Source organism: Rhinatrema bivittatum, chromosome 12, assembly GCF_901001135.1.
Source record: "Rhinatrema bivittatum chromosome 12, aRhiBiv1.1, whole genome shotgun sequence".
NCBI lineage: Eukaryota > Metazoa > Chordata > Amphibia > Gymnophiona > Rhinatrematidae > Rhinatrema > Rhinatrema bivittatum.
In genome coordinates, this window is record NC_042626.1 from 29,376,829 (window position 1) to 29,489,249 (window position 112,421).

Sequence of the window (112,421 nt, forward strand, 5' to 3'; positions counted from 1 at the left end):
TCAGTGGAGTGGGGTGGGCAGTGAAGTGCCTCAGGGATCTGTACTGGGACCCATGCTTTTGAATATATTTATAAATGATCTGGAAAGGAATACGACAAGTGAGGTAATCAAATTTGCAGAAGATACAAAATTATTGAGTAGTTAAATCCCAAGCAAATTGTGATAAATTGCAGGAGGACCTTGTGAGACTGGAAAATTGGGCATCCAAATTGCAGATGAAATTTAATGTGGATAAGTGCAAAGTGATGCATATAGGGAAAAATAAGCCATGCTATAGTAACACGATGTTAGGTTCCATATTAGGAGCTACCACCTAGGAAAAAGATCTAGGCATCATAGTGGATAATACATTGAAATCGTCAGCTAAGTGTGTTGTGGCAGTCAAAAAAGCAAACAGAATTTTAGGAATTATTAGGAAGGGAATGGTGAATAAAATGAAAAATGTCATAATGCCTCTGTATTGCTCCATGGTGAGACCGCACCTTGAATACTGTGTACAATTCTAGTCACCACATCTCAAAAAAGATATACTTGCGATGGAGAAGGTACAGAGAAGGGCAACCAAAATGATAAAGGGGATGGAACAGCTTCCCTATGAGGAAAGACTAAAGAGATTAGGGCTGTTCAGCTTGGAGAAGAGACGGCTGAGGGGGGATATGATAGAGGTTTTTAAAATCATGAGAGATCTAGAACTGGTAACTGGAATTGGTTATTTACTCTTTCAGATAATAGAAGGACTAGGGGGCACTCCATGAAGTTAGCATGTAGCACATTGAAAACTAATCGGCGAAAGTTCTTTTTCACTCAACACACAATTAATCTCTGGAATTTATTGCCAGGTTAGTGCAGTTAGTGCAGCTGGGTTTAAAAAAGGATTGGATAAGTTCTTGGAGAAGAAATCCATTACCTGCTATTAATCAAGTTGACTTAGAAAATAGCCACTGTTATTACTAGCATCAGTAGCATGTGATATACTTAGTTTTTGGGTACTTGCCAGGTTCTTATGGCCTGGATTGGCCACTGTTGGAACTAGGATGCTGGGCTTGATGGATCCTTGGTCTGACCCAGTTTGGCATGTTCTTATGTTCAGTTTCACCCTCTAGCCATTTGGGATCCTCTGTGTTAACCTATCATTTTCCTTTATAGTCATGATATTCAAAAATGCCAAACGATCCGTGTGGTGAGACATGGTGAATTGAAGATGAGGATCCAAAGAGTGAATTCAATTCTAAAAGAGGTTTACTTCATCTATCGAAGATTGCCAGAGGAAGAAAATATCATCTTTGTATCTTGACCAGCCAACAATATTGTTTTTAAAAAAAGGCGAGGAATAAAGAAACTTCTCTTCAAAACTGAAAACATACTGATTAGCCACACTAGGAGCCATAGAGGTCTCCATAGCTATGCCGTGTTTATGTAGATAGTATGTATCTTTGAATAGGAAATAACTTTTAGACAAAGCAATTATTTGCCAATTGAACAATGAAGAAAGTAGGAATACGATGAGGTCGAGGTCTATTTTCCAAGACTTTTTCAATAATGAGTAAGGACTCATCTTGTGACACAGTTTATAGCAACTGTATATCAAGAGTTACAAGATGGCTAGAAGAAAAATCTAATTGAAGGGTCTCCAATTTAAGCATCATCTGTGTAGTATCTTTAATATACTATGGAGCAGAGCATATTTTTGAATTGGCTTCACTCTTTGGATCCTCATCTTCAATTTACCATATCTCATCACACGGATCATTTGGCATTTTTTGATATCATGATTATAAAGGAAAATGATAGGTTGACTACCACTATATTCAAAAAATCTACAGATTGTAACAACTTTCTTCATTTTGACAGCTTCCACCCTTACTCTCTATGATCTAATTTGCCGGTAGGTCAATTCTTGCATCTTCAGAGGATCTGTTCCAATAAGGAGGATTATATCAAGCAAGCAAAAAATCTTTGCCATAGATTCTTACAATGGGGATATCCCATGCGGGTATTAAAACCGGCCTTTAAAAGAGCTTTAAATGCGCACAGATATTGGCTTTTGAATAAAAAAGAAAAACAAGAAAAAGATAAAAGTTTGGTTTGTGTTGTTCGTTTTTCCAATAAATCTCAAGGCTTGGTATCGACGTAGACGCTGGCATGTTCTACAACTACACTCTATTTTTATTGAACAACCTGTGACTGCCTACATAAGGGGTAAAAATCTTAAAGATGCGCTGGTAAAGTCTATGTTCAAGGCACCAGACATCAGGACTCTTTCTTTATCTTTGAGCCATGCCCCTTGTGGACAATGTTCTATGTGCAGTACTATGAGTCAGATACTGCCTTGGCAGAACCATGCTTCTGGTCAAGTCTTTCATTGGAAAGGACAAATGAACTGCTCATCAAAAAATGTGGTGTACGCTATCCATTGTCCCTGTAATTTACTTTATATTGGATGCACTAAACACATGATTAAAACATGATTATTAGAACATAAGAGCTGTCTGTTTACAAAAAAATTGCAGGCCCTGATGATTCCTCACTGTCTAGAAAAATCACACTCTTTTGCGGACCTTCGTTGGTGGATCATCAAACAAGTGCTAACTTCTAGCCGGGATTTAAATTCAGACTATGAGCTCAACCTGAGGGAACAATTTTGAATTTTTACTGCTAACACTGTTTTCCTTTATGGCTTAAACACCAAAATTGACTGGTACTCTTTGGTTTCAGTTTTGGTGAAACACTCCATTACAGTTTGTATGGCAACTGTTGACCTCATGCCTTATCTCTATTAGCCAACTGAAAATTTCCTATACAAATTAGATGTTAATAAATTGGTGAAATGCTTCCAGGGCAAAGGTTATAAGAATGGTGTGTGTACCTTGTTACTTGTTGTGTTATGTGCTAGTGTTCTAATTTTACATATTTCTTTTATTTCAGCATCTGAAAGTTTGCAAGACCATCTCCTGAGGCAGCGTTTTAGCTCGGAACACGGTGCGTATTGGGATTGATGGGATTTGTTTTACCAGATACTCCATGACATATTTGAACACTAAAAGTTAACAAAGATAAGTGGTTGCTCAATTTTATTTTTATTTGAAAAAAAAACCTCCAAAAAATACAATTTGAACTTTGAGACTGATTATACATAAAGCAAAGAAAGTCTATAGTACTGGTAGTGCTTAGTATGATGGTCCTTTAACATTTATATTTGTAATATTTAAGTGATTTCTCATTTGTCAATGCTTAAAAATACTTCATTGAGATTCTAGATATTCCAGCTGAAGCTGTTCCACCATTGAATAAAGTATATTATTTGCTTGTCAAAAAAAGAACTATTTCTTCTCAGAGTGATTTTGTTACTATAATTGGAGATAGCCAGAATTCAGTGGAGGTTTGGAAAGAACTGACCCTGTGGAATCAGGTAGGGATACGTTATTGGCAACTTGTGTTTTTAAAGAAGATTTAGACAGTTTTTCAAACATATTTTCAAAAAGGCTTCTGAGGATTTTATGGGATAGCGCATTGGGTGTTGCTAGATCATCCAGATGAAAAGGAAATCTATTTTGGCTGTGCATCAGGAGATTAAGATTCTTGGCACTTTTTATTTTTAGATCTGAAACAATCCAGTCCAGTTGTAACGGGGGGAGGGGGGAGAGTTAATGGTGATGGGGTTGGGGTTGGTTGAGGGACTGTAATATTTTCCAGATGCCCCATTAGTAAGATTTTTTGTTTTTCATGTGTTATTTTTCCTCTTTTTCTCCTTTTTTCTTTTTCCTTCCTTTCCCTTTTGTTTGTTAGCAATGGATTATGATTTCTAGTTGATTTTTCTGATATATATATATATATATATATATATATATATATATATTCATATTGGGGTAGATTATAAAAGGTGCTGGATTTTATAATCCGCGCGTTTGTGCAGGCAGCGCACTCAAGATGGGGAAAATTAATGCAAACTCCGTTCAGCAATGCATTCGGGCCTTCTCCAGTTCCCTCCCAGTCTGCTCCAATTAAGGATCAGACTGGGAGGGAATTTCCCTAACCCCCTGCCTAACCTTCTTTTCCCTTCTCCTCTCCTCCCCATCCTCTAAAACTCACCTACCTGGCCTTCATTTTTTTTGTTTTATTACTTGCTACTCCTTGGGAGCAGAAGTAATTTATGCGCGCCGACCAGTTGCCAGCGCACACTTCCCCGGGCTAGCAGCTAATGGCCACTGTCCCGCCCCTTTGAAGAAGCCCTGCACTTGTGCGCGTACCAGAATTTGTTTGTGGCTGGGCCCCTTTGAAAATTTGCTCGATGCGCACAAGGCCGGGATTTACACACATAGGGCTTTTAAAATCTACCTGATTCTGTTTGGGGGGTTTTCTTTAAATTACAATAAATCTGTTAAGTTGTATTTCTGAAAATGTTAAAAAACTATAATAAACAAAAAGTAAAAAAATATATATTTAAGATATACTTAAGACATGTCAATAATCTAAGCTTATAGAATATGGATTTCAGCATGACTCTAATTTGAGTCTTAAAAAGTTAATCCAGAACCAAGTATGATCCTGAGGTCTTGGACCTCTGTCAAAAAATGAAACACAAGTCCTTTAATTTATAATTGGCATATAACAGGAATATGATTACTTCTCACCCAGTCTTTTTTCTTTTTTGGTGTATCCTTTCTCAACAGCTTGTAGAGTTAGTAAGTGAAGACATAGCAGAATGCATACAGGTAGAAAAAGTTGGATATTGTCAGCATATACCTTGAATTGTACCCCATAGGAGGCAATAAGCTTCCCTAGGGGCTAGAGATATATACTGAATAGCATAGCTGAAAGAGATGAACTTTGAGGAACTTCAGAGACAATCGGCTTCCAGGAGCTACTGCACATTTATCTACCCTCACTTTGTTGCAATGGGGGGTGGACCCCTGTCCTGTGGCAGTTCAGGGACGCCAGGGCCTAGCTGGACTTGCAAGGGCCGCGAGGGAGACAGGACCGGGACCCGCTGTGTGACCCCGAAGGTGAGCGGTCCCGTGCGCGGGACGACCGCAGGTGGGGCACATAACACACTTGTTGGATCCAGCCTAAAAAAGAAGACTGGAAGCAGCTCAGAAAAAAATCTCCCACTCAAATAGAATGGAGTCCATCACGTAAAAATGCTGTGGTTCAGGGTGTCAAATGTAGCCAAAATATCTAATAAGACAAGGATGACAGAACCATGTGTACAGTTCTCTGCATGTGGCTGTTTTGCAATTTTCAGATAACATCTGCAGTTAAAAACAACTTGTTTCACACATTGAGTTACTACACAGTAAAAAAAGTGTTAAGTCTATGGCTGTTTTAGTTTCAAAAACTAACAGAATTATACAGCGCCTTCCTGTTAACTAATGGTATAAGTTGATGAAAAAAACATACAGCTCTTTGTTTTCCGATAAAGATCCCTTTATTACTGCCTCATTTGTTTTGCAGTATTTTTGTTCTCTTGGTTCATGGACAAATGAAAAGATCTGGAAAACAGTGGAGCTTTATGAAATTGCAACAGGTTGTGTCCTTTCCAGGAAGAATTCTTGAATACATTTTCAAATAATACGTGATCTGAATTTACGTGTACTAAGTTCCAATTCTGTGAACATTGCCTTATCAGAGACTTTCTGAATCTCATAATATCTAGTTTCACAGCTCACTTTTGTTCTAATATCTAGGGCTGCTAGTTGTAATGTCAACTAGAACAATATTTTGTTATAGTCCTGGTCAACACAGCAATGCCTGAACTGCCTATGCATGCAAATTGGCAAATCAAAGACTCCCATGATTAAATGGGGCTTCTCGTTGTGAGTGTACCGAAGTGCAGACCATGAAGCATCTGCTTGTTTGCCAACCTCCTGTACAAAGGAAGACCTCACCACAGCAATGGAAAGACTGCTTTTGCACAATTCTGGAAAAATATCATTTGTGACAAGAACAAAAGATGAAATAGTGCGATATCATGATTTTTTCCAATGTATCTTCCCTGAAACCCTTTTTAACAAAAATTTCTATTAAAAACACTATAGTAAAGAAAACTATCATATTAATGAAAGCAAGAAAAGAACAAATATTAGTCATTCAAAAACTTTTAAAATCACAGACTTTACTTTTATATACTAGAAAATTAAATTTATTTTCTAAACAGAAAAAAAAGCTTTTTACAGTATTTTAAAACAAACCTGCATAAGGAAAAAAAAAGTCAATCTCAGTAGTGGTTAATGTTTTCATAGCATCATTATACCTGCTACAGGAACATCAACGGCTCAACTGATTTTATACAAAATATATGAATCAACATTTAAAACATGGGTGACTTTTTAACAGTTGATTAAAGATGTCAGGAAAATATCTTTCATAATATAGTGACATTTCTTTATTCTGCTTTTTACCATTGCTTTCTTACACCAAAAAATGTACAGTAAGATGAATATTTCAGGCCTAGTATATACAGATCTTTCGCTATAAACAACAATTAATACACATGCTATCACATCACAGAAAACCTACATAACTTAAATAATTTGACATATTTTAAACTTAAATTTCACTCTATCTTTGAAGAGTAGTTGCAATCATTGTGAGCCTGTTCCTCAGGCTTTCTCTCTTTTGCTTCAGTTGAATCTCCGTGGCTCTTGCTTCTTTTAAGATCTCATCAAGCTCATGAATATACGAAGCATCTACTGATGTTTTCTCGCTTTAGTAAAATAAAAATCCTAAAGTTAACATGTATACCTTAACTTTAGAATTCTCGTTCAATCTACTATTGACAAGTAGGCATTTTTAATAGAAATCATTTTCAGAGTAAGAACGCTTGTCTACCAACTAGTTCCATGACTCAAAATCCCATCCATTTTAGTATTACTACTACAATAATAATGGTGCTTGCACCTTTAGGCCTCTATTCAGACTTTTCGGAACTTTGCAAAATATTACACCCAGGAATGTAGGTTTTCAGAACACTGCCGAATATGATCTGAGCTAGCCTAGATATTTTTCTGAAACATCAGAAAAACTCCTGTGGCCCAAATATCCCCAGATATTTGGGCATTTACACAACATCTGAAATCTGAAGCAATACGGCCTTGTTACTTAATTGGTGTCTCTCATATTTAACATTGTTTTTTTCTCCGTTTCAATATGGCTACAGTTACCAATGTATTTTTACCTCAGATTTAAAGAAGACAAAGTACCTATAAATATTTTGTGGTCAATATTCAAAGGCATTTAGCCAGATAACTCACAAGTTATCCGGCTAAATGCCAAATTTTCAAAACCACCGATAGTTATCCAGCTAAAGCTTAACTGAAAAGTAATGGGCTAGGAGCTTTCTGAGGAAGGGGCAAGTTAGCCAAAAAACTAATCCAGCTAATTCCGATATCTCTAAACGTGTTCTGGAGAAGATCTAAAGTTGTCTGGGAACGTGTTCCCGGATAATTTTAACCTTAAAAGAATATAATCTGGTTAAGTGGAAATGGCCTGTAAAACAAAATTGTGGAGTGCGGGCCACTACTCCCAAAATCCCTTCAAGTACGGTATTTAGAAAAAATGAAAGTAAGATGGATCAGCACCAAGCTCCCTCCAGGTAGCCAAACTCTGTCCTCCATGCTCCCTACCTTCCCCTATATCTCCCACCTGAACTGTAACCCACCCACCCACCCTGAACTCCTTTCTGTGCCGGGATCATGTATATCCAGCTATTCTGGCTGCATCCAAGGTTGCTCTGACAGCAAAACTGGAAGCGTAAGCTATCAGTGTTATTGTCAGAAGAATTAACATAGATTATGAATTTTATCATGATCCTTATTACTGTGTTTTAATATTACCCAGCTGCTTTGTATGCAAAGCAGCAATACTCGTATGATGATTCAGTTTTAACGTGTTTTTGTGCTGCTGTGTTATTGCTGTTTTGCAAAAGGCCCCTGAAAATGGCAAAGCCTAAAATATAAAACTAGCAACATGAAGCAAGACAATATTTATTTAGAACCAAAGTCAGATTGTATTTAAAAAGTACCAACCACAATTTCTATATTTATCTTTGATGCTTTTCAGCTTAACCATTTTTATTGATAACGCTAGGTACGACCAGTCTGTAAGGTTCTCTTTGGTCACGTCACTCGATTCATAGGTCATTTCATCATATATATTTTCTGTATGCCATTTATATGCTTCTTATGCTTGTATACCTTCTTCTTGTGCGAATGTTGCTCACATGGTTACTGTGTTTGTATATACTCTTTTTTTGTTCATGGTCATTAATAAACATTACATTACAATCAAAAAAAGTACCAACCACAAAAATGTCTACTTGCCTCAAAATCTGTGCGTTTTTAGCCAATATGATGTTAATTTCTTTGTTCATATCTGTTAATACAAATTTGTTTTTAGATTTTTTAGGTTACAATTAATGTCCAGGGCCTGTGCGACCCAATAGGCAAACTAGGCAGTCGCATAGGGCGCCAGCTATTAAGAGGTGGCAAAGAACAGCCATATGGGGCCGCGAATGGAGCTCATCCCACTCATCCCACTCACAGCCGAGAGAAGCAGAGTTTCGGCAGGCCACGAGCGGTGCCTCTATTTGTGTGTGTGTTTGTATGTGAGAGGCATTGTGTGTGTATGACAGAGCAAATGTGTTAGTGAGAGATGGGGAGAGAGCGTGTGTGTATGTGAATGAGAAAAGGAACCTAAGGGGTAATTTTAAAAAGGATTTACACATGTAAATGTAACTACTATCATAGCAATTTTCAAAGGCCATTTACTCAAGTAAAATGCATTTACACATTTAAAACCCATTTTTAAGCATGTAAATGCTTTTGAAAATCAGGCCTTTAATGTGTATAAGAGAGGCCTGTCTGAATGAATGAGGTTGGGGCCGGAGCCAGGGCCTGGACTGCGGGGGGGGGGGGGGAAGGGGGGCGGGCGCAAGGCAGAAGGCTTGTCTAGGGCGACTAATACCCTTGCACTGGCCCTGTTAATGCCACAACTAGATAATTTTCAAAGTAATTCTTTGCATTACCTTTTAAAACCTTTTCAAAAATGCCAGAATCTGAACTGTCAAAAAGATCTGAATCTTGTATAGTAAGGGAACAGCACTGCGGACTTTCATCTCCTGTCTGAAAAAAAAAAAAAAAAATCATGGTATTTTAGTCCGTCTAAGTGCAAAATACTCCAGCATATACTTATTACTACTTAAACAAAATAAGGTTAATTTTCAAAGAAATTACATGCATAAATGTAACATTCTATTGTAGGAATTTTCAAAAGCCACTCATGCGACAACTCAATGGCATATATTGTAGCAATTTTCAAAAGCCCACTTACATGGATAAAGTGCATTAACACCTATAAAACCCATTCTTAAGCGTGTAAATGCTTTTGAAAATCAGGCACTTAAACTTTATTTGCTTTTATTTTTAACAGGTGTGCTCCTTAGACAGTAGGAAGAATCAGCTATACAAATGGATGACGTCATGATAGTGCCAAGATGGAAAAGCTTTTTCAGAGTTAATAAAAACCAAGAAGGTTTTTCTGAGCTTTTGCGAACATTCCTGCACAGCTGCTGCCACATTAGTGCTACTCACCAGAATCAGAAAAGGGGAAATGGGTTTGAAAGGAAAGATAAAAAGTTCTGTCTTGGCCATGTCAAGTTTAAGGTAGCATTGAGACATCCAGGCGGTGATGTCAGACAAGCAGGCTGAAATTTGGGACTGGATCCTTGATGAAATTTCTGTTATAGAGAGGTAAATCTGGGAGTCATCAGCATAAAACTGGTTTGAAATCAAGTTTGCTTACCTTAAATGGTGTTTTCATAGAGAGAGGATGAAATAGCCATTACAGGTGGGTGACATCATCTGGCAGCACTGAACAGACTTGTCTCTCTTAGCTTTGATGGAGTCAAATGCCTGGCAGCTCCAAAGGAATGTAGCTTTGAGCATTTCAAAGGATCTTTGCTGAGTTGTGTCAACGAGGACAACGTGAAGCAAGGATGCTTCGATGATGCATACATCGATTACATCAGGATTGTTAATTTAGAAGTCGTGATGTCCTCATTCTGGTGCTGTGCATTGAGATGCATCAAGGGTGTTTCATCATGTGTCAAGGACATTCAGTGCAATGTGCATACCACACATCAAGTGCTTACTGTGCATTGGTGTATCAGATGCATCAGATGCATTGTGCGTCGAATGCATCAGAGAACCATGTGTTGGGTGCATCGATGCACCATGTTCCGATACACTGTGTCTCGAGTGCATCGATGCACTGAGCATGCTGATGCGCTCTGTGCAGATAGTGTCAATGCTGGTCGCATTGATGGTACCAATGCTCTGTGCACTGACGTTCCAGGCAATGATGCTGCTTCTTCTTCGATGCAGGGCATCTTGAACTACTCGACCCTTCGGTTTCGGCCTGAGACGGCAGGGGAGTTTTTTTGAGGCACTCCTATTCAACTCTTTTCCCAGTGAAATAGATGATGCTGCACTGCAGGAAGAGGATCTAATGCAACTCCAAAGAGATTTACACAGTTTGTCAATCCTGTTTGTGCTGGAGTGCTGAGAACACATGGACATCTGTGCGCAGCCCTAGCAATTTGCATGTCGTGGTCAAAGTCAAGGCATTGATAACACAGCTCCTGCATGACCGTGAGGGATATACCTTTACCACAAACGCAGTTTTTGAAGACACTCACGTTTCCTTTTTTGAGACAAAATTTTCTTGAAAAAAATGTCTTTTTTTTTCTTTTAGCACTGAAAAATGCTGTCGCAAGTATCAAGAATAAAAGATGAAATAAGGTATTGAAAAATGTAAAAGTTTAAATTTTGAGGGAAAAAAATTATCTGAAGAAACTGAGTACACATGTGCTTATGCTTGGACAAAAAATGAGTGAGCAGACAACTCCCGCACATGTTCAGCAGAGCTCGAAGCTCTACTAGCTAGGGAAGATGAGTTTGTAGTGCTACTGATATCACCCACATGTAATGATTAATTCAGCCTGATTATCGATGTAAAGAGCCATGGAAGTAGATCAGAACATCAAGGGAACAATTGTAGAGAGAAAAGAAAAGAGGGCTCAGGAGAGAGCCTTAGGCACACTAACTGATAGCGGGATAGTAGTGGAGGAAATACTTTTAAAATGTTTTTTCATGCTAAGCAAAATATATTTGTTAAGAACTTTCGCTATTTCATTGTCAGCCTCCCCTTCATCTCTGAGCCTCACAATACCACTTTTACACTTCCTCCTAACACTGACGTATCTAAAAACAGTCTTGTCCCCCCATTTTACAGTATTTCCTATTTTTTCTCTCATTTGCATCTTTGCATTCCTGACTACTTTCTAAGCTTCTCTTAGCTTTCCGAATAGTGTCGCCTGTTTATCTCTTTCTGCAATTTCTTATGGTTTATGAACACAACCTTGTTTTCCTTACTTTTACAGCTACTTTAGAAAACCATAGCAGCCTCTTTTCCCTCTTGCCTTTATTTACTTTCCTAACAAAAAGATTAGTTGCCCTTATAACATCTCCATTTAATTTTGCCCACTACTCTTCTACTTCTCCTATATTTTCCCATCCAGCTGACTACTCCTTGATATACTCCCTCAAGGAGTGGGCTCAAGGAGATTTTCTAAATAGCCTAATTAAGTTGGCATCCATACAAACTGTCAACTTGTTAGGCCTAGCCCTTTCCTGCAAAACTGTGAAGCTGATCTGGCTCATAGAACATATATTTACTGCCCTCAAGCTTAATTTCACATTTATAAGGAAATCTAAGCAAAATGGTTGCCCAAGAGCTTTCTACTCAAGAACACCTTTTGCCTCTGTTATGTTGATCTAGATGGATCAGGATATATATCAATTCAATGGCCAAGAAAAGTTTCTGTTTGGTGTTCAGTGAGGAAAAGCCTGGAGTAGGACCTCATAAAATGAACACAAATAGGACTGAAAGTGAAGTAAACCTCAATCAATTTTCAGAAACATGTGTTCATGAGGAGCTAGCTGAACTTAAAGTAAATAAAGCAATGGGGCCAGATAAAAATATTAAGGGAACTTAGAGTAGTTCTGGCAGCTCTGCTGGCTGACATTTCAATGCTTCTTTAGAGCTGGAAGTACTTCCAAAAGACTGGAGACAGGTGGGTGTGATTCCCATTCACAAAAGTGGAAATAAGGAGGCTGGGAAGTATATATAGGCTGGTTAGGCTGACTTCTGTGCTGAGCAAACTATGGAATTGCTGCTAAAACAGAGGTTAGTGAAGTTTCTGGAATCCTATGGATAACGAAATCCAAGGCAGTATGGTTTTACCAGAGGTGGGTCTTTTCAAATGAATCTGATCAATTTCTTTGATTGGGTGACCACAGAGATGGATCAGGGGAAAGCACTAGATGTAGTGTTACGCCTTTTATATGGGTCCTCATAGGTGATTTATAAATAAAATGAGCACCCTTGGTATGGGCCCTGACATGACTGACTAGGAGGCGTCAAAGTGTAGTGGGATAAATGGAGTTCACTCCGAGGAGAGGAGTGTTACTAGTGGTGTGCCACAAAGATTGGTCCTTGAACTGGTTCTTTTCATGAGCAACATTGCGGCAGGATTGTTGAGAATGGGTTTTGCTTTTTGTGGATGATACAGTGTAGACAGGAAGGTGTGAAAAACATGAAGATGAATCTAACAAAGCTCAAGGATTGGTGTAGAGTCTGGCAGCTAAGATTTAATCCTAAAAAATTCAGTCATGCATTTGGGCTGAAAAAACAAAAGGGAGTAGGACAGTTTAGGAGGTGAAATTCTTGTAAACATAAAAAAAGAGATGAATCTGAGGCTGATCATATCTGATGAGGTGGCCAAACAGGTGGATAAGGCAAAAGCAAAAGTCAGAAAATTGCTTGGCTGCAGAGGGAGAGGAATGGTCAGCAGAAAAAAAGAGATGATATTGCATTTGTATAAGTCCCTGATAAGATCTCACTTGGAATACTGTGTACTGTTCTGGAGACCGCATCTTCAAAAGGATATAAAACAGGTGGAGTTGGCACAGAGGGTGGCTACTAAAATGGTCAATGGTCTTTGTTCTAAAGCATATGGGGACAGACTTAAAGATTGAAACATGAAGAACAAGCATTCACTTAATCTTACCATACCCCTCACCACCTAGCATTGTAATAGAGATAGTATTGTAATATAATTGTAATATACTAACAGTTAACGAAATACAGCTCACGGCAATTGTTCCACTTTTATTATTAATGCAATAACTCATGATGTAGACTCGTTAGATTAATATAATGTGATGTAATATAATTACGGACAATCTATCCTTATTTCTTCTCTCTCTAGGTCTTCCTGTCCTTCTTTTCTCAACCCCGTTCCTTCAAAACCCGTGTTAGATGTAACTTTTATTTTCCGTTCCTTCTGTTAAGTTGTTACCCCAGTTGTATGTAAACCGATGTGATATTCATTTGAATGTCGGTATATAAAAGTTATAAATAAATAAAATAAATAAATGAAGAAGTTATAAAATCATAAGTGAGGTGGAATGGGTAAATAAAGGATGGTTATTTACCCTTTCAAATAATACTGAAATAAAGGGACACTCCATCAAACTAACAGCCAGCAGATTCAAACAGATTGTAGAAAGTACCTTTTCACTCATCACACTGTCAAGTTGTGGAATCTGTTGCCAGAGGAAATGATCAAGGCGACTAGGTTTAAAAGAGGTTTGGCCAAGTTTCTGAAGGAAAAGGCCATAACATATTATTAGCCAGGTAAGGATAGCTATTGCTATCCCTGGAAGTAAGAGGAATTAAACTGCCTTATGGGATCTGTCAAGTTCTTGCGAGCCGGATTAGCCACTATTGGAGACAGGATGCTGGGCTTGATTAATCTTGGTTTGACCTAGTATGGCAATTTTTATGTTCTTATGTTATGTTCTTGAAGAAAAGTGGGATAAGGGAGATAAGACAAATATTTAAATACCTCCAAGGTTTCCATATACAGGAGGTGAGCCTCTGTCAAAGGAATGGAGGCTCTAATGCAAAGGGTCATGGAATGAACATGAAAGGGGGTAGCGTATATGCATTTACTAGTAATCTAAGGAAACATTTTACAGAGAGGAGAGAGGGTAGTGGATGCATGGAACAGCATTCCTGTGGGGATGGTGGAGTCAAGGACAGTATCTCAATTCAAGATAACATGGGATAAAACCAGAAAATCACTGAAGGAGTGAAAGGATTGTAAAGCTGAATAGATGGTATGGATGGGCAGACTAGACAGCCTCTATAGTATTTTTCTGCTATCAATTTTCTGTCTGGCATGTTAATTTCCTAATAATATTGTATTTTTGGATCCCTCCAAATTATGGTCTAATTGACATCATAAGCTTTTTTGTTAGTTTATGTTTCAAACTATTGAATTCATATTCTATATCATGGCATTTATTTTTCAAAATCATCTTGATTGTGTAAATTGTTAAACTTGAATACAACAAAAATAAAATGTACAATGGGAGAGGTAAAAAGAAGATAGAAAAAGAAAATAGAGCAGTGTCCCAAAATCCAATTGAGTAGTGTGCCAAGGAGTAGACAGCTGATCAAAGGTGTCAAAAGCAGCAGATAGGTAAAGAATGATGAGGACTAAGTAAGGGCCCTTAGCACTAGCCATGAAATGGTCATTGAAGATTTGGCAAGAGAAGGTTCTGTGGAATGTAGAGGGTGAAAAATAGACTGGCATGGATCTAGAATGGCTTAAGATAAAAACAGTGGAGGTGACTGATATGTTCAAGCAGTTTGGATGTGAAAGGGAGAATAGAGTTGGGGACGATAGGTAGGCAGGTGGGGTCCAGTGAAAGATTTTTGAAGAGTGGTATGTTTCAAAGGAAGAAGGAACAGTCGCAGTTGCAAGTGATAGATTTAGGATTTGACAGATGGGGGGGGGACTGCAGGGGAGATAGATCTAAGCAGATGGATGGGAACGGAGTCAGAAGAACAAGCAGTGAGTCTGAAGAGAAGATGAGCAGTTTCCTCCTCTGTGATCTCAGAAAAGGAAGAAGGAGGCAGTCTGGTGGAGAGGTGAATCTTGTCACGGACGTACACAGACAGTGAATGGGGATGGGAGGCAGAGACAATTTGAGGAGGGAGGTGAGTGTGGCAAGGAGATGGTGGGGGTTGGAGGCAAGATCATCTTCCCTCAATGCCCCTACGGCATCACTCATACTCAAACTGCGCTCTCCCACAGCCTCACTGACCTCTCCACCAAGCCTCATTCCCCCATATTTCACCTCCAGCCTTACTCACTTCCTTCGCTGCTCCTCCCCCAGACTCAGTCATACCCCCCTCAGTGCTTACCTCCAGCCATAATCATTCCCTCAATGCCTTTGGCCTCAGTCACCCCACTCTGTAGCCCCACAGCTTCAATCATCCCTCTCAGTGCCTCACCCACTTCACTCATCTCCCCTTTCTTTCGTTGACACTTCCAGCCCTATTCATTCGTCCTCACTGAACCCCACCTCACTCATCCCCCCATCACTGCCCACCCCAGCCTCAAACATCCCTCCTCTGCTCTAGACTGTAAACACCAAGGTACCATCTACATTAGTATTCCTTTTAACCTAGTGTACTCTTGTAAATCTATTTGTAACGTGATGAACCCCTCTACTGGTAAGAGATAACTAGATCTAAGGAAAGATAACCAATCTACTGCAGGAGTAGGCAATATCTTTTGGCAGATTGCCAAAAATAACCCCCAAACATTTCCTTAAGAGATCTTGGGGTGCCAGCTACAACTGACAAGTCTGAGGGGAGTACTCCCATCAACTTTTTACTTATGGGAGGGTGCAGTGAAAATCTTGTTGTCTCTGATACTTGCCTCCTGTGTTTCTCATAGCACTGCAGTGGTATCAGGAGAGGTTTCCACAAATCTATGTAAGCACGTGCTTACTTCATGCTTCTGATACTGCTGCCACTACCAGGAGGTGTATGGAAAAGAGGAGTAAATGGCCCATGAGGTTGGGATAAGGGATCATAAGTCCAAGGGGAGGAAGGAGAAGAGAAATGGGCTGGGATTCTGACAAAACTGTCTTGATTGCCAGCCAGGGTGTGCTGACTCCTGTTAAATTGCTTTGTCAGCAGAAGGGCCTCTACTGGCTGATCTCTAGACCAGAAAGTCGGTGATTCTTGTCCTAAATGAAATGTCTCCTCATAAATGGTACTCTAAAAAGAATAACTGCTCACCTCTAATTCCTTTTTGCGCTTAGAACCTTTCTCAAGTGATTTCATTGGTTTGCTTGCCATTGTTACCTGATAAAAATATAGCATAGTACTTTTTCAAATGTAAATATATAGCAACATGCTTTTCTGTTACATAAACATAGGCAAAGACAAATGTGCAGTGCAGATAAATAGTGCTTATGCTATTTTAAACAGGTTTTAAAAGAAGAAATAAAACAAAAGTTTAATGTTTAATCACGCTCTAGTTTATACAGCTAAACTAGTTTTAATTGATACTTCCCATTTAGAATCTCCCATAGTGAATTGGGATTGCTCTTCATACACCATGGTCCTTCCAGTCAAAGATAAGGAATTCAGCCAACCAGAGCAAAAGAAGTGCTGGGGAGCTTTTAAACAAAAGTTAAAATAATACAGAAAATTATGCCCATCTCCCCCCTAATTTGCTCCAAAGCAAGCATTCCATCCAAATAACTGTGGTGACAGAGATATGCTCAAAAAGGTCGATTTTAAAATGAGCGCATGTGTGCCCATATATGCGCATATCAGCGTGCAAGAATACGCTGGAATTTTTAATTGGGCACACACTTGCACGATATGTTTTAAAATACTCCAATCCCATGTAAGTATGCTCCTATAAGAGGTTACTCGAGCACAGCTAGCATGCATGTGTCTTCCAGAGGACCTTGTCGACTTCTATGTGCATATGTCAGCAAATTTTAAAACATGCTCACACAAGGCACATTCCCAGTTTTAAAATTAAGCCACCAATTTTCCAGTTAATAGCAAAGTCTTTCAGAACTCTCTAGTTCTTCATCCTACACGCCCCTCAGTTGACCCGGACCCCTCACCCTGCAATTAATCCACCAAATGTCCAGTTAATAGCAAAGTCTTTCAGACCTCTATAGTTATTCATCCTAAACGGACTCCTTACCCTGTTCTATAAGCCTTAAAACTTGATTTCTATAGATTTGCTCCTCATTAGGAGCAGCAGTAAAGTTACGTGGATATCTAGCATATGTGCACTGCGGTCATCGGTTTTAAAATTCGGAGTTACGCATGTACGTCTTGGTCCCACCCCTTTTCCACCTCCTTATTCCTTTCACATACACTGATAAATTCATACATATTTTGTAGCTTTTTAAAATCCATGTTGCTCACACGCAGCCCACATATGCATATATGTGGACATTTTTGCGCAAGCAATGCTTTTAAAATCAACCCGAAAATGAGCAGCTAAGGTTTATTCTACATAGAAGAGAGTTGGAAAGTCTACAAATCCAAACTTGCAAGTCAAATTGTTAAACATCTTAGAATATAAAACTGATTATAAGACAAACTCGGGTATATTGACCAGTGCACCGAATTACTAGCTAGAACTCAGATGCACAGGTTCAAATCACAGAGATCTGCCATAGCATTTCTGCATGGCCTTGTGACTCTTTACAACCATTTAAAGTCACTTTACCACTCTATTCTTCAGTTCTAATCCCAGCTATGCCTATAGATGAGATCCTGGGGGAAGTCACTTTCTCTTCTTGGGCCTCAGTTTTTCATCTCTAAACGTTAATAATTAGGGATGTGCATTCGGCAGCCATTCGTTCGTTTCGTGCTACCTCAAAGTACCTGGGTACGTGATTATGCATGTAAGTCAGGTACACGTGTAACAGCGAAACGAATGAATGAATGGCTCCTGAATGCACATCCCTATTAATAATCTTCCCCTTCTCAAGGTGTGGCATAAACCAGGCTCCAAGCCTGTACAGTAAGCTTACTGAATCCCCCATTTTTAGCCAAAATATGTGTGGCTGTTTTCTCAGGACATATCAGAGGGCACACAAGGCCTTTGACAGAGGAAGTATTTTACAGATCCATGCATATGTGCAGGCTGCGAACACACACACACAGCCAAGAAAGCAGACTACCTTACGTATTGATGGAACTTGCATTTAATTACTCACTTTCCAAACCTAAGCTCAAGGCATGTTACATTATTAGTACAGTTTCTGACTGCCCCAAAAGGCTTACAGTCTAAGGCTCTAATATAATATAATACAGTCAGTTGTGTTCACCTTCACGTGAGGTTGTGTGCACAACTTTACTCCTGATTTAACAGAGTTTAGTAAACAAAAACTGTGGGCACAAATGTGAGTAAAACTGTGCACACAAATTAGAATTCCTCCATGCAAATCCTTTGTTAATTAAGACATTAGTTAGTACTTCCTAATATAGAGATGCATAGGCTTAATCCATGTTGGAAATTTAATTCTGGGTCAGAGATTATTTATTTATTTATTTTATTTTGAACTTTTCTATACTGACCTTCATGTTGAAAGTAACATATCAAATCGGTTTACAGTAAAACAATACTGCAAAAGGCATTACATCACAAAAATTACATAACAAAATTGCACCAGGCATTGCATAGCATAGATGGAGTAAATTTCTGGGGCTAGTATTAGTCTGTAGGGCTGAACTTAAAGAGTGTGTGGTGCCAGGGTCCTATACTGAGGATTTATGAATATAAAACCCAGTTTGTATATAAATCATGTTTTATGTGCAAAAAACATTTTTGTGAAAAATTGTATTTTATGTACAAACATTTTCCGTGCAGAAAACATGGTTTATGTCATGTGCACATATTTCAAAGCTAGGTACCTACAGTACCTGAATGTAATCCACTTTGAAGTGCTGCAAAAAGTGGAATATAAATCTAAATAAATAAAATAAATAACACACTTTTAAACTCCTAATGCATTGGCATACCATTAGCTTAGCGCATTGAGAGTTTTTTGTTTTTTTAGTTAAGTCTTGTTCTATTGGAGCCTAAGTTTCTATCTGCGGAAGGGAGTTGAATTGACTTGCCCTGGGTCACAAGAGAACCCTGCCTCCTGGCCCACTGTTCTAACCTCTGTTCTGCCACTTTATGCTATTATACCGCAGGCAGCCATAGCCATTCTTTCACATTTGGGGGATGCTGACACTTCCTTACCAGAAGGTGAGGAATTTCATTTTTATTATTTAAAAATTAGTGGGAGATGAGGCCCAGAGAGAAGCACCTTCCACCTCATCAGTACTAACGAAGGCACTACCCGCTCTTCCCCTGTAAGAATTACTGAAGGGGGAGGGGCAGGAAGTGGGGGGGAGGGATAAAGCTGGAAATATTTTATTTTAGTTTTTTCAGTATGACGGGAGCGCCATGTCCCCTCTACTCCCAGCGAAACCGCCATAAGAAAGGAGTAGGTGGCGGTGAAGTTCTGAATGCGGAACTTCCCCTTCGGTTACCTGGGCGTCGACAGCAAGCAGCTGGGAAATCGCAGCGCCCCGCCCCCGGGGATGGCCGTTACCCCTCGCGCGCGCGCGCGCGCGCTCACTACTGCACTGCTTGTTTGCTGAAAGGGAAGGAGTGAAGGGGCACGGAAGGTCGCGCGCCCGCTGCGCAATGACGCTCGTTCTTTCTCTCTCTCACACATATTACAAGGAGGGAGGCAGTGATATCAGTTTAGTGATTTTTGTTGCTGTATCTGGGGACTTTTTGAACCTAATGGAGATACTAGAACTGTGACTGCAACAGAGAGCTAATTTAGCTACGAATTTAGTAACTTTCTTGCAACTCTAAAACTTTTCATTGGGTCCTCTACCTACAGAGCATATCTGGAAGCAGAACTTTCCAGTTTCCCATACCTTAAAGCAGGCTTTCCTAAACTGGGTCAGAACCCCAAACTAAGTCACAAACAGGGGCGGATTGTGGGAAAATAGTGGCCCAGGGGATTTTTCTCCATACTGGCCCATGGGTACCCAATTACATATACAATATAATTTACATATATAATTTACATATATATGTACACACCCCTATATTTCGGTATGGTCCTCCCGTATCAACACAGTACTATTTGCCAACACTCAAAGAATTACAACCTCACCTATGAAAAAGAATACCACAAATATTACACCAGAATCTAAAATATCAATACACCTCCTATCAGGAAAACAGAACAGGCCAAGCTACTACAGATCCCTACAGAAAAACCACATGCTAAAAGAATGCTTCATCTCAGTCTTTGCATGCGGAACACAAACTCTCACCAAATACAGAATACAAAATGAAGGAGCACAAATGACAAAAACTGAAATGGAAACTCCAAGAAGCCAGACTCCATGTATTAACAATAGAAAAATAGAACCACCATTCCTCATAAAACAAATAAAATCAAGAAACATAAAGCATCAGTTATAATAGTAAAACCATAATAAAAGAATATTTTAAAACTACTGATAAATAGAATTTCTATTCATTAAAATCATATACATATTTTACAATGTCCCAAACACTAATAAAATATTTCAAAACAGCACATATATCAAATAACATTCAATAATTAAAATAATTTTAAAAAGCCCCTGCTGCCCCCTTCTGTGGGAGCTCTTTATTTCCAGTCACCCTGATATTGTCGAGGATTAGGAGGTTATCCTCTCTCTCTCATACATACTCACATGTCCATACTCTCTCACACATACACTGTCACATACATACAAATTCATGCTCTTATACCCACCATAACCTCTCGCTCTCACTGATACTGACACACTCTAAGGCTCTAAGACACTCTTTCCCCCTACACACACACACACACACACACACCCACACACCCACACACACAAACTCTTACTCCCTTGGATTTTCTCATACACACTCATGCTCTCACACACACACACACTGACCCCCAGGCAGGCTCCCATTCATTTTTACACCACTCCCTCCCCATCCCCCAGGCATGCACACATTCATTCTCACACACACAGACCCTCAGGCAGGCACCTATGCATTCACACACATACACCCTCAGGCAGAGTCCCATTCATACACATGCACACACTGAAGGCAGATCCCCCTCTCTTTCTTTTGCCAGCAACCTCGTAACCTCTCTCATTCCTCTGCTGCCACTGTCACTGCTGCCACATGGCTATTGGGGAGGCGCCGATTGCTGCTACAGACACTGAAGCCCATTCTGCTGCCTCCTCTGTGCAGGCCCCGTGGGCTTCCACTTTCTCCATGCTGATCTTGTACATTGTGAGATCCACATAGAGAAAGTGCTATTCTTCCACATTCCCAAAGATTACATGTGCCAATCACTAAAAAGTAATTTTTTTTTTTACCTTTGCTGGCTGATCTTAGTTTTCTAATTGGTTGGTCACAGGCTTTTTTTTTCCACCTTCCCTTTCTTATTTTTTTGCCAATTCCTTTTATATTGTCTTTTTTTCTATTTCTTTTCTCTCCATCTTCTTCCCTCAAACACACAGTCAGGTTCTCATTCTCACATGCATTTTTCTCTCACACACACATACACACACACACACAGGCTCTCACTGTCACATGCTGTCTCTCATACAATCATTCATGCACACAGTCTCTCACTGGCACATGCTGTCTCTCATACAATCATTCATATACACAGTCTCTCACTGGCACATGCTGTCTCTCTCACACACACATAGGCTCTCACATGCTGTCTCTGCAAACATTCAGGTCCTCACTCTCACACACAATCTCTCAACTCATCTCATACACGCACACACACACACTCTATAGACCCTCAGCCTCTCTCTCACCTCTGTGCCTCCTCTTCGCGGGTCGCCGCAGGATGGGCTCTGCAGCGGCTCTGAACTTCTCGGGCCTCGGCGGCCCTGCTACCGGGCCTCTTCCTCTTCTCGGGCCACGGCGGCCCTGCTACCGGGCCTCTTCCTCTTCTCGGGCCACGGCAGCCCTGCTACCGGGCCTCTTCCTCTTCTTAGCCCGTAAGCGCTGCTCCTCTTCTGCACGCGCTGATGTTCCTCTTCCTTCCTGCCCATGCGGCTCCGGCAACGTTTACTTCCGGGGCCGCACAGGCAGAAAGGAGGAGGAGCATCAGTGCGTTTCAACGTGATCTTTTTCTTCAGGCCGTGGCCGATCTGTGTGTCGCTGCTCAGCGGTCGCATGAGCCTCCTTGCGCCCAGGGGGCATTGTCTCCCCTCGGGACACCACTGCTCGCGGCACCCCCTAATACTTTAGTTGGAAACTTTATTTAAAAAAAAAAAAAAAATCACGTGACAGGAGTGACCGGCCCACTGGGGGAAGCCCGATCCACCGATAGGTCAATCCGCCCCTGGTCACAAAACATTTAGCTAGGGCCACAATAGCATCCTTTTCAGGTACTTACAGCGGCATCATTAGTAGTGGAAGTCCAGGTGGTGCCCATGAACCAGCATGTGCTCACAGGTTCTGCAGTTGCACTGCCCTGGCATGAGTTTCTGTGGTAACAGGAAGCCCTGCATAAGGAGGGCTTAGGACTGTTTCAGGGCCCATGAGCTTGCATTAGCGCACAAGCCCCATGCAGACTTTCATTAGTAACCCTGCTGCTGCTTGTACATCACTGTCGAGCTTGGGGGTCAGCCGTGAGGGGAGGGCTGAGTGCATGGATTAGATCCACCAACTCAGGTCTCCTCTCCATACCAAACCTCAAAAATGCCCACCTCAATGCAACACGCAAACGAGCCATTACAATAGCTGGCCCTACACTGTGGAACTCCCTCCCCACACATCTCAGAAACGAACCCTCACCACAAGTCTTTAAAAAACAGCTCAAAACATGGCTGTTCTTAAAAGCGTTCCCTCCTGAACCCCACCAGACTAAAATACATGTTCTTGAAAGCCTACCCACTTGACTACCACACTGCACTAACGCTTAACACCCCATTCCCCCTTCACCACCCCCCCCACATTTCCCTCCCTCCCTCCCTTCCTCCCATATCCTTGTCCCCTCTCTACCCGTACCCAAGACATATTGTACATTTTGTAAATAGGCTATACGCCACAACTCTATACTCACATTTATATATACAACTGTTGCAATGTTTCTTATAGTATTTTATTTTATTGTTTAAATTAATTTAACTGTTATCTTGTTATAATGTAAAAATAGGGCAGTTCTCGCCCTATTCAACCTGTTATCTGGAAACCGATGTGATATCTCGATCGAATGTCGGTATACAAAAGAAATAAATAAATAAATAAATAAATGGATTGGTGGAAATTGCCACTGTTCACCCACCACTGAACCTACCCAAGAGAAAAAATGTTGCCCCTGTCATCAGCCTGCCTTATCATCATTCACCTTTGGCCCAGGGCCCAAAGGAAAATGTAGCCACTGACTCTGGCCAGGGGATGTTTGGAGAAGGAGCAATTTGAAGGGAGGGATGAGATATAGGAGGGGTTTAAGAGTGACATAAGGTGGTTTTGTTTTGGAGGGTGAGGGGTGGGAAATGACAAGATCACTGGGGGATGTAAGAGGAGCTGGGATGAGGAGATCAGTAGGGGGTGCTAATGTAAGAGGTCTGAGAGGGGTTGAGGATGTAAGAAGAGGTGGGGTGAAGGAATCAGCTGGAGTGATGTTAAGCGCCACGCCATTCTTTATGACACTTATAGATCCAGGGATACAAAAACACTTAGATTTTTGTAGAAAGTATAATTTTTATTGAACAAGATAAGTATTCTTGAGAGATGCTGATGACATTTCTCTGACAAACTACCAGCATCTCATTGTGTACAGGAAGTGATCCTTCTTTTATAGATAACATAAAATATTGTACTAGGTTAGAAGATTCTAGAGGAGCGTGACTGCCTAGAGAATAATTTACATTGGTTGACATGTCAACAGCATGATGTGATTATCCCTAAACTGCCCTGATTACTTCTCCCAGGAGGGGCCCATTTACCATCACTCTCTAGATAGTCCTTTGTTCTGTTAGAATCTTGCTGGTCAGGGCAATTAATACATCTGTGGCTGTGTTTATAGAAACCCCTGAGAAAGAGTGCCTCTATTGTGACAGTATAGCCTGAAGTTTCCAACCATTGTCTTTTCCTTTTATGACCCTATAATTAGGCATCATAAGTGGCACCAGCTTCAAATGCTGTCCAGGTGTCCCTGGAATTTCTGCAAGTCAGGCTCAATAAGTCACAAGTGGAGAAGGGCAACTGACCCAGAATCCTCTGCTTCTCTTCCTTGCCTTGGCAATCGGGTCGGCTTATTCTAGATTGTTTCCGCGTATATTCCTGTTTGTTCCTAGTCTCGTTCCAGGATCCTTCTGTTCCAGTTCTGTTCCTGACTCGTTCCTGCATCCTTGTTCCTGATTCCTGCCTGTTCCTGTGTTCGTCTATCTGCCTTCCCAGGTAGTAACCTTGGACTGTCTTACCGGTACTGACCTTGGCTTGTTCCTGACCTGCCTGCCTGTCTACGATCCCAGCTAGTTCCTGACTCATCCATCTGTCTGCCGCCTGCCTCAAAGACCTCAACCTGTTCCTGACCTACTCATCTGCCAGCCTCTAGGCCTCAGCTTGCCTCTGACTACATCTGACCGGTATCTGGCCCTTGCTTCGGTGACCACTCCTCGGACTGACCTATGGACATTGACCTTTCGTTTGCCTGACCTTGCTTCCAGATTCTGGCTCTGTTCCTCGCCTTGTCGTCACCAACTCTGTTCTGGTTCTCCCTGCTCCAGCTCGAACCTGACTGCACTCCTTCTGTGTCTTTGGGCATGCCAGACTTTCATTCTCAAGGGAGACCCTGCAAGGCCCACCTAAGTCCAAGCGGCCCGGGTCCCTACGGGCTTCTCCCGGGGGACCTCGGGCTTCCATTGGTGAAGCTCTTCCTAGCCTCTGTCTCCTTCACTACAATGCGTTTCACCATGGCAGAAATCAGACAAATAGAAAACCAGATTTTAAACTATACTTTTCCAAAAACTTTCCTTTTGTATGTTCCTTTAATAACCCCACAGCTTTGCAAGCATGGCGAGGGCTTACAACCAAGGACTAACTGGTGCTGTTTTTAAAACTCTTTGTATTGATTTTGAAGTACAAATTTATTAACAAATGTACAGACGAATAAACCAAAATCACTCTTAATAATTGTTTTCATTAAGTATATCAAACAATAATCTACAAATGGGCGTTCCCAAAGTAGATCAAAATAAATAGTGCTCTTTTCTTTACAATTGGCCAAAGAAAATCTTTTACTTACTTAACTAGAAAATTATACTTACAGGTTGATTATTAAATACTCACAATCTGTCATCCCTGCAGTAGAGGGCACTCTCTCATCTGTCTTCTGGGTACTACGTTTTCAATAAACAGTCATCCAGAAATCTTCTGTTCCTGGGAATTACTATGCAATAAGCAAAACATCCTTCGAGCGAGAGCCAGTTAAAGTCCAAATAGCAGCGTTAGGTCTGAGCGTGTCCAGCAGATTCAGACATATGACTGTCCAATAGATAGCCTCAGCTATCAAGTCCCTGTTTGGGTGCCATAATGTTAAGCGCCATGCCATTCTTTATGAACTTATATATCCAAGGATACAAGAACACTTAGATTTTTGTAGAAAGTATAATTTTTTATTGAACAAGATAAGTATTCTTGGGAGATGCTGATGCCATTTCTTTGACAAACTGACTACCAGCATCTCATTGTATACAGGAAGTGATCCTTCTTTTATAGATAACATACAATATTGTACTGGGTTAGAAGATTCTAGAGGTGCGTGATGTACATAATTTTCTGTACTTAGGGCCAGGCACACAAGAACACTTAGACTCAGTAAACGGTATAAAGTAAATTTTATTTGGCATTGTATGACTGCCTAGAGAATAATTTACATTGGTTGTCATGTCAACAGCATGATGTGATTATCCCTAAACTGACCTGATTACTTCTCCCAGGAGGGGCCCATTTACCATCACTCTCTAGATAGTCCTTTGTTCTGTTAGAATCTTGCTGGTCAGGGCAATTAACACATCTGTGGCTGTGTTTATAGAAACCCCTGAGAAAGAGTGCCTCTATTGTGACAGTATAGCCTGAAGTTTCCAACCATTGCCTTTTCCTTTTATGACCCTGTAATTAGGCATCATAAGTGGCGCCAGCTTCAAATGCTGTCCAGGTGTTCCTGGAATTTCTGCACATCAGGCTCAATAAGTCACTTAGAGTTCATATAGACAGGACAGGCTAAGAAAGCAGAGGATTCTGGGTCAGTTGCCCTTCTCCATGTTGGTTTTCTGTTCAGGCACATTCATCAGTGGTGATGTGAGAGAAGGGTTGGAGGCTGAGAGGTGGGAGAGGGGATCGGGATGAGTGAAGAGGAAACAGGGCATGCAGTTAGAGGGAAGGGATGGCAGAGAATCAGTTCTGGTCTAAGAAGGGCTTGTAGATAAGAGGATCACCTAGAGGCATGAAAAAAGGGTTTGCATGGAGCAGGGGTGGCTCAAGGCAATCTGCTGCCTGAGGCGAAGGATGAAATGGTTACCTCCCTCCCATGGCCCAGTGCAGGTGAAATCACCGAGGGCCAGAGCAGGGGGAAGACAATGGAGGGTGAAGTGACTTGCCCAAGGTCACAAGGAATGGCAATAGGATTTATACCCTGGCTTCCTTTCTTTGCAGCTCACTGCTCTAACCACTCAGTTTTTGGGCCTGTTATTTTTTGTTCTCAGTCTTCTGCGTCCGCATTAGGGGGTACCAGAGAAATGTTTAATGGGGCAGGGCGGCCTTTAGACACCCCACCTCCTGGGTCTAGAAATAGAACTCCTCCATTCCTTATTGCCTGCCTCCCACCCTTCTCCAGGATCTGCCCCCTGGGGGTGTGAGAGATTGGTGAATGGTGGTAGTCTGTGTTTGTGACTCTTAGGGCTAATACAAACGTAGTAGATGCCCTAGACATATAAGGGTCGATTTTAAAAGGCCTGCGCACGTAAATCTGGCTGGATTTACGCACGCAGGGCACTCGCACGCCGGTGCGCCTATTTTGCATAGGCCGCCGGCACGCACAAAGCCCCAGGACGCACGTAAGTCCCGGGGCTTCGTAAAAGGGGTGGGAGGGGGCGTGTCTGGGGTCAGGGGCAGTTCAGGGGGCGTTCTAGGGGCATGGCCGCGGCCTCCAGACCAACCCCCTGGACTGGAACATGGACCCCAGCTGCCGGCTTGGGCAGGCGAAACTCGAGGAATAAAGGTAGGGGGGGTTAGATAGGGCTGGGGGGGTGGGTTAGGTAGGGGAAGGGAGGGAAAGGTGGGGGGGACAAAACAAAAGTTCCTTCCGAGGCCGCTCCGATTTCGGAGCGGCCTCAGAGGGAACGGAGGCAGGCTGCGCGGCTTGGCGCGCGCAGGCTGATGATTTTGCGCAGCCTTGCGTGCGCCGACCCCGGATTTTAACAGATACGCGTGGCTACGCGTGTATCTGTTAAAATCCGGCGTATTTTTTTTCGCGCCGGCGTACTTTTTGAAGATCAGCCCCATAGAGCATATCTGGAAGCAGAACTTTCCATTGGACTCCCATACCTTAAAGCAGATTTCCCCCTCCCCTCCCCTCCCCACCCCACATAATTAAAACTTATGCATTGTTTTTCATTTTAAAATGTATTAACTTCCCCAACCTAAAAAGGCATATTGCGTATGGAAAATAGGCATTCAAAATAGATTCTTCTGAAATAAAAATATCACTTATAACAGCATATATATTATATACGCCTACACTGCAAAAAAAACAAAACAAAAAACCACTTTCAATAATAATAATTTAATAGTCTTAATAAGCTGCTTTTCTCAAAGTTATCAAGGCGGTTTACTGGATCCCATATGGTATTAGGCCTATGGTAAAGTGCACTCGGTGTGGACTTGGCCGACAGAAAGCTAGGAATAAACTGAACTACAATTCCAATATAGTAAGCCTTCCATATCATAATTGCCAGCACTCACCCTTTGAAAAAGCCGTGCTGCAAATACATCAGGCCCTAAATACCAATACACCTCCTACTGGAACAAAATATGCTGGACTGCTATAGACTCCTGCATAAAAACTACATGCTAGCAGAATACCTCACCTGTGTCACACACAAAGAACACAGACAGAAGCTCACCATATACAGAACAAGGGAATACAAATTAAAAGTGTACAGACGAAAACTGAACTGGAAGCCACAAGAAGCCAGACTCTGCATGCAGTGCAACACTAGAAAAAGAAACAGAAATGCATTTCCTCCTATGCTGAGCATATGAGATATAAGAGATGCACATTCCCAAAACTGATGTATTCCAATCATGAAATTGAAAACTAAAATAATTTTTTTCTACCTTTGCTGACCTTTTACTTTTTTTTAATTGTGCTGCTTTCCTCTTCATTTCTTCTCTCCTTCCCTTCATGTCTCTGACATTGATTTTCCCTTTCATCTCTTTTCTGCTCTCACTCATAGTGTGATTTCACACCCCCTTCTCTCTCACCTTCCAGTTCTCAATCTCTCCATTTTCACCTCTCGCCTACAAATCTGCTTTCCATTTTCTACTCTTACCCCCATCGCAGCCCATCTGTCCTCCTTCTCACCCTCTCTCCAGCCCTCCTAGTCCCCCACCCCCCCAGCACTGTCTCACTCCTTCCCCAGCCTGTTTCCTCTGACTTTCACCCAATCCCTAATCCTCCATTTCCACTGCCTTTACTAGGGATGTGCTGCCGTTTTTCAGTTCATTTCGATTAGTGCACATCTAATTTTCTAGTGCAAGCTAATTTTTGAGTGTGCACTACAAAAACAGAAACAATGACATGGAAAAATCCCCCAAACAAAAAAAATTGAGATTTTGTTGGCTGGCGGCTGCACACTCCTACTCTGCACTCACCAGCTCGTTAGCTTGCAACTATTTCCCTATGCTTGGCTTCACCTCACCAGCCCCATATCCTTTCCTGTCACTCATCCCTCACCCATCCAACATACTCTTACTCCCCGCCATTCCAATCACCATGTTGCTGCTGTCTCCCCTCCCCAGCTTAGTCTTAGGGTCCCCAATCCCTACCTTCTTTCTCAACACAGTCTCCAAGTTCTTGCCCTCTTTCCTCTCTCCTCATGACGGCTCTCCCACCCTTTCCCCCAATCCCAGAGTTCCCTGTTGTCTCCCCTATCTGCTCCCCACTTCCCGAGTCTTGTGCTTGTTGCTGCTCCCTCCCCTCCATGCCTCTGTGGCTCGTCTTGCCGCCGGCGCCTCTCCTCTCCCTCCCGCGGGTTCATGAATCTCGCTGGCAGCCAGGGAGACAGCCGGTTCAAGTGTGTGAGACCGGGGCATGGAGGAGGGAGGGGGGAAGTGGAAAGCGGAGAGCGCAGCTGCGGGGCTTGCACCCCTGTTGGTTGACAGTGAGACTGTCCCGGTCGGTGGAGCCTCCTCGCCCGCCTGCAGTCACTCGGGGAAGGGAGGGAGCTGGACTTGCAATCTGATCTATAAGGAAGGGAGGGAGGCGGGCTGGTTGTTTCAGATTAGTCCCATCTTAAGGGTGAAGAACCGAGGGCTAGATGGATGCAGCCGAGGGCTGGCCCCGAGGAGTGGCTGAGTGCCCGTCCGGTTGCGGGGAGAACGCTGGCGGCACTGCAGTGACTCTTCTTTGGCCGCTGGGACCTTCTTTATGCTGGCAGTTTACCTGAGGCGGTTGTGGCAGGAAGATGTTAAGCGCCAAACACGCTTAAAGGCTCTTCTCCCCGAACACAAGGATACCATACCAAATCTAATAGAAAAAAATATCAATTTTTTATTTCTTATCAATAAGCAATGCAGGTACCCTTGGGAGGTACAGAGTCACAGCAGTTCTCTCTGTCTAGATGCCTAGGAGAAGCACCAATCTGTCTCTCTCTTTGTATGTCAGTGAGTGCTGCTTTTTATAGGTAAAACATACAATAATCCCTAAGTTGCATGAACCTATGGGAGTATCATGTACACAGTTTCTCATGTTAAAACAAGATGAATAAAACCTAAGTTATCCTGATCCCCCTCCCAAATTGAGGCCCTCTTGCCTGATGTTTACATTAATCTTCTTTTAGTCCCTTGCCCTGTCAGTTTTTCACCCTCAGGGAAGTTTCCAAGACTCTGGTTTCGCTGGTGCTACCGTAGTTAAAACTTTAGCCTGTGAGATTCTGACCTTTTCCTTCTGCTTTTCTGTGACCCCATGACCCTCCATTATAAGTTTTTGACATCTCCTGCTGCTATCCAAATGTCTCCTGTAATTTCTCCAAATTAGAGTCAATAGGGCATTTAAGGTTCCCATGGCCAGAACTGCAAGCAGGCCAAGGCAGCAGAGGATTCTGGGTGAGTCATTGTCTCCTTGTTGGTCTCAGACTCAGGCACACATCATTTCCCTCTTGTGCCACTTTCAAAAGGCAAGAGTGGCACACCAAAGCACCAGAGAGGGTAACAGGTCAGTGAGGATAGTCCATGGCAAGTAGGCCTAAAAGTGTAGCCTAGCAACTAACCCTTGGTTTGTATTGGGGGTGTACAGGGTAGTGCATGTATCCCTCTAGATCCCTATTAATGTAAGTGATACTCATAGATAGACACACATTCTCTAGTTAACAAATAATAGCATTGTGACTAAATTCCACTAAATGTCCATTAGCTCTATTGTTGAGCTGCAAGTATGGTTGCATTATAAAGAAGAGAAAACATATAATAGCAGACCACATATAGTATCTTTCAGAGTCAAGTAATCATATAATAATTCAAGTAATCATATAATAATGTTGTACCAAGTATAAAGATAGGAAAAAGAAAGAAACCAGTATGGAAAGTATTATCTTTCTCATATAATATCATTTATACTGGGTGAGTCTCTGCAAGGAGCACAGTCTCATAATGAGAGGCAGAGACAGGAGTGGAAAGGTATAAAACAGAAGAGGAAGAAGTGTGAATATATGATAAAAGAGAAAAAGAGCACTGAAAACAACAACAACCAAAGATTAGAATTGCAAAAATAGCAAACAGGGATATAAGCAATGTACATAATCAGAAGAGTGAAGGAAGCCAGGAAAATAAAGAGGAAAACCAAGAGTCAGCAGAAGAATTCACACTGTCTTGTGCATACATAATATGTGACAGGGTACAAAGGTGTTGAAAAACATAAGACATATTCTGTTTACCTATATCTACCTATGACCAGAAGTGCCACCCTACCAGGAAACATAGACGCAGGCTGCAAAAGAAGAAATAAGAGAAAAAAAAACTAATGCAGAGGCACCAGCAGTAGGGCAAGCAAGAGAATGATAAAAACAGGAAGCATTCAGTAGTTGCAATTAGCTGCATTCCTTACAGCAAACAGAACAGCTCGTATTTGACGTATGCTGGCGTGCAGTCCAGCAGGCAATATTATACATCCCTCTTGAACCTTGAATCACCACTGAGACAACAAAGTTCACAACAGGGAAGGGACAGGTGGGCAGAGAATCAAGAACTCTCGGGAACATTGGATCCACACCAAGACATATCACACTGTAAAATTGCAAGCAGTGGGACAGGGTGATAGGTTAGTGTGATCAGACCAACTTTCATAGATAAAGGTACAGGAGAACACATCAAATAATCAATTAGCTGACTCAGCAAGTAAATGCATATATGTATTAGAAGTTATAGGACTGGGAAATGCTACAAAACGCTTGGAATGTAGAGACTAATAAAAACTGCATTAATTCCGACTGTATCATTAACTTGAAAATCTAAATAGTGGCATCTGCAAATAAGTACATAACGAGATAGTGACTAGGTATATCATAAACATATTTTTGTTATGACAATCAGTTATCACATGTCATATAGAAACATAGAAATGACGGCAGAAGAAGACTAAACAGCCCATCCAGTCTGCCCAGCAAGCTTTCGCACTTTTTGTTTTTCTCACATACTTATCTGTTTCTCTTGGCTCTTAGTAACCTTTTTTATTCTATTTCCCTTCCACCCCCGCCATTAATGTAGGAGCAGTGTTGGAACTGCATCTAAGTGTAATAGCTTAGTTAGGGGTATTAACCACCGCAATAAGCAAACTACACCCATGCTTATCTGTTTATCCAGACCATGTAATAAAGGTACATTGAGGATGCAATCAGTTATAGGGCCTCTGTTGCATCCGGTCTCAGATAGCTTCAACCTCTGTGCCTCTCCTTTCTTCCTTCTCTCTCCTCAAGCCTTGGGAAGTTGGCTGCCACCGCGTCTTCATGCCGCTCTCCCCGGCATCCCCGGATTGGCAACGGCGGTCACCATGTTTTTCCTGAGGGCCTCCTAGGGTGCGCGCTCGCACGCCACCCACGTCTTTATCTACGTCATGGTGGGAACCTCGGGGGCGTCCCCTCCGATTTTAGCCTGCCCTTCATTTGCTAACAAACCGACGGGCTGATACAGTAAAAATCACGGGAGAGCAGGCGAGCGCACAGGCCACTCTCCTGTGTGCACGATTCAGTAAGTTAATTTATTTAAATTAGGGCCCGCGGTAAAAAGAGACGCTAGGGACACTAGCGCATCCCTAGTGCCTCTTTTTGGACAGGAACGGCGGCTGTCAGCGAGTTTGACAGCTGACGTTCAATTTTGCCGGCGTCAGTTCTCAAACCCGCTGACAGCCACGGGTTCGGAAACCGGACGCCGGCAAAATTGAGCGTCCGGTTTTCGAGCCGTGGGCCCATTTTAAATTTTTTTTTTTTTTAAATTTTTAACTTTTTTTTAACTTTTGGGACCTCTGACTTAATATCGCCATGATATTAAGTCGGAGGGTGCACAGAAAAACAGTTCCTCGCGGGGCTCCTCCCCATGGGAGTGGCCATCACTGCAGTACCCAAGAATCCACTCCAACACCTCACAACCATAACAGACCACGAGGTATCTCCTGGGTCGGCCTGGGCGGAAAATCTCCTGGCCGATCTTTACCTGGAATCCGCCCCTGGTTCTGCTTTAGGGATCGATTTATTTATTTATTTAAACGATTTTTATATACCGTCATTCGTAATTACATCATAACGGTGTACAAAGAATCTTAAGACATTAAAATAAAACAGTAAAAGAACAACAATGAAATACAATAGTAAAGGATAAAACAGTTAAAAAAATTCAGATATACAGTGCAATCAGCAGAGGTAACTATTACTCAATTTGGGACTAAGCTTGTAATCTATCTGAGAAGGCTTGCTCGAAGAACCAAGTTTTCAACCCTTTCTTGAATTTTATTGACTCTGTTTCGAGTCTTAACTCAGCTGGCAAGGTGTTCCACATACTAGTACTATGTGTTAGTTCTGTTCTCTCTCCTTGTGCTGATTCTTCACGGAGCAGATACTGCTTGCTGACCGCCTCAAGTTTCACACAAAATGAAAAGCCCCATGTACTAAATAAAATCCTGTTTCCGATTTCTTTTGCATCTTGTCCTTGAGTAGGTTGGAACAACTCACTATGTAACAATTTCATATTGTGAATTTAATCTTTGGAAAAGTGGGGATTTACAATCTTGCATATATACTTTGATCCACCTATTGTTTTGTTAACTTTATTACCTGGAAACGTTTGAGTTCTGCTTTCCTATCTTCTTCCCCCCCCCCCCCCCCCCCCCCCCGCCTGAGTGTTCTTGCCTGTCTCTCCCTAATGCACTGCTCTCACCTCTCCCCAGTCCCCATCATTGCTCTCTCAGCTTCTTCCCTTCAGCCTTGGCTGCGCCTCTTTCCAGCTGGGGACTCTGACCCAGAGGTCGATGCAATAAAGTGCACCCAGACTAGCGCACAGGTTATCGAGTGGTTAGACGTGCGTCCATAACCCCTGCTGCAATAAGAGGATCAATGCTTCCAAAACACGCATCCAAACAAACGCGCAGCTAATAGCGCTCATCACGGCGTAAATGCCATGTAGATGAGGCTATCAGCTATTACCCTGCCAAAAATCGCCGTGCACCCAAGGCGTACTTGTTAACCCGTCAAATTTTACGCCGGCCAGGAGCAGGCGTAAAGTCTTTCTGCGCATCAAAGGGGTCTACCTAGAAACAAAAATATTGCTTTTCCGTGGTTCCTCCTACCTAGGATTGTCGCGATACAAGTAGGAGGAATCACAGAAAGGAACATCCTGGAAAAAAAAAAAAAAGGCTCAAGGGAAAAAAAGAATTTCTGGGTGCACAATACACAAGCACAATACATTCGCTCCAGGCCATGTATATTGTGCCAGTAAATTCGCTGCCACAGGATAAAATGGACGCTCGTAAATTGAGTGTCCGTTTTGGTAACCCGTACACAGCCACACGTCCTGGGTGCTTGATGCCAAAGATGCGCTAGGGACGCACAAATTATCCCTAGCGCAGCTCATTTACAGACTGCATTGGGCGACCAGGAGAGGTGGATGTGTGCGCATTAAAATAACGGGCGCTCAATTTGGACGCTCGTTTTTTGACTTTATTGCATCGGCCTGCTAGTGTTCTCTCCTCCTCCCACCCATTGCTCTCACCCTTCCTCCCCATTCCCAATGCTTTCACCCTACATTCCTCTGCCAGTGATACCCCTCCTCTCCCCCCTGCCACTTTCCTCCTGCTCATTGTACTCACCCCATTCTCCCCTCTGATCCAGGGTACTCACCCCACACTCTTCCCCGCTCCCACCCCCATCACCTTGGTGCTCTTACAATAGCTGACAACCTTTGAGTTCCAGTCCCCCTGAGATTGGTGTAGATTAGCAAAGGGGGAGGGATTCATGCAAACTTTCCCCCCTCCCTTTCCCCTGTTTTGCCCCCCTCTTTCACACATGCACGCGCTCACTCTTTCTCCCCACTCCAGGGACAACCCCCAACTCTCTCCCCAGCCCTGGCCCCACCCATTTCTAAGCCTCCCAGAGGCTTAGAGATGGGTGGGGCCAGGGCACTTCCATGGACCAGTTCAGCTTCCCTTTCCTGTGGCCCACGCCTCTGTCCCCTTTCCCCTACTTCACCTGGCCAACGCCTCCACGTCCTTAATCCAACCTGCAAAGGAAGATTCAGTTGCAGCCGTTTCCCTCCAACCCAACAGTGGGATGACAGCCGTAGCTTTCCGGTATGTCTCCAGAGAGCCCCTGCAATTTCAAGCAAACCCCAAAGTTCCCCGTTTCACCCTGAGAGTTGGCCGGATAGGATCACCATACGTGGGCAGTGAAAGGCTTGTGCCCTTACCAGAAACCCCTGGAAGAATCTACCGGTATTTGGCAGCAGGAGTGCGGCAATGGCGCTGGGGGGGGGGGGGGTGGCAATGCATTGTGTCGCCTCCCCTGCATCCGTCTCCCCCCCCCCACCCCTTCCCATCACTACTGTCCTTGTAGAAATGTTTAAGGTCACAGAAACAGCAGTCATTTCAAATAGCACCCTCTTCTCACCTGCTACCTGCATCCAGCTGAACAAACAAAAATGCAAAAAGAGATCTCCGGGTGCCCCCTATAGCCTGGCGCCTTTGAATTCCCCTCCCCCCCCCCCCCCCCCCGCCCCACTAACCCACTGGAGCATGGTCACCTAACCCACAGGCCGATACAGTACAGTGCGCTCTGGCGGAGCGCACTGTTAACCCGTGATTGGACGCAAGTTTGACGCACTAGCTTTACCCCTTATTCAGTAAGAGGTAATAGCGCGTCAAAAACACGCATCCAACCCCCCCCGAACCTAATAGCGCCCACAACATGCAAATGCATGTTGATGGCCCTATTAGGTATTTCCACACGATTCAGAAAGCAAAATGTGCAGCCAAACCGCACATTTTTCTTTCATAAATTAGTGCCTACCCAAAGGTAGGTGCTAATTTCTCCGGGCACCGGGAAAGTGCACAGAAAAGCAGTAAAAACTGCTTTTCTGTGCACCCTCCGACTTAATATCATGGCGATATTAAGTCGGAGGTCCCGAAAGTTAAAAAAAGTTAAAAAAAAAAAAGTGAAATCGGCCCGCGGCTTGAAAACCGGACGCTCAATTTTGCCGGCGTCCGGTTTCCGAACCCGTGGCTGTCAGCGGGATTGAGAACCGACGCTGGCAAAATTGAGCGTCGGCTGTCAAACCCGCTGACAGCCGCCGCGGGCCCTCATCTAAATACAGAATCGCGTGCACGGGAGAGTGGCCTGCGCGCGCGTGCCGGGAGAGCGGCTTTTACTGTGTGTGATCGGTGAACTGCTGTCTTCCCAGAACACCCCTGAAAAGTAAAGCAACTTGGGCTGTGTGCAGAGACTTGGCAAGCTGGGCTTTACACAGAGGGAGGGACGCGGGAATGCTGCACATTCCTATGAGAGTTTGTCAGTGTCAGCTCTAGAGGGGCAGCTAGTTCCCTCCCAGAGAAGAGTAGACACCAGCCCAGCCAGCGGCTGACGTCAGTCACAGGAGGTGGAACTGCTCGCTTGCCACACATTAAAAGGAAACGGTAGTGCTTGGAAGTTGCTTTGTTCGTACCAGCCAGCCTTTTGAGTAGGGTGACAACTTTTCCTGGGATTAATGCAGGGGGAAGCAAAAACACAGCCTGCCAGGTAGGTGACTGCACTGTTCCTTCCTCTGTCTACAGGCGAGGCTTCTCTGCCATGCTATTTCTAGATAGGTGTGCTTGTGTGTATGTTTTTCTAGTTTATTTCTGTATAGACTTTTTTCTTTTTTACACTTAGCTATTGCAGGCTAGAGCCCAGAGCTTTGATGAGCGGTGCTGCACTGTATTCACACCCCCCCCCCCCCTCACCCATTCCCAGGCATCTGTTCTTCCCTTTCTCCGGCATCCACTCCCCTCTGTCTCTTCACCCTCCTTCCCTGGCATCTACTCTCTGTTCTACTTCCCAAACCCCCTCCTCCCCCTTTCCCCAGCATTCTCTCTCTCCTCCCTGAGTCTTGCTCAGAATCTGCTCCAAACTGCATGAGCGATTATTCTTCATTGCAACATTTACCAGGCAGGACGTGCAGTCCCACAAGTAGTGCTGGCACAGATAAGACAGATAAGCCAGAGTAATTGATAGACATGGGATGGGCTCCCTTCTGTAAGGGCCAATGTGCAGCCGCTAGAAGAATGCCCCATGGTCATGGCCTCGCACATCTTACAAAGAACAGTGCACCTTCCGGCATTACATTATTTCCGGGCAGAATGCCTTTGTTAGCATTTATTATTTTAGAAGTTATTCATAGAAACATAGAAATGATGGCAGAAGAAGACCAAACGGCCCATCCAGTCTGTCCAGCAAGCTTTCACATTTTTTTTTCTCATACTTATCTGTTACTCTTGGCCCTTATTAGTAATTTTTTGGTTCTAGTTACCTTCCACCCCCGCCATTGAAGTAGAGAGCAGTGCTGGAGCTGCATCTAAGTAAAGATCTAGCTTACAGGCTGATACAGTACAGTGCGCTCTGGCGCACTGTTAACCCGCGTTTGGACACGCGTTTTCGATGCGCTAACTTTACCCCTTATTCAGTAAGGGGTAATAGTGCATCAACGCGCGTTCAACCAACCCCCCCCCCCCCCCCCCCCGAAACTAATAGCACCCGCAACATGCAAATGCATGATGTTGGCCCTATTAGTTATTCCCGCGCGATTCAGGAAGTAAAATGTGCAGCCAAGCTGCACATTTTACTTTCAGAAATTAGCGCCTACCCAAAGGTAGGCATTAATTTCTCTCGGGACCGGGAAAGTGTACAGAAAAGCAGTAAAAACTGCTTTTCTGTACACCCTCCGACTTAATATCATGGCGATAATAAGTCGGAGGTCCCAAAAGTAAAAAATAATTAAAATTTAAAATCAGCTCGCGGGTTGAAAACCGGACGCTCAATTTTGCCGGCGTCCGGTTTCCGAACCCGTGGCTGTCAGCAGGTCCGAGAACCGATGCCGGCAAAATTGAGCGTCGGCTGTCAAACCCGCTGACAGCCACCGCTCCTGTCAAAAAGGAGGCGCTAGAGACGCACCTCCTTTTACCACGGGCCCTAATTAGCATATTTTTATTTACGCTGGCCTGTGCGTGCGCCGGGAGAGTGGGCGCTCGCCCGCTCTCCCGCGTTTCTTTCTGTATCAGCCTGATAATTGGTATGGGGTAGTAACTGCTGCAATAAGCAAGCAACTCCCATGCTTATTTGTTTACTCAGCCTGTGCCATTCAGTCCTTGTTGGTTGTTGTCTGAATATAATTCCTCTTTTCTTTATTCCCCCCTGCCGTTGAAGCAGTGAGTTGCGCTGGATATGTATTCCAAGTGAAGTATCAGTATCATGTGTCCAAGTATCAGTACCAGTATCATGTGGTGTGATATGGTACAAGCAATTGCATTCTATGGCTGTGAGCTGGGGTGTGCCTTTAGCAGTGTGGCAGGAGTAACTGGGCAGACTGGATGCGTCAAGTGGTATTTTTCTGCCGTCACCTATTCTTTTACTCCCCTCCCCCACCCCCACAAGGTTTGCAGCATCACTGCAGTAAGAGTAAATGCATTAGATTACTTTCATGGTCATTTACCAGGACAGTCCCAAAGATATTTCTTTGTCACTATTTGATTTTAATTAAAGGGCACTGGTGTGCTGGAGGGGGCTCACATGAGTCCCTTGTTATGTTATTTAATGAAAACAAACGTGGTCTGCCTGCGCAGTGTGGAAGCTGGAGAAAGCCACTGCTGTTTTAAAGGGGGGGGGGGGGGAGGGGGTTGTAAAATTGCCCGGTGGAGTCCCTCGCTTCCCATTTCTTCAGCTGTGTCATGGCCCCCCCAGCTCCTAACACGTTGCTCTTAATGTCAGGACAGAAACAGCGCTGCTTAAAATTCATTCCAGGACCTGGGGAATGCCTGGTACTGCTGGTAGCGGCAGGGAGAATGGAGGGGAAGTCCTCTCTTCCTGGTCTTGCCCTGGGAATCTATGATCCAAGAGAGTGGCAGGGCCCCCGGAACGTGCCATCTGACGTCACTGCATGAATGATTTACAGAGAAAGTAGAATTTATTTCAGTGTTCCTACTATTTACTTACATGGGTACCTTTATATTTGTATGTGCACAGGGGGGTCATTTTCAAACGGTTTTCAGGTGGAAGTCGCAGGTATGGGTGAAAGCAGTGTTTTGTAAAAGCCTGAAGCGTGCATGCACTTGCAGCGCTGTGCGCAGGGGTGGACTCTAGCTAAATATCAGCCAGGGGGATTTTTTTTTTTTTTTTTAAGCAGGCCCATGTGATTCAACGACTCCCAAAAGCACCTCAAGCTGACCCTAGAGAGGCACATTATGTGACCTGGAACACATTTTTAGCCAAAAAAAATCTCTGCTCACCCCTTCCCCAATTTCCCACTTCCCTTCACCCAATCCTCAAATTCCTTCTTTAATCCCCTAACCCCCCCACTCCAGCTTTTTTTGCAGGTAACCTTAACCTACCTACAGGCTGTAGCCGGTGCATTCAGCTGCTGGGCTCTGCAGCCCCTTGGTGTCCTGGTGATAGTGGGAGAGCTGCAGTGTGATGGCCCCAGCCAGCCCCTCGCTCTCCTTCACAGCTTTTTTTTTTTTAAACTCTACCTGATTCACTGAGGCCAAACAAACCCCCAATTTCTTGTCCCAGGGCCGTGCTGTTTTCAGTCCCAGTGCTGCCTGCCAGTGCTTGCAAAACTTACTCCCAGGGGGGGAATTCTGCGCAAAAACATTTTAAATTCTGCGCACAAAAACTTAAAATTCAGCAAGGTTCTGCACACTTTATATTGGTCAAAATAACACAATTTACACGACAGTCTTTAAGTAATTACATTTTAAATCAATGCAAAAAAAAAGTTATTACTGGAAGATGAGGAATTTTAAATATTTTGAGCAGAATTGCCCTAGAAATTCACTGCAAGAGAGTCCCTGAAGTGGTGGAGGGTCTGGGGGAACTGGGGGAAGGAAGTGCGGGCGAACTGGGGGAAGCATCCACAAACCCAGCGATTAAAAGTGGGCGCGCGCAAGTATTTTTCATAAGCCGAGTGCGCGCACGCATGCTTCATGATCTACTGGCCCTCGTGCGAAAGCTGTGGCAATTCCGCGCATATCAGTTATGTCGGGCATGAAAGGCACGCGCAAACTTTTATATAAAACAGATCTGGAAATTATGTGGCTCTCTGTATTAAAAAAAAAAAAAAGTGTGCGCTTCTAGAAATTATGTGGCTCTCTGTATTAAAAAAAAAAAAAAAGTGTGCGCTTCCAGAAACATACATGTACACTTTCAGGGCAGAGATACATGGTCTTGTAGAAACTGTGCAGCTCCCACCACACAGTTTGTATAATGGGTTATCCGTGTATGTTTAGAGTCCTCTCTTTATTTCCTTGTATCTCTCTGTTCTCACCCCCCCCCCCCCCCCGGGTACCAAGCACCGTCCTGCCTCCAGTTCCCTTCCAGCAGCCAGGGCAAACCAACCTTCTTCCCTGCACCGGCTCCACCATTCCTGTCAAGCACAGGTGGGAGAATTAGCTTTTCTCAATTCTGTCCTCTGCTCTCCCCGCCTCACCCATTATTTTCCCATTTTCACAGCTAAGGTTTGCATTTGTTTTCCCTTGTCCGCCCACTCTCCACAGATTGTTAATGATTTACCAGACGGAGCCCTCTCACTCGCGCAGAATTATCAGCAGGGACGCAGTAAAAGCTGCAGGTGCTTCTAGGATTGCCAGCTGATTCAGGCTCATCCAGATTTGATCTCATTATGGCAGTACTGTGACTTGAAGCCCCTAGGGTTGCCATCTGACCCAGGCCTAGTTTGATAGCATGTAGGCTAAGGAAGTTTTTCCCAACCTTTTAAGCTCAAGGAACACTCACGTTAATACAACTGCTGTGTGGTACAGCAGCCTCAACGAAGAAGGCAGTATGGACATGGACAGGAATCATATGGCCCAAAAAAAAAGAGCTAGGGAAGCAGTGAATGCTCCACCAGTGTCTCTTCCAAATTTTAAACAAAGGGAGCAGAAAAGCACATGAAACTGTCACAGTGGATTCCCCCCCCCCCCCCCCCCCCCCAGACCACCAACTAAGTGGATGTGGTTATATGCACATAAAGAAAGATAAATATGCATACACACAGCATGCAGATAACCGCTGCTAGTTTTCTTCCTCCAGTTGTTACCCATGCATTTCCCCATTGCCATCGCTGTGGCTGATCTGACACCAAAGGATTACATTTGTGGCTTACCCACAGCGTCAACATATTTTTCAATAATACTTCCTTGGACTTCAGCCAAGGCCCTTGCCTTGTACGTAGAACTGTCTCGCCATCGGGCCTCCTCCTGTCTCCTTCTGCTGCTGCTCCCTACTCTTTTTAACATGGGCGCATCGCCCACCTGCCTCAGCCCCCTCACCAAGGAGCTGCTTCTGCTCCCTCTGCTCTTTACTGCCTGCAGGCTCCTGCTTCTTCTCTACCCTAATCTCCTCATCCTTCTTGGACTATGCCTCTGCCCTAGCCTGTCCCTTGCCATAAACAGACCTCCCCTCTCCCAGGCTCCAGCTCCCTCTCCTTGCAGGAGAAATCCATGCAATGCGGGAAGTTGCTCAGCCAGCTACCGTGACTGCCCAGGCTTGCTAGAGTGCTGCTGCTGCTGCTCCCAGAACTCAGGGGGAGTCGCACTCGGAACCTTCCAGTGCACGCTCTTCCAGTCTCACTCAGCCTGGGGCTAGGAGGACTCAAAAGGAGGAGGCTCAGGAGGGGGAAGGGGAGGGGGGGTCTGCTGCACAAAGTGGGTCCTAGCTATCCGCGCCCTGCACACTCTGGGACGCATGCTGCAGCGAGGAGGGAGAGGCAGGCGTGACTACATGCACTCAAGAGAGGAGCTCCTGCACGTTTAAGAGCCACCTCTGTGTCTCTTGTTGTGCCCGGGTTGCTTGTCGGGACCTGAGCATGAGGAAGTGTTAACCTTTGGGGCACACCTGACCAGATCCGATGGCACAGTGATTGGCTACACCCACATTCTCAGAGGCAGGAATCAACATTTTTGCCAGCTTCAAAATTTCCCTTTCAGGCATCTCACCTTTAAAATCATTTAAATAAAACATCCCTGTAATGGCCCTTGGGCATTCCTTGGTAGTAGTGCAGTACAGGTTAGGAAAGAGGGGAGGCATCATTCAGTGCAGCCCTCCCATTGAGGGATCTGGGATGGATGCCTCCTTGAGAGAATTTGAAAGCAGCGCCCTCCTGAGAGCCCTGGGGGCAGTGCAGCTTTGAGCTGGAATTAGGAGGAAGTGGGGGAGCTTAGCTCTCGGTTTGGAGTTTGAGGCCTACCTCTGGAAGGCAAGGCCTGCCTTCTGTTCCTGGGGAAGGTCAGGGAGCATCCCTTCCAGTCCACTTACTGGCTGGCTGGGCAACTTCTCGGGGTTCTTTGGGGATCTTCAAATAATCTTTCTTTGTAAGAAGCCTGCGAGACTCCTGGGTGTTGCTTGGGGAGAGGGCACAGGGCCCACGACTGGGAAGACCTGCCCCACTGCACCCTCTGTGAGGGCAAGAGGAATGGTGGTGACCCGCTGCAGCGACCTTCTGGTGTTTGGATTAGCTTTGGGGAGGGAGGCATTCCAGTAATAGAGTTTTCTGCTGCCTTGCAGTCCCTAATTTCTTTTCCTCACACAGATATACCCGTTCTCAGTACGTTTTTCTTAGTCTGGTTTTCTGAATGTTCCATTCTACCCCCGCCCTGAACTGCTTCAGAGGGGGGGCGAGTTGTAAATATTTTCAAATAAATAAATGAATACATTTTGGTTAGAAGAGGAAGAGCTTTGCCGCTCCTCTTCCTGGCCCCCTGCCGGAGGAACAGCCAGAGCTGCGGGTCCCAAGTGGATCCCTTCCGTGGTGGGATTCAGGAAAGTGAAAAGACGTTGAGAGAGAGAGATACTGGAAAACTGTAAGACCAACGTGGGAGAGAGAGGAGCATAAGAACATAAGAAATTGCCATGCTGGGTCAGACCAAGGGTCCATCAAGCCCAGCATCCTGTTTCCAACAGAGGCCAAAACCAGGCCACAAGAACCTGGCAACTACCCAAACACTAAGAAGATCCCATGCTACTGATGCAATTAATAGCAGTGGCTATTCCCTAAGTAAACTTGATTAATAGCCAGTAATGGACTTCTCTTCCAAGAACGTATCCAAACCTCTCTGCGGAGAGACTGTTAGCGATTTTTTGTTTTTCCCCGGTGGTGGAGGGTTTTTTTCCTGCCTACACAAGGACCCCCCTGGCCACCTGGGAATTTCCCCTATCCAAGCCCTGGAGAGTGAAGGCTTCCCATGCCCTGGTGGTAGAGACCCATGCACCGAAAGAGGAAAAGACTGTGAACAGAAAAGATCATCTGCGGTGCTGAGAACTGTTTAATTGTGCCCTTTCACAAACCTGATTCATCGACAGTAAAGTTTATGTTTGGACACTCAACCAATGGTGACGTGTACCTCTCCCTGGGAAAGGATTTATAGGGTCTTCCCTGACATCTAGGGCCTTGGAAGCTAGGTTATTCCGCTCCGCATCCCCCTGTCAGTAAAAGAATCCAGGCCCTGGGGAAAAAGATGTGTGCAAGAAAGTTTGAGTTAGCATTGGGCCCCCAAGAGAACTACAAACAGCTTTTAAGGATCCATTGTGTAGTATGCACCTGGAGATGGGGTTACACACATAAGATGTTGCTTCTGTTCACAAGGTTGAAGTTTTATCTTTTGTTCAGTAAAGTCTTCATCAAGTTGATCAGCTACTGCCTCAATTGTTTTTTAATAAAGACAACAAGCTTACAACATTTTATGTTCCTCATGTAGCAATTTTGTCATAAGAAAAAGGCTGTTTTGGGGGAGGGGTTTCCTTTTTACGCTGTGGCTTGCGAATACAGGAAACCCCTGCCTGGTCCTGACCTCCTGCCTCAGCAACCACCTCCTTCCTCTAAAAGGCTGATGACAGCACATGGAGGTCTAGCAAACCCAACCAGCAGAAGTTGCTGGGGCACACTCAGCCACTAGGGTTGCTGAGTCACGTGGCTTCTGATTTACTAGATTTCAATCATTTATGTGTTCTGTGCCTTACATTTATGGAGTTTTATTTTGTAATGAGAAATCATCTCATAAAGGCACCGCACAGATGGAGAAAAGAAAGTTCACGCTTGCATCTCAATTCTGGTCAGCAGCTCTCTCTCAGAGGGGCTTTTCCCGCCACACCTTAAGTATGCAGAAACATAGAAATGATAGCAGAAAAGGTCCAAATGTCCCATCCAGTCTGTCCAGCAAGCTTATGCCAGTATCTGCCACGCTGTGCAGGTTACCCCCATGCTTATCAGTTTCTCAGACTGTAAAAGTCCAGGACCCTCATTGGTTGCTGTCTGAATCTAATTCTCCTTTACCCCTTGCCATTGAAGCAGAGAGCAATGTTGGAGTTGTATCAAAAGTTTCAGACCTATTGGTTAAGGGTAGTAACTAGGGATGTGAATCGGGCTTCTGACAATTGAAAATATCGTACGATATTTTCAAAATCGTCAGAAATCAGGGGCTCCCCAAAACCAATAGGAAAACCCCACTAAATTGTTCGTGGGGGTTCTCTTATCGTTTTGGGGGAGGGCGGGAAAAACGGCACACAAAAATAACCCCTAAACCCACCCTGACCCTTTAAAACTAATCCCTTAGCTTCCCCCACCCTCCCGACCCCCCCCAAAAAACCTTTTACAGGTACCTGGTGGTCCAGTGGGGGTCCCGGGAACGATCTCCCGCTCTCGGGCCGTCGGCTGCCACTAATAAAAATGGCGCCGATGGCCTTTGCCCTAACCATGTGACAGGGTGCGGGCCATCCAGTGCTCCTACCATGTGACAGAGGCCGGCCAATGGCACGGATACCCTGTCACATGGTAAGGGCAAAGGCCATTGGCGCCATTTTTATTAGTGGCAGCCGATGGCCCGAGAGCGGGAGATCGCTCCCGGGACCCCCACTGGACCACCAGGTACCTGTAAAAAGTTTATTTGGGGGGGGTCAGGAGGGTGGGGGAAGCTAAGGGATTAGTTTTAAATGGTCGGGGTGGGTTTTTTGTTTATCGGCTCGGGCGCAGCCGATAAACAAAACCGCGATCGGGCCAGACGAAAAAAAAAACACGATGTGAACCGGAATCAGAACCGATTCCGGTTCTGATTCACATCTCTAGTAGTAACCGCCACACCAGCAAGTTACTCCCATGCACTCTTTCCTTCATTTCCATCCTCTAACCTTTAGGGATCCACAGTGTTTATCCCAAGCCCTTTGAATTCTTTTCATCTTCAAAACCTCCTCCAGAAGGGCATTCCAGGCATTCACCACCCTTTCTGTGAAGAAATATTTCCTGACATTGGTTCTGAGTCGTTCTCCCTGGAGTTTCATTACCCCTAGTTCTACAGATTTCTTTCCAATGGAAAAGGATTAATGATTGCACATCTGATTAATGATTGCACATCTGAAGGTCTGTATCAAATCTCCCCTGCTGCTCCTCTCTTCCAGGATGAACATATTCTGATCCTTCAGCCTCTCTTCATAAGTCTTCCAATGAATAATTATCCCACTTGTGATATAATGCGTTTGACTTTTGATGTTCCTATTTCAGAAAAACCTTGTGTTGGCGGAAAAGTGAGATATTCAACATCATACTAAAGTGAATATATTCCCTCTGTCAGTTTAAAGCGCGAATTGGAAGCCCCTGAAGCAGGCATCCAAAACGTGATATCACGTCGGGCCTGGGCTTGCTGAGCATTCTTCTGGGGAATTTATATTATTTTTATAAGCATTTAAAAAATTGTTCTGTTTAAAAGGAATTGCCACCAACGGACTGATACTTATTTATGACCCTTAGCAGTGAAAATATTGAATTCAAAATTATGTTCAGCATCATCAGGGTATTATGATGGTCCAATTTTATTAAATGTAAAGGTTTTTCTGCTAACACTCCATTGTGTGATTATGTGATATTATTAAGCTCTGACTTTCTCTTAGCATCATAGAAACATAGAAATGACGGCAGAAGAAGACCAAACGGCCCATCCAGTCTGCCCAGCAAGCTTCGCACTTTTTTTCTCATACTTATCTGTTACTCTTGGCTCTTAGTAACCATTTGGTTCTATTTCCCTTCCACCCCCAACATTAATGTAGAGAGCAGTGTTGGAACTGCATCTAAGTGAAATATCTAGCTTAATTAGTTAGGGGTTGTTACTGCCGCAATAAGCGAGCTACACCCATGCTTATTTGTTTACCCAGACTATGTAATTCAGTCCTTGTTGGTTGTTGTCTGTATATAGATCCACTTTTCTTCATTCCCCTGCCATTGAAGCAGAGAGTTATGCTGGATATGCGTGAAGTATCAATCTCTCTCCCCTGCCGTTGAAGCAGAGAGCTATGCTGAATATGCATTGCATGCATCCTTTTTCCAGCGAAGGACAAATGTAGACCATCCTTACAGTATAACCTTTTACTGCTCCATACTTGGCCCCAGCCATCAATGTAACCAAAACTACTTGCTTTACACCATGTTTTGAGTCAGAAATTTAAGTTATCTGTTTGGCAGAGCCTTTCCTTCCCCTTTCCATGAACATGTAATAATGCTCTTTGCCATGTGTCTAATCTTCTTCCCTATGTTTTGGAAATCTTTCTGTACTAAAAGGATCCCATGTCTGGCAAGATCATTCGTCCCCAGATGGATGATAGCATTGATACTGGAGTCTTTACTTTCTTCTGTAATTGCGTTGACGCGTTGACTATCTGGTTGGTATTTCTACTGACTGAGGATCCTGGAAGGCATTTAACTGTTGTTTCCCCATCAAAATGATTACCCAAATCGATTCCTCTGATGACCGCGTCTCCCAGCAGAAGCGGCTTCCTTTTATGACCTTTGATAATGTTTAAGGATTTCTGGGTACACAAGGTGACTACGTCCCTTTCAAACATCAACTAATTTTCCATTCCTATTGCTTCTTCGTTATCCAGTGCAGAAAATGTATTATGTAAAGGTAATGGTGGGGGAGCATTTTTTATCCAGATAACTATAGACTATTAGCAAATTGCTTTGATTTTTCTTAGACTATTGCAATGACTTGTCAGTTGGACTTCCTGGGAGGCTTTTGTGCAAACTACAAGTTATGATTGTGTTATCTGGGACTCTTCCCGTAGGCTCGGCTGGGCCACTTTTGCGTCACCAGAGTGCAATGTAATATCTTGACTCTTTTTCTCAAGGTGCTGGAAGAAAATGGCCCCCTCCTATGTTGAGAAGAGAATTCACTGGTATTGTCCAGAGGGAAAATTTAGGTTGCCCCACATGGCATTGCTTGAGGTTCCTTCTGAGAAATTTGCAGAAAAAGATGGCACCATAGCACATTTTCCCCTGTGGTACTGCAGCTCTGGAATCAGCTATACATATTAGACTGGAACTCAACCACCTTTTAGGAAGCAGCTAAAATCCATTGAGAGTGAGCAGGTTGAGGTCTGTGGTACCGCTCGTTCTTGGTGGCACTGGCTTTTTATTCTTACTGTTTGTATCATTGCACTTTATTTCTTTTATTGTACTCCACTTTGGGTGGCCTGTGTTTGGTCAGGTAGGTGGGTAGTAAGTATTTTAAATAAATACAGACATGGTTTTTCTGGTCATTTTGATTCCTTTCCTTTCTTGCTTCAGGCAGACAGGGCTATGGAAGTGAAATCATTCTGTTAGCCTTCTCCGATGACTTACCGATAAGACTGGAATGGGATAAAGGGAATGATTGCTTAATGGTCTTACAGACCGTGTATCCGCATTTAACTGGATCATGTTAGTTTGTTGAATAAGCTTCACACATGGATATGGGAGAGAAATTCCTAAATTGGTTTCGATCCTTTTGGGGGACTCGTACCCAGAATGCTGTGGTGGGAGATTGCCGTTCCTCTGCAGATCAAGGAACCTGAAGGGTATCACCAGGGTCTTATATATTATTGCCTTGTTTGTTCAATCTTTTTCTTACTCTTCTGGGTCATATTATATAGAGCTTTAATATAAAATCTTTCTATTATGCAGCTGATTTACAGCAATATTTGCCACTGCATGCTAATCCCCCTATTAGCTATGCAAGATCTATGTATCTGCCTTTTGGATCGGCTACAAAGGAACCTACTGCAAGTAAGTAATATCTTTGTACCACGCACTTTACGAGTGCTTCCTATCACTGTGCCTGCTGCTGGGCTTCTCGGAAGGCGGAGCTTTGTAACCCCACCCACCATGCTGACTTCATCATTGCAGCGCCTCCGGACCGACAAAAGAGAGCCTGTTGGGGAGACTTGCTTTGCCACTTTTCTCCAAGTGCTGAATGCTGCTGGCTTGCTGCTATTTGCTGCTGATATCTTTGCACAACACACTTTATGAGTGCTTCCTATCACCGTGTCTGCTGCTTGGTAACCTCGCCCACCACTCTGACTTTACCATTGCAACGTCTCCGGACTGACAAAAGAGGCAGGCTGCTGGCGAGGCCGATTGATTGGACTTATGGCTTGTAGCTTGGGCTTGTGTTACTTTTTTCTTTTTATGGATCAAATTGCCTATAATAATCCTGTTATCTGTGGTAATGGCCGCTATAATGGTGATAGCTCATTTAAAAAATTGAATTTGCTGCCGCATTCATCTATGCATCGTGCGCCACCATGTATTCCTTTTAATCTCATTTGACTGAATGTTGCAGTTTCTGTCACCGTTATTTATTTATTTAATTTATTTATTGGATCTTATATACCGACACTCGGACTCCATCGCAACGGTTTACGACAATAAATACATTATAAACAGTAAAACAACCAAGTAAAACATAAAACAATATAAAACTCAAAAATTAAAACTGAAAGCGACATTTCATAAATGGTCCTAAAATACATCAAAACACCTGTTCAGACTTCCTCCTTTCTCCTAGAATGAGTTATTCTGAAATCCTTAGTACATAAAATTCTCCATATGGATGCCCCTAAATATTTGTCAGATTTAATCAAGAACCTGAAAGGAAAGCACAGACCCTAATTTTTACAGGCATGAGCCCAACTGAGGTGGCTCTCATTACTTGGATCAAATTCGTCAGGTCCCACAAAGCATGTGACCTTCAGGGTCTTACAAGGAAAAATTAAGCCTCAACCTCCGACTGGCTTCTCACCGGTATCTGCCACCCCTCTTCCAGGCTTAACCCACTAGGGGCACACTGCTTCTGGTGTTCACCGCCTCTGGGGTAGGCGTCACCGATTCTGCCATCCTCTCTGCTGCTCATTTGGGCTGGGCATTGGCTACACACACACCTCTCCTCATAGAAAAGTGTCTACTTCGCCGTTACCAATGCATCACTGCCTCATGACTCCCAAAAGCCCTCCACAACCTTTACTGATTCACTCTCCAGGAAACATGGCGGGTTGCAGCGTCTAGCCGTTCCAGGGACACCGGAGGACTTTGGCAGGAGGATGCCTTGGCAGCCAATCTTCCAGCGGTTGAAGAGGGAGGTGCCAAAGAGGTAAAGAGGGTGGAGAGAGGGCGTCGGGAACCGACGGACACAACATGTACTAGCTCCCATCACATGTGCAAGTGTGTTTTGAAAGATTTTTGAGGCCAGAGGTCAGCCCCTGTGCTGGGACTCCAGCAGAGGCAGGAATCCATGTCAGGTTTTCCTGCAATCACCCTTTATCTATACTGTTACAAGCTCAAAAGCACGTGGGTGGGGAGCTAGCCTCGTAGCTTCTGGAGATGATTTGTCCAGCATAGGGACACTAAAAGTGAGGTGACCAGCCCCTGGTCCTGGTTTGGGACAGTGCAACAACATTTAAAATGTATATAAATAAAATAGATGCAGCTGACACCTCTGCCCTATAATCAGCTGAGAATGGCAGCGCTATAGAAGCTAAAAAGGTTTATAAAAGCAGCACTACTTGAATGAGCGGGGATCTGCTCCCTGAAGAAAATGGTCGGCACTGGGGACTTTGGGGAGAGCAGAAGTGCTGATAATCAGTTCTGTCTTCCTCCAAAGGATTTGTGGTGGAGCCAGCCTGCACCAGAGGGGAACAGCTACAGGAACCAGTAGCATTGCTTTTATTGTGTTCCTGAGGAGATTTGGAAGCAGAAGGAGGGAAAAAAAAGAAGATTGATTCCAGTTTCCAGAGTGACTCCTGTGTCCTGCAAGGTAAACACAAAGGGCCAGATTTTCAAAGGGTTACGCGCGTAACCGCTCCTGCGCGTGCCAATCCTATTTTGCATAGGCCCGGCGATGTGCGCAAGCCCTGGGCTGCACGTATGTCCCGGGGCTTTGTGAAAGGGGCGGGGGTGGGACCGAGGCCTCCGCACAGCGGTCGTGCCGGGTGATCGCACACCGGGACTCGGCCAGTGTGTGCAACCTACGCCTGCCTAGAGGCAGACGCAACTTATTAAACAAAAGTTGGGGTTTTTTTTAGATAGGGCTGGGGGCAAGTTAGGTAGGGGAAGTGGGGGGAAGGTGGGGGGGCGGAAGGAAAATTCCCTCCGAGGCCGCTCCGATTTCGGAGCGGCCTCGGAGGGAACTGGGAAAGCCATCAGGGCTCCCCTAGGGCTCGGCACATGCAAGGTGCACTAGTGTGCACCCCCTTGCGTGTGCCGACCCTGGATTTTATAGCATGCGCGCGGCTGCCCTCGCATGTTATAAAATTGAGTGTACATTTGTGCGCGCTGTGTAGCGTGCACAAATGTACCCCGCGTTCGTAGGTTTTAAAATCCGGCCCAAAAGGGACAAGGTAGTTAATGGTAATATCTGAACAGGAACGCAGTTTAATAGAACCTGTTCTAGTTACAGAGAAGTGTTAAGATTGAAAGCTTTAAATGTATTTATTTGTTTTAATGATTGATATGCCATTTATTCATAGCTCTAAGCGGCTTACAAAGTTTACATACATAAATTAAACAACAGTAAAAAATAACAAGGAACACAACACAGTGACAAACAGCTGTTCCCCTGAAATTAAAGGCAAGGAATTTTTGATTATCCTTTGTTTTCTGTAGCTAGATATACCCAGTTCCACCAAGCCGCCAGAAAACCACACTAGAAAGATCTTAGGTTGGAAGATAGTGCCAGGGAGGCAGTCTTTATTTCTGATTTCTTATAGATTGGAATTGTTCCCCCCCTCCCCTCCACGGAAGTGGAAACCGACAGAGAAAGGCCCAACGCAAAAACCATAGGACCCATCGCTGAAGGAGACATAACTGTGTCTGAGACCATCTCACAGCAGCAGAGCTCAGACCCAAGACATCGGGAGCATAAATAAGTGTGTGACACACATCTGAGGGATATAACCTAGGTCTGCCCAGATTAATAAAAATCACTGAGCTTAGTAGGAAAGTGACAGAAAAAACACACAGAAATAGAAAACACAGAGAAAAAGACAAATACATACAGCCAAGCAAGACAAAGATACTTCCATAAGAGGGACACTCTCTTTTTATTTCAGCAGAGCATGGATGAGAAAATATAACCCAGAAAGACTCCCATTTCTTCAAATACAAGTTTGGGATACATCTAGAGTAAATTAAAAGTGACATTTATCTGACTCTGAGTTGTATCCCGCTTGAAGTTCTACAAGAAAGAGAATAAAATTAATGATATTGATTTAGTACTGCTATATGTGAAAGAAAAGTTTTAAAGCATTTACATTCTAAATATTTGTTTAATTGTTGATTAATATAAAATAATAAAAAGAGCGGATCCAAGATGGCTGCTACAGAACTTGCAGCGTGATCATCGGTTCTTCTTTCTAACATTTTTTTATTCAATATGCCTCATATTGGCCGAAAATGAAGAGCGAAAGAGAGGGCTGGCCTCTGCCTTCGCTTTGGAGCACTCGTCTGTTGGCCCCATGGACGCCCACGTTATGCACAGAAGAGTTGAGGGACTGAGGCTCAGGAAGTTGTACAGGCCTCTCCCCTGGGCTTGTCCATTTCACTTTCCCCAGTTGAAAGATCTACTCCAGCTACCCGTGAGTACCCGAGTCCCCGAAACGTCGTTGGACCAGGCGCAGGCTGATGATGCCGCTTGCTGGTGAGTACTCTGCAGGGAAATGCGATTTTGGAGACCCTGGTCAATTGGCGGGTTTATCGCCTGTGGGAAGCTAAGTTTCAGAGCTGGGAAGATTTCCACCTTTTTCAACTCCAGCTGTGGATGCCTTGACCACTGTAAGACAATGCAAGCCGGCAAGGCCCCCTCGGATAACCCTGGATTCAATTTGGGGGGGCAATAGAAGGTCTTAACGTCTCAATTTTTATGCAGATAAATTATATTCTATCTAAAACTAATGAAAATAAAAGCAGGATACGAGTCTTAGAAAATTCCAACGCTACTATGTTACAACAGATTGATGGGATTAAAAAAAAAAGTGGACATATTAAAAACTTCCAAGAATTCTTAATTAAAGAAAATCAGGTTATAAATAATAAATTGGAGAACCTGGAAAATTCTGTGCAGGGTAAAAACCTGCGCATTATAAATTTTCCTACAGTGCCTCATATTTCAGCTAAAGAAATGTTTAAAAGATATTTAACTGAGGTTCCTAAAGTGTTGGGATCATGCAGTTCCTCATTGTCTAAATCATTCTTATCTACCCCCATACAAGAAGGGGTCTATGTCCAGACTGGAGATCAAGGTATGGAATTGTTGGAACCATCTAGGCGGGACCTTTCGAAAGTTCTGGAGGCTTCGAGTACTGACTTGGTGGAACCTGCCACAATGATTGTGACTCTTGTTTTGGCAGCAGACCATGATTGGATTCTCAGACTGTTTTTCAGGCATCGTTCTGATACTTTTTAAAATTTGAATATCAGGATCTTTCCGGATGTGTTGAGAGAGACTCAAAAGAAGATGAAACCAAGTCTTGCTTCTTAGACCCAGAGTACTCCAGATTGGGAGTTGTTTTTTTTCTTTAAAATTTCCTTGCAAGTGCTTTATTAAGTGTAAGGGTCTTTCCCTCGTCGTCTTTATGCCTTCTCAATATTTATGTTTTTGAGCGACAAGGTGGTCCAAAGTGCCCCAGTTGTGACTCCTGATTCTGCTTGATTCCATAATGGAGGCTGTCAGATCTTTATGTAAAGATTCCGACGCTTTTTGTACTGTTATTTCCTGGGTGGGTAATTGCAGCTGCTTATTGTTAATTATAGGGATTGTGATATGGATCTGGTATGGACTGAAGGAAGAAGGAGTTAAATGCTTACCCTGTTTAAATTTTGCTTATATTGTTTTCTTACTCCCTCTTAACCATGTTGTGTGAAGATTATTCTTCTAAAATATTTGAAATTGCATCAAAAAAATGAATAAAGAGGGGGATTTTTCTTGCAATATTGTTTCACTGATTCCTATTTTAAAAACTTGAAAATGTGTTCTTATTTATTGCAATTCCTAATCCTTTTCTTTTTAGAAAAATAACATTTGTTAAGCCTGTTACCTCGGGAATTGTTTATTACAGAGCTTCTCCAGATTACATCCTCCTTCAGAATGCTTATCCTAACTTCACCCCGCTTCCTCTCTCTATCCCCAGGAGACTTTGCTGGGTGGGGTTTGTAAATAATACTCTATGCTTAGGGCCAGGGACACAAGAACACTTAGACTCAGTAAAAGGTATAAAGTAATTTTATTAGGCATTATAAGTGTTCTTGGGAGATGCTGGATACTGGGTGCCCTTAGTTTTACAAACTGACCAGCATCTCATTGGATACAGGAAGTGACCCTTCTTTTATAGACAAACATACAGTATTGTAGAAGTTTCTAGACTTAAGTGACTACCCAGAGAATCATTTACAGAGTCATATCATGCTGTTGACATGACAACCTATTGCTGACCTGCCCTGAGTAGTTTTTTCCAGGCGTAGCCCATTTGCCCTCACTCTCCAGATAATCCTTTGTTCTGCTAATTATCTTGTCCAGTGAGATTTTAACAGAATAGTGCCTGAAGCTCCCGCCGTGGTTTCTTCTTTGTGACCCAATGACTAGCCTCACCTTTCTGGTGCCAGCTTGTCAGCCTGTTGAGGGACATTCTGCAATGTCATGCTCATAAAGTCACTCAGAGTTCATTCAGCCCCAGCAGGCTAAAGAATAGCAGAGACGTCTGGGTATTTTCCTTCTCCATGTTGGTTTTATGTTCAGCCATACTTCTCAGGTTTTGGACCCCTTTTCTGCACAGGAGCCCAGTAGGGAAGAGGGCATCAAACAGTACCCCCTGTGAGGTTCATCTAGAAACATTTAACAACCCACCAACCTCATCCACAACAGCGGGAGGTGGTCTCTGCCACAGGGAGGTGCCGTTTAGGCACGTGATGGGCCATGTGGATTTGAAGAGGATACCCTCTTGGAGAGTGGAAGAATTATATTAAGTCACAATGTGTCTAATATTAAAAAAAATGCCTTTGGTCTATTTTGCAGATTTCCTCACAGTATCTGCTTATTTTATCTGCCTATACTGTTTATTTTTGCTGAGATCCTTATCGTATCTGATCATGTATGGTGCTAGTATAGCTACTGAAGGGGGTGAGTTTGGGGACCCTGGTGGATGGTCACTATGGAGGTTTGGGGGGGGATCAAAATATGTTAAGGGTGGGGAGAATGTGATGGGGGAGCTCCTGAAGTAAGGTGATGGTATTATTGCAGTGGTTTAATGATGGGATTGACGTCTCTATTTATTTATTTATTTATTTATTTTAATTTTTTCTATACCGGCAATCGTGATAACATCACATCAAGCCGGTTTACAATAAACAATGGGGTAATAACCGGAACCAAGAACAAATATGTAATATACATATTATAAATGCAGTTACAATAAACAAGGAAACATGCAACTGGGAGTAAGAAGAAGAAAAGATAGTAACTTTAACATGGTGTATAAACCTGTAGAAGGTAAAGTTTAAAAAAAAAAAAAAAAAAAAAAAAAAAAAAAAAATTAATTGTATAATTTACAATGAGTTGTTCAGTTCAAAAATGCAGTTTTTAATAATAAAGAAGAAATCATAAGTAATGAAGATACTGGGTGTTTATAAAGTTTAGAAGAAGATTATCAGGATGGTTATAAAAGAAAATTGTTGCTTGGAATTTGAAAATCAGAGAGAATTATTTTTAGTCTGAGTCTGGGAAGGCTTGTTTGAAAAGCCATGTTTTGAGTCTTTTTCTGAATGTTAATAAGCAGGGTTCTTGTCTAAGTTCCGTTGGTATGGAGTTCCAAAGAGTGGGTCCTGCTGTGGAGAAAGCCCTATCTCTATAAGTTATGTGGAAGGAAGTTTTGGAGGGCGGTACCTGCAGAGACTCTTTGTAGTACTCTCTTATGGGTCTGGAGGAAGTATGCTTTATGAAAGGGATTTGTAGGTTGAGAGGAGCGATTTGTTGGATGGATTTATAGATTATGGTGATTGACTTATAAAGAATTCTGAAATGGATTGGCAGCCAGTGTAAATCTTTAAGGATCGGGGTGATGTGCTCTCTTCTCCTTGTATTTGTTAGAATTCTAGCTGCCGTATTTTGAACCATTTGTAGCGGTTTGGTATGTGCTGATGGGGTACCTAATAATAAAGAATTGCAATAGTCTAGCTTGGAGAAGATTATTGCTTGTAGGATAGTCCTGTAGTCATGAAAGTGGAACAGTGGTCTTATTCTTTTTAGAACATTCAGTTTATGGAAGCAGTCTTTAGTGGTTTGATTTATGAAAGCTTTTAGGTTAAGCCTATTATCGATTATTGCGCCCAAATCTCTTACTTTTATTGTTTGTAGATTAGTTGGAAAGATTGAGGGGGTGTGGCTTATTTCAGATGATATGAGAAGAAGTTCTGTTTTTGAGGAATTTAGGATTAAATTCATACTGGAAAGGAGGGAGTTGATTTCTTGCAGACAATATTCCCAAAGATCGAGGGTTTTTTTTATGGATTCTTTGATTGGTATCACAATCTGGACATCATCTGCATAAAGGTAGTGTTTAAGGTTCAAATTATTTAATAGATGGCAGAGAGGGAGGAGGTAGATGTTAAAGAGGGTGGGAGAGAGGGATGAACCTTGGGGAACTCCTTGAGATGAAGGGTAGCATTTAGATTCTTTACTGTGTATTTTTACCTTGAAGCCTCTATTTTTCAAGAATGAGTGGAACCAGGACAGTGCAGAGCCTGTTATGCCGATGTTCAATAGTTGGTTAAGGAGCATGGAGTGGTTAACAGTATCAAAGGCGGCTGAGAGGTCCAAGAGAATCAAAAGGTAGGACTGGCCTTTATCTAGGCCTAGGATGAGGTAGTCTGTTAAGGAAATTAGTAGAGATTCTGTGCTTAACGATTTCCTGAAGCCATATTGTGAAGGGTGGAGAATTTTGTGGTCTTCCAGGTAGTCTGATAATTGAGAATTAACCAATTTTTCCATGACTTTAGCAATGAATGGGAGGTTTGAGATAGGGCGAAAGTTGGAGGGGTTGTCTGGATCTAACTTTGGGTTTTTTAAGAGCGGTTTGATTGATGCCATTTTGAGGTCGTCAGGGTAGAGTCCTTTAGATAAAGAGCAGTTTATTATGTCTGCCAGAGCTTTGGATATGGTGTCCGGAATAAGGAGGAGTAATTTGGAAGGGATTTGGTCTAATGGGTGTATCGATGGTTTCATCTTTTTCAGTATTCTAAGGATCTCAGAAATTGTAATTGGTTCAAATGAATTGAGTGAGATGTGTTTGTTATGGTGTATATATGTGCTGTGTGAGGAAGAAGTATTGGGCGAATTTTTAGAAAGGAGGTTAGCTATTTTGTTGTTGAAGAAGAGAGCGAGCTCCTCTGCTTTTTCTTGTGCTTTGTTAAATGGAATGTCAGGAGTTTGGATTTGAGTTAAATTAGAGACGTAGGTAAAAAGGGCTTTAGCATCAAAGATCATATGATGGATCTTATGAGCATAGAAGTCTCTTTTGATTTTTTGCAAGGAATTTTTGTAGTTGTGGAGAGCAAGTTTGTAGGTAGAAAGGGTGGACGCTGAAGGAGATTTGCGCCATTTGCTTTCTTTCCGTCTGAGGGAAAGTTTTAGATTTTGTAGTTCTTCATTAAACCAAGGTTGTTTTTTTGGAATGTTGTGTTTTAGTTTTTTTGTTATTAGAGGACAGAGTTTATTAGCTGCAGTTTCTGTAATATTATTCCATGAGTGAAGTGCTGAATTTGGAGAGGAAAGGTCCATGTGGGGTAGTTCTAAGACTAGGTGGTTGTGGAGGTCCTCGGATGCACAAATTTTCCTGTAGGAGAATTGTTGAGGAGGGGCGGGGTGCTGTTTTTTTTGTGCCAGTGTGATGGTGGTTGAGATTAGCGAGTGGTCCGACCAGGGTATTGGTTTGCAGATCGGTTGAGTTGAATTAGCAATACCAGAATTGGTGAAGATAAGGTCCAATATATGACCTGCTTTATGGGTGGGTTTCTTGATAATCTGATTGAAACCTAAAGCAGACAAGGCGGTAATGAAAGTTTTCCCATTTGTAGATAGAGATGGATTGTTGACATGTAAATTGAAGTCACCAAGTATAATTGCTGGAGAATCTAAATTAATGTGGGAGACTATTAGTTCCAGAAGAGGAGAGGCATCTAAGTCAAGAAGGCCTGGGGGAGCATATACAAGAAGGATTTGGAGATGGTTTGATTTGAAAAGGCCTGTTTCCAGTTTGGTAGAAGAGTTAACAGAGTATTGGGTGAAATTCAAATCTTTTTTGGTAGCAAGAAGAATTCCTCCACCTTTTCTTTTCTGTCGGGGAATGGAGAAGAAGTCATATGAATGAGTAGGTAATTGGTTAATTAGAGCAGTGTCTGTTGATTTGAGCCAAGTTTCTGTTATGGCGCAAACGTCTGGATTTTCTTCTAGGAGAAGATCATTGAGAATGGGGGTTTTCTTAGTGATGGATTGTGCGTTGAATAGAAATAATGAGAATAATGTTAGTCCAAGCAATTGTGTAAAAGGGGAAGCCATGATGGGGATGAGGGCTTTATAGGTGTGAGGATGAGAAGTCCCAAGATAATTACTAATTGCATTGTGTCTTCTGTGATGAAGAATCGGAATTGGGAGACCGCGGAGCATGATGGTTAGAGTATGTCAGAGGTCTAATTGTTATTGTAGAAGAGTAATGTTAGAGATCTGCTATGTGAATGGTGTAGAGAGGTAGGAATATTCACGGTGGTTGATTGTGATTGAGGCTTGAGTGAGAGGTGGAGTATGATTGAGGGTAGCTTGTAGACTTAGAGAGTAGATGAGTGAATTAAAGAACTGGTAGTTGAAGATGAGATGTGGATGTTCAGGATCAAACTTCACGTGCTTGTTGAAAGCTGAGTGCTTGGAGGTTGCTGTTTGATGCTGGTTGAAAGCTGAGTGCGGTAGTACACTTTTCTGGACGTTCTGCAGTGTAGGAGCAGGAACTAGGGTTGTAAATGGGCCTTTGATAGATTTCAACAGCTCCGAGTTGGAGGGAGCGATTGGACTCTCAATGATGTGGGGTGGGGAGATTGACCAGCTTGAGAACCTGAAGGGCTGAGCCGTATCAGGTTCCTATATAGGGGCTGTCCTGCGGGGCTACACTAAGGGGCACACAAAGGGGCAGGCCCCTTTGTTGTGCTCCTTCGGTGCGCGACGCAGGCGCGCGGCGCCTGGGTAGCAGTGAGTTTAAATGTCCCTCTCAGCGTCTGATAGGCCGAGATCAGAAAGTGGGCGGGACTTCGGGCTGACGTCGGCAGCGTGATCGGTGGCCGGATTCGCCGGGGGCAAGGGAGAATCGAATGGCCTTACCCCGACGGGTCTGGGCGCCGATCGCGCAGGCCTCTCTCCTCTCGATCACGGCAGCAGCGGCAGCAGCAGCAGCGGAGGTCCGTAGATGTTTAAGGAGTATGTGTCCGAAAGAGAGTCTTCTGAAGGAGAGTGGGGCACAGGCTCCGCCCTGGTCTATGTTCTTTACCTTTCTGAATGTTAACACGACAGGGCAGTGAGTTCATGGGTCCAAGCACCTGACAAAGTGCCTAGCTCCCCAGTTGAAAATAAATACCCCTGGGGTCTGGAGAGACCCCCTAACCCACCCTGCTGCCCCAAAACATAGAAACATGATAGCAGAAATGGACCGAATGGCCCATCCAGTCTGCCCATCCATCCAGTTAATTTAGCATTATAATTCTCATCACTTCCTCAGAGATCCCCTGTATTTTTCCCATGCTTTCTTGAATTCAGGTACTGTTTTTGTCTCCATCACTTCCACTGGGAGGCTGTTCCATGCATCCACCACCCTTTCTGTAAAGAAATATTTCTTAAGATTACTCCTGAGTCTACCCCTTTTCATGACCCCTTGATCTAGAGCTCCTTTCCGTTGAAAGAGGCTCACCTCCTGTGCATGGAAACTTTTGAGATATTTAAATGACTCCATCATATCTCCCCTATCTCGCCTTTCCTCTAGGGTATACATGTTTAGATATGCAAGTCTGTCCCCATATGCTTTAGAATGAAGACCACTGGCCATTTTAGTAGCCACTCTGGACCAACTCCATCCTGTTTATATCCTTTTGAGGGTGCGGTCTCCAGAATTGTACTCAGTATTCCAAATGAGGTCTCACCAGGGACCTATACAGGGGCAATATCACCTCCCTTTTTCTGATGACCATTCCTCTCCCTATGCAGCCAAGTATCTTTCTGGCTTTTACCGTCACATTATCCACGTTTGGCCACCTTAATATTATCAGATACAATCACCCCCAGATCCCGCTCTTCCTTTTTGCTTAGAAGAATTTCACCTCCAATACCATACCTCTCACATGGGGTAGATTTTCAAAGGGATACGCGCTTAACACCCGAAAAGCTGCCCCAAGCTGCCCCTGCGTGCGCCAAGCCTATCTTGCATAGGCTCGGCAGCACGCGCAAGCCCCAGGATGCATGAATGTCTCAGGGCTTTCAGAAATGGGCGGTCCGGGGGCAGGGCTGGGGGTGTGGCGGTGGTCCGGGGGCGGGGCTGGGGGCATTCTCAAGTCCTCCGGCACTGCGGCCACGCCGGAGGTTCGCGCGCGCAAGACGTAACTTTTGAAACAAGGGTAGGCAGGGGGATTTAGTTAGGGCTGGGAGGTGGGTTAGATAGGGGAAGGGAGGGGAAGGTGGTGGGGAGCGGTTGAAAGGTTCCCTCCGAGGCCGCTCCGATTTCAAAGCAGCCTCGGAGGGAACGGAGGCAGCCTGTGCGGCTCGGTGCGTGCATGTTGCACAATTGTGCACCCCCTTGCGTGCGCCGACCCTGGATTTTATAACATGCACGCCGGGTTGCGCGAACAAATCTGCGCCTTAGGGTTTTGCCCCTGACCCTTAGGTTTTGCCCCTGCCCCTTAGGTTGTGCCCCTGCCCCTTAGGTTTTTGCATCCTAAAGGGTAGATTTTAAAAACATATGCGTGCACCTCCATTTGCTCACGCTACCCAGCGTGCACACATGGACGTGTGATTTTATAACATGCATGCAGCAGTGGGCGCACGTTATAAAATATGGGCTGGCACACGCAGGGTGGGGTAGATTTGGCCAGTTTTTGCGCGGCGATGAGATTGGTCCTCCCTCCCTCCCTTCCTCTTCCCCGACCCCTTTTCAGGGCCTACCTTTTTTTATTTTCTTTATTTCAGAACTTACGTCACCCGGCACAACGGCAAATGACCGCTGTACCTGCTGCCTCCAGCTCCGCCCCTCCCCCCCCCCCCCCCCCCCCCCTTTTCTTGGGCCTGGCACTTCTGCGCATAACAGCAGTTACACGCGTGGCCGGGCCCTTTTGAAGATGCGAGCGGCGCACGCGCACGCGCAAGGCCCGGGCCACTCGCGTAACCCCTGTCTTCCCCGCGCAGGGGATTTAAAATTTAGCCGTAAATGCGTTACTCTGCCTTTTTTAGCATTAAATCTTGGCTGACCGACCTTTCCTCAAGCTTTGCTAGATCTCTCCTCATGTTTTCCACGCCTTCCTGGTTGTCCATCCTGTTACAGATTTTGGTATCACTGGCAAAAAGGTGAAAGAATAAAGGCACAGGCCCCTCCCTCCTACCCACCCAAAACCTGCCCCTTTTCACAAATTTCCCCAAGCAGTCCACAACCCCTCCTGGCCTCCAAGCATCTGATCCCCCTCCCCTCCCCTCCCCTCCTTGACCCCCAACCTAGCCCATCCCCCAACCATCCCTTGTCGTACCTTTGTATCCGTGATGGGCTTGTGGCACCCAGAATGCCCCTAGGCTCAAGACCCAGTGTCGGCACTTCAAAAATGTTACAAACTGGCTTGTGTGCTTCTTATAAACCTCCAGGGAACTTACTGTGACTTCGTAAATGGCCCCCTCTACGATGTTAACTTTCAAAGGGATGTGCAGGCAAACATGTGCGCGCGTTGGTTGCGCACCCAGGAATGTGGCTATTTTAGAACATGCACACGTTATAAAGTAGCCTAGCCAGGTGCACATGTGTGCTCAATTTTAAACGGGTACGCCCCTATGTGCGCAATTCCCGCTTCTACTGTGTAAGTGGGAAAATTTTAAAAGAGATGCATGCCGACACTGTGGCTAACGTTCCCAGTTCACCCAGTTAAGGAATAGGTCTTCCAAACCCCCTTGGTTAAACAGCTTCCTTCCTCCCCCACCCCTCCCCCATTAGCCCTGATCCTTAAAACCCTGGTGATCTACCTAGATTTGTTTTATCATTCTCATGTCATCATAGTAGAAGTAAAGTTATGCAGCAGGGGACCCCGTCGTGCGTTGGCTCGTGCAGGTATTTCCATGCAAATTTCAGATTGAAGCCCCGGAATGCCCATGTCCCGCCCCAAACCATGCCACGCCCCTTTTTCAGAAGTTCCGAAATGTGCGTGCGGCGGCATTTACACGCGTATCCATTTGGCTTTTAAAATCCACTCGTGCGCACTGGCCCGACATATTCGCGCATCCCCTGATTGCGCTCGTCTGGCTTTAAAATTCACCTTTAAGTTTGCTAAATCTAGCCAGTCAGATTTTAACTGACTAGATTAGCCAAATGTGCAGCTGAATGCCTATCCGGTTAGGTTCAGCTAAAAATGTAGCTAAAGAGAACCAGATCTCGTGGCTCCTGGTGGCAGCTTCGCCTAAGTGGTGACTCCTTGGTGGCAGCAGCTGGTAATTTCCAGCCCCAGAGGTTTGCTGCCCTCTAGCACAGTAGGTCTTTTTTTGTGTTCTGTGGCCTTGTACACAGACGAACGTTCCACGCCCAAGAGACTGCAGCCCTGATTATGGGAGAACACTACCCAACAGATCTCAATTAGAACAAATGATCTTGGACCCACTCCTCTACTGCATTCCTCCCGCATTTAAGCTCATGTCTTCCAAAGGTGCATGTACTGACCTCTTTGGAGCTCCTCTAAGGCCACAGACCTTCTGGGTTTCACCTCCCAAGTAACCAAGTTATGTAAATTAACCAAACCTAACAAATGCCAATATGCTTGTATGATGAATCTTAATTTGTGAATATCCTGAAAGCCAGCTCTGGTTTTGGCATCACTGCTATAAACTTCCTGTTTCTCACGGTTGTCTTCATGCGGTCTTGTATATCTTTACTTATCATGCCATGGCTTCTCTGGAACACCTTCTTCATTTTCCTCTGTGGTGTCCTGGTGTAGGTCAACTGATAAATGCCCAAATAAGCTAAACCGTAAAGATGCTCACTGTAAAACAGCATGAAAAGACATTTCCTCAGAGAGAGTGACCGATTTCTCTCTCTTTTTTTTTTTTAGTTCCTATACATTAACAGCAAACAAGCCAGATGTGTTCCTGGTTCAGGAAGAGGACGGAGTCCTTTACTTTCATGGTAAACTTATCTCCTTTTACCTTTTTTTTTTATGGAGTTTGTTACCACTGTCTGTGCATCTTAAAACTGGTGAGTTGAACGTCAGAGATCAACTTTCGGGAGGATGGGGGGTGAGGGGGTCTACAGTATTACAACAACAGGAAGCAAACTGGGCAGACTGGATGGGCCTTATAGCCCATCTGCTTTCAAGTTCAGTGTTTTTAGATGGAGGCGATCAACTTACAGGATTCCTGTGGTTACGACGAGAGGGAGAAAATAAAAGAAGTGTTCACCTAACCTGTGACCCGAGAAGGCCACGCTCCCCTTATCGCGGCCTGTCCGGGAGTGGCCTGTCCGGGAGCGACCACCTGCACGCGGGCCGTATTGCCAATCTTCAAAATGGCACCGGCGCTACCTTTGCCCTCACTATGTCATACGGGCGACGGTCGCCCGTATGACATAGTGAGGGCAAAGGTAGCGCCGGCACCATTTTGAAGATTGGCAATACGGCCCGCGTGCAGGAGGTCACTCCCGGACCCCCGCTGGACTTTTGGCAAGTCTTGTGCGGGTCAAGAGGCCCCCCCCAAGCTGGCCAAAAGTCCCTGGGGGTCCAGCGGGGATCCGGGAGCGATCTCCTGCACGTGTGACGTCGGGAGCCAGGAACCAAAATGGCGCTGGCACTACCTTTGCCCTGTCACATGATAAGGGCAAAGGGCCACCGGCGCCATTTCTCAACGCAGCCGTGGCCAGAGAGCTGGAGATCGCGCCGGGACCCCCCCCACTGGACCCCAGGTAATTTAAAACATTTTGGGAGGGTTCGGGAGGGTGGGGGATTTGTTTTAAAGGTTCGGGGTGGGTTTTAGGGTTGTTTTGGTGTGCCGGTTTTCCCACCCTCCCCCGATTTACGATTTTTAACGATTTAAAAAAAACACGACGATCAGATTTCCCTCCCCCCCAGCCAAAATCGATCATTAAGAGGATCGATCACATGATTCACACCCCTAGTATATATGTCTGTATGAGAGCCTGTGTGCACGCATGTCCATGTAAGAGGCTTTGTGTGTGTGTGTGTCTATATTTAGAGCCTGTGTGTGTGTATTATGTGTCTGAGATCCTGTGTGCATGTGAGCACGTGCCTGTGAGAGCCTATGTGTCACATATAGGCCCTCACAGGAACATGTACATATCCACCCATATAATGTGTGTATGAGTGAGAGAGAGTATGTGTATGTGAGAGAGAGGGAGTGTGTGAAAGAATTAATGTGTTAGTATGTATGTGTGTGAGTGAGAGAGAGAGATCTTTGTGCGGCCCTACCTTCTCCAATCCACGGTAATCTCAAGGTGACTGGAAATCAAAAGATCTCAGATAAGGACAGCAGGAAGTTTTTAAAGCCTTAATAGTGAGTTTTAATTGTTGGGTGTAATTTGATGTTTCTTTTGTTTTAAAATATTTTTTTGGGGGGGGGTTTTGGGAAATATTAGAACATTTTTAAATTATTGCATGCTTTATTCATCAGATGTTTTGAAATATTTTATTGGTGTTTGGGCAAAATTAGAACAAATTTATCCAAGTTTTTTTAATTATTAGATGCTCATCGGCTGTTTTGACATTTATTCTTTTTATTAGCATGGTTTTAATATTATGAATGATGTTTTATATCTCTTGATTTTATTGCTTGATGTTTTGAGAGGAATGATGATCTTTCTATTTTCCATTGTTGGACTGCTTAATACAGTCAGGCTTGTGGTTTCCATACAGCTATTATCAGCAAGTTTCTATTTTGTATTTAGTGAGAGGTTTTCTGTATTTTAAAGGTCCAGTTCCTTGTGTAACTTTTAATTCTTGCTGGGAAAATGATGGTACTTATCCACTGGCTTTTACAGCATTATGGTCCTCTCTTCCTCATTTCTATTTTAAAGAGAAGTTTGCTCTTTATTAATTTCATTTGCATGCAGAAAGTGGTTTTGAGTGTTCTTGCAGAAAATATTTTTATGTTCACATATTTTATTGTAACTTCTGTTAGTAGATTAGGTTAATGTTCCCTCTAAGGACTGGGTTGCTGTGAGCATGAAATTGATAGGCTTTATGCATCAAAAAAAGTACTGTAGGAGGGTGAACTGTGTTCTAGGGCACAAGGCGGCAGCAGCAAATTTTCTAGTGCATCAGCAATTTCAGCAGTCACCCTACCCCCCACCCCGGAAGTCTTGCCTCATCAAACTGCTACATTTTTTGAAAGGGTTGATAAACATATGGATAATGGTACACCAGTAGATATAGTGTATCTGGATTTTCAAAGGGGTTTGAAAAAGTCTCCTCATGAGAGATTCCTCAGGAAGTCATGGGATAGGAGGCAATTGTGGATTGTGAAAAAAAAGATAGGAAACAGAGAATAGGAATTAATGATCTGTTTTCTCAATGGAGAAAGGTAAATAGTGGAGTGCCCTAGGGATCTGTACTGGGACCAATGTTTTTAACAGATTTATAAACGATCTGAAAAAGGGAACAATGAGTGAGGTGATAAAATCTGCCGACGACATAAAATAATTTCAAGTTGCTAAATCACAAGCAGAGTGTGAGAAATTACAGGATGAGCCTGCAAGACTGGGAGACTGGACATCCAAACGATAGATTATATTTACTGTGGACAAATGCAAAGTGAATCATATAAGGAAAAATAATCCAAACTGTTCTTACACAATATTAGATTCCATATTAAGAGTCTCCACCCAGGAGAAGGATCTAGGCTTCATCATGGACAATACGATGAAATCCTTGGTCAAGTGTGCGGCGAACATTAAAAAAAACAAACAGAATGCTAGGAATTATTAGGAATGGAATGGAGAATAAAAGAGAGAATATTATAATGCCTCTTTATCACTCCATGGTGCAACCACACCTAAAATACTTTGTACAATTCTGTTCACAGCATTTCAAAGCAGATATGTGGAACTAGAATAGGTATAGAGAAGGGTGACCATAATCATAAAGGGGTTGGGACAACTCCCCTGTGAGGAATCGCTAAAAAGGTTAGGGCTTTTCAGCTTGGAGAAGAAACAGCTGAGGGGAGATATGATAGACGTCTATAAAATTATGAGCGGAGTGGAGTGGAACAGTTAAATGCAAATCAATTGTTTACTGTTTCAACCCCCCCCCCCCCCCAAAAAAAAACAAAAAACAAAAAACAACTAGGGGACATGCCAAGAAGTTAATAAGTAGCACATTTAAAACAATGCAGAGAACATTTTTGTTTCACTCAATGCACAGTTAATCCCTGGAATTCATTGCTGGAGGATGTGGTAAAGGCAGTTGGGGTAGATTTTAAAAGAAGCACATGGACGCCCGATTTTCTAACATAAAAATAACACAAAAATTAACACAAAATAACACAAAAAATAATCTCTTCTGTTTCTTGCACTCACCTGCAGTTTTCTTCTTGTATTGACAGAATTGCAGGTGGACTCATGGAAGACTTACAATAACCAATTCCTAAAGGTGCTGATTGAGAATAGTTTGAATGACACGCTGCTGGTTTATCCAGAGTCTGAAGAAAACTGCGCAGTATTTCGATCACTGCAAGCGCGGCATGAAGGTATGAAATGGCTTCCTCCATACTTATGGCTCACAGGAAGCATCTCTGTTGCTGGCAGGCTGACCAGCTTCCTTTTGCGGAACAGGCAAATCCAGTCCTGGTTTTACCACAGGACATGCATGAGTTCATATTTCTGATTTCACTAATATAAGCAGTAATGGGGTCAACAAACAAAATAGATGTCGAATATCCTTTATAAGCATTTATTGAGGTGGAGACATAAAAAGTGCCCGACTCAGGCCGAGTTTCGCCACTTCGCAAGTGGCTGCCTCAGGGGCTGAATTGTGCAATTATCGATAAAAGTGGAGACTATACATCCAAATAGTACCAAAACAACAGGCTATGACTGGTGCTGTTTGAACTTCAAACAGAACGCTATATGCATGTTCAGATCCTTGCACAATTCAGCCCCTGAGGCAGCCACTTGCGAAGTGGTGAAACTCGGCCTGAGTCGAACACTTTTTATGTCTCTACCACAATAAATGCTTATAAAGGACATACGGCATCTATTTTGTTTATTGACACCATTACAGCTTTCATAGATCGCCTCCCTTCTTGTTTTGTTGGTCCCTCACTAATATGCAGGCCTCTGAGTCCAAGCATGCAGCAGATTAAAACCAGGACTAGATCTCCCCCCGCCAGTTGGTCACCTTAATTGGAAGTCTGAAATGTTTAAAGAAGCTGAAGCTCTCCTGGAATCCAGAAACCTCAGGAGACCTTCTACTAATATCAAATTCTAAACATTTTGCTTCCCAACTGAAGTCTGTGCCTGAAACCACAGCCCATGCTCCAAGGTCATTAATGGTATTATAATATCTTCTTGATCCTTCAATAACACCTACATCCTGAGGGAAAACATATAAAACAATTGCTTATTTTAACTAAAGTAGCAGATCATGTCTGTGATCTTCCTCACTAGACAATAAATACACCATTACATCTGGTTTTAAAGGAGCTGAGCCCACTCGCACAGCCTCCCTTCCACTGTCATATCTTACCCCAAACTACCCTCACCAGTAGAAAAGGACCAGAAGGCTCATCTGCATACTGCTCCCAGTATCCCCCGGGAGAGGTCTTCAGAGGTCACAGTGAGCGATCCAGGTTTCAAACTCCACAGCCCGAGCTTCCAGAGGCCCCGCACCCTTTGCAATAGAAGAGGACTGGAAGGCTCTCAAACCTCTCAATCCTTGGAGTGAAGATCAACTTAATGGTGGTTGAAGAGGATTAGTAAGTATAGTTCTGGAAATTCTTACAATTTAAAAAAGTTTGGAGAGAGGTTTAATACTGGGATATATTCTTTACAGTTTGTGTGTTTCTGAGATAATAAGCAAGCCAGAGGGAGTTCAACCCTTGATTTTTAGGCAAGAGGCACTTTCTCAGTAAAAATCAATCAGGCTCTTTTCTAAATCATATTTTGCACCAGCCCTTGTTGAAAGTTTAATTATCCCCTTGTAGGTCACTAGCAGATTAATTAGTGAATACAACCTATAAATTTAAAGTACTCTAATTCCAACTCCCTTAGCAACCTAAACGTAACTAGGAACTCAACAAAATTAAGATGAAGGCAGCAGTCCAGCAGCAAGAAGGGGGTTTCCAGTCTTTTGCATCGAGTGTCACATGGATGATTTTATTTTACCCGTCAGTGAGAGATCATATGTGTGCACCTGGTGCAAAGAACTCCTGGGTCTCAGAGAATGAGTCTGATCTCTGGAGGCTAGAGTGGCAGACCTGGAGTTGCTGAGGCAGACAGAGAGATACATTGATTAGACTTTCAGGGACATAGTAGCCAAGTCCCAAATCTAGTCTGGCAGCCCCAGTGGTGCCTTGGATCAGAAAGGTCTCCCAGGTGGAGAGCATTACCCTAGTGTAGCAGGAAGTGATCCTGTTGCAAGGACCTGCTCTCCAGGTGATGTGTTGTCCTTTTGCACTGAGGACAAGTCTACCAGGGCTACTGCCCAGGAGAGAAGAGTTAGGTTGGCCATCATAGTTGGTGATTTGATTATTGGAAATGTAGATAGCTGGGAGGCTGGTGGACGTGAGGACCGCCTGGTAATTTCCTGCCTGGTGCGAAGGTGGTGGACCTCATATGTCACCTAGATAGGATTATAGACAGTGCTAGGGAAAATTTGAAATGAAGTTTGCCATAGAGTTAAAAACTCATAATAAAAACTTTTTAAAATATATCCAAAGCAAGAAACCTGTGAGGGAGTCGATTGTACTATTAAATGACCGAGGGGATTAAAGGGGCTCTTAGCAAAGATAAGGCCATTGCAGAAAGACTAAATTAATTCTTTGCTTCCATGTTTACTAATGAGGATATTGGGGAGATAACAGTTCCGGAGATGGTTTTCAAAGGTGATGAGTCAGATGAATTGAACCAAATCACTGTGAATCTGGAAGATGCAGTAGGCCAGATTGACAAACTAAAGAGTAGCAAATCACCTGGTATGCACCCCAGGTTTCTGAAGGGACTAAAAAATGAAATTTGAGATCTATTAGTTAAAATTTGTAACCTATCTTTAAAATCATCCATAGAAAAATCATTAAAATCATCATAGAAAGACATGGTTTAATGGAACACGATCAACATGGATTTACCCACGGCAAGTCTTGCTTCACAAATCTGCTTCATTTTTTTGCAGGGGTTAATAAACATGTGGATAAAGGTGAGCCAGTAGATAATATATAGGGGTAGATTTTTAAAAATTAAAAATAAATAAAAATAAATAAATAAAAAATGCGCGATCGCGTACTTTTGTTCGTGCACCAGGCGCAAACAAAAGTACGCTGGATTTTATAAGATACGCGCGTAGCTGCACGTATCTTATAAAATCCTGGATCGGCGCGCGCAAGGCTGCCGATTTTGGGCAGCCGGCGCGCGCCAAGCCGCGCAGCCTGCCTCCGTTCCCTCCGAGGCCGCTCCGAAATCAGAGCGGCCTCGGAGGGAACTTTCTTTTGCCCTCCCCTCACCTTTCCCTCCCTTCCCCTACCTAACCCACCCCCCGGCCCTATCTAAACCCCCCCTACCTTTATCCGTGGATTTATGCCTCCTGGAGGGAGTCGTAAATCCACGCGCGCCAGAGGGCTGCTGGCGCACCGAGACTCGACCCGGGGGCGGTTCCGGAGGGCGCGGCCACGCCCCCGGAACACCCCGGGCCAAAACCACGCCCCCGGGCCCGCCCCAAAACGCCACATCCCGCCCCCAAAACACCGCGTCGATCGGCCCTGCCCCCGACATGCCCCCCCAAAAAACCCCGGGACTTACGCGAGTCCCGGGGCTCTGCACGCGCCGGCGGCCTATGGAAAATAGGTGCGCCGGCGCGCAAGGCCCTGCTCGCGTAAATCCGCCCGGATTTACGCGAGCAGGGCTTTTTAAATCCGCCCGATAGTGTATTTGGATTTTCAGAAGCTGTTTGACAAAGTCCCTCATGAGAGGCTTCTAAGGAAACTAAGAAGTCCATGGGATAGGAGGTGATGTCCTTTCATGGATTGCAAACTGGTTAAAAGACAGGAAACAGAGAGTAGGATTAAATGGTCAATTTTCTTAGTGGAATAGGGTAAACAGTGGAGTGCCTCAGGGATCTGTACTTGGACCGGTACTTTTCAATATATTTATAAATGATCTGGAAAGGAATAAGATGAGTGAGGTTATCAAATTTGCAGATGATACAAAATTATTCAGAGTAGTTAAATCACAAGTGGATTGTGATAAATTGCAGGAAGACTTTGCGAGACTGGAAGATTGGGTATTCAAATGACAGATGAAATTTTATGTGGACAAGTGCAAGGCGATGCATATAGGAAAAAATAATCCATACTGTAGTTACATGATGTTAGGTTGCATATTAGGAGCTACCATCCAGGAAAAAGATCTAGGAATCATAGTGGATAATACATTGAATTTGTCAGCTCAGTATGCTGCAACAGGCAAAAAAGCAAACAGGAAAGGAATAGTGAATAAAACAGAAAATGTCATAATGCCTTTGTATTTATTGCTCCATGGTGAGACTGCACCTTGAGTATTGTGTACAATTCTGGTCACCACATCTCAAAAAAGATATAGTTGCGATGGAGAAGGTACAGAGAAGGGCAACCAAAATGATAAAGGGGATGGAACAGCTCCCCTATGAGGAAAGGCTGAAGAGGTTAGGGCTGTTCAACTTGGAGAAGAGACGGCTGAGGGGGGGATATGATAGAGGTCTTTAAAATCATAAGAGGTCTAGAATGGGTAAATGTGAATTGGTTATTTACTCTTTCGGATAATAGAAGGACTAGGGGGCAATTTATGAATTTAACAAGTAGCACATTTAAAACTAATCTGAGAAAATTCTTTTTCACTCAACACACAATTAAGCTCTGGAATTTGTTGCCAGAGGATGTGGTTAGTGCAGTTAGTTTAGCTGGGTTTAAAAAAAGGTTTGGATAAGTTCTTGGAGGAGAAGTCCATTAACTGCTATTAATCAAGTCTTCTTAGAGAATAGCCACTGCTATTACAGGCATTAGTAGCATGGGATCTACTTAATGTTTTGGGTACTTGCCAACTACTTGTAGCCTGGATTGGCCAATGTAGCAAACAGGATGCTGGGCTCGATGGACCTTTGGTCTAACCCAGTATGGCAATTTCTTATCTTCTCATGTTCTTATCTAAACCTGAATTCTTACCTAGTAGGACAATATCCCCTAATTTAGGAATAGCCTGGCAGGTGGAAGAGGTAACAATGATTTATCCTAGCCATTAAACTGGGCAGACCGGATGGAGCAATTGGATTTTATCTGTTGTCATCTGCTATGTTACTATGTACAGGATAATGCTCTCATAATTATCAGCATCTATAATCAAGGAGGGTCCAAATTACTTTATCTTCCAGACACATGTCATGGGGGCCTTCCTTCCAACTTTGCTGATATCTCTCGTGAAGCCCTCAGTGTTGAATTTGCAAAAGCCCCCTGAGAGTCAGTAAACTAGCATATATTTCTGGGCACTTTGCACTAAACATGGGGTTTGGGGTTTTTATTTTTGCTCTACAGATGACTGCAGCATCAAGCTACACGAGTACAGAGACACTAGTCCCAGGGAAGGCATATCTGTAGCATTTACAGTTCAGAAGGGCCGGAAGAGCTACCTCATGAACTGCACAAGTGACAGAACTCTGGAATTTCAGGTGAGTATTGGAAGTCAGCTGTATTCATTACTCTGAACTAAGCAGAGCTTGTGCCTTGTGTCACTGGTTTCTAATTCACTGCCTAACCCCATCCAGAGTTTCCTTTGTCTAAGACATCACTGCAGAGAAAGGCCATAAATGTTACACGCTTTTACCTTGGAATCCTTTAAATACATGATCTGCCTGGCCAATGGTCAGTCTTGGTCATGTTGGAGTCACACTTGAACTGGAATGAATATGAGGAGCACAAATTCCAAAGAGTGAGGAAAAAAACCTTATAAAACATATCGAATCGATTTGTCCACACAATTTTAAAGCTGCTAAGTACAGTTGCCTTTTTTTTTTTTCTCTCGAGGAGGTTGAATTAGGATGAGGGAGAGTGAACCGGACTGAAAGACATCTAGATGCACATGTAGGGACAGGATAGCCCCCACTGAAAAGTGAAACATTGAGAGCAGGCAATATGATTTATAGCTCAGGTCTGCTTCAGACAAAGAGATCTGAGCTGCACATGTCTGTGTACTACATACACAGTATAAATCCTCATCCCCAGCCCCAATTACTCAGAACAGATAGAAGACTGCTAAGTGCAGATCTGTTCTCCTCTGCGGTTTCATCCTCACACCTTGGGGGGAGAATTTCTTAAACCTTATGTCAGCTCCTTGCAGGGACAACACTACAAGGGTTGCACTAATTATCTTTGGGGGAGGAGATAAGGGAAGTGAACCTATGATTTAGTATGTTACCTTATCTTATCTCTCTCTTTCTTTTTGCTGTTCCGCACAAAAGCGTGTTGCTAGCAATAGTTTTGTTTTTATTCTACTATTTTCTTATATGCACATATGCTATGGCCTCTGACATATTGCCTGTGTCACTTATTACATTTTTACCAGAACACTTTTGTATTACAGTACTGTTTTATAAAATAACTTTTTCTATTGATCTCCTGTGTCCTCGACTCCTTCCCTATACGATTTAATATCATTACAGGCCATTACAGAGATCCAGCTGCAGAAGTTAGTATAAGGGTATAGTCATCCTAGGGATCATCAGAACATATCCTGCTTTTCCCAAAGTATAATCATCGTCCCAACTGTCTATCTATTTCTTAAATTTTTTGTGAAAGCTGAAATTGAACACATCACCTGACATGGCTCTATGTTTCAATATTTCTCTGCATTGGGGGCAATTTTGCTTCTTCATTCGCTCATTGTCTTGTCTTCAGCTTTCATTTCTTTAGACGTTATTCTGGAAAGTGGAACACACACACGCATAGCTTAATTCTTTACATATAAACTCCTGGCTACAATATCAACTAATCATTGAGCTGCACATCATCAATTTCTTATTGGTGCAGAACACTTAACATTATATAATGCCTGTATTTGTTGATTGGATGTTGACCATTTGAAAAACTTTCATTTTTTATAGACTAAAACAGACCTCTTATGATTTGTATCTTCCACACAATTTCTAAATTCATATCATTACTATGAAAACAGATTGTTCCCATAACCTTATAGATTAATACACAGTTCATGATGTCACACCAGGATGTATAGACACGTCATCCTAGGCTGAGCCATTCCAGTTCCAAATTCATATCCTTCAATTCAACTCACTGATGTAAAAATCCAATATTGTTCTCCGATGTTCAGACAGCAATTGCCTACTATCTTTTCAATGATACACCACTTTAAATCAAAGTTATGTCCATGCTTTTTAGGTAATACACTACCACTGGTGTTTGAATCTTTTTGGTATGCAAATTTGGCCTTTATCATGTGTTTTGTACATCCTATATAGAATTTTGGACAAGGACAATTTACAACATAAATCACATGTGCGGATCTACAATTGATTAGTCAATGCAAGGCATGACTGGGTTTGGCCAAGTTAGACCCTGTAAGATCAAAAGACAAAATATCCTATTTGTTGAATTTCGTTAGATGGCAGAATTCTTGGCAATGTTGATCGTGCAACCTGATCCTTAATATTACACCCTTGGGGATAAACAATATGGGACAGATTTTCAAAGGGTTACACGCGTAACCCCCGAAAAGCTGCCCCAAGCTGCCCCTGCGCGCGCTGAGCCTACCTTGCATAGGCTTGGCGGCGCACGCAAGCCCCGGGACGCGCATATGTCTTCGCGTATGTCCCTTTAGTGCCAAGGGAACGGATGTCCTGACCAGGCAATTGTATGTTTCATTTGTATCATACATTTATAAAACCGCTGCACTCAGTCAAGGAGACCCAGACGACGCTGGACTAAACTTACATCCTGCTGTCACTGAACCCATGACACTGCAGCGGGCTCATCATACCTGTGGCAGTGCCGGGGGTCGTCATCCACTGAAAGCAGCAGGCAGGGCGGGATTAAGACATGCTGAGGCCCCAAGCTATGTCAGAGTTAAGAGGACCCATGGAACTACCCAAAAAATGTTTTAAAAACAAAGTTTACATTTTTTTGTATTTAAAGGCCCCTCATACTTTGAGGCCCTAAGCTGTAGCTTAGGCAGGTTATACATAAATCTTACACTGAACTACATTTAAAAAAAAAGGTTTTTCTCCTGGGCCTAGAAAACACCTGCTCTAAAGGCGGCGGCAGCTCTTGAGCAACTCCTATTGGCTAAGTGGGAGAAGTGCTTTTTCCATCAGCTACGTTTCTTTCTTCTGACCATTAGAGGGAGGTGACCAACATGCACATTGTTGCCTCAAGTAGATCAGTGAGTCCCATGTAAAAAATGATGACTTGAAAAACAGGCCTGCGTGTGGCCTCCGCCGACTGTAACTGTGCACCCCTGCTTCTTAGCATCATATGTCAATGATCTACAGGGATTTTACCTTGGAATAATCTGTTCTCTCCCCTTACAGGAAGGGAATGCCCCGTCATACATTCCGGGAGACAGAAGCGAGTATATTTTCTATCAGAAGTTCTTCAGTGAAGGGGACTCAGCGTTCAGTTTTGAATCGTCGTTACTAGCTGGGTACTTCTTAGCATCAAAGGAGGAAAACGGCCTGAAAAAACTGGCGTTAAAGAAGAGCCAGGATCAGGTGGATGACAATCTCCGAATACAGATCAAATGATTAGCCTATTTGGGATTTTTGTTTTGTAAATATGACCCCACTTCATCCTCCTACCTCCCTGCTTTTCTTAGCATCCATCCTCTCGCCCCTTACCCTTGCACCCTGTCACTATTGTCCTTCTCCTAGACTATAAGCTCTTTGGGGAAGGAAACTGCCAGACTTTCATCACCTACTGTTTTGTTTAGTTCCTCTCTCTCTCTCTCTCTCTCTCTCTCTCTCTCTCTCTCTCTCTCTCTCTCTCTCTCTCTCTATATATATATATATATATATATATATATATATATATATAAAATACATCCCATTTCTTATGTCCTGTCCCTATCCTTTTCCATACTGTGTACATTTAAGAGCATTTATGAATAATAAATAAAACTTAAAAGTTAATTATGCCTTAAAATAAATACAAATTAATGAAACTAACATTTGCATTTTCTTCTTTAAAGATTTGTAAAAATGTACATTTATTTAAGTTTAAAGCTACCATACATATCACCTTATTGAATGAAATTATTTTGCTGCAGGTGTCATCACTATGGCCAACATGAATTGCTGAGGGCACAAGCTTGTTTTTCTATTTATATATTTATAAATATATTCAGGATACAATTCTCAAATTGAGACAAATTTAGCAGTAGACAAGTATAGCAAAATATCCAACACATTAGTACTGTTCTACTGTCATACCTGGGAACGGTTGAGTTGGGGTCACCCTGAGATTGTCGGGGGGGGGGGGGGTGTACAAACTCTCTCTCCATTCCCAGACTTCCTTACACATTCATACATGCTCTCACACACTCTTACACACACACTTATATACCCTCGCCTCCTTCCCCACACTCTCTCTCCTTCTGCCTCCAGGCCCGAATCCCACCGACCAGCCTCAAACCTCTCACCTGTTCGCAGCCGCTGCGGGGGCAATTCAGCCGCAATTTCCGCCCCTCCTCCTGCAGCCCGTGCGAGCCGATGCAATGCATTCTCCTCTACTTCTGAAGGGGGCTGCTGACGTGACGCCGCCTCCATCTTCCCGTAGCCCGTGCAGCCCGATTCAGCTGGCACCAAGAGCACCTGCAACTTTCCAGCGTATATCCAGAGAGCAGGTAATTCATTCAGATTCCCACAGTCTCCAGGCGAAAGCCAAAGAGTTACCAGGGACACCTATCTATCACCATGTTGTGTGAGGTCTCGGTAAGAAAATGAAGATCCAAGAGGAAGAGCAGAAATTGTGATACACCACGAAGTACCATAAGGCCACAGACGAAGTACGAAACAAGGAAAATCATCTAAAAAGAGGGTTTGTTACATTTAATGGCGGTTTAAGGAAAAATAAAGCCCCCACATCTTCCAAATGCTGTAAATTAAAGGGAAGCACATTTATGTATATGCAAAGGAAACTTCAGAACACATATATCCCTAACTTTCACATTCGCTAAGCTGGGCTTTGGACACTGTTTAATCAAGGAGGCCTCCACAGATTGCATTGCACTCATTTGTTTTCAAGAGCCTGTTGTTTAGGTTAGGAGGAGTGGCCTGGAGATGAGACCAAGGGAAACCAGGGTTCAGTTCCCATTTCCACTCTGTGACCTGCTACTCCGTGCTTTATCTCTCGTTGCTTCAGGTGGCTTACTTAGATTGTAAGCTCTTTGGGGCAAGGGATTTGATGTACCTAATACTAATAATGCTGTAAGCTGCCTTGAGCATTATTTGGAAAAGCAGGCTAAAAAATAAAAAGTAAACGCAATTATTAGTTTGCCCATAACTGTACAACACACTTTAACTTGATCAGAAGAGTTTGCATTCAGAAGTAGCTTTGTAAACCCTAGAAGACACCGCTGATTCCAGCCTCACAACTGTCCTGCAGACATTTATACGTACCAACCAGTGCTCAGGCTGCAGATCATGTAAGTCCATTATTTAAAATAACTACACTAGCTTCCAGGTGATTCTTAGGTTAAATTTAAAATCCTTCGATTTATATATACATTTTTTTAAGCAGCCCTGGCCATTTTATCTTCAGGATCTGTTGTCCATCTACAACCTGCTTCACATGTTTTGCTCCATGTCTCTCCTCCTCATGTGGCAGGAGGCCTGACATTGCTCCTGGTCACTAGAAATTGAGCTTCAGGATCCCTAGTGGCTAGAAGATGGAAATGAAGAACCGAGAGAACCTACACGGAGCAGCAGTTTCAGCCTTAAACATTTGCTGAGCAGGCTAGATGGACCCTTTTGGTCTTTATCTGCCGTCACTGACTTTGTTACTGTGTGCATGTAGGTAAATGTTAAGGGAAGTCACTTAACCTCTTCTTCTGGCACTGCGTCGCTGTGGCAGAGGTGTACTAAGGGGATTTTGGTATATTCTTTTAAGGGAGTGTTATGAGGGAGAAGCACCCGGGAGAGTTTCTTTGGGTTACTATAAGGAGGTGTTCAGAGCAGGAAAGGGTCTTTTTTTTTTTGGTTCTTTGCTTGTGTTTTTTCTGCTGCGGAGCTCTGAGAGTTGAGGTGGGGGAGGGGGCAGCTGCCAGCCGATCTACTCAGTCCAGCAAGGCCAAGGCATGGGAATTCGTAAACGATTACTGGACTCCTGGGTGGTGTCCGGTGGCAAACCAGGGTGATTGTGGACCACAACAGCCTCGTGAGCACTTTTCAGAGAGTGGGTGAGCCGAATGGACAGGGCTATGACCGGGAAGGATTATGCGTGAGATGCGAGTTCGGAGACCTCGGCCATTGATTTTGGAGAAAGATTGTTTTGTTGTTGTCGATGATGCTGTTAGCCAATGCTGCAGGAGCCTGTGAACCCCTGATTGCTTCAGTGAATTTTGATTTGTTGAAGGTACCTTTTTTTTTTGGGGGGGGGGAGACTCTCCTTTATTCCAAGATGTGGTTTCAAGAGAGGTTTCTTTCGATGACAGAAGAGCAGGATCTGACAATTCTTGATGTCATGGTGAAATAACTAAATAAGTGTTGTACGTGGAAGCGTTGAAAGCGTAAACTGAGCGTAGTTGATGCTGCCAGGGCTGCCTGGCAAATGCAGCGCTGGAGCCGCCGGTAGTGGATGAGTGAGACTCTTGCTCCTGGCAGGGATGATTTTTTTTTTTTTATCACTAGGGGAAAGGATGGGATGGAATGGGAGGGTCCAGGGAAGATAGTGGGATAGGATATGGGATCCGAGGGAGGGGGGGGGGGGTGGGAAGGGATGTGGTTTGGGGGAAGGTCGTGATTTAAATTTTTAAAGGCAAAATGAGAAAAGGGTGTGTGTGTGTGTTGGGGGGGGGGTGGTGATAGCAATAATATATTTGATTAGCACTGGGCCAGATGTGACAATTTACGGTACATATTTTCCATGAGGCTAGGAGCTGTGGGCCCTTTCATTTTTTGCCTGGTTTTATTACTGATGTAGCGCTACTTACCCAGATATTTTATAACAATAAGTAGCAAGTTATCGGGCCATGCAAGGCTGGATAACTTTAGACCTGTCTTGCAGCATGGCCAGAGTTAGCAGCTTAGATTAACCGACTAACTCTGCTCCTCCCTGGAAAGACCTCCTCCTGCCCACTGAACTCCCCCGACTTAGCCGGATAACGAGTTATCTGGCTAGAATGCAGCCGGATAAGTCTTCAAATATTGCAGCTAAGTCATTTAGATGGATAACTTTTCAGTTATCCGTCTGAGTGGCTTTTGAATATCGGCCCCCTTATGCCTAGCTCAGAGTTAATTGGCAATGTGTTTGAGACATGCAACTTAACTACCCCACTTAAAGTTGTAATTTACGCTGATCTGGATCTCAGGGATTGTCTCAGGCTCTCTCCCTCTCCACTGCAATCGGATCATCCCTCTGGAGAACCAGGTAAGGTTCCTGTCTGGCACAGAGGGCAGTCAGATGGACCTCCAGCCGGGGAATGACCGGATAACACCAGTGTCTCGGGGCGGTGCCAGATCCAGAGTGATTACAGAAACTCTACGTTCTGCAGGCAGGAGTGAAAATTGGCTTGGCCTGCAAAGGCTTGTGCAAGATGATATATGAGATTGGCAAGTACTGCAAAGTTTATAGTGCAGGGCTAGATCTGGCGGAGCTCAGTCATGAAGCTTGACTAGAGACGTAAAATCATGAGCTCCTCTCCACCTATGTTTACAATCGCACAGTTAAAATATAAAAAAATAGCAATTCCAGAAGAAATAAAATCACATACATCATTGATAAATCTGCACTCTCCGGCAGTAGGTGCTCTTCACAAGGGATCCTCCCAGGACACTTCCCCAGTGGCACCTGCAAACTAGATGCAGACTCCTTTCCCATAGGAAACTGGAAGCCTTCCTGCTATACTTCAGAAACTCCTAAGCTGATGCTGTCCCTTAAGCTGCAACTCTGTGGGACCTTTCTCCTTGTAGGGTAGTCTTCCCTCTGACTCTCCACCAAGAAAAGCCTCTTTCTCCAAGACACCGAACACTTCTCACTCGAGTATTTAGACTGATTTCCCTCTTCCTTGGTACTTTGAACAATCTCAGGAATCTACTCTTGGGTTCCAAATCAAGATCTCGCTAATCCCTCGGGCATGGAAACCTCACCAGGACAGAAAACAAGAGAGCAGTCCTCTCCCTTGGAGTGACATTCCCCAAAGAATCCATGAGGTTTGTTAAACCACTCACTTGATAATACGATACCTCCCAGTGGGCAGTGTCAGACACTAGTATGCTCCTACTCTCCTGTAGAGACACTGAGGTGAACTCAAAACAGTCATGCAAGCAGTGGTGCTCATTTACTTAGACTACAGCAATGCCATCTACACAGGGCCACAAAAAAGACAACATAAAAACTGCAGATAATCCAAAATGCGGCCGCCAGAACTATCACAGGTAGCAGGAAATGGGAATGTTTCCCCCTTCCTAATCTCCCCACAGTGGCTGGCCATATCTCTTCTAACCCTCTCATTCAGGGCACTGAAAACATTGTCCCCACACGCCTATCCCAGAAAGTAAGAGAATATCACCAACAACAAAAAAAGTGCCCTATCCAAAAACAACTAGCCACCTGAGCCTTAAAATTCTCTGATTTAAAAAAAAATCCCTCACAGGACCAGAAATATGGAATACTCCCCACTACCTACAAGGAATCGACTTTATGAATTTCCAATATCAACTAAAGACATGGCTATTTACTCAGCAGGCCAACACCTTGTACAGACTATCGGGCTGATTTTAAAATGCGCGCGCAAATACCAGGGGTTACGCACGTGGCCGGGCCCTATGCGCGGCGTGCACATTTTCGAAGGGGCCCAGCCACGCACGTAACCCCCAGTACACACTGAATTGCCGGGCCTCTAGAAAGGGGCGGGCCGGGGAGGGGCAGAGTGGGGCGGGGCAGGCCGGGAAAGTGCCAAAGGAGCAGGTTAGTTAACAAACAAAAAAAAATAGGGTACATAGGTAGGGATTAGGGGTTGGGGAGGAGAGTGAAAAAGGTAGGAAGAGTAGGGTTAGGGTTAGGGGAGTTCCCTCCCAGTCCTCTCCTTAATTGGAGCGGACTGGGAGGGAACTGGGAAAAACCAAATTGCGTCACTGCATGTAAAGAATACCCCCCCTGCGAGCGCAAGTTGTGGGCCGACAGCACATGCGCGTGAAGATGTTAAAATCTGGCACACGTGCACGCGGATGTTGAATTTTATAACATGTGAGCGGTGACGAGTGCAGGTTATAAAATCCGCGCGTCCATCTACCTTTATATACATACTGCATGTAAATAATGGCTGAATTACTTACAGTATAAATAGCAGCAGAATCTACCTTATAAATGGCCTGTGACCGACGGCCCGCAAATGCGCAGTAGAGCGCAGCTCTACTGCGCATGTGCGGGCAAGGACGTCGATCAGGAAAAAAAAAATGGCGGTGGGGCCGCAGGAGCGGGAGGAGAAGCAGCGGCGCCGCGCGCGCGCGGTGCCGCTGCTTCTCCTCCCCAGATCTGCCGGCAGATCTCGGGGGGGGGGAGGGTGTCACTCCCGCGCCCCCCGAGATCTGCCGGCAGGAGCGGGAGGAGAAGCAGCGGCGCCGCGCGCGCGCGGTGCCGCTACTCCTCCCCAGATCTGCCGGCAGATCTCGGGGGGGGGGGGGGTGTCACTCCCGCGCCCCCCCCCCGAGATCTGCCGGCAGGAGCGGGAGGAGAAGTAGCGGCACCGCGCGCGCGCGGTGCCGCTACTTCTCCTCCCCAGATCTGCCGGCAGATCTCGCGGGGGTCACTGCCGCGCGGCGGGAGTGACACCCCCCCCCGAGATCTGCCGGCAGGAGCGGGAGGAGTCAATGGAGCCGGGTGAGGGTTGCGGGAAGTCGCGCTTACGGCGCCGGGAGGAAATGGAGGTGGGTGAAGGGAGGGACTGAGTGGGAGGGAGGGAGGGAGAGGGGGACTGAGTGAGTGGGAGGGAGAGGGGGGACTGAGTGGGAGGGAGTGAGGGAGAGGAGGGAGTGAGGGAGAGGGGGGACTGAGTGAGGAGAGGGAGGGTGGAGAGGAGTGGGTGGGGGAGGGGGGTGGTGAAGAGTGAGGGGAGAGAGAATGAGGGGGAGGTGAGAGACAGAGGGATGTAGCCCGTTTTAACGGGCTTTACGGCTTGTACAGTAATAAGCTAGTTTTTGTAAATCAGAACTATCATCTATTTTATCAGACCAATACATTGCATGCAAACTTGCCTATAAAGTAATGTATCCCAATATCTCCCAACAAGTATTATAATGCTCTCATCTAAGTAACTTCCAGGATGTAATCAATCCGTCTTTATATCAAAATCAGTTAGTAAGGGACCATTTTTGGTGACCCCCCTCACACATGCAACAATAATTTTGCCTGAGTATGTCATAGAAAGCAGGCATCATCTATGGCATTTATCAATTCTGGCACTGGGACTGGATTACTCTTTGTACTGAAAGGGAGACCACCAATCACCCCCACTAGGCTATGTGCTCGTTATTGTCCTGGAAAGGCAGACATGTGTTGTAGACTCCTCTCATGAGGACCCTAAAGAGATGGAGACATGGGTAAGATGTTTCCTCTGGTACAGAGAATGTTCTAGGTAGACAGGAAGACATTGTAACTGGGATTTGGCCAGTAGATGGCACAACAGTGGAAAATTTCAGTCAGTCTTTTTTCATAGTAAGAGCTGTCTAGAATAGATCTTCCTTCCCGCGGAATCTGAAGGGCTGAATTTGCAATAGGAACAGAAAAGCTGAGCAACCCGTTTGCGGTGCACCAGAAAGCAGCTTGGGATTCTGAGGGCAAAGAAGTCCTGGTCCTGGGACGTAATGAGACGGCATCCAGTCCTAAGTCCAGATGGTTCCAACAAATGTAAGTCAAATGTTAAAACTCTTTCTCTCTCTGAAAGTTCAAATTTCTTTGTATTGGAAGAAAAATGTACAATCAGTGCAGGAAAAGGCGTGTTTCCTTTCTTCAAAGCTAGTGAAAAGTCTGAGCGGGAGGGGGAGAATCGACAGTAAATCTTGTCAAGCAATAGTAATTCTGCACCAGTTTAAACCAAAATAATAATTCCATGACAACTTTCAGCCAAATCCATTCAGCCGTTTCCAAGTTTCAACATACATGTGGACAGACGGATGACAATTAAAATGGTTTACCTCATATGTAAGCAATAAAATTTTCCAAGTATCCTTTAACTCTAATAAATCAGAAATTATGCCACTTGATACAGGTGTTCCACAAGGTTCTTCCCTTTCTGCAACTTTATTTAATATATGCCTTCTTCCACTTTGTCAATTGCTCTCAGGACTTGGCTTAATATATTACATTTATGCAGACGACATCCAGATCCTCATCCCGATCCCAGATTCTATTGATCAAGCATGGAATTATCTAACATGTATCTTAATGTAATTAAACATTTACTAACCCAAATGAGACTATCAATTTAGATAAAACAGAATTTTTATTACTCGAAAGGAAAATCGATGTCTCAAATATCAACAGAATAGTGCAGATCGAAAATCTGACAATCAAATTAAATGATAAAGTACGAGATTTAGGCATCTGGTTAGAACCTGAACTAAATTTTAAAAAAACATATCTCCTTAAGGGTACAAGAAGGTTTTAGTAAACTTTTAATGTTAAGGCGCCTCAAACCCCTTTTAGAATATAATGATTTTAGAACCATTTTACAATCTCTACTTTTTGCTGAAATCGATTATTGTAATTCTTTCATGCTTGGCCTTCCAAAATCAACGATTTGCTCGCTTCAGATACTTCAAAACGCGGCGGTGAAACTACTTACTGGTTGCAAAAAATCAGACCATGTAACTCCCATCTTACAAGCATTACATTGGCTACCTATGGCCAAATGGATAGAATATAAGTTCTTATGTATTTTACACATGGCAGCCAGGCGGAATGGTTAAACACCTCTGTCAGAATTCACACTCCCCAACGTAATCTTCAATCCTCTAATAAAGGTCTATTATCAATTCCATCCTTGCCATCGGCACGCACGCTCCTGATCAATTTAAGAATGCAAAGTGATCTGAAACTGTTCAGAAAACAGCTAAAAACCTGGCTCTTTGAGCAGGCATATATAGAAACATAGAAATGAAGGCAGAAGAAGACCAAATGGTCCATCCAGTCTGCCCAGCAAGCTTTCACACTTTTTTTTTTTTCATACTTTTCTGTTACTCTTGTCCCTTTAAATAACTCTTTTGGTTCTATTTCCCTTCCACCCCCACCATTGTAGATAGCAGTGCTGGAGCTGCATCTGAGTGAAGAATCCAGCTAATTGGTTTGAGGTAGTAACCGCTGTAATAAGCAAGCTACTCCCATGCTTGTTTATCCAGCCTGTGAATTCAGTCTTTGTTGGTTGTTTGAATATAAATCCTCCTTTAATTCCCCCTGCCGTTGAAGCAGTGGGCTGCACTGGGTATGTATTCTAAGTGAAGTATCAGGCTTGATTTGGAGTAGTAACCACCATAACAAGCAAGCTACACCCATGCTTATTTGTTTACCCAGACTATGTAATTCAGTCCTTGTTGGTATATGTCTGAATATAAAACATATTTTCTTCATTCCCCCTGCCGTTGAAGCAGAGAGCTATGCTGGATATGCATTGAAAGTGAAGTATCAGGCATTTTTGGTTTGGGATAGTAACCGCTGTAACAAGCAAGCTACTCCCCTGCTTTTAAGTGGATGCAAATCCTTTTTCCACATTTCCTCTTGCCGTTGAAGCATAGAGCAATGTTGGAGCCGCATTAACCGTGTGTATGTTTATTGAATAAGGATATTCATCTCCCGGTAGTAGCCGTCATTCCCGCAAGCCACCCCCATGCCTCTTCTCTTCATTCACATCCTCAAGACTTTATTGATCCACAGTATTTATCCCTCGCCCCTTTGAAATCCTTCACAGTTTTGGTCTTCACCACTTCCTCCAGAGTATAAAGAATGTAATTGCTAGCAGTGGAAGTGCTTTTATGTCATTTACATTTCAATTTTAAATGTAGTTTTAAAAATAGTATTTATGCTAGTGCATTAATAGTTTTAAGATAGTTTTAATAACTCTGCCCGGGAATGTTAACGTTTTCATTTTTTATTATTCTATCTTACTTTAGGAAGGCTGGTTGTTTATGACTTTTATATCTTTTTCATCCTTTACTATTGTGTTTTTATCTATTTTTACTGTTATGAATATATTTTTATATTGTTTTACAGATCAACTTTTTATTTTCTTATGTTTGTGAACTGTTGTGACGACCTGTGCTATATGACGGTATAAAAAAGTATATAAATAAATAAGCACTTTTATTCCAGCGAAATGCACCTAAAAATAAAACAAGCAATACCCATGTCTATTCTTTTCTGCTCACACAAAGTCTTGCAATACAAAACATAATAATCTTCCCCTTTCCATATCGCACATAACCTGTTCATTGCTCTTTGAGTTTTTATACAAAATATCCTCTTTAATCAGATTAGAAATTGTAAATGCTTTAGTCTATAAAGTCCAAGAGGTAATGGATGTAGACTCTAAGGATATATCACTAAACTTCATGCTTTGGGGAGGAGGTTACAGATTACTCTCAAGTGTCGATCCACACATAACTTGAACTATCCTCATAAAGACATTAACTGCAGCCTCTCTCATGCACTTTTGCTCTCTATCACAACTAAAGGCTTTCTAACACACACTCACTTCCACTCTCCCCCATAAACACATAGCCTCCTATCTCATACATATGCACACACTCCCAGACATAAACAAAGTCTCCTCTGTGAGACACACACCCCGCCTCGCTCATACACACATGCACACTCCCAAACACACAACCTCCTTTCTCAGACAGACACATATACTCCCAGACACAGGTGGTTCACTCTCCCTTTCCTTGAAAGCTTCCTTGCCTTTCACCTGTGTTTCCCTTGTGCCCCCCAGGGGTGGATTGGCCTATCGGGGGATCGAGCTTCCCCCGGTGGGCCAGTCACTCCCATCACGTGGTGTTTTGTTTTTTTTTTTAAAACAAGGATTCCCACCAAAGAAAACGAGAAGGGCTGCTGCGGCTCGAAAATATATCCTCAAAGTCGCGGCACAGCAGTTGAAGCCGGGCTTGAAGTGAGGCTTGTGGGCTGCGTCACAGCTCGTTCTGCTGTGCCTGAAGAGGACCTGTGAGCTGCGGCAAAGCCCATCCTGCCGCGGCGTGAAGAGAGATTGGCACGCAGTGCCGGTGCGCCACCATTCTGGGGGCGGCGATTGTATGACTCCTCCTTCTTCCTGACCAGCCCTACTATCTCATCTTTGCTTTTTTCCTCCTATCAGTAACATATTGTTGAAAAGTTATTTATTTAAAAAAAAATGTGTAGCCCACTGATCTACAAAACTCAGCAGGTAACAACCAGACATATAAAATTGTTACAATGCAGATGAAATTAACAGTACAAAAACCAAACCACAGACAAAATATAATAAAACAATTAAATGAAATAGACACTATCACACAGTAAAATTAACAGTGCACTTAGTCCTGACCAATATACTACCCCTGAGGCCCTAGGACCTAAATTCCACCCTCTAATGCCAAAATAAAAGCAGAAGTAAAAGGGAAGTCTGAGGGAATCCAAGATGGCTGCACACTAAGGGACATTGCTCTGTTGATTCCCCTCCTGCCCTTAATATCTTTGTTTCTTAAAAAAAATGTACCTTCTTTAATATGGGCAAGAGGAAGGGCAAGGCTAAAGCAAATATCTGAAGGTCCATCTTCAACCAGTTCAATGGACAAACATGTATTCCGGAGCCAAGATCTTCCTTTTGGCTCCGTCAAGACATCTTTGGGCAGCTTGTCGAGCAGTGGCCTGTCGCCAGCTGCCCCAGAGCTTGATTCATCTCTATGTTCGGAGCAGCGTTGAGTCCCTCCAAACCCGGCCCTCCCCCCCCCCCCCCCCCCCCCCCCCCCCCCCCCCCCCCCCCCCCCGAGAGTAACACTGACACGATTGCCTTGCACCCGTCGCACTTAGATGACACACTCAGCCGATTGCTTCGGCGTCGGGAGGTGCCCGAATGAAGGAGATGAACCACAGAGCTGATGGCTGGTCTGTTGGGGGAACTGAAAGTCTGCCTGCTTCTTCCTCTCCTGCTTCAATCACGGCTGGGACCATTTTCCAAGAGGTAATATTTACATCCATGGTTAAGCTTTCTAACATCACCTTGGACATAATCTGGGAAGCCATAGGAAATCTTTCTAATCAAGTTTCCTAGTTTGTGTAACATCAACGTAGTTATCCAACTCATTTCAAGCCTCTCATTCTCAGTTGCTTGAAATTAAATCACAAGTGGACTCTTGCGAGACTAAGGAGGTAGCCTTGCAGAATTCTGTTGAAACAATCTCGGTCGGTCATCTGCATTTACATAACAAGCTTGAAAATCTTGAAAATGTATGCTGCTGGAATATTAGGATTATTAATTTTCCACAAAAAAGGCTTAACACTCCAAGGGAAATGCTACGCAGATACTTTATGGAAATTCTATCTGTTAAGGAAAGCCTGCTTCCTCCTATCTCCAAAGCCTACTATGTTCCTGAGAATCCAAAAGCTGTTCAAGTGAGGGATGCTCCTGCTGATGTTGGTTTATCAAATTCTTCTCATCTCTCTTCTTTTCTTGAAACCTCGATGGATTAAGCCATTATTTCTTCTGTGTTACTTGTAACCTTTGCCTTGGACTCTGATCGGGACTTTATTCTGAAATTGTTTTTTTTGGAAGAGAGATGTCTCCTTCTTAGGGCTTAAGATTCCTACGTTCCCAGATGTGTCCAAAGTAACTCAGACTAAGAGGAAACAATTTTTGTTGATGCATCCAGCTGCCTTGAATATGGGGGCTTCCTTTTGGCTTTACTTTCCTTGTAAAAGTTTCAAAGGGTTAAATATGTCTTCTTTGATCCCTCTCAGTTAAATGTTTTCCTTAATGATAGAGCACCCTCAACACCCAGCCAGTAACCTCCGTGAATATTTGAAGATTCTAGCCCTTAGCACTGTTTGGTTTTTTCCTTTTTTGTTTTTTTTTTAGATGTGGCGACCAGAATTGAACACAGTATTCAAGGTGCAGTCTCACCATGGAGCGATACAGAGGCATTATGACATTTTCTGTTTTATTCACCATTCCCTTTCTAATAATTCCCAACATTCTGTTTGCTTTTTTGACTGCCGCAGCACACTGAACCGACGATTTCAATGTGTTATCCACTATGACGCCTAGATCTCTTTCTTGGGTTGTAGCACCTAATATGGAACCCAACATTGTGTAATTATAGCATGGGTTATTTTTCCCTATATGCATCACCTTGCACTTATCCACATTAAATGTCATCTGCCATTTTGATGTCTAATTTTCCAGTCTCACAAGGTCTTCCTGCAATTTATCACAATCTGCTTGTGATTTAACTACTCTGAATAATTTTGTATCATCTGCAAATTTGATTATCTCACTCGTCGTATTTCTTTCCAGATCATTTATAAATATATTGAAAAGTAAGGGTCCCAATACAGATCCCTGAGGCACTCCACTGCCCACTCCCTTCCACTGAGAAAATTGTCCATTTAATCCTACTCTCTGTTTCCTGTCTTTTAGCCAGTTTGTAATCCACGAAAGGACATCGCCACCTATCCCATCACTTTTTACTTTTCCTAGAAGCCTCTCATGAGGAACTTTGTCAAACGCCTTCTGAAAATCCAAGTAAACTACATCTACTGGTTCACCTTTATCCACATGTTTATTAACTCCTTCAAAAATGTGAAGCAGATTTATGAGGCAAGTCTTGCCTTGGGTAAAGCCATGCTGACTTTGTTCCATTAAACCATGTCTTTCTATATGTTCTGTGATTTTGATGTTTAGAACAATTTCCACTCTTTTTCCTGGCACTGAAGTCAGGCTAACCGGTCTGTAGTTTCCCGGATCGCCCCTGGAGCCCATTTTAATGGGGTTACATTTGCTATCCTCCTGTCTTCAGGTACAATGGATGATTTTAATGATAGGTTACATATTTTTACTAATAGATCTGAAATTTCGTTTTTTTAGTTCCTTCAGAACTCTGGGGTGTATACCATCTGGTCCAGGTGATTTACTACTCTTCAGTTTGTCAATCAGGTCTACCACATCTTCTAGGTTCACCGTGATTTCTTTTCATTGGACCCTCTCTCCTTTGTAGACTGACATTGTACTAATTGAGATCTTATATTTCCTATTGTGTTTTTTTTCCTTATATTTTAACTTGATCTCTATTGTACCATTTCTTGTCAAGTTGTTTAACTTGTTAACCATTTAAAAATGATAAATAGGGAGTTTTAAAAAAAAGCAGAAGTAAAAAACAAAAAAAAAAGCATTAATATTTTCTTGGGCACATATTATCATGTTCATTCCAAAGAGAAGGAGCCACAACCTGGAACATCTGGTCCCGCGATTTTTTCAAACGTAACATTTTATGAGACAGGATTACCAGGAAGACCTTAAAGTACAAGCAGGGCAATAATGTATCAGTTCAGGGGGGACATTTAGGCAATAAACCATGAATCAATTTAAAAAAACAATGCAAAGACTTTATATTTGATCCGCCAGCAGATAGGGAGTCAGTGAAGCTGAATCAAAGCTGGCGAAATATGAGCACGGGGAGGCAGATTTTATAAATCTGCGCACATGCGTACTTTTGTTCGCGCACCAGGCGTGAACAAGAGTACGCGGGATTTCAATAGATACGCACGTAGCCGCGCGTATCCATTAGAATCCGGGTTCGACGCGCACAAGGCTGCCCAAAATCGGCAGCCTGCGCGCGTCGAGCCGCGCAGCCTGCCTCCGTTCCCTCCGAGGCCGCTCCGAAATCGGAGCGGCCTCGGAGGGAACTTTCCTTCGCCCTCCCCCCACCTTCCCCTCCCTTCCCCTACCTAACCCACCCCCCAGCCCTATCTAAACCTCCCCCCTACCTTTGTCGGCAAAGTTACGCCTGCTGGAAGCAGGCGTAACTTTGCGCGGGCCGGGCTGGCTGCTGCGCTCCGAGTTCCAGTCCGGGGGCTGGTCCGGAGGCCGTGGCCATGCCCCCGGAACGCCCCTGGGCTGAAACCACGCCCACGGCGCCGCCCCCGAAACGCCACATCCCTTGCGGCACCCCCCCCCCCCCGACACGCCCCTCCATGCAAGCCCCGGGACTTATGCACATCCCCCCGACACGGGACTTGCAGCACGCCCCCCCCCCGACACGCCCCTCCATGCAAGCCCTGGGACTTATGCGCGTCCCGGGACTTACGTGCCGCCGAGCCTATGCAAAATAGGCTCGGCACGCGCAGGGGGGGTTTGGGGTAGTTTTCCCGGGGGTACGCGCGTACCCCTTTGAAAATCTACCCCAAAGAGAATAACCAACAACAAGATGTGATGTGGAGTTCTGTATCAGTTGTAGAGTTTTTAAGGAACACTCTATGTAAGGAGAATTATAACAGTTTTGTCACCGTGCTTTACTGAATTGGCTGTTTTCTCCCCTATTGGCATTTTTGCACTCCTGACCTCTTTCCCACCTTCTCTCAGCTTTTCAAAGTATTGTTTCCTGTCTTTCAGACACGCCTAAGGTTTAGAATTACCACCTCACCCAGTTCAACCTGAAGAAGCTAATCCAGTCCTGGTTTTGCCCCATGGCATGCATGGAACTGTCACCCTAATTTTCATAGGGAAATCAGAACTAGAACACCATATAAGCAATAGGACAAAACCAAGATGAGATGAATCCGAGTTGATCTGGGTAGGTTGCAGCTTCCAGCATTCAAAAAGTACGTGCTAGAGATTTTTTATTTTTTTTTTGTGGTTTGTCTTCTAGAACTGTACGAGAAAGTAGGATGAGAAGGGAATTCCCCTCTCGTCTCTCACAGCAGTGACTAGAATAACCTTACTCATCTCCTCTTGGGAAGGAGAGCATTGCTATGAGTACAAACGAAAACAGTTGGCCAAAAGACGGCAAAATAATTTCCCAGCCTGTGAAAGAAATTACTCGACATGCGCTGAAATGTGTTTTTCATCGGGGTGATAGGGTCTGAATGGAGCTGTGACTCCTCACAGAATCTGAGCAGGTGACTCAAAGCGAGAAGATGACCTAAGGCAGACTTCGAGGAAGGCCGTCCCGTCCTTAACATGGACAACGCCTTATATCTGTACCATGTTCACTTCTTCTCACACCTCCATGCGCCAAAGCCCGGGCACCATCTGCCCTCCAGTTGCGGCTGTGCCTTTTGTTTCTTTCTTAATAACAATAACTAAAAACATATTGGGATCCTGCTCAGCTGAGAACCTCGTCCTGCTGTTGTGGGCTGTGAGAAATAAAAACACATCTGCTCTGTAAACTATGCAGCACTGTAAGGAACTGCTTTCTTGTGCTCTTTTAAAACAAATTCTCAGGAACTAATTCTAATTGTTCCTTTCGCCTTTTCTCCCCCCTCAGTTCACAATGATGACAATGAACCAGATAGTTGGGCACTGGTTTTTTGTTTGTTTGTTTTTTTTTCTTTTGCTTGCTTGGATTGCTTTGTGGTTTTTGTCTCATACAAAATCTCCTCTTCTCTCACACACCCATCTCACAACTGCTAACAGTTTTTTATTTTTGGCATGCATCCATAGTCACGGCGTGTGATGAAACAGACTTCTGGAAGAGACACGGAAAGACGTCCAGCGAAGTGCTGATTAAGAACTGGGTGCATGAGACCCTTGTGGTTTATCCAGAGGCTGCAGACAGCTGCATAGTATTTGAGTCCCGGACCAGGCAGCAGAGGTTCCAAGGTATGCAATGGCTTCCCGGGTGCTTACTACCTCCGACGGGAGGGGGGGACCCACTGACTCGAGTCGGCAGTCCGGCCTTTTACTCCAGCATGCATGCAGGGGGCTTGGAAGTCCTCATTCTGAGGAAAGAAAGTGTGTTCGCTGCAGCATCTGATTTGGTTTAAAACATTTTTATTTGACATGATTTAACCTTGGAGCTTTGATACATTTCGTTTGTTTGCTTTGAAGTACCATTCCTCGGTTTTATTTGGAGCTCCATTGAATTTGTATTCCTTTCTGATTTGTCTATGATCAGTGTAATGGCTTCGCCCCCTCCCCAGCCCTGTCTCTCCGATCTGCATTTTTCACCTTTCAGAAGTGGCAGCTGGCATGTGAAAAAGTAAGTGGAGTGATCTTTGTCCCTCCCGCCACCTGTACTCTGCCCTCCCCTCCGCACTCTGGATCCCTCTGCCTCCCCTCCTTCATCCTCCTTGGTTACCGTATTGCGTCTCAGGTCAACCTCCTCCCGATTTGCCTCTTCTGTAAAGAGGAAAAACACTCACCCTTAAGTTGCAGGGAACCACTCCTGACTATTTATTTATTTATTTGTATGCTTTTATATTCCGAAGTTTAGCGAAAGACTACAAAGATCTATTGAAGAGCGGACCCGCCAGAACCTCTCTGACTTTCCTTACTACTCCATGGCTTTGTAATCAAGGTGGGCCTTTACCCCACTGATTTATCCGGATAAGTGACGCAAATCTGCTCTGTGCACCCAATTGTGCTCCTAACTTTAATCATTTGAACTTGCGCAATTTTCTTATGAATGGTCGACCTTTACACGCATAATTTATTTATTTTATTTATTTTAAATCTTTTCTATACCGTCGTTTGGAGGTGACCGTCACAACGGTTTACATCAAGGCACATAAAATTAATGATACTGTAATTTGCACATTTACATGAGTGCCATAAGGTTCGGTAACATAGTTAGTGATCAATAATGTTAAATGTAATTAATCATGTCCATGTCTCTATCTCAGTTTTTATTACAGAATTAACTTTAAAATTGTGACTTGTCCTTTAAAGACTACACACTTAGGGGCGGATTTTCAGAGCCCTGCTCGCCTAAATCCGCCCAAAACTGGGCGGATTTAGGCGAGCAGGGCTCTGCGCGCGGGGAAGCCTATTTTACATAGGCCTACCGGCGCGCGCGTCTCGGGCGTGTCGGGCGTGTCGGGGGCGGGCCCGGTCGTCGCGGCGTTTCGGGGGCGTGTCGGCAGCGTTTTGGGGGCGGGGTACGGGGGCGTGGCTACGGCCCGGGGCGGTCCGTGGGCGTGGCCGCGCCCTCCGTACCCGCCCCCAGGTCGCGGCCCGGCGCGCAAGAGGCCCGCTGGCGCGCGGGGATTTACGCCTCCCTCCGGGAGGCGTAAATCCCCCAACAAAGGTAAGGGGGGGGTTTTAGACAGGGCCGGGCGGGTGGGTTAGGTAGGGGAAGGGGGGGGAAGGTGAGGGGAGGGCAAAGGAAAGTTCCCTCCGAGGCCACTCCGATTTCGGAGCGGCCTCGGAGGGAACGGGGGTAGGCTGCGCGGCTCGGCGCGCGCCGGCTATACAAAATCCATAGCCTTGCGCGCGCCGATCCAGGTTTTTAGCAGATATGCGCGGCTCCGCGCGTATCTACTAAAATCCAGCGTACTTTTGTTTGCGCCTGGAGCGCAAACAAAAGTAGGCTATTCGCGCTCCTTTTAAAATCTGCCCCTTAGTGAATACAGCAGTGTGTGTGGATGTTATATTGATCGTGCTTTGCTTGTCCCTGGGTTTTTATTCTCCCTTCTCTTTCTGAAAAGCTTGTTTAAAGAGCCAGGTTTTTAAACTTTTTCTAAAGGTTTTGCTGTCTCTTTGTAGTCTTAAATCTAGGGGCATGGAGTTCCATAATATGGGTCCTGCCAGTGATTGCACTCTCTCTCGTACCTGTGTTAGTCTTGCAGTTTTGACTGATGGAATGGTTAGGAGTGCTTTGTTTGCTGACCTTAGATTTCTGTTAGGGATGTGTACACGTAGGGCTGTATTTAACCAGTCTGCATGTTCGTTATGTATTAACTTATGTATGGTGCACAGTGTTTTGTATTGTATTCTTTGTTCAATGGGAAGCCAGTGTAGTTCAGCCAGTGTTTCGGTGATGTGATCTCTTTTACTTTTGCCAGTTAAAACTCTTGCGGCTGAGTTTTGCAGAACCTGCAATGGTCTTAGTGAGGTGTATGGAAGACCTAGTAGAAGTGCATTACAATAATCAGTGCTCGCAAATATTAATGCTTGTAGTACCGATCGAAAGTTGGCCGTTGTCAGAAGTGGTTTAAGTCTCCTGAGGACCATGAGTTTAGCGTATCCTTCTCTTACTTTTAGAGATATGTGTTGTTTTAAGCTTAGTTCGGGGTCAATTATTACTCCTAGATTCCGTACTTTTTCTGCAAGTATTATTTGTTGATTGTTTTTTAGTGTGATTGGACTATGTTTGATTTCCGTATTTTTTCTCTCTAAATGTAAGAATTCTGTCTTCTCTATATTAATTACTAATTCCATTTGGTTTAGTAGCTGTTTGATGATATCTTGATACATGTTGGCTAAGTTTAATGTTTTCTCAATTGTATCGTCAATGGGTAAAATTAATTGGATATCATCAGCGTATATATAGTGTGTGATTCACACTATATATACTCAAATTTTGTAAAATGCAGGCAAGAAGGAAATTACCAGTCAGCCCAGTATACCTGCAGCTTGGGAACACCCTTCTGGTTCTTCAGCCTGACGTCTCCCACCCCCCCCCCCCCATGTTACCCAGACTCCTCAGCCAGCCATTTGTTTTCACTTTTAAGCTGTTTACAATCACTTAAACCAGACATTCAGCAGCAGTAAATATTCGCGGGTAAAAGACTTCCGCACGTCACTTTGGGAGGTTGTAAAATAACGACTCATTGATGTAAATGTTGGCTCCATCCCAGAATGCCCCTAACACCCACCCACCCCACCCCTTTTTTTAACATGCATTCTGTTGGCTTGCACATTCGCATACGTGCATGCACTTTGCCTCTTTTAAAACATGAGTTGCTCACGCTCGTCTCAGATACTCGCCTTTTTAACGCCAGCACCTCTTTTGAAATTCACCTCTAAGTTGCTTACTTCCAAAAGTCTTAGACCACCATAACTTCTCTCTCTCTCTCTCTCTCTCTTCCAAAAAAACAAATACACATTCTCCTTCCAGATTTGGGGGGGGGGTTTGACACAAGTGGCCAAGGCTTTCTCCTTTTTTTCCAATTCTTTATTTTCAATTTTTGAAGTTTTTCCAGGAAAAACATCCTTACAGAAAAACAATGTTTCATAAGGAAAAAAAACAAATATTACAAATATGACATATGTTCATCATGTATATTCACAGACATTTATATTATAAGAAAAAAATAGCAATTAGGGGGCTGAAAGAGCATTTTTCATCAGCAAATAACATCATATACATCAATAATAATGATGAACACGCCAGGCTTACAACATCCAAACTTTCTTACTCAGACCGGGCCTGTTGAGGCAGCAGTGAGGGAACGCCCAGCCAGAAATTCTTTTTATTGTTCAGGTTCCTGAAATATATAATTCATATTTAAATATCTGATGCACACCTTACAAGGATATTTCAGGGTGAATCTTGCTCCCAATGTTTGAACATTAGGTCGCATGAATAAGAATTCCTTTCTGCGTGTCTGTATAGCTTTTATTACGTCTGGAAATATCCATATAGGACTACCATAAAAGCAAATTTGCCTATTTCTAAAGAATAAATGCATTACATGCTTACGCTCAGATAGGAACGCGAAAGACACCAGCAAAGGTTTCCTTTGATTGACCTCTTGTTCAGAGGACATTTCCAATATGTCTGTTAGATCCAACGAAGGAATTTGTTCTTCCATCTGAATTCTTTGTTGTAGATAAAATGCTTTCGTAACCACTGGGAAGGCCGCTTCAGGAATTTTCAAATTTTTCTTCATATAAAGCTTCAATAATTCCAGTGGTGATATTGATTTAATTACTGGAAAATTCAATATGCGTAAATTGTGGGCCCTTAAAGCATTTTCAACTATTTCTAATCTTTTTGATGTTATTCAGTCTGAATCAATCAATTTATTCTGCTTAGCTTCTGCTAAGACTATTCTTCTTTCCAAATCTTGTGCTTTATCAGTGAAATTAGTTATTAAATTGTTATTTTTCATTGTCTGATTTTGAATTTCCACAGTCACTTTAGATAAGCTTTTAATAGAGCTTTCTATAGCACTCAGTCAGCATTGTCCATAGTCCTTCCAAAGATATATCATCAGGTCTAGCTGTAAGGGAACTCATGGAAAGAGCTCTGAGCTGTTTCACTCCCTCATCCTCAACAGCTCCCCCACTCAACCCGCTTACCTTGTATTGTTATCAGTCCAGCTGCTTCCTGAACAAGCGGTGAAGAGGCTCCCATAGGGTTCTCCATCTCTCCGGGACTTCCTTCCTCCAACCGATATTCCTCTCTATCTTCCCCCGAAGCCTCAACACGCTCTGAAGCGGCCGTCACCGACCATCACCATGGCCGCTCCTGCCTCCTCCACAACAGGGCAAGGTAGTGCAATGCTTCCGGGGTGAGTGGTTTTGCGCGGTGATCCGGGGCTCAAAGTTGTATCCAAGGTCAAGGGGGAACGGCACATGCTCCTGAGCCGTTCCCTCAGCGACGGAGCTTTCCGGTGTAGAGGGTGTAGGTCCCACGAAGAAACTGGGGATTGTAAGCTATCAGAGGTCGGCTACAGGTGAGCTAGAACTCTCACCTCTTAGTTGCCCCTTTCGCTTTGTATGAGGCATAGTTTGTTTGCAGAGTATAAGAAATTCAGGAAAGAAATTGACAGCATTTCCTCCAGCATCTCAAGCGGGGCTATGCCTCGGCGGCCATCTTGCCCCCAAGGCTTTCTCCTTTAAGTGCTTTTATTAACAGTGTCAAACATCAAGATATCCGCATTCGTCATTTACAATATCACTTTCTTCAAGTTCAGTTGCCAAATACAAACACAGTCCAGCTAGGGAGCTAGGTTTCAGGGGCTGCCTTACCCTGCTTACTTACCTATTTTATCTTCAACACTTCCAAGCATAAATTCAGGCTAGCTATTCTCGGAGGCTGCCTAGACCATGTGTACTCGCGTAGTTTCACTTCACAGCCAATCACTCAGGTCAGCCATATTATGGGAGCTGCCTTCTTCTAGAGTCCCCCTGCCCCATCCCCTCCTGCTTTCTTTACATCTCTCCCCTTCATGCTGATTAGGGCAGGGGGAGGAGAGCAGTGGTGCCTTGGGCCATGTGTCCTCCTCTTCCTCTTCTGCCACTTGGCCCGACTGCCGCTTTGAGCCTCGTGGCTGTACATGTGGGTCAAAGCAGTTTAGTCGCGTCCAGAGCTGCGGACATGAAGGATGTGGCCAATGCACCACTGTTCTTCCATGCCTTCTTCTCCTGCCGCAGAACAGCTGCTGCCTGCACGACCCCGCCCGGGATCTCCCGCAGCGACTGTGCCAGATTTTGGTTGGGCCATGGTCTCTGTGGTCCACCCCATTCCAGTGCCCGTGTTCCAAGTTGATTACTTGCCTTTCGTTTAGCACAGCAAGGCAAGTTCCAGAAATACAACTGTAACCCCATTCATGGGGGCAAAATGCACACCAATATGGCCATGAAAGATTTGCCTCTATGGGGCTTGAACCACTCCTGGCTAGCTCAAACACAGTCTCTTAACCCCAAGGCCTGGATTCTTTGTTGGGGGGGGGGGGGTTCCCCTTCAAGGCCCAGAGTGCTAGGGGTGACTCTTTGGTTCCTCTCTTGTCCCTGGGAGAAGGGTGTTTTCTGCTTTTTTTGTATGGGCTCCAAGTGCCAAATAATACACTGGTTTAGTGTTCAAAATTAAAGTCTTTACTGATGGAAAATCAGATGAAATATGGCACAAGAAAAACTTGGTCCTCAGCACCACAGACTCTCTCGTTTGTTACAATTTTTTTTTCTCTCTCTATCTGTGCAAGTGTCTCAGTTACCAGGGCCAGGGCAACATCCACCCTCCGGGGCAGGAAAACCCCTTCCAAAACCGGTAAAAGGTAATAATGCACTCTCTGCAAAGAGGGTCACAAACCTCTCTCTCCCCGCGGTGAAGACCCCTGATGGGTATCCTCAATGATCTCAAATGGCTCTTCACTCACAGTTAGTTGATCCTCCTTATTCTGATTCCCTAATGGGGGGGGGGATCCAATCTGTAACAAGGAGCTCCAGTTGTTCCTTCTGATGGACAGGAAGAGAGGCAGCCAAACACTTCCTTTCAGATCTTCCCCAAACTGAGGTAAAACACCAGAAGGTCCTGGCACCGGGTCACCGCTTTTCTTCTGTCCTCACAGAAGGTGCAGGTCGTCAGCTCTTCCCTAGCCTGGGACTCCCAGAGAGAGGATTCCTCGTGCCCTCTCCCCGAGCAGTGTCCAGGGGTCCCACCAGCCTTCTTACAGATAAGAAGTCTCTTTAAGCCCGAAAATCAAGCCGGGATGCAGACCCCTACCCACCAGGGCAGATCTGCGACCTGGTTCACAGGCCCCAAGCATGGTATTGCTTGAGGCTACTGAGAAGGCCCACAAATCTGACTCAGGCAAAGGCTCCACCTGCCTGCAATAACTTCAAAAGTAACTTACCCAGCGTAAGGAGACCGGAGAGACCCTTACGCAATCTAAAAAAAAACACTGCTGCTCTTAAGAAAATATTGAACAAATTGGAGAGAGCAGGTTGCTACATTCAGGGGTCTAATTAATTTTAGTTTAGATTTTATTATGAGCAAAGTAATAAAGCCAGAAAACTGCTTGCGCTTAAATTTAAAAAAAAAAATTGTCCAGAATTACATTTTACAAGTTAGGGACAGAGAAGGCGATATTCTCTCTGATCAAGCTACTGTTGCAAGGAGATTTTCTCAGTTTTACCAAGACTTACACTCGGCCGATTCAAATATCTTAGATGTCGAAATAGCCAGCGCTCTCTCTAACGTTCAGATGCCGGTGTTAACGGCTGACATTCAATTATGATTGAATGCAGAGGTTCTGGCACTGGAGATTTTGCAAGGAATAAGGAACTTAAAGCCAGACAACTGCCAGCCCCCAGGTTATTCCTGTGTTCCCTGCTAGGTTGAATAAAAGATTCGGTAAACTGCTTGTGAAATCGACATGTGCGTCATACGAAAGCTTGGAGGGGGTTTGTTCCTCCTTCTGTGAAGCTAGTGGATATAACTGTCTCACATACAGAGGGTAAGGACAAATAGGCAGCTCACCTTGTTAAATAGAGAGATAAACATTTTAGCAAGAACTCTGGCTAGTAGATTAGTGGGGGTGGCTCAGACTTGGTCCATGAAGATCAGTTTCATTCCAGGCAGACAAGCTTCAGATAACAGCCATAGATTGCTTAATCTTATTCAGGTAGCACAAAAAATATAACTTTCCGATGCTCTTGCTGTCTATGGATGCTGAAAAGAGGGTAAACTCAGGAGTAATCTTAGGAAATATTGGATGCACGGAACGAAGGTGGTGGAGACAAAAACAGGATCTGAATTCAAGAAAGCCTGGGATAAATACAGAGGATCTCTGAGGGAATGGAAGGTATTATTAAACTAAATTAATTGGGTGGGTGGGCAGACTAGATGGGCCATACGGTCTTTTTTCTGCCTTCATGTTTCTGTGATTCTATGATAACTTCCTCATATGGATTAAATTAGCTATGTGTAAAAATAAATTAGCATGTGTAAAAATAAACGGGGGCTATGCTAACTCTTTGCCCCTATATAGGGGAACGAGAGGTGTGTCCATTCTCTCCTCTGTTATTTGCGTTGACAATGGAACAGACGGCAGATAAGATATGACAGATATTAAATATGGCATTGTGTGCTGACAATATTATATTTACTGTGGTGAATCTGCTATTATCTCTTCCAATTTCATCACAAGAGTGGAGCAGTTTCGGAAAAGTGGCTGGATTGAAGGTTAACATGGGCAAAGTGGTGGTTTGGAATATTTATTTATTTATTTATTTACATCTTTTTACTATACCGACATTCAAGACGAAGGTTCTTATCACACCGGTTTACATCGAACCAAAATTGGAAAAATTACAAATAACAAGTGTCTTTACATCAATTAAATATAAAATATAGATGAGAGAATAAAGTATAACAGGGGTGTGTGACATAACGTATAACAAGGGCTGATCAAAAACAATGTAGAAGGAAACCACATGAGAAGAAACTAGATTACAGACTATCTCCGCATGTAGTACGGATCTTGAATAGGAACAGGGTAAAAAAAGGGGGGGGAGGCCACAGGGATCAGGAAGGGAAAGAAAATTTGATGTAGTAACAACAAGAGTTGCCCGTTAACTGCTTCGGGAGTCCGTCTTAGTGTCGCGGGAAAGGCTTGTCTTTTACCCTTGTTTTCTGGCAAGGGTAAAATATTAATGTAAATTGTAAAGGCACTGCAGGGTGCTAATTTATGCAACGCTTTCTGTTTAAATGGGCTGCAGAGTATACACAGTATTTAGGAGTGGAAGTTACTCCAGTTTCCCGCAGATACAACATTTCGTAGACCAAAAAGAAATAAACAATTGCATAGCTAGGAGTAGGACCGGTATTGAAAGTCTAGATTTTCAAAAACATAAATCCAAAGGGATAATCTCTAAACTTGAAAACATGCTTATTGTATCCATATGTGGTAAAATGAAGCATGAATTATCATGGGAAAGAGAGCCTAATAATGTTATTTAGGGATTGGGATATCAATAGGGAAAGTGTATCTAAATCCTCTCTCTCTGCTAATATTTTGGAAAACACCTTAAAATCTACTTTAGATGGTATTTGGTTCCTGTGACAATCGCTGCCTAGGCCCTGTACGACCCACTGACATTTTCTGCAACACACTGTTCAGAGCCAGCCACTTGTAGTAAAAACAGCTTTATTCCAGATATCAGTGTTCACTTCACACTTGTATTTGTTTCCAGTTCCTTTTCTGAGACACCAGGACTACCCCAGTAAGATAGGTTGGCAAATCCCTGTAGATAGCTGTGTCTCCCAATCAGTAACGCGCCTTTCCAGGGCTGCTACCTTGATACTAATTCATTCCCTGCCTTGGGTCTCCAAACTGCATTTCCCAGCTGCCCTGTGCTTCCTGTTCCTTCTGGCTTTACAATCCCTTAAGCCAACTTCAGTTTACGTCTTCTTTCCCCCTTGAAGCAGTGTTTCCCCTGGTCCTCCCTTCATAGCTTCCGCTGCCTTCTGGAGCCCCTAACAGTTCTCTCTTTCTCTCCAGGCTGCTCATGCATGTGAAGCCCCTACTTCATCCCAGTTCCCTAGAGGCTGAGTGGAACATTTCCTCAAGCCGGCGATCAGTATCAGCATAAACGTGGACAAATGGATTCTATGTCACATGTTTGGTGGGAATGTCTGCTGATTATGTCCTATTGGAAGAAGGTTCAAGGTCTTGTGTATGAAATAGCCGGGGCTAATTTGCCCTGGGATTCAAAATTATTTATTTTTTTGTACGACAATTCCTGTTACATTTATTAAATTAGGCAAGTTAGCCAGACAAATTTTAATGGCTGCTGCGTGTGAAATTGCTCTGTTTTGAAAGATTGAAGATGCTCCGAACATATTGTCGTTACATAACAGTATTTGGCACAGTGTTGCAGAGCGATACTATTTCACTTTTTCATTCTTTATGGAGACCTTTGAGGAGTGGGGTAAGAAACTAGTGAAGATGGTGAATCTTGATTGCCCTTAGATTTACTTTCAGTATATGGCTGGTCGCTTATGAGATTGCCAGGAAGTGGCGTGGGGAGGAAGGGGAATTGGGTTTTCAATTTGGAACACTGAAAAATGGTAAAATATTTTCCTGTCTGCTTTGGTCGAAATGTTGTATTACATTATTATCTTGACCTGTATTAGACCATTGCTTGGCTCTTAAACACTTCAAGTAAAAAAAACAAACCACTACTACAATAACGCCCGGAGCACTGCATTTCTGTACTTCCTCTGACTTAATATTGCGGTGATTTTAAGTCAGAGGAACAAAAAGGAGAATGTTTAAAAAAAAATGTTTTTTTTTTTAAAGTGTGCAGGCAGTTAGGTTAGGAAAAGGGACGCTGAATTAACGAGCATCCATTTTCCTGACCTGTGGCTGTGCAGGAGAGGTTGATCTGCGCGTGTTAGGAGAGCGGACGCTCAATCATGATCACCTGTTTTCTCCAGGCCGATATTGCATCGGCCCGATAGGTATTACTGAGAGCATCCTCAAAAGTCCTTACTGAAAAGATCTAAGTAGCCCAGTGCTGTTTGATCCCGCCCCCCATATGAAGGCATTTAAAAAACAATATAAAATCTTAAATTTATATCTCACATCAACAAGAATCCAGTGAAGATTCTACAGAATTGGGGTGACATGACCAGCTTTCTTTGCACCCAGCTGTTGTATTTTGCAGCAACTGCAAACATCTGATGCCGGTCTTAGGCAACTCCCGCTAAAGAGAATCGTGATAGTCTGGGCTAGTGTTTCCCAACCAATGGTCTGGCTTTTGGGCTAGTCACACTAAATATGCATGAGACGGATTTGCCTACCTTGTACACCAAGTGAATTGACATCAATCTCCTGCATATTCATTATGGCTTATCCTGAAAACCAGATCAAAACTGTTTACCTCCAGGAGAGGGTTGGGGAAACCCTGGGCTAGTCTTATATTAATTAATTCCCCTTTGCATTGTACCTTGTGTTTTTTAATTCAGCTTTAGGAGCAATGACATTTTTTTTTTCTTTTTAACCTTTGCTTAATTAAAAAAAAAAGTCTTCATACATTAAAGGGGCCCTCACTTGTTCTTGGTTTTGCCTGGACCTTTTAGTAAAATGAAAGCCAAAGCAACGGGGAAGAGGGCAGCCTACGGACAGGAGTAGAGGAGCCGATGCAATAAAGTGCACCCAGCATAGCACACGGGTCTAGGTTTGGACACACGTTTTAGATACGCTAGACTAGCACCCGAGGCAGTAAGGAGATGAGCACATCCAAAATGTGTGCCCTAACAAATGGGTACCCGATAGCACCCATCAGATGTAAATTCCATGTGGATGAGGGCATTAGCTATTACCCCCCTATGCAGGAAGGCGTTGGGCGCTCACCACACACATTTTAAAGTGAAAAATGTAACTCCAGCCTCAGAGGTGGAGTAAAATCAACTTGCAGGCAAGGGCTCAGGAAAAAAAGTAAAAAAAAAAAAAAAGGTTTTCTGTGTTGTGATAAGCGTCTCCTCCCCCTTAGTATCGTTGTGACACTTTAATTTACTGCTTGCGGTGGAGAAAAATAATTGTATATTTTGACTTGATGAAAAGAAATCCACTTTTCTTGTGGCCGCACAATTTAGATGTCCACAGCAAGGGGCGGCCTAATATTTTGCTGAGGTTGCTGAAGTGAATTATAACAAAAAAAAAAGAAGCAGGATGAAAACAGATGCTCATACTGAGCGCCCATTGCAATAGACTATTGAGCGCTGCAGACACACAATTCTCCTTTAGCCCGCCCTTTTCAATGCTGCCTCTCATTTAAATATTGCATCGGGCGTCCAGGGGATGTGGCTGCATGCACATTAAGGCAACGAGCGCTCGGTACTAGCGCCTGTTTTCAGCCTGCTTTTTATTGCATCGGCCCCTAAATCAGGGTCGATGCCTTAGGTGAACCTTCTGCCTTGCGCCTGCCTCCTCCCAGTCGTGCCTGCCCCCCTGGTCTCGGCCCTGACTCCTGCCTCATTCCCGCCCAAGTGTGTGCTTCTCTGGGCCGTGAGCAGGATGGGCACCGCTCGCAGTCCACCGAATCTCTACTCCTCTTTGCCGCAAGCGGGATAGGCTCCGCTCCCACCCCCACATGGCTGCTCTTCGGCGGCGCCTAATAGTCAGTGCCCAAAGCGACCGCCTAGTTCGCCTAACAGGACATGCCGGCCCTGCCCTAAATTTGACTTCTTTTAATAAAAAAATCTGTTGCTGCAGTCGTAGCTTTATTTCTCTCCACCCCCCACACCTTTTTATTTTTGTGGCACACTTTCTCCATCCAGATCTCAGAGTAAGGGACCTCCTGATCAAACTCCTCTTGGCTCTTGCCAAAATGTTTATCTCTAATATCAGGAAGCAGCGTTTGACCTGGGATTCACCCTTGGCCTGAGGGAAAATGTTCTGGACAACGGCGCAGTCCCACCTCCATCCAGAATGATATCTTGCGATGTCTGCCGGTTTGGTGGATGCTTTCGTTGACCAGGGGAGACTAAATAATGTGTTCTGTTTATTCCTAGCTCTTCTGTTTATTCCTAACTCTTTCAGATTATGTTGGAGTGGAGGAGTAGCCTAGTGGTTAGTGCAGCGGGGGGTATCCCGAAAACCTGACCGGCTTGTGGCACTCCTAGGTTACATCAATGTCTTTTTAGATCTTGCATAAAGGGAAATATAAATCTCCATCAAGACTGATCCTTTCCATTAAGGAGGGGAAGGGATGGATCGGTCATTCATCGGTCTAAGATACATCAGATTTCCCTAATAAAAGCAGGGCTAGGAGTCTTTGCATGCAATGGAGTTAAACCAGGACTGCACCCCACAGGGCCAGCTGGTCACCCTAACTGGGAGTCTGGGAAGCCCCAGAATTCAGACAGCATCGATGCCTCCTATTAACACCACATTCTAACTTATGGCTTCCCAAACATATCCTGTCGGGTTCTCAGAATATCCAGAATGAATATGCATGAGATATACAACATACACTGGAGATGCAATATATGCAAATGTATCTCAGGCAGTCATTTGGGATATCTGGAAAACCCAACAGGTTGTGGGGTCCATAGGATAGACTTTGGAAGCCCCATTTTCAATTTTATTCTCCCTGACCAAAGCCCAAGGCTGAAAACCACAGCATGTAGCCAGAAGACAATTAGAGTGTTACATACCCTTTTTGATCCTTTAATTACACCTACATCTTATTAGGGAACAAAAAATAGAATGGCTTCTTTTAAGTAAAGTAGCAGATTAGGTCTGTGCAGCCTTACTAGAAATGAAATACCTCTATATATCTAGTTTTACAGAAGATGAGCCCTCTTGCACAGCTTCCTGTCCACACTCAATCCTTCCCCTAAACCACCCTCAGCCCTCCACCATGTACACCCATATCCCTACTTCCGGGGACAGTAAGCCCCAATGTTTTGAAGCCTAGCAGGTAGAAGAGCCAGCAATGCATTATCCTAGCCCAGGAGTGCCACAGATAGGGCTGGTTTTCAGGATTTTTACAATGAATATGTATGAGTTATATTTGCATGTGGTGCCTCCATTCTATGCAAATGTACCTCATGCATATTCATTGTGCGTATACTGAAAACCAGACCTGTTTGTGGCACTCGAGGACTGGAGTTGCCCATCCTTGTCCTAGTCAATCCTATATCAAAGGATAATGCGCTCATAACTAATCTAACTGACTGAGATATTTATAGCACAGGTAGACAACTCTGGTCCATGAGTTCCACAAGCTACTTGGGTTTTCAAGTTATCCACATGGAATATTTCTCAGATGCATTTGCATGCAAATTCATTGTGAATATCATGAAAACCCAATTGGCTTCTGGCACTTGAGGATTGATTTGCCTACCCCTGATCTATCATCATGGAGGCTCCAAACTGTCTTATCTTCAAACATTTGTGTCACTGGTCCCCTCCTAACTCTGCTGTCCTCCCAGCTGTAGCTCTCAGTGTTATATTTTGCAAGAGTCCCCTGAGAAATCTCAGAATCAGTAACCTGGTAGTTTTTTTTTCAGGCCAAAGCTTTAGTTTGCACTTAACATTGGGTTCTGTTTTTATTTTTGCTCTACAGATGACTGCAGCATCAAGCTACACGAGTACAGAGACACTGGTCCCAGAGAAGGCATATCTGTAGCACTTACAGTTCAGAAGGGCCGGAAGAGCTACCTCATTTACTGCACAAGTGAAAAAACACTGCAACTGAAGGTGATTACTGAGATTCAAATGTACTTAGCTCTCTGATCCAAGCAAGGCTGCTGCTTGCTCGAATGGTTTCTGTAACCCCTTCTAAAGTCTCCTTAGTCTAAGACAGAGCTTCCTGAAATTAGGTCTTCAGAATATCCATAATGAATATGCATGCGATAATTCTGCAAGTACAGGCGACCCCCACATATGCAAATTTATTTCTCCTATGGGGACTCCAGGAGGTGTCTGAGAAGCCCTGATCTACGACATCACTGTGGAGAATGGCCACAAAGCAGTGATCCTCAATCTGGTCCTTGGGGACGGATAGAGGTAATTGCTCCAGACCCCGCATTCAAGGGGGGCTCCGTGCCACCAAGGTAGCTCCACTCCCAGCATTATAATTTCTTGTCAGCTTGGGGATGGATGTGTCAGCATCCCAGGACCCCAACACAGCTGATTTGTCTTGAACCCCACACACCCCTAAGGTCAGCCTTGTCCTGACGAGTTGGGTTTTCAGGATATCCACAGTGACTGTACATGAGATATATTTCCATGTTGCACTGCCTCCACTGTATGCACATATATCTCATGCCTATTTATTGTGGACATCCTGAAAACCTGACTGGTTGGAGGATCTCCAAGGACCGGATTGAAGACCTCTGCTATATATGTTGCACATTTTTACCTTGCGGTCTGATTGGCCAATGGTCAGTCAAGGTCATGCTGAGTCACACTTGCACTGGTGTGAATAAGAGGACAACAAACTAATTTTCCCTTGCTATGGGTGACTCCCAGCAGATGTCTGCATCATTCTGTGAAGCTCATATCGAGTTCTCACAAGAAATGTACAATATTTAGGAAAGATTTAAGTAGCAGTACATTGTTCTTTAAACAACCTTGCACTATTATATTTGCAGTTTTCTTTTCTATTCTCTTCTTTTATTAGCTGAAAATTATAGTGCAAGTTCTGTCATCTATCCTAAGATGCAATTATTATTAACTGATTCCCATCCAACACTAGGCTTCCCTACAGGGCCTGCAGCTCAAACCCTGCTATCTGCCTCATCCTGGTGTCACTGAACAAATGATGCTCCATTTGTATCTTCTGCGGTAATACAATGGGTCATCATACATTGAAAGCAGCAATCATACTAAATTTAAAAAATGGTTTTCTTCCTTGGCCTAGAAATACCTGGTCTCACAACTGCAGCACCTCCTGTTGGCTAAGAGGGAGAATCACTCATTTTGCATCAGCTACACTCCTTCCTTCCTGCCACTAAAGGAAGATCACAACCATGCACCCTGTTGCCTCAAGCAGACCAGTGAGTCCCATGTAACAAAAGAGCAAAGATGCATACATGAGAGGGCCTTATAGCAGGGGTGCTCAAATGTCCTTGGGCACTCCCCACCCCCAGGTTTTCAGGATCTCTCAATTAAAAATGCATGAAATTTATTTGCATGCACTATCTCCTATGTATGCAAATATTTCTCTTGCATATTCATTAGGGAAATCCTGAAAATCCAACTGGCTGGGAGGCCCCCAAGGACGGTTTGAGCACCCCTGCCTTACGGATAGGGTGATCATGTATCTCTAAACTGAAGGGAACAGGGAGGCTGGTTTTACCCTAGTGCATGCATGGAGGGACTATAAAATGACAATAAAAAAAGAACTCATTTCCTGCATGCTCTGGGGTGAAACCAGGATTGGCTCAGCTTATTTCCCTTACCATGGAGCTATATATTTCCTACTTATTGGTGCAATACAGAAACCATTTCACTGGGCAACATTATAACATGCTTCTTCTTTTCATGGTTCCCTCTTTTCCTTTAAAAGGAAAAGTAAGGTGGTTCCAATGTAGCAAACTATTTGTATTTATTTATTTTAAAGCGACTGGAAGCCCCCCTTCCCTATAGATAGTTACCCCATAATGCACTGGGGTTTACTCTGCTTCACTGTGGCCATCCTCCTGTAGAACGAATTCAGCCCGAGGCATCACTGGAATAGTAAAGAATGGAAAGTCACTTTAAATATGGCCGCTCGGAAATTCTCCTCAGCTAGGCCTAACAGAAGGCTCCAGGTCACCAAAAACAGGCCGAGCCAGTCCTGGTTTTGTCTCCATGGTATCTCTGGATTTCTTAGAGAAACTAAATATGGAAATCCAGACATGCCAAGCAGCAAAACCAGGATTCACGTTGCTTTTCCTTCAAGACATGGAGACACCTGATCCTTGTCTGGCTTTCAGTATTCAGATATTAACCTGACTCTTAGCCCAAACATTTATCCTTAATATTCTTTGTAGATCTCTTGAAAAGTAGCCGTCGTGGCCCCTGCGGACTGGTGTCGTGCACCCCCGCTTCTTAGCATCACCCATCAATGATCTAGAGGGATTTTACCTTTGAATAATCCGTTCTCTCTCCCCACAGGAAGGGAATGCTCTGTTGTCCATTCCAGGAGACAGAAGTGAATATATTTTCTATCAGAAAGACTTCCGTGAAGGGGACACGGAAGCATTCAGTTTTGAATCCTCATTTCTAGCTGGATACTACTTAGCCTCTGAGCAGGAAAATGGACAGAAAAAAATGATATTAAGGAAAAGCCGGGGTGAAGTGGATGAAGAGCTCCGAATGCAAGTCATCTATGTTTAACCAGTTGTGACCCCAGTGCTTAAATAAATAGATACATTCTTTGCATCCTATTTTGTTTACTTGGTATAAATAATGCTGTCTCATTTCCTTTTATGTCCTAGCTTTACTGTCTACTGCACTATGTATGTTAATGACATTTATAGGAACATAAGAAGCTGCCATACTGGGTCAGACCAAGGGTCCGTCAAGCCCAGCATCCTGTTTCCAACAGTGGCCAATACAGGTCACAAGTGCCTGGCAAGTACCCATGCCTCTAATGCCAGTAATGGTAATAAAATTGACATTTGGATGTTCTTTATTAATTTGGAAAATTAAACATGTATTACAGTTTAAAGCTACATTACATAACAGTAGTGAATTAAATTATTTTTCTAAAGGTGACTGATAAGAATTGCAGAGGGTGGTACAATTCATTTTTACAATTCATTGTACCTGTACCTGTGCCTTATATAAAGCTAAGGGATGGAGATAAGCCAGTGGGACAGAATTTTATCTTGGTCATTACAGCTGTAATGACCAAGATAACACTCAGCCCTAGAAAGAAGCAGCAAGCGATGTAAGCCTGTGATTTTTGTCCATTGGATGGATGGATCAAGCTGCTGTGGGCCTCTCCCTGGCTCAGCTTCTGAGAAAAATACAGTGAAACAATCAGAGCTGTGACAGTGGTCTCGGCCCATCGCCACTTGCCTGGCTCAACTCTGTATCAAATGTAATTTGGACTTATTTGGCCTGCCTCTTTGCTCTAACATGCAAGCATGATTTTGTCTGAAAGTGGCAAAGCAAGCAGGAATCATAAATGGCACTTAATCCCTTTAAGTGCTGGAAATCTTATACCAAAAGGGGAGTAGTACAACTCAATCCCGTTGGGCCTATGTGCTTGTTATTGTCATGGTAATGCAGTGTTGTGGATTCCTCTCATAAGAGTCCTACTGAGAGGTAGTTGTTTTCTAAACTAGCCCATTTTTTACACAGTAACACTTACTTTCACAGGAGGCAAACACTGAGAACTTGACAATCTGTCTGAAATCCATAGAATTCACTCTGCAGCACAAGGGGTATGCCATCTCCATGTGAAGCATGCACAAGCTGTCAGAGCAAAAGGTCTGACTTGGAACCTCGACTTCTGGCAGGTGTGCTGGACACTGACACATGACACCATATGTCCCAAGGGCTAGGTATGCAAAAGTAACTAGTATGGTCTGTTAGCATTCTCGAGAGTGACACGTGACCTCCATGATTCATGCCAAAGAGCTGCTCACCGCTTTCTCCCAATCGCTACACTTTTCCTACCAGCTTTCTCCTGTCCTCTGTTTTGCTTGGAGAATGCAGAACTACACATCCCTGCAGGCAATGGGGTAAATCCAGGCGAAGATCAGCTTGACCATGCCGACTTATTTTTGCTTGATGCACAACTTAAAACGGCAAGCACATCACCCCACTCAAAACTGCAGAACTACTCAATCAAATGGTTTTGGGTCAGTGAATGCTATCTTATACACGTGGCATTTGCTTTCCAGGGAAGCGTAATGTTTAGAATTGCACCTCACCTGCATCAATCTAATCCGACTGATCCATTCTCAGTTTTGCCCCAGTGCATGCATGGAGATGTACTCCCACTTTTCCTAGGGAAGTCAGAACAACATATATATAAGACAAGCCTGTCCTGGTGACCCTACCATCAGCTAGAGTTTCAAGACATCCACAAGGAAACACCGGAGACCCAGAATATACAAATTAATTATCTCATGCATATTCATTGTGAATAGCCTGAAAGCCTGTTACCATGCAGAGAAGCTTGGCTTCATTCCCAGACAAGGACGCTGCGGAGGCACCGTTCACAGCCCCAGGCATCATTCATTGGCAATATTAACTGGTCAGGTGCAGAGCCATGCTCTATGGCTGCCGGCAGAGGACCATGGGTGCCTATAGGGAAATTCCCTCCCACCCCCAAAGTTTGACAAATTGATTTTGTGATGGTTTCTAGGGTTTTAGTTTTTATAAATTCCTATTTTCTGCAGGTGTACCTGCTGGGGACTGTCACTGCCAGGGATGAGCCAAGTTGGGCAAGAGATAGAAAAGTAAAGGGGGAAACCCTAGGCACCATAGCCCCAAGAAAGCTTGGCTCCAATTGAACAGGAGCAAAATACGGGATTAAAACAAACAAACAAAAAATAGGAAATAGCTACCAGAAAGAAGAAATGAAATAAGAATAAAAAACATGTATATAACTGACCAGAAGTCAGAGTTGTCTGAAGGTTTGAGAAAATAGTGAAAGAACGGAAAGGCTATAGGTGCCATTTGATAATCAGAAATTAATGATGTATAAAGAATTCCTGTTTTTCAAAGATTTGTATCTTTCAAAATGTGAGCCTGCACACAAGAAGCTCCCTTATTCTCCTCACTGTCAAGCCGATGCAATATGGATGCGCTAAAAACATACATCCAAACTGGGCACGCGGGTTTGTTTGTTTTTAACGCATGCACAGTCACCGCTCCTGGACACCCAAAGCAATAAGCAAAGGAGCTGCTGCGCCTTGGATAAATTGCGCATCCCTAGTATCGGGCGCACAGGAGACGTGGCTGTGAGCGAGTAAGGGAAACTGGCACAATTTATGAGCATCCGTTTTTCTCCCACGGCAGCTACTTTACCGGCACAATACGCATGCACAATATACCCGGCCCGGGGCGTGGATATTGTGGATCCCGAAATTTATTTTTTTACGTCAAGACATTTTTTTTGGCTGGTGCTGCTTTCTGTGGTTCTTCCTACTTAGTACTGCAATGATATTAAGTAGTAGGAGGAAGCACGGAAAAGCAGGGGCTTATACGTTAAGCCCTTGTTGTACGGGAAGACTTTATGCCTGCTCCAGGGCAGGCGTAAAAAGTGTGCCTTGGCCGCACTGGGATTTTTTGCATTGCGGGGTAATAGCCGATAGCCTCATCTACACGGCATTTACATGCGATGAGTGCTAGTAGCTATGCCTTATTGTATCGCACATCCAACCGCTCGTTAAGCTGTGCGCACTTTACTGCAGCAGCCTGTGCACGTGCTGTTTGTTTCTTGTTTTTATTCTGCACTGTCAATGGAAAAAGCACAAAAATTACATTAACTTTCCTATGCTGGAAAAGAGGGGAGGACAGCTTAGATATGGGGATGTCAGGAAAGCAAGAGAATTGAACAGGTCATGGAGCAAAGATTGGAAGCAGAGAAAATGCTGGCAGCTAAGGACCATGTGGGCCAGCCAGGCTGCTCGTGTGTGCCTGCTTACTGTACTGCCGTCTTACTCCATCTGAGAGCCTCTCCCGCCCTCCCCCTGCCACTGAAGGCCCTTAGGGTCTATCCCCCACCTGCTTGATTGCTGCCACTGTTTTTGGCTCCCATAACCTCCACCCAAAGTCTGTTCCAGGTGCCCACCACCCTTTCAGTGAACATTTATATATTTTTTTTTTTCACATTGCTTTTGAGCTTCCCTTCCTTCCACTTCATATGATGACCCCCCTTGCCCCTCAGCCTTTCAGTCTAATGCTACCTTTTGGTATTTTCCTGGAATTCTTCTGAATTCAAACATACGAATGTTTGTCTATCTACCTTCTCCTTTCTTTCTTCTACCATCGTGCATCTTTAGCGCCGTCCTGAATCAGAGACAATGCTCTGCCCTGGCCTTAAATAAAGGTCTTGTAATTTACAGTGGATGAGTCATGACCGTTTCTGGTGCAATACTTCAGAACAGGACTTTTTAATCAGGGCTGAGGTTTCTAAGAGATTCAGGATACGTTATTCTAGTAAGAATGATGCAAGAATTGGAATTTACCATCAGCTGAGCCTGTAGGACATGCAATCAGAAATACAACAAATTCTGCTAATATGACATTACAACTAGTCATATTCTTCCGATTGTCAGTATGTGTACGTCAGAAGCATTCCTGAAAATCCATGCAGGGTAGTCACGTCGTTCTACAATGCTACCCTTCTCAATTGTTTAATTAGTTTTAAAAATGGGTCGATAAAATAATTATATAACGAATGACCCACTCTCATCTTGCCTCTTCGCAGTCTGCCTGGAGGCATTCACCCTAATGCTAGACCCAAAGCTGGAAAACCAAGCAAATACAAACACAAAAGGAGCTGAAGGAGAGAAGAAAGGTTAACTCTTCAACCGTAACTTCAGGTTTCACCTGCCCTTGAAAATCTGGGCTTGCTGGGAGGAGGATCCGCCGTCCTCTGCTTAGGAAAGGGCCTTGCAGGCCAAAAAGGCTTTTGTGCAGCAAGAGCACAAACTCAGGTGAAAAGGGGGAGGTACCATGAGAATCCTCTTCCAGAGGATTAATGTCCTCCTTTGACTGCCCCCCCCCCGGGCCTCCTTGGAGCTGAACTCGGCTGGAGAAAGTTCGGGCGGGAGATCCCCCTCCCCTTGCTGCAGCCTTCTCCTTGGCGGCGAATGTATCCAAAATGGTAGCCATTTCCACACCTAGTGGGAACGGATCATCAGCCCCTCGCAACGCAGTTTTCGGTTCCCCAGAGTCGTGCTGCCTCACAGCTGCCAGCGCAGTCCCTCCCGATGTGCCTTCACCGCCAGAGAGGCAACAGGCACAGCGGCCGGGATGAGAAAGGCATGTGGAGCAGTCCTCACACGCGGTGCATCGACACCCCTTTGGCGTGGCCAGGACCTGGCTTAGACCGGGTGGCAGACGCCCAGAAGGAGGAAGGTAGAGGGAGAGCCGTTAAATTAAGCCAAAGCTGACCCCTCAACCAGCAGCCATGGGGAAACGCACCCGCTGCCCTTGAAAATCTTCTAGCAGCCCTTTTTTATTTTTAAGAACTTTAGAAGAAATACAAAAAAACCCAAACAGTCTTATCTGAAATGTGGCATAGGCTTCTCCCAATCCTCCTGGAGGTGAGGGAACTGGATGACCAGCTACCACCTCAGGCAAAATCCAGAGACCACC

The 112,421-nt window shown here is 44.0% G+C and overlaps 3 protein-coding genes and 1 long non-coding RNA gene across 7 annotated transcripts; 3 read left to right on the top strand and 1 right to left on the bottom strand.

Moving 5' to 3' along the window:
• Positions 1 to 6,096: 6,096 nt before the first annotated feature.
• TEX12 (testis expressed 12) lies at positions 6,097 to 19,618 on the bottom strand. Of its 2 annotated transcripts, XM_029574006.1 has the most exons (5): positions 19,498 to 19,618; positions 16,219 to 16,284; positions 9,023 to 9,119; positions 8,319 to 8,370; positions 6,098 to 6,703 (listed from the first exon to the last, which is right to left on the bottom strand). In XM_029574006.1, exons 2-5 carry the CDS (start codon positions 16,276 to 16,278, stop codon positions 6,559 to 6,561), a joined length of 354 nt encoding a protein of 117 aa, XP_029429866.1. In that variant the 5' UTR covers positions 16,279 to 16,284; positions 19,498 to 19,618; the 3' UTR covers positions 6,098 to 6,558. The 2 variants fall into 2 exon arrangements, with proteins under 2 accessions (XP_029429865.1, XP_029429866.1); XM_029574005.1 differs by lacking the exons at positions 16,219 to 16,284; positions 19,498 to 19,618 and adding an exon at positions 9,588 to 10,707 and having other exon boundaries at positions 6,097 to 6,703.
• A 16,754-nt stretch (positions 19,619 to 36,372) lies between these two features.
• Positions 36,373 to 74,950, top strand: LOC115073915 (interleukin-18-like). Its single transcript, XM_029572877.1, has 5 exons — positions 36,373 to 36,516; positions 62,639 to 62,712; positions 66,138 to 66,281; positions 71,310 to 71,443; positions 74,318 to 74,950. Exons 1-5 carry the CDS (start codon positions 36,485 to 36,487, stop codon positions 74,528 to 74,530), a joined length of 597 nt encoding a protein of 198 aa, XP_029428737.1. The 5' UTR covers positions 36,373 to 36,484; the 3' UTR covers positions 74,531 to 74,950.
• LOC115073916 lies at positions 48,061 to 54,465 on the top strand. Its single transcript, XR_003852152.1, has 3 exons — positions 48,061 to 49,415; positions 49,926 to 50,078; positions 51,373 to 54,465. It is a non-coding gene; the product is annotated as an uncharacterized LOC115073916 (long non-coding RNA).
• Positions 74,951 to 80,805: 5,855 nt separating the features above from the next.
• Positions 80,806 to 107,524, top strand: IL18 (interleukin 18). 3 transcript variants are annotated; one of them, XM_029572255.1, is made up of 5 exons: positions 80,806 to 80,869; positions 81,719 to 81,848; positions 90,631 to 90,789; positions 104,716 to 104,849; positions 107,253 to 107,524. In XM_029572255.1, the coding sequence occupies exons 2-5, from the start codon at positions 81,806 to 81,808 to the stop codon at positions 107,472 to 107,474; spliced, it is 558 nt and encodes a 185-aa protein (XP_029428115.1). In that variant the 5' UTR covers positions 80,806 to 80,869; positions 81,719 to 81,805; the 3' UTR covers positions 107,475 to 107,524. The 3 variants fall into 3 exon arrangements, with proteins under 3 accessions (XP_029428115.1, XP_029428117.1, XP_029428116.1); XM_029572257.1 differs by lacking the exon at positions 107,253 to 107,524 and adding an exon at positions 106,015 to 106,218; XM_029572256.1 differs by lacking the exon at positions 80,806 to 80,869 and having other exon boundaries at positions 81,054 to 81,848.
• The last annotated feature ends 4,897 nt before the right edge of the window (positions 107,525 to 112,421 follow it).

What these genes read in the sequence shown, in the direction of transcription:
- TEX12 (XM_029574005.1), bottom strand. Translation starts at nt 9,674, where the DNA reads ATGTCTCAATGCTACCTTAAACTTGACATGGCCAAGACAGAACTTTTT. An exon ending in TTTTGAAAAGGTTTTAAAAG is followed by an intron (nt 8,371 to 9,022) that starts GTAATGCAAAGA and finishes TTGTATTAACAG; the next exon opens with ATATGAACAAAGAAATTAAC. An exon ending in AAAAACGCACAGATTTTGAG is followed by an intron (nt 6,704 to 8,318) that starts GCAAGTAGACAT and finishes ATTTTACTAAAG; the next exon opens with CGAGAAAACATCAGTAGATG.
- LOC115073915 (XM_029572877.1), top strand. Translation starts at nt 36,485, where the DNA reads ATGCAGGGGGAAGCAAAAACACAGCCTGCCAG. An exon ending in CGGAGTCCTTTACTTTCATG is followed by an intron (nt 62,713 to 66,137) that starts GTAAACTTATCT and finishes TTGTATTGACAG; the next exon opens with AATTGCAGGTGGACTCATGG. An exon ending in ACAGAACTCTGGAATTTCAG is followed by an intron (nt 71,444 to 74,317) that starts GTGAGTATTGGA and finishes CTCCCCTTACAG; the next exon opens with GAAGGGAATGCCCCGTCATA.
- IL18 (XM_029572255.1), top strand. Translation starts at nt 81,806, where the DNA reads ATGAGACGGCATCCAGTCCTAAGTCCAGATGGTTCCAACAAAT. An exon ending in TCCAGATGGTTCCAACAAAT is followed by an intron (nt 81,849 to 90,630) that starts GTAAGTCAAATG and finishes ATGCATCCATAG; the next exon opens with TCACGGCGTGTGATGAAACA. An exon ending in CAGGCAGCAGAGGTTCCAAG is followed by an intron (nt 90,790 to 104,715) that starts GTATGCAATGGC and finishes TTTGCTCTACAG; the next exon opens with ATGACTGCAGCATCAAGCTA.